The sequence below is a fragment of the Syzygium oleosum genome, unplaced genomic scaffold (genome assembly GCF_021117445.2).
Source record: "Syzygium oleosum isolate NSW1041296 unplaced genomic scaffold, Sole_v2.1 Sole_v2.15, whole genome shotgun sequence".
NCBI classification, from domain to species: domain Eukaryota; kingdom Viridiplantae; phylum Streptophyta; class Magnoliopsida; order Myrtales; family Myrtaceae; genus Syzygium; species Syzygium oleosum.
In genome coordinates, this window is record NW_026607499.1 from 7662294 (window position 1) to 7803638 (window position 141345).

Sequence of the window (141345 nt, forward strand, 5' to 3'; positions counted from 1 at the left end):
AGCAACTACCTCTCACTAACTTGCACTCTGACATTTCATCCAACTTTTGATGGAATGGCCTTGTCTTGCTCACGTTAATTTCTTTTGAATTCCACACCTTCTTACATATAATTATTTTCTCGGGCTCGGGAAGATTATTCCAAAAATCCGAAACTTATTGCATTTTTATCAATGAAGTCCTAAACCTTTTCACATTTTGCTAATTGAGTCTATCTCGGCCAATTTTGAACGGAAATCGCTGACGTGGTTACGGCCGGCGTTAACGTTGGACAATTTTTAATAAGATTTTAATATCGAATTTTTAATTTATTTATTTTTATTTTTTTTCTCTTCTTTTTTCCTTTCCTTTCCTCTTTTTTTTAAAATTTTTTTTTTGTTCTTTCTTTCTTCTTTTATCCAAACCTTGGTTGGCAACGAGGTCATTGGCCACAGGCGAGGACTAGCGACCCTCGCCTGGTCTGGTGAGGGCCTGACGACCTCACTTATGGCCGGTGACCTCACTAACCAAGGTTTGGAAAAAAAAACAGGAAGGAAAGAAAAGAAAAGAAAAAAGAAAAAAAAGGGAAAGAAAAGGAAAAAAGAAAACAAAAAATTAAAAATTTGAAAAAAAAATTATTAAAAATTGTCTACGTCAGCGCTAGCCATATCACGTAGGACAGCCGGCATCCATGTCAGCGATTTTTGGTCAAAATTGATCGGATAGACTTAATTGGCAAAACGTATAAAATATTTATGACTTAATTGGCAAAATTGAAAAGTTTATGACTGAATTTGCAAAAGTGCATTAGATTAAGAATTTTTTGGATAATTTTCCTCTCGGACTCGGTAGTTCCATGAACTTGAATTCTTTTGGGGTTTAGCAAAGGGAAACTATTAGGGTTCTTTCAAGTTTGATTAGTGTTAGGGATGGAACTTGCACAGTGATGGTTGCACTTAGTCTATGGGATATGTCTATTGTTCTTCTTAGGGGATATTAAGGCATTTATTAAACATATTTTATAAGAAAGATTTCAAATCCTTGTTAATATCTAATGTTTATTGCAAATAGTTAGCGAAATGATGAAACAACAGGAGAACTTGCACTTAAAAAGGGTGTGATTATTTTGGAGTTATTAGGTCATTAAGAAGAAACTAGTTATTAATTCTTTAATCTGAACTGAAGTGCTTAGCCTTTCTTCCATAGAAGGATGAAGAGGTAAACTTATATTCCAATGTACAAATGTCAGCCAAGATACTACATAAAGAAATAAGTATCAAATGTATAGTTAATGGAACACCCAATTTAGGTTTGAAGATACCACTTTGGAGAGTCGCACGTTAAAAAATTTATATAACTCGGCATGTCATCTTGAAATCCCTCGAAAGCATTTGGTAGTCTGGATTATTTGGCTGGATAGGACATGAAAGGATCAAATTGGATAGACTGTGAGTTCAAATATCTCATGTTTTATTTGGTCGGATAATTATGAAATGAAAGGCCAACTATCTAATTTGGCATTTGGTGTGTTGTGGAGACATAAGATAGAAATGAAATTTATTAATTGAGAAAGCTTAATTTGAAAAAAACAATGATATTGGATGGTGGAAGCATCGACCATTGCTCAAAACAATCGTGTGACCATATTACGGGTGGTTGCTTAAGAACGACGACTTATGGTGATCTCGAACCTCATATCTAAATCACGAAGAGAAAGAGAGGGAGATCCGCCGCCATCACAACAGTGTTGGCTTGAGAGTTGCGACAGTGTCTCCATGATAGCTTTATTAGAGTAATTAAATATTAAATCACACATTCATCTAACAATTTAAGCTTCTAGAAGAGTTGATAAAGCCTGATTATGACGGCCATATTGATGGTGGTGCATACAAGTGGGGCTCCTCTGTTATCACGAAAACCCGCAAACTGGTACATTTGTGACAAATTTACCCAAAACTAATTTTTTGACAATCAAAAATCCTAAACTGGTACATTCGTGATAAATTTACCCTTCGTTAGTTTCTGTTAAATTTTACCAGCAAATTACCGAGTTAAATAACACGTGACAATTGATGAGAGTACTAGTTTGGGGTTTTACCCTCCATTGGTCACATGTGTACCAGTTTGTGATTTTTCGTGGTACCAATCCAATTTAATGGAAATGAACGAAGGTAAATTTGTCATAAATGTACTAATTTGGGGGTTTTTAATGGTTAAAAAAGTAGTTTGGGATAAATTGTCACAGGTGTATCAGCTTGGGATTTTTCGTGGTATTAACCCTTTAATTCATGAGGAAAATGACACAAATGGTTCTCGAACTTTGGCCCAATGCGTAATGTAATCCTTAAACTTTTAATTTGTTGAATGTGGTCCCTAAACTTTAGCCCAATGTACAATGTTCGTCCCTAAACTTTCAATTTGTTCAATATGGTCCCTAAACTTTTGATACTTGTTCAATATAGTCCATAAACTATATGAAAATGTTCAATGTTATCTCTGGACTTGAATGAATTAATGGAAGGATGACATTGAACATTTTCATATAGTCCATGGACTAACTTGAATATGTACGAAAAATTCAAAGACTATATTGAACAAATTGAAAGTTCAGGGATGATATTGCACATTGGGTTAAAGTTTATGGATCACATTGAACAAATTAAAAGTTTAATGACCACCTTTCACATTGGGTAAAAATTTAGGAACTATTTGTGTAACATATTTGAATAGGTGGGATATTTTTTTAATAGCTAACCTATCCAGAATGTAGCCCCAAACCGAATACGGCAAAATAATCCTATAGAGCTCTAAAAATGTACCAGTGGGCCGACACAAGATACAATATGGACTTTAGGGAGGGGGTTGGTGAGTGCAACATTAACCTAAGACATGTAGTAGATGGGACTTCTACACGCCTATTTCGTACAATTCATGTTATAATGTAGAGTTTATGAACCATAGTCCTCGTTCTTCATGTCATTTTTTTTTCTATTGTCTAATCACTCTCTATGCATGATAATCTTGAACAACATTAAGCATTTGAAAAGATGATAACCAAATGATTGGCTGCAATCCTAGATTCACCCGTACACAGACATGGAAAATGTCGTGCGGACTTCATTACGGAAGGTGGGTGGGGGAACCAATCACACTACGTAAACTGTATTATAACTTGTGATTTTTAGTGTGATTCTCTGAGAATTCCATGTATTCTTGAAATATGATTGATTTGGTGCAATGGATTTAGTCTATGGAGTACTTGCTCTTCGGATGGCATGAAATCAATGGCGTTTCGAACCTACTTAGTGAAATGAAAAACGAGATGAAGAGTATAATCCGATTGCATAATGTTAAAGCAAGTGAAGTTTGGTCGTTTTCTGGACATCCTCGATTCTTGCAAGAAACCTTTTTTGTTAAAATATATCTCGAGTTTGAGTCCAAAAAAAAGAAAATTTCCTAATTCAAGTAGGTTTCCTAGTTTGAATAGGTTTCCTAATTAGAAAAAGTTTCCTAAAAAGAGGTTTCCTATTTTGGATCATGCTCTTATCTATAAATAAGAGGTGTGACTTCTTATGAAAGGTATCAAAGAGGAGCTCCTACTAGGGAATTACACCCTGAAGATATTCGAGTGTGCTGTAATCCATTAAAATCTTGTGGTAAGAATTTGTGTATAATTCCTTTGTGAGATTGAGAGATTATTTCGTGAGGAATTGTGAGGCTAAACACTGCGTGAGCTATTGAGTGTAATTGGGGCTTAAGAAATACTTAAAGTATTTGAGTGACTCGAGTGTGGTTGTAATCTCCGTTGTATTGCTTGATCTACAGTGAAATTCGTTGCTGCTCTCCCCGTGGACGTAGGTCACTACGATCGAATCACGTAAATCTGGTGTTCGATTTATTTCCTTGTTCTGTCAATTTTATTGTTCGATCGTTTGGCTTTCGCAACAATTGGTATCAGAACTTTTGCCGCGCATTCGCAACACTTTGATTGATGTAACATGTTTGACATTTCCCTTCCTACGAATCGCTCTCGCAGGGCAATTATCATGCAAAAATAGCTGCCGAATTTGCTCTTCCCAAATCCTTTGACCTCACATCCTAGGTGCCAAAATAAATGTTGTGATCACTACACACCTTGACGAAATGGGAATAGAAGTAACTAATTCTCACTAAGAAAGAGTGATAAGATTTCCAAAGTAATTTTGATCAGGAAATCTAGAGGCGCTTTGACATGTGACTGATGGAGAATGTGAAGCTGATGTTCTAACATTTTCAGCAATTTCGTTTCACGGGGTAGAAAGATGGGCCGATCATGCCGCCATCTACTTTGATTTATTAGATTAGTTTGATCGAATGAATCGCGACTCTCAATCATTACGTGCTTTTGATAAGATTACATTAGGAAAAGAAATGGACGAATAAGCAATTCTTTTAGGGGAAGCCAGTCTTTCGATAGAATCAACGTCAATGGCTCTTACCAAGAATGGAAAAATGAAGGTGCCATAGCGTGTGTGTGTCGTGAGTTGTGATAGCTTTGGCCTTCTGTACACACGGTCAAGGCTTCCTCGGTTGCGCAAACGGAAGTCTTGGCTCTACTGGAAACCCTTGAACACTTTAGATCTCGGTCCGAAGCTAAAGTGGAGCCGCACTTGGATCGCTCTGACATGATAAAAAGTGTCTCCACTATAGATCGGTTTTCTCTAATCAAAGAAACCGAAGCCCAGATAAGACTTTTTCTTTACCTTAAAGTGGTCCATTGCAACCGAGAAGCAAATGAGGCGGTAAACTGGGTTGCCAAAGCCCATCATATGAAAGTCTTCCTTTTTATTGGATTTCATATCCCCCTCAAGCCCTCTGGGCTCTTTTATGTTTTGAAGCTGAACCTATGTTCGTTCGAACTCGTGTTTAATGAATGAAAGTTATTAATGATGATGATCGATTTTCTTCAAGTATGATCAAATGACCTAGGCGGCTTACATAGTAGATAGGCTTCTCATCATCGTAAAAAGGAAAAAGAAGACGGGATCGAACCACCTATCTGGTTGAGGAACCAACGGCGGGTTATATGCCCCGGGCACGTGCACAATGTCGAGAACAGTATCACCATTCCTAGAGAGGGTAAATACTTTGCCGTTAGTAAAAATTCAACGAGCATCTCGTATTTTAACTCCTTTTTTGCCATGCTTGCCAATCATATTCAAAACCACGGGCTTCACGGTTTTTTTTGCCAGCTCGTTTCTTTGAGCTCTCCCTTCCTCTGTTCCCGACACACCACCAAGCTCGAGCTCAACTCAGAGTCGGGAGCCCCGAGTGGGCGGCCGGATGGCTCCGATCCGCCAACAACGACCTCCGGACAAAATCGGAAGGGTGGCGTAGCGCCGGGCGCCCGTGCAATATCGTGAAATCCACGGGCTGGGCCGAGCCCAACCGGTCGAAGCCCAAAGGCCTCCGTGAACGGGCTGGGGCCCAAACCGGTCGGACATTTCGGGAGGCCGAACTCCGGGAGCCGCCTGAGGAAGAGGTCAAAAATACCAAATCGCTGACGGACGCCAAGCGACGCCTCAATTCCGATTTCTGCCAAATTCAATGCTTCGGTTTCAGTTCCGGCACAGAGAGAGAGAGAGAGAGAGAGAGAGAGGGAGGGAAGCCATTGTCGTCGCTGCTGATTTCTTGATAGATCCATAGAGACGCCGCAGTGGGTGCCCAATTGCTGACGGCATTCGCCTTTCCCCATTCTCCGGCGAATTCAAGCCTCGGAGCACCTCAAAGGCGGGGCCTTTTCCGCCTCCGCAATCGGCAGGCATCGCCGCCGCCGCCGCCGCCGCTTGATTCTGGGTTCCGAGGTACTCGTTCTCTCTCGCCCGCGCCTTGAATTCGCGTTGTGTCCCGGATTCGGAATTAGTGGGGATGAGAGAATTTTAGGAGGTGGGTTGTGTGGGCGGTTTTGTAGCTCTGGCCGTGCGGGAGATGGGGTTGTGAATCTTTTGGTTGCGTTCGGGTGGATATTCGATTTGTGTGCGCCGGAGCGTGGGGGGAATTGGTGATTTAGGGGTGGTGATATGAAGGGCCGGTCGCAGCGGTTGCAGAGCACGGACCCGCCCGACGACTGGGTGGACGGCTCCTGGACCGTGGATTGCATTTGCGGCGTGAATTTCGACGATGGAGAGGAGATGGTCAACTGCGACGAGTGCGGGGTGTGGGTGCATACTCGCTGTTCGCGGTACGTGAAAGGAGAGGAGTCGTTCGCTTGTGATAAGTGTAAGAGTAAGAATAGTAGGAATGATAGCGAGGAGACCGAGGTTGCTCAGCTGTTGGTTGAGCTGCCGACTAAGACTATGAGGATGGAGGCTTCATATGCAGCCAATGGGCCTGCGAGGCGGCCGTTTAGGCTTTGGACGGAGATGCCATTGGATGAGAAGGTACATGTGCAAGGGATTCCTGGTGGAGATCCGGGGCTATTTAGTGGGTTGTCGTCGGTTTTTACGCCGCAGCTGTGGAAGTGCACAGGATATGTGCCGAAGAAGTTCAATTTTCAGTATCGGGAGTTCCCTTGTTGGAATGAGCACAAGGAAGCTGATGCTAATGCCGAAGAGGACAATGAGAATGCTGTTGATAAGGGTGCTGGGGTTTTGTTCTCATTGTCAAAGGAGAATTTCATGGCTACTCCCGGGAAAGATTTAGTTGGCATGAAAAGCAGAGATCAGGAATGTAGGTACGATAGGAAGACGCACTTGAGAGAGACAAAGAAATGGGGGGCAGGTGATAATGCCGTGAATAAAGAAAGAACCTTACTTCGGCCTGTTGTGATACACGCCGGGAAGCGTAAGAAAGAAGAATCAGGCATATTAAAAGACGTAAGTGGAAAGAAGAAGGCTAGGACTGCTGAAAAAGATGTGGATCACAAGAAAAGAGTCCTGCATACTTCTAAAGCAGGTAACTTTTGTCCGCTTTTTATATTGTCGAATTGTCTCGTCTTTATTTGCTTAGGACGATATAATATATCCTTCTAGAAGCAAGAACATTTCTGTGGGTCACTTCTAGTTCTTCCACAGCTGACATGCGCTTGTTGACTTGATTTTCGTTCATCTTTATTACTAGTGTTTACACCTACCAGTGATGCAAAACAATTGGCATTTTGTGAAGAAAGAGGTCCGAAGTCTTTCAAGACTGACATTCGGAGTGTCAAGAACAGGGACTTGAGAGATGGTGTGCCTTTTGAACCTGTTTCAGATGGTCATGTTGCAGTCTGCAAGATTCTTGAAAATTTTAGGGCTAACTTGGCAACTTTGAAGCAACCTCTGGAAGGTGCCTCTGCTGAATTCTCCTGTCCTGCTGATGCTGTGTCGACTAAAGATGAGGCTGGGAATCACTTGCTTTCAGGGGTCAATAGTTCTTTAAAGATTGTTCCCTTAAGTGACCAGCATAACGTAGCTGACAGCTCTACTAAGTCGAAAGCGGTATGTACCTGCTTGTCCACCATACAAATTTTAAAACATGCCTCATTATAATGACTTTCTTCAGTAACATCTCAGACTAAGTTAACATGGAATTTGGCTCTAGGTCACTATTGGTCCCTGATGTTTCACCACTCAATTATGATTTACTGCCAGTAGGGCAATCGACTGTCAGCTTTTGCAATGATTCTTGGTTCTTCTAAGCCAAAAATAATTGCTAGTAATCCTTCTTCTTGTGTTTGGCATTGGTATTATTTTAATTTACCTTGATGAATCAGGGTCCAGTAGTAGAGATTGCTTTAGAAATTTGTGATACTGAAGTAATGTAGAATTGAGCTATTATTGAGCGAGATTTTTTTTTGGTGAATTAAGTCATAGTGTTTGAACTGCAGGTTGTAAGAATTTTCTAGAGGTTTAGCTGTTTAGGACACGAATGATAGATGATCCGTGAGAGGGAAGATGTTGAATTTCCTATAGAACCATGGATCAATGTATGTTGCCAGAGTCATAGGGAAATCCAATTCAGCTTGAAGGCCTATCTGCTGAAGAAAGTAATCATGTAATCCGTTTTTGACATTTTTTAGATAGTTGATGTCAAATTTGCTGATCGTGGGACTGGCAAGCTATATATTGCCATGTTGGTGGTGAAGATGATGATAGTAGTTGAATAGGGACATGAGTTGGAATTGCGCCTGCTTCATTTGTGACTGCTCATGTTGTAAGCCCCAAGTAGATGAACAACTGAAGCTCTCTTGGGCAGAAATTTGCCCAATGAAGAACGTTTGGCAGATATTGGAACTGTGATTGCAGTTGCAATTTTGATAAAATTAATCTTGTGAATTATATGAAATTAGGCATTTAAAGACATTACCATTGCAAGAGCCTTCTAGTGAAAGCCTTCCCTAAAAAATTTAACCAATCAATTAAGAGGGTTACATTTTTTATAGTGTTAAATTGGCTGCATGATATTTGTGCTCATAGTGATTTCCTTTTACCCCTAAAAAACTTAACAATGTAAAATTGTTAAGGGCATCTGGAGTCCAGGAATATGGGTGCATTCATAGATGTACTCTTCTTGACTCGATTATTTGGTCTCATTTTTCCTTACGCTGATAATAGGAAGAGAGTGGGATAATAAATAATCCGGATGCTAGCTCCACTGGAAAGGTTTTGGTGCATCCAGGGGAAGATGTAGCTCAAGCAGCTCCAGAAACAAAAAATAAACAAAGTCCATCAGATATCGACAGCAACAGATCCATGGGTTTTTCTTGCAATGTGAAAAAAGAAGCAGATGATGATACTTGTAAGGGGTTGTTGCAAATTCAGTCTTCTCCTCTTGCTGACAAGAACTCTGTGTCATTGCCATCTGATGATGCTAGATACCCTGGAGTATCTAATACCCAGACATCTGAAAATTTCAAAGCAAATGACGTGGAGGTTAACAGTTCACAATGCACTGACAAAAAATCATTAGGCACTGCCCGTGATGCAGAAGCAGTCTGTGAGAGTCGTGTCCACACTGGTCAGGAGCTATCTGGTGATGTATGTGAGCCCAAACAGGAAGCAATAGCATCTGAGGATTCTATTGAAAGGCAGAAAAGCTCTGCAGAATCTAAAGCTGCTTTGGTGTCTCCTGAAGAGCCATCAAAATCTAGTGGAACTGAATTACCTATAGCGCCATCTGCACAGAAAGTAGTGGTCTCTGTTGGCGAAGCATCTTCCACACCATCTTCTCTGCCTATCCAGAAATCATCCAGCTCAGACAAGTCGAAACCTTTAGATGCTCAGAATCTGAATCCAATCGTGAAGCAACGAACAGCAGGGGAGTCTGATCCTATTGCCAAGAAAGAGCAGGCTTCAGCTGATGTTTTAACTGAGAAGAGTGGGCATGACCCGGTGTGGAAGACAGCAAAATTCTGTTCGACATCATCCTCAGGTGCTTCTTTGAAAGCTTCACATTCAAGCAAGGTTTTCCAAGCTTCTGGCTCTAAGCGGACTGCCTCAGATTCAAAAGATCATACCTTCCCCTCTTTAAAATCATCTTCTTCCCATAATGTAGCAGTTTCTTCAGGGTCTGGTGAATCTCCGGGCACTTTGCAAAATCACTCTACTGCCCTTTCACAAAATAAGGCTATAGGATCGGGATTACCACAGAAAAGTGGAAAGTCCAGCCATACAAATTTTCCTCCATCTTCTAAGGTGAATCATAGCACACAAGGGCAAGCACCTCTGGTTCCTAATTCTTCCACACTGAGCGATGAAGAGGTATGTGTGCTGTTCCCTGATTTTTTTTTTTTTCTCTTTTTTAACGCAAGTTGATCTTGGCAAGTGATTTACTCAATCTCGTCAACTTCTTTCGCAGCTTGCTCTACTTTTGCATCATGAACTCAATAGTTCTCCTAGAGTGCCTAGAGTACCACGAGTACGCCATGCTGGCAGTTTCCCTCAACTAGCTTCTCAAGCTGCTACTAGTATACTGATAAAGCGAACATCTAGTTCTGGCGCAAAAGATCACAATTTGGTATGGCTTGATGATTCTGCTTCAAAGTTCTGCTTCATTGGTTTTCTTTATTTAAATCCCGCTTACATGAGTATCTGATTTTAAGGTCTTTAGTGAGCTTCATCTAAACTTCCAAATTTTGGAAAATAATATTCTGTATAGGTTCCTCGAAGAAAAGGCAAGGATGGATCCAAAGATGTATTGCGCAGTTCTTGTGAGCATGATGATGAAGGTAAAAGGACTGACAGAGTGGCATCTCCTGATCAAGGGAGACGAGAAACAGTGCACAAAGGAGATGCGTCCAAGAGGGAAGTGAATGGATCTCTGCATCCCTTTAAGAAGAATGTTCCTGCTTTGACCACAAGTACAAGCAGCGGTCCTTCTTCTTCCAATGAGGCCAATGATAATAAGGTGTCATCCATACATAATACTCCGATAAATAACTCAGATGATGATACAGGCGCGGTAGGAGGCCTGGCTCATCGGACTTTACCAGGTAGGAACTTCTAAGAAATATTCTTTGGTGTTATCGTTGCAGGACTTGATCATATCAAGCTCTATTTAGTTATTCTTTTTATTTCTTCGTACTTCTTCTAACTTGCGCTTGATTTCTGCATAATTTGCAGGATTAATAAATGAGATCATGAGCAAAGGCAGGCGAATGACCTATGAGGAGCTTTGTAATGCAGTATTACCGGTACTTTTATTTTACAAAAAATGTTGTTTATTGATGACTGCTGTCGTTTATTTATTCTCAATGTCCTTGTCATCTCCTCTTTCAGCACTGGCATAACTTGAGGAAGCATAATGGAGAGCGTTATGCATATTCGAGTCATTCACAGGCTGTTCTTGATTGCTTAAGAAACCGGCAAGAGTGGGCTCAGTTGATTGACCGGGGTCCAAAGGTATGGAAAATAAATTTTTACTTACATTCTGCTGTTGTCCTGTCTGTCGACTCCGTTTGGCAGCTTGAAAAGATTTTGTTCCATTAGTCAAATTAGAGCATACGGGGTTAATATCGTCGATCTTTTGGTACCACTTTGATTATACCACGAAGTATTTTCTTTTAATAATCTTTAAAAGCTTTTGTTTCTCTCCCAATTTGTTATCTTAGATGTTCAAAAAGGCTTATCCAGTGTCAATTAAACTCATCAAACCACTGTGAGGTTGACTAGAGAGAATCAGTGCGGAGACTGCTGATTTCAACTTGGGCTCTAGATGCTAAATATATGCCTATACACATTGCTTAAAGGCCTTATTGATGTGTTGCAGACCAGCATAAGCAGGAAAAGGAGGAAAATTGATGCTGAAGAATCAGAGGATAACGAAGATGGAGCCCACAGCACTAAGAAGGAAGTAGAAAGCAGAAGTCTTGAGTCCCAACGGGAAGAGTTCCCTAAGGGCAAGCGAAATGCAAGAAAACGCAGACGTCTAGCTCTCCAGGGGAGAGGAGTGAAGGATTTGAGAAACCGACGGAAGGCGGGAGTGGTAATCGAGGATGACGATGATGATGAGGAGACGCTGTCTAATTCAAGTGAGGATAGCATTTTCAGCGAGGATGAGATTCAGGGAGGTGGAAGAGGGCCGGTTGGAAGTGATGCCTCTAGTAGCTCGGACGAGATTCAAAACATGTAAACTACGATTGTTCTCTGTGGTTATTTGGGACCTCAGCCTCCCTCTGGATTGTATGTGCAGCTATCTTTGGTTTCATCCAGTTCTATCAGATTCTTGCTTTACTATTCGGACAGTAGAATGCAAAGTAGACAACATTAGTTGCATGATGTCTCTGAGTTAGATGTAACCTATGTATATCTTACAGGAGATTCAACTTTCCCCGTCAGGTAGATGCTAGTTTGAGGTCTGGATTGAAAATTTGTATGGCCATTGTACATATAGTCGTATTTTTTTTTTTCCTGTTTTAGTAGAACATTTCGTCTATTTCTGCTGATGGGTATTCTGGTGGGGTCATGCCAGCTGAGGAATCACTTTTTCGGCCTTGTGGGAGAAGGTGACTTTAAGAACGACTGGCTGAGCAAGAAGACATGTTAGGATGGTTTTCTGGAAACTTCATCTTCGACTTGATGTTATCTTGTACGGTGTACGGACTGCAGTAATTCCTGTGATTGTTGTTTTTGGTGTATGTTATTCGTCTCTTGTTCCTGAGGGGAATGTATTTCACTTTGCTTCTCAAATCTTGGAGCCATGTTCCTGCGGTTTACTATGACCAGAGACACGTCTTTCCATCTGATGATTAGCCGTGTCTATTCGAAGGAAATTGTTATCAGTCGCCCCATACGTGGCCGTCGACCGACGAGCACCACGATAAGAAAAAGGTAGATGGTTTCTGAGAAGAGGAGCTTTTCGGGAGTTGACCGCGACTTTCTACTGGCGGTGTTTTCGTTTTGAATATCGACTCAACATACTCGGCAACGCTTAGCGAGACATCGAGGATTGTTCTGAAATACCGAAGGCAGAGCAGATTTGTTAGGATACAAAACGTCCTATCTCTTCAAATCCCCGGTATAACTAGTATCCTGTAATGAATCTTTAGCAGTCAAATGTTCCACGCCAAATCATACTTTGCCTCTGTCCACCTGCATTTAGCATTCAAACGAGCCTCTTTGCATATGATTGATGCTTGCGGAAGGAAGCCATCGTCTGTTCTTATATTCTTTTTCTCTTGGCTGAGAAGAGACAACCACGTCGCCTGTGTTCTTGTCACCCAAACCCAAGGACGAACTTTTGGCTGCATACTGTGGAGTTGTTTCAGAAGAAGTTTAAAGAGAGTATCAGTTTGATCTTGGCATAACCGATCTTCTCGTCTCTTCATTTTTACCGGAAGCGAAAAGTCCAGAAAATGACCAATAGGTGCTCTGAACACTTTTGTGGGTAAAGTTCTATCATTTGAAAGCTCTAAATCTCGCAAGATCAAATATTTGATCCAATAGGTGCAAAATTTTTTAAAATTGAAAGCTTTTCCATAAGAATGATAATAATATATAAATGATACACACTAATTGCCAAACTTCCCACATAATTATACGTCGAAACCTTCTTATACGTATATTATATATAAAACTTTCAAACTTTTGTGTTCTGTATTGTCATAATTAATTTTATCCATGTCTCCGTGTTTCTGACCAAAAAAAAAAAAAAAATTCTCCGTGCTTTATTTTTGTAAAAATGAACCAAACGCCATTTGCATTTGCCCAATAGACTTTATAGCCCCCAAGCACATTCCAAATGCCGAATCAAACGGAGCTTTTGTTATGCAAAGTCAAAGGGACTAGATCGAACGAACCGAAAATTTGGGGACTAGATAATAATTCAGAGGCCCGCGATGACTTTCTCTCTTGTTCGATCAAATAAGAAGGACTGCATCGAACATTCAAGAACAGTTCAACGATCATATATAACAAGTTAAAAATCCAACGATGAAATTGTGCATTGAGACAAAGTTCAGAGACTATCAGTGTCGTTTCTTCACGAGAAAGATATATCAATTTCTGTCGGGTAATTTCTTGCATTTCTCGCTTCTCCTTTTTATTGGGTTCCGGGTTGAACTTGGCGTCTGGACAAGTGCGGAAGCTAGTTACAAGCACTTGGTAGGGGTACCGCGTTTCGATTTGGATTTCGGTTATTATTAATTTTTCTAATTTTCCTCGTTTCTAAAAATCTCTGGTTTTATGTCTTTGGCGAATACGAAGAGAAAAACATGTTTTTTTCACGAATGGTTTTTCCCGGGTCAAAATTTGTTTTTTTTCCGACTTGAGCTCGAAGAAACGAAATACATTTTTATGTAGAGTAGAGGAGGGCTATAAAAAGGAAAGGGGGGAGCGCAGCGCAGCACGGCACACGAGCGAAAGTCCCGAAGAAAGAAAAAGTAAAAGCAAAAAGATTTCAGAAGAATTCAGGAGCACGACGGCGACGAAGACGACTGCGGCGGCGATCGTCGAAAAGGAAGGTGCGATCTCTCTCTCTCTCTCTCTCTCTCTCTCTCTCTCTGTGCCGGATCGTTGTTGCTTCCTCCTTCGGCCCTAGGGTTCCTTGCTCCGCCGCTTCCTCCGATTCGCGATTCGATCTCGTCGACAATCCGCCTCGCCGTGATCCGCGCCTCCCTCTCGATCCATTGCATCCCCTCATCGCTCCCGCGCGTCCTCGATCGGGCCGGGTATCGTAGCTGATTCGAGCGAGTTTCGTGTTTTTTTTTTTTTTTTTTTTTGTGTAGGTTGGTGGTGGGGGTGGTGGTGGTAGGTGTGTCGCGGATTATGACGATTCCCGATACCGGCCTCATGATGATGGACAATGGGGCGAGCTGCTTGCCGGTCCCTCCGGACGAGGAGAGGCGCGTCGTCGAGGAGCTAACCGGCAAAGCGGAGGCCAATCTGAAAGAAGGCAACGTTTACTTCGTCGTTTCTAATAGGTATTAATGCTTGCTTGCTGCCATTGTCCGTACTGGGTTGTTTAGTTTCTGGTGCCGCTCCTCTCGAAATCTCTGTTCTTATTATGCTTCGTATCGCGACAATTATAGCAAGTGGTTTGGTAATCGGTCCTTTGGTGTTGGGTGTTTTGCACAAGCAATACCAGGGAAGTTGATTGTGAAGTGATGGTTTTTAATGAAATAGTAGATTGCCTGATGTGGAACTTTTTCACACGGAACCTTAGGTTTCCTTATTGGGTTTTTTATTTGCTTACTAGATACTGTCCGACTCTAGTCGAAGATAGTTCGTCGCACTGCTGTGGTGGTTCTCTTGAAACCAAGACACCCAGTTTTGTCTTGGGGACTTTTTGTTGCCTGTCTTCTTGTTGAAGTTCCGTAATCCCAAGGAGAAGGTGAACACGATCTTGTGGATGGGTTCCCTATTTTGTCAGCAGTTAATTCCTATGTTTTAATCCATTAAGGTAGTTTGTGGCACGTGTGGATGAGCATGCGTTTCTCCTTCTAACAGACCCTTTCCATTGTGCTATGCAAGCAGTTGCATCATCATGCAAAATTGTGCGATTGATAGTGTGGATGTGGAATTGCCTTTTTATATGCAGATGATCCATGAGTTTTTTTTCTTCTTATTTTCTTTTTTGTAGGTGGTATTGTTGTTGGCAGAAGTATGTCAGACAAAATAGTGACCGGTACTTGGCAGATGAGCCGTCTTTGGATTCTCAGAGATTGAAAGTGGTTTCATCAGAAATGGCTGAGAGACCTGGGCCTATTGATAATTCTGACATAATTTCTGATGAGCATTGCGAGGGTGATCAATTAGAGCTTCGTAGAATGCTGGAAGAGGGGAGGGACTACGTTTTGGTTCCTCAACAAGTTTGGGAAAAGCTTTTTGGTTGGTAATGACCTTGTCATCTAAACAATCTTACGTGAGATATAGGTTCCGTTTGCTACATCGTTGTGCGTTATTTTCTACTTTGAATGTTGTTGGAGATGTTATTGGAGATCTTATGACATAAGATGGAGGTTATGTAGAAATATTGTTGGAGAGTACATGATTATTAGATTATTATTGAAAATTGATGGAATTTCTATTCATTCTGATAAATTGTTTGTGCTAAACCTTCTGTTAAGGGATCTAATGGCATTATTCTCTTTGGACGTATGCATGTCATTAACTTTGTCCTTTGAGTGGATCAGTTAAAGAATGAATTTCGGATGTACAATGTGAAGTAGAAGTATCTCTGAAGATACACGTGATATGTTCACTAGACTGAAGTGGTGTTTTAATATAATTATCTTGAAGAAGCCTTTTTTGTAAGAATAGCAAAGTCTCTTTTGGATTGGTAGAGTCAGTTTCACGGACTTTGTCTGCGTGGTCGAGCAATTCTCTCCTTGTCTGTCTCTAAATAAAGCTGGTTGGTGTTGGCTAAAAAGAAAACAATAAAAAAAATGGCGCTGGTCGGTGTCTCATATGAACCTGAAAAGGCATGAGTACACCAACCAGTTCACTGAAAATCTAGTTTCAATAGGCTGCCACTATTTGGCCCTCCCTAGACCATTTGTTCTGCCGTTAAAACTTAGTTGCCCTCTAGGTGGATCTTGTATTAATAATTTCTTCAGATAGATACACAACTTATTCCGAGTTTATCTTCCTTGTCTTAGCATTGATTTACAACCTTGCAAAGTTTAGTCTATTATTCACCTTTTTTGCCCGTTTTTCGTTTTGTCCTAACATGCTTTGAAATTCACGTGGCTATAGCATACCAAAATCAAGGATCTCTCTTTTTCTTATCTCTATTTTAATGGCACGAAACTATATATCTCGTTTTCTGTTGAATTATTGTTCAAGTAAGCCTTGAACTTGTTGCAAATAAACGAATTCTGGTTCTATGTCTGTGAGCTACGAATCCTCATTTAATTGTCTAATCTTCCAAACATGATTTGTCGTTTTCATAGGCGTTTCACCTTGAAACGAGTATTCGTACTAGGTATCTAAAAAGAGAAAACAGAAAGACGCAACAAATAGATATGAATAACAAAATAGTGGGTTTCTACTATTCTGTTGATTTCCATATGTGGATTTCCTATTTAATGTGATGGTTCTGTCAGTGACCCCTGTTCGATGATCATCTTTGTTTGTTTGAAAGCATCTGTGGCTCTTTCTAGCTTTATTCTCAGTCCTTGTACTCCTTCTGTACATGCTTGCCTCGAAGAATATATTCTTAAATCTTGTCCTTTAAAATGTTTGAGGGGCACGGTTACTTTTTAAATTGGTGTTGTGGTGGATGTACATATTCTAAGGATACATTCAACTGTTAATCCACTGCCGGCAACTTCTCACGTTTTTCTCTTCTATCTTTTAGGTATAAAGGAGGGCCAGCTTTACCAAGAAAGATGATTTCGCAAGGTTATCATAACAAGAGTTATAGTGTGGAGGTTTATTTGCTTTGTCTAAAGTTGATTGATTCAAGAGATAACAGCCAATCGATTATAAGAATAAGCAGAAAGGTATTGCTTAACATACTTCTTTGGTGTGAGATCTTATTTGCTTAGGGAAGTTATTTTTCCCCATTCGTTTTGACCTTCCTTAAGAATGAAAATTAGTTAGACGTGCAGGGTCTAATTGGTTTTCTGTGTTTCAGGCTTCTACACATGACCTATATGAGAAGGTGTGCATACTCAGAAAAGTGGATGTGGCGAAGGTATATAGTTGTTGTCTCTCTCTCTCTCTGTCTCTCTCTCTCTCTCTCGCACCCGCGCGCATACAGTTTTATATGGTTGTATCTCAAGCATCTCAAATTCTCAATATCTGTCTTTTGCCATCCTATCACTTGTTAATTAAGTCTCTACATGCTCTTTGATTTTTGTGTAATTAAAGGTTGCTTAATTGCTGTTTTCCAATTTCTCGTTTCACGTGAAATGGCAGGTTAATATTTGGGACTACTTTAATAAGCAGAAGACTCTATTGTTAGACCGCCCAAACAAGACCCTGGAGGAAGAAAGTTTGCAGATGGACCAAGATGTGAGTACTTGAGCAATTTGGCTTTGTCTTGTTGATACCAATGCTTATTTTAATTATCTATAGTCAAGAATGGTGTTATATGGACTTATTGGCGATAACAACTGTTATTTGGTCCCAAGAAATGCGTGGCTGAAACTTTAAGTTAAATGTGAAACAGTGAAACTGATCTATATTTCCTCTTGAGCCAAATCTTCACCATTGTGCGACTAATTATATGTTATCTACATTGTAAACATTTGAGCTCTAATTAAAAATTGTAATTCATCTTTAGTAGAACATTTCTCCTTCCTTAATATTTGCGAGCTAATTGACTTTGTTATTCATATTTGAAATCTCAAGATTTGAGATTTGTCACTTCAGACTCTTATCTTCAATGGTCTTTGGGTTTTATATTATCGGATGATATGTTTGAGGATACAATTTAAAAGAGAGAATTTGCATTTTGTACCCTTTGTAGTTTCCTGCTGATGATAAAGATATGTTTCGTAATATTTGTGTGCTCTTTTAGGGAATGGAATTGAAGGGTTTTTCCCTGTTCAGCCTGTTATAAATTTATTGTCAATAGGCAATTATGCTTCTATTTTTTGCAGATTCTCCTAGAGGTGCAAGTTGATGGAGTTCCTCATTCTGGAAATGGCATGGATTCAACCCGAAATGATTTGGCTTTGGTAGTGCTTGAGCCTTCTAGGTCATCTATGACCATCGCAGGGGGGCCAACCATGTCGAATGGTCATTCATCAGGGTATAATTTTTATCAGAGAAGTGGATTGAGTTCATCAAGCTCTCGTACAGAGGATGGGTATGATGTATTTAATTCTGCCAATAAAGGAGAAAGGGGAGGTTTGGCGGGTTTGCAGAATCTGGGAAACACATGCTTCATGAACAGTGCCATCCAATGTTTAGTCCATACTACCCCTATTGTTGAGTATTTCCTGCAAGACTATACAGAGGATATCAACATGGAAAATCCACTGGGAATGCGCGTGGGTCTCTGTACTTATTTTAACTGACATTTTTCCGTGATTGTCTCAGAATGTGCTATCCTATTACACCAAAACTCTGACGTAAGTTATGTCTGTAGGGGGAGCTTGCCCTTGCATTTGGTGAGTTGTTGCGAAAATTGTGGTCATCAGGGAGGACTACAATTGCCCCACGTGCTTTCAAGGCAAAACTTGCTAGATTTGCTCCTCAGTTTAGCGGTTATAACCAGCATGATTCTCAGGTGAGTAATGTGTAATGTACTTCTGATTACCCCTCTCTCTCATGCTTTTTGTTATTATTAGATTTTTATTATATCCTTGCTCTATAGGAACTTCTTGCATTCTTATTGGATGGGCTCCACGAGGACTTGAATCGTGTGAAGAAAAAGCCTTACATTGAGGCAAAGGATTCGGATGGCCGCCCAGACCGGGAAGTTGCTGGTGAATCATGGAGATATCATAAGGCCAGGAACGATTCAATAATTGTTGATGTTTGCCAGGTAAAGAGTGTTTTATAGGTGCAATTGTATGCTTTCTCCAATGAATGTCTAATATAGTTATTTAGTGCTCGTATAGGTTATTTTATGGTTCTGTAGGTCTATGATAGGTGGCATTCAAATGGTTGAGTTCAGTGTCTTCTGGCATGTTGATAACGTTCCTGATGGCATTATTATTAGTAGTGGCTTTCGTGATTGCGCGTGCTAACACAAAATAGGAGTAATTTTTGTGTTCAAGCTAGGGAGTTTGTAGGGTAATTAAGGTAACAGTTGAGGGCATTCCGACAATTTTTGAACAGTTGTGTGTATTTTACTTTGCTTCTTGCCACTCTACCAGGACTGGTAGTTACTAGATCTGTGCCCAAGAATGGTAGTTTGTTTCTAGAACTTGCATCTGCTCAAATTTATAGGAACTTCCATGCTTTGCAGTCTCTGCTGTCATGAATCAAAATGCATCTATGTTCAATTAATTTATCTTTCTTGTTGACCTCTTCAAAGGTAGATTGAAGTTTGATCTTTCTTGTACCTTCTGTTGCTTGCTTCCTCAGTACATTGACTTAATACCCTTGTATTTGTGGATTCGTTATTTATTTGTGGAATGACCTTGAATTTTCTTTCGGAGTCTAGCTTGGTCATTTCGCTTTTATTGCTGCTCACTGTGTATTTGTGTGGTGAAATTGTCAGGGTCAATATAAATCAACGTTGGTGTGCCCTGTATGTGGCAAGATTTCAATAACATTTGACCCCTTTATGTACCTAACACTGCCACTACCTTCAAGTGTTACCCGGACAATGACAGTGACTGTGTTTTATGGTGATGGAAGTGGTCTGCTGACGCCATTTACTGTTACCGTGCTTAAACATGGTTGTTGTAAAGATCTTACCCAGACATTGGGAGCTGCATGCTGCCTTAGGGCTGATGAATGTCTTCTGCTTGCTGAGGTAAACTGATCCTCTTTCAGTGTAGCCTCATTCATTAATAAGGAGTCGGTGTATATCCATGGATGTGTGGTGGGTGAATCTATGTATCCATGGATGTGTGCATGTGTTTCTAAATTTTGTTCTGGGCATAATTCTTCAGACTTGTTCATTGGTTAAAGTGTTGCATTTTCAATTTCAGGTTTATGAACACAGGATTTACCGATATCTGGACAACTCATTGGATTTATCATCAATTAAGGATGAAGATTACATTGTGGCGTACAGACTTCCTAAAGTAGGGGCAGGGAGAACAAAAGTTGAAATTACTCATCGCTGGCTTGAAAGGTGAGGCTTTCTCATTCTTACTCAGTGCATTGGCGCTATGGAACATTACTTTCTAGTGAATTCTGCAATTATGCCTGTATGACATTCTAGAGTGGCCACATGCATGGTCAATGTGCTTGGTGGTCCTCAAACTTAAATTTTTGTGCTATGTGACCCTTAAAATTACTAAATTGTTTTAATTTGGTCAGTTACAATTCTTTTGGAAATTCCAACGCATACTTCGGAAACCACCGGACCTAGTTCCTATGCCGCGTAAACATTCTATTGCATGTCTGTCTCTGCATCTCAAACAATGAAATTAACGGGGACTAGGAAAAAACTGTCATGTTTGAAGACTGCATTGTGATTAAATTGAGTGTCATGTCGGAGAAAAAAAAAGCAAAGCCATTTGAGGGGCCAAATTTATACTTATTCATTCTTTTCTGATAGGTTTTCATACCGTGTTAAGTTTATCTGTTTTTGCTTGACGGTATCAAAATACTCTTTAGGTGCCTGAATTAGGCCCGTCCAAATCAGGTTTAGGTGTATTAGCTAGCATAGACTTGAGCAGTATGCTGTCAACTTTTTGATTGAGAATGATTTATGGCACTGCGGAGTTGCTTTTTGTTCCTAATAACATTTAGTGTTAACGATAAAATCTAGGGTTAATATCACGAAAAACCCTAAACTGGTACACATGTGACACATTTATCCCAAACTAATATTTTGACCACCAAAAACCCCAAACTGGTACACTTGTGATAAATTTACCCCAAACTAATTTTTTGACCACAAAAAACCGTAATCTGGTACATTTGTGACAAATTTACCTTCCGTTAAATCAGATTAATATCACGAAAAACCACAAAATGGTAAATTTGTGACAAACAGAGGGGTAAAACCCTAAACTAGTACACCCGTCAACTGGCACGTGTCATTCAACTCAGTAATTTGATGATAAAATTTAAAGGAAACTAACGAAGGTAAATTTGTCACAGGTGTACCAGTTTAGGGTTTTTGGTGGTCAAAAAATTAGTTTCGGGGTAAATTTGTCAAAAGTGTACCAGTTTGGGGTTTTTGGTGGTGTTAATCCTAAAATCTATTAAGCAGTAGTTTTAGGTGGTCTTTTAAATCCTATTAGAGGATTTTCTTTCATGATTGTGTCCTTAAGTTTCCTGAACCAGATTTAGTGCCGCCGTATGTGGTGAGTTCTCTGCCTCTTGGCGTTTTGCATGTTTTCCAGTCAGTGCTATTCATATGCTATATTCAATTTTCTTTTTGTTTTTTTATTAAATTGCTAATTGGTGGTGGATTCCTTCCATAGGGTTGGGCCAGACACCTTCAAGGGCCATGAGAGGAAGTTCTCTGGAACGCCTCTGGTTATGTATTTAGCAAAGGACTCATTATGCGGAGAGGATATACTTGGAGCTGTTGGCAAAGTGTTGTCACCTTTGAGAAGAGTATATTCTCCTTCTAAAAGTAGTTCTGAAAAGGCAAGTAGCTTTGTTTCAAAAGATGGAGAGGAATCATCTAGTAGCAGCAATGGCCAGTCTGGGCCAGGTAACGACGAAATGGAAGGCGTAGAGGATGATTCATCAGGTGAGCTACCATTGTTCCAGCTTTCTTTGGTTGATGATAGAGGTGCAAATCACAAACCCATACATAGGGATACTGTAATATCTGGTCAAACTGTGAAGATTGTGCTGGATTGGACTGAGAGGGAGCTTGAACAATACGATGCAAGCTACCTCATGGATTTACCTGAGGTTCACAAGAGCGGGTTCACAGTAAAGAAGACCCGGCAGGAAGCTATTTCTCTCTTTTCATGCTTAGATGCATTCTTGAAGGAAGAACCACTTGGTCCTGATGACATGTGGTATGTATCTGGAACTACTTTATGAGGTTTTGACAATGTATTTACTGTTCTGCATTGCCAACTAGTCTCCTGTGAAGGTCTAGGCTGATGTGGCATCTTAAAATTTTCTGTGTAGGTACTGCCCTGGTTGCAAAGAACATAGACAAGCCACTAAGAAACTAGATTTGTGGAAGTTGCCAGACATTCTTGTAGTTCACTTGAAAAGATTCTCATACAGCAGATACCTGAAAAACAAACTCGACACATTTGTGAATTTTCCCACTCACAATCTCGATTTAACCAAATATGTGAAAAGCATTGATGGGCAATCATATGTGTACGAACTCTATGCAATCAGCAACCATTACGGTGGATTAGGTGGTGGGCACTATACTGCGTATGCCAAGGTAAGCTATGTACTTAGGTTTTAAATGTCATGCACTTTGACCCGATTGAATCCGACAGTTCTTTTATTCTATCTATCATATGGTGTGGTCCAGAGCTATTTTTTTTTTCCTTTTAATATCGCTCGAATATATCTTTTTAAACTTAAAACAATGTGTCAGCTTTGGAAATGCACCAGAGTTGTTTTTATTGTGTCTCCCTGTTAGCATCATTTTCTCAAATCTCAAAAGGCTATCCAATTTTCTGGCTTCATTATCACGTTGATCATGTCTCTTTTCAAGTGAAACTGGGCGTACTGATATTATTGGTCAAATTGCACAGCTGATCGATGAGAACAGATGGTACCACTTCGATGATAGCCATGTTTCTCCAGTTGGTGAAGCTGATGTAAGGACTTCAGCCGCTTATTTGTTGTTCTACCAGAGAGTAAAGACAGACTCGGGAGTCAGAGTGGGAGAGACATCGCAGAGTCATATGAGCTCTTGAATGCTCAATTACAGAAATTATGTTGTTCGTCATTGTGCGGTTCCGAGGATTTGCTAGTTCCATTGACAAGCTGGTTTCCTCCTAGTAATGTGTTTTTTCAGCACAGCTGCAAGCACCTGGGCTGGAAAGGACCTGGAAAGAAGCAGGACTGGGAATTTAATTTTTTGGTGGGGGCGATGAGAAAGGTGGAGCAATGGAGATGGACAGTCTTTGCAGATTCAGAGATGTTGCGAAACGTGGTCGATAGTAGCCGGTGGTAGCCAGGGGATTTTTTGGACATATTACTTGGCTACTATTCATGTTTATTTTGAAGAGGGATTTCAGTTCATAGTCTTAAAGAGGTTCATTTCATTGTGCCGATGGATTGTGCCTGTATTTATGGGCATTGTCCTGGCCAATCTTCTTAAGACTTACTGTCCAAATTGCGCGGCAAATTGTAATTGTCATCTATATCTCCCATCTCTATATAACCTTCTATAAAAAGTGGTTCAGTTGGGCTTCGTACTCCGATTCATATAACGTAGTTCAATTCGAAAGTATTCATTATATATCCCACGAAATGATTCAAGGGCAAAACTCCAACATCAAGAGTAACTTTCGGAAAATGAGAATAATTGATTTCGGAGCAAGGTATCCGATGTAGCTTGTCTTCTTCTTCTTCTTCTTTATTTTTTAAGATAACTGGGATTTTACGACCGTTTAATTAGGTGAATAGAGTAATGTTAAATCACCGAAAGCGTCTCTGCTTTGGTCTCGCTTTCATTGCGTGTGCATGGATCTTTGTCGTTCGGCTCTTTTTTCTCCTTAAAATCACCCCCCACATCGCTTTCACTTTCATTGAGGAATTGCCCTCCAACATTGGAAATATTTACAAATTTTTGGCCCTCAAAAGCTGACTTTCTTTCGTCTCTTATGCCCCCTCTTAGTCTAAATTCGGTTAATAGACATGACAAACGCAGCTCCAAATGCTTTTGATGACCAATCACAATCATCGCCTAAGATTTGTGCACTCGCTAATGATTTCCTATTTATATAATACGAGGCTATATTCTGATTGCATCACCATCGATTATTGCAATTTTGTCGACTGGCCAACAGGTCCAAATCAATTATATCTGAAGACAGCTAGGTTTGGATAATTTCATAATTATCGATGCTGCAAATATGTTCATCTAGCTGGGTGTAATGTTTGTAAATGTAAACCATCAGCTCCAAAATTCCTAATGGTCCATACCACCATGACCCGACGGGACATTTTCTATGGCACGTGAACCATATTTGTGGTACCCACTTTATCATTGTAGCAAATGAATGCCACATTGAAAATTTGTACATACATGATATCCCGAATGAGAAACAAGTGTTCTCATTTATGATGACAAGGAGTTATAAATCCTATCCTTAGTAAAGCCCAGCATTTTTTTTTTCCATTTAGCGATAAGTTGGTGTCTAGATCAGTGTTCACACACCTTGACTGGTCTACCTCTCAAGTCGATCATAAGGTTCAAATATATTTAGTATCGCTAAATAAGACGCATTCATATCATACACCATTGTAACTTGGCACTTTAATATGCTTTGTTCAATCCAACCGATAAGTGTTGCTGCAATTAATTGCTAATGGGTAGAAAAGAAAATCTCCTAGGAAGTGTCTTTGGACGTCTTCTTGAATACTGTCTTCCAATTATGCCAAAAATGAAGAGAAAATGGTCAAAATCGAACTCCTCAAAATTGCAGGGATTAAAAGTGCACTTTAACAATATTTTAGTTTTAGTTTTGACGGCTTGACAAAAGAGGCAATTTGAGCTATGATTATTTTTATTTTTATTTTGTAAAATTAGAAACACCTATTTACTTATGGAAAATGTCAAACAATGCCCTTTGGGCACTAGTTAAATCTAATTAAACGTGTATAGAAAAATTTTAAATTTACTATCCGACAAATAAGTAATTCTTCAATTCTCAAAATGCCTTTGGAAATTGTTATTTACACTTTGACTTAACTTAATTATGGGGTCGATGTTCGAGTAAACACCGGCCCTTCATTAAGTTCAATTGGGTGTAAACTAATCATAATATTTTTATTCGGAATAACGATCAAAACTCTTGTCATGTGTGTACGTGACATTTCTCAATCGGATCCAAATAAGAAAGTGCGACCACGTGAGGCATGTCGGGGAAAAAGATGGGCTTGGTGGGCCCCACGTGCGTTACGCACCAATCAAAAATTGATCGTCGATCGTGGCGATTGCATCACCGCATCTATTTTCGTGTATTTATTTATTGTTTTCGTTTTTAATTTTTCCCCTTTCTTGGATTTTTTTTGCCACTTCCTTTAAATTACGACACCGAAGATGTCAATGACGCCATCGATGGTGGTCCTGCCCCTTTGATTTTTCTTTACTTTTGTTGTTATCCTCGGTAATAACGAACGACGGTCCTTCCTCAAATTACTCTCTTCCCATGTCTCCCCCACTACTCTCTAAAATCAAATCGGTCGAATCAATTTCCCTATCTTTTATAATAAGAGGAGAATATATAGACTAAATTTTTTACTATATCAAATCCCAAAAATGATATGACAGGGTGGAAGTACGTATTCTAACAAATTGATCATGTTCAAATATATATCACAAGAATTTAGTACTTAATATTTGAAGTTAAGGTGAAATGGGTTTACCTGGAATGCACTAACAGGAAAGTCAATCGCCAAACTCCATTTAAAGTTTAGTTTGAAAGGTGATTGTGGTCAAAAAGCATGGATCAAAACCCACCGAAATTCCCTTTTTCGTATCATCTTTCATGTAAAGTTGCAAAAGAGCAATTTATAAAAAGAAAAGGATTGCAAAAACACTGTTTTCTTGCGCTTCGGTTAGAACATGGCTGACAGTTCTCGTGATCCAACTGTAATCACATCGTGTCATGACCATTTCATTTCAAATTAAGTCTAATCTTAATATGAATAATATATATCTAAGATAAGACATGAAGGGTATTTAAGGAAGAAAAGAGAAAGTAGACTACTTGAAAGTAGGAGCTTCCATCTTCCTTTTATATAGTAGCAGAGGTAACATCTCATTTAATGTGTAAAAATGTGTTCAGATGTATATTAATGTGTCCGAATATGTGCAAGCATATTATTGTATTGACACGAGAAAAATGTTAACCCGTTTAATCAAATGTGTCCAAACATGTTATGAATAGATTGAAAGGGCAAATCCGCGAAACATATACAAACGTGCCGATGAGTCCACCATTGAACTCAATTGGAGCACGATTAAGTGCGTGTCGGATGTATATTGTATGAATAGGACGTAACGAAAAATTATGTGGCACTCAGTGAGAAGCTAAGCCATTCACTACTTGATGATCATAAATCTTGGTCACGACCCTTGCTTCATCTTTTCAATTGGGTGCACAGGCAGACTGCTCAGACCCTGGGAGATATCATACTTTGATGTTCCCCATGAAAACTACTAGGAGGGGTTCCCCAAAGTCCAAGCCGTGGTGGGAATCCTCAACTCGGTCAATAAAAGCTTCAAATCCCAACCTTCCATTAAAAAAAAAAAAGCTTTGGGCTATCTAACTTCGAAGCCATGCTTCGTTTAATTCAATTGATATATGATAATAACCCACACTTACACTCTCCAACTTAGAGAGAGAGTCTACTTAAGAAAAAAGCTTTCACAAATATGTAAACACTTTATTTTTATATTATCACTGCATTTGTAATTCGCACGGCAAATAATCTGAGTTATAAAAGATTTATTAGAAATTTCGCTATTAGATGTTAAATATGGCTCACTTATTGAAACTTCCCCTTACAAGTTATGACGGGTGTATTCTTTGTTTAGAAAACGGGAGGCGGTTATTTTCATAATAGGCTCGTGGTATTTCACAAAATACCTTTCTCCTTAACCATACGACTAAATTACTCTTTTCCACCTACGCGAAGACCCCTTTTAAATTGGCTCGATTGTGAAATCACCCATGGTGTTTTCATTTCCATAAAATTACCCTCAAATTTGTACATAATGTCTCTCACGATGTATCCGATACACTACATCTGATCTCATTCCCTCTTAGTCATTAGAACGGGTGAGTCTAATACGAGGCTCGCAAAATTTAATGTCTGAGAAGGAGTGGACGCATAGGCTTCATTTGCATACAAGAATATTTCCTCTCTGAGTAGTTTTCCATGTTTTTTTACCTAGAAAATCCTAAGTGGCAAAAATTCATTCAAAACCCTCTAATTTGTAATTAAAAAATGAGTTTTATCTCTACTTCGATCTAACGTACCAAGTGCATTTTGTACTGGGAATGTGCATTGGTGTCCTAAATCCTTTGTGAGTGCCTTGATACGGGCTTGCCCGGAGCGCATCGTTTGTGTACAATTGGGTCATATAAATATTTTAGAGGTTTCATATTTTTCTTATTTTTTATAGTTTCTAGATGATGTTAACCCAAACACATATAATGTCCACACATGTAGTTTCTTGATGTGTATTGCTTATACCGTTGATTAATACCACTAAATGTCGCATTTTCAAACAACCCGTTTTCATTCTTGCCTCCTACAAAATATTCTACAAACTATGCATGTATCTCTTAGTATTGGAATATAGCGCGATTGAGTCGGCCGGTGTACTACACGTAACCAAGGATGGTACACGCTCCACGGTTTCTCGAAGTATGCAGCTCATTCCCACTGCCAAGCATTGTACACCCGAAGAAACAGCCTCCTTGTTCTTTCGCCATGTACTGATGAAGTACTAAGGTGTGCTGCAGCGAAGTCTGCTGTCGTGACTGTTATCAGGCAATTTCTGGTCATTGTTGATTGGAATCGTGGGGTCGCGACTATGCATGTCTTCAAGCCTTCATCCCCAGAGAGATAGCCAAACTGAACGCTTCAATGCGATGCTGGAAGTATATTCGAGGCACTACATGAGTGCCAACCAGAAGGCATTCTCGTCATGCCGAGGATCCTTCCGTAGCGTTACCTTGAGAAAAACGATAGGCGATTTATCTGCAAGTATGAAGGGCCAATGCCAGTATTGGCCAAAGTGGGAAAAGTTGCTTATCAGCTTCAATTGCCTACTTGTTTGGAAAATCATCTAGTGTTCCATGTGCGAGTTGCTTGAAGCCTTGCCATGAAGACACGGAGGACCAGATGCGGAATGTACCGACTCGACCGGACATGAATATTGACTTCCCAGTAGGCGATGCCATGGACGAGATCCTAGCCAAGCGGATTGTCCAAGACCCACTTGCAGGTGCCAGAGCAAAAGGAGTATCCGGTTCAGTGTAAGGGTTAAGGAGCGAGAAACACCGGCAAGGAGCTAGAGGAGGACCTTGGATTGCTCTCTCGCCGCGAATAACAGGGTAAGTCGCCAAGGACGCCGATAAATTAATTGGGCGAGAGTGTCACCAATTCTTGGCGAACGTCTTGATTCGTGCTTGTCTAGTACTCATTATCCATGGCCACTTAGGTTGACCACGCATCAACATAGCATAGATGTATACTAGTCATTTTATGTTTATCTTATATTTCGTGATTTTAAGATGGTTCCATCTTAAGCACAATGTTTTACAAAGTTCTTTAGGAGAGTTCAAACTACTCAAACTTTAGGAGAGATCCTTGATGTCCATTGATTGTACCATCATTTAATCCAACTAAGTAGAACATTTCCTCTCGGCCCATCCTCACTATTACAAACGATCCCGCGGACTAACCATGTACCTTAGCATCGAGAAATTATGCACTCGAATCGATCAATGTACTACTGGTGAACGAAGATAGTAGATCGGCATCGACCGCTCGGACCGGGACATCTAGAAATCTCGATCGTCCTAGGTTTTCCCTGTTCGGTTCAGCCCGAACTCCAACGTCTCTTCAAAGATTAGTACGTTACACCTCCCTTCCTCTCCACTCCTATTCTTTTACTCTCTCACTACCGCTCACAGTATCAGTCCCACCCAGAGTCTCCTCCAGTGCCAAGATTGTCTCCTTCCTCCTTCACCATTCACACTCTCTCTTGCTCCCTCACTCCACCTCCAACCTCCATCTCTCCGCCTCTCTCCGCCATGACCTCCTCCGCATTACCTCCGTCGAACCTCGCTCTCCATCTCCTCCTCCTCCTCGTTTCCGGTCAGTACCTCTCGACTCGATCTTCTTCTTCTTCTTCTTCTTTCTGAAATGTGCTCTGCAGCTTGACTGGTTTGCTTGCCCCCCACTTTGCAGGCCTCGCGTCCCCGTCGGCGATGGCGGCTCCGATCGGCGTCAACTACGGCCAGATCGCCAACAACCTGCCGGCGCCGGACCACGCGGTGGCGCTGGTGAAGTCGATCGGGGCGACCCGGGTCAAGCTCTACGACGCGGACCAGCGCGTCCTCTGCGCCTTCGCCCGGACCGGCGTCGAGTTCACGGTCGGCCTGGGCAACGAGTTCTTGGCCCAGATGAGGGACCCCAAGAACGCTCTCTCCTGGGTCAAGACCAACGTCCACTCCTTCCTCCCCGACACCAACATCACCACCATCGCTGTCGGCAACGAGGTCCTCACCTCCAACGACACCTCCCTCAGGTATCATTCACATTAGTACCGTCGATTCACGCTCCCACCTCCATTTCTGACAGCAAGTTTATGTCAATTCGCTACATTGTATTTTAATCGACGGTCTTGTTGTTGCTGTGCCTCAGGGACCTCCTCATGCCGGCAATGCGGAACGTCCACGACGCGCTCGCGAGCCTCGGCCTCGACAAGCAGGTCACCGTGACCACGGCCCACTCGCTGGCCATCCTCGACACCTCCTACCCGCCGTCGACGGGAAAATTCCGGCGAGATCTCGTGAGCCGCGTGAGCCAGGTCCTGGACTTCCACTGCCGGACCGGGTCGTCGTTCCTGATCAATGCCTACCCGTACTTCGCGTACAAGGCGAACCCGAAGCAGGTCCCGCTCGACTTCGTCCTCTTCCAGTCGTCGCAGGGGATCACCGATCCCTCCACGGGGCTCCGCTACGAGAACATGCTGTTCGCGCAGCTCGACGCGGTCCACTCGGCGCTCGCCGCCGTCGGGTACGCCAACATGACGGTGCACGTGTCGGAGACGGGGTGGCCATCGAGGGGCGACGACGATGAGCTTGGGGCGACGCCGGAGAACGCGAAGAAGTACAATGGGAATCTGATGAGGATCGTGAAGCAGAAGAAGGGGACGCCGATGAGGCCGAATTGTGACCTCAACATATATGTGTTCGCGCTGTTCAATGAGAACATGAAGCCCGGCCCCATGTCGGAGAGGAACTACGGGCTGTTCAAGCCGGACGGGACGCCGTCGTACATGCTCGGCGGCGGCGGCGGCGGCGGCGGGGTGAGCAATGCGACGAGCTCTGGAGGGTCCAGTGGGGGCGGGAGCGCTTCCGACGGGTCGCCACCGGCACCGATTGGTTACCTCTCCGTTTCCTCCGGCGCGGTGAGTTTTGGCAATGATTTGCTTCTCGATATTTTTCTTATTATATTCTGTTCAATTTTCCGGATGTTCGTTTTCTCTTTTCCCGATAAATGTGGTGTTAAGTAATTATTTGTGTGGTTAATATAGGATATAGTTTTAGAAAAAGTAAATTATTTTAAAAAATTTAGGAGGAGTTTGTCACTATGTCTTGTAAATTTATTTGTAAACAAGTAAACCTAGCATTATGCTATAAGTAACGGACTAATGGACTTTTGAAATGTGATTCATAATTGAACATAGGGAATATAAATAAGCGCAACACTTTTCGAAAAATAAATTACATTAAGTTATTGGGGAAGATTGCATTCTTTTCGGTTTTCATTCCCCAACTATAGAATTGTTGATTTTGTTTGTCAGATTTCAATTTCGCAAGTTTTAATCATTTAAATATAGACTAGTATTTATAACTAAGACCTCTTATGTAAAAATAAAAAAAAACGTTCATATGGACAATTAAGGTCATTTAAAATCATATGAACCTTTTCACTTTTTTGACAATTCAAACGTACAGTATTTCTCATTTTGGCTCGAAAGTCAGATATGTAACTTTTGACTTTCTGTCAAAACTTTTAAAAAAATTAGATATAATTTTAGTTTTAAACACTATGAAAAAATCAGATGGGGCTTTAATTGCATTTCATTTCACCACTAAGATATCACACTTTTTTTTTTTTATCTCACTATTTGGAGCCCGATGAAGTTATCCTAAGGTTTATCAGGACTTTACCAATCAAAGAGTGCACGAACAAAGCACGAAATAAAGTAACCCTTATCTTATTAATCTCTTATCTAGGGTTTTACCAAACACCGCCCTCATGTTCTTGGGAAGGCATGCTGCTAAAATTCCTCAATGTCAGGCTGCAGTAGCCTGAGATCAAGGTTGAGATCTCATGTTTGTCAACCGCCGCGAAAGCCGATAATTATTATTAGGTGCTGTCAGAGCATTACTTAACGTGCATGTTCGTGACGAGCGAGACTATTATAGATTAAGCGCCTTCCTTATCTCTTAAATCCGTTAATCGAGATCCGACCGACGTGTGATGCTTCTAAATTGGAGGGCATGTGGCTGTCTTTGGAGCTGAGTAGCTGCTGCTTAATCTCTGTGACATCACATGCCTTAGGCTAAGTTCATTTCCAATGTGCAACGGCTCTCTCAGTAGATATTGCTCTTATGTAGCTTTCTGCTTTTCTTTTTAATCTTTTTCACTTGGGTGCAAACTTTATGCTTTTATATTAGATTAGAGATTGCTGTGCGTAAATGATCCGAGTAAATTATTGAAGGGTTCATCGTCCAAGTAAAGGAAGATTCTCCGCCCTTTGGACGTGGCGCCTCTGTCACATTAACTCCCGATTCTTTAATTCTTTATTTATCCAAGCACTTTAAAAGTACTGACCGACCCAACCTGGAAGATTTAGATCTCTTTTGTCTTAACTTTGTAGATTTACGATCTTGAATCTACATCCAATTGTCTTCAGTTTAACTTGTTATGCTCCATTTGTGTTTCCCCTTCACTTCTGGTCTTAGTTCTGTGAAAGCATGAACAGTTGAACATGCTTGTTTTCCTTTTCTTTTTCAAGTTCTGTGACAGAAGGACATTAGTGATGAATTGATATTTCACCTGTGACTAGTCTAGTTGTTGGGGTTAGGTTTCCCTAATGTGAAGGTTCCTTAAAATGTCTGAAAAGTTGAACTTGCGCAAATGTTTTCCCATTTTGCAATTCGATCCAATGCATTGGTTCTTGGAGCTTTATAGTCGATTGTCATGTTCCTTTCTTTTGGGCGATTCGGCCACAACACGAGATTTAATGCAATGGGTTGAAATTCTTTTCTCGGTAATTCGATTTGACTCCGGCAAAAGAAGGATTTTTTTCATAGTTAGGCTGACAAAACTTTGTGCATTGTGTGTGTGTACAGAATGAACTCAAATCAGTAGGTGCGGCATGTCTCACTTTGGCTCTGTTCCTGATAAAGCTCGTCTTTTGAGGTTTGAAACCATCTGATTGTGATCAAGAATCAACGAAGTGGGTTATCTAAAAAAGAAGGTGAAAGACTTTTGGTTTCTCTTTTGCTTGTAAATCAGCTCCCCAGAATTCATGGGCAAAAGTGCATCTCCATCATATCTTCCCCGTCGAGTCCTACCCAAGCACAAGTTGCAGAGAGAGAGAGAGAGAGAGATTGATTGCTTTCGAGACCATCACTTGCTATTATTGGTACTGCACTTGGGTCCATATTATCAGAGAAATTGCAGAGAGACAGAGACGCAGAGAGAGAGTAGGGACATCGAGTGGGTGGGATATGTGTAAATGTGAAATGAATGGTAGCTTTTTTTTGTTTGGCTGGCGATGATCTGTAATTGTTTGGCACTTCTTTTTGGCGTTTTTGGGCAGGGTGGTGGGGGTGAGATTGTGCAGTGTAGTGTCTGCAATAATTCCTAGATGCCAATGTACTGCTATTATATTGCTATTTTATTCCGATATATCCTATCTAGGACATGTGGGATGATGCATGAGCACATCATTTTGGCCAACACAACCATTGTTCATTTTTTTTAGCCAAAAAAAAAAACCATTGGTCATTTTACCTCTGGATAGGAACATGGGAAAAAGGGACTCTATGGCTTCCTTTTACAGGGATGATGTGAAAGACGTGATGTAGGAAACAACCTAGCAGCATTTGCACCTAGGGCTCAATGTGAAAGAAGTTAATGGAAAACGTCAATGTAGAATTTAATGGATATGTACTCTAGGGATTAGGAGTACAGGTGGTTAATGAATGAGCTCTTGGTAGCTTTTAGCAGGGTCTCTTTCCGGGTGCCCGTGGGATTGAGGTCATTTCTAAATCCTAAAATCCTACTGATGTCAGAATAAGATTTTCCTAAATATAATTTTAATTACTCTATTCTAGATGAACATCTAATCCTAAAATTAGGTTAAACAAAGAAAAAATCTCAAATAATAAAATCTTATATCTATCAAATAACAGATGAAAATTAAATCTTGAAATCCAGAGCACAAGGCAAGCTGTCGTAGCTCAAGTCAAGTGAGGTAGTGAACAAAGGACACGAAATTATCTGTCCAAGAGAGAGAGATGGAGTTTCAAGCCCTTGTTCGAGCAAGCAATTAGTTTGTCATTACCCATCTGATGAAATTCTGAATTGTAACCCGCAAGTAAACCGAACTGATAAGCATGATCTTGCAACCAGTGGATGGGTTATTTGGATAAGGGATTGCCATCCTCTCGGTTTCATCTTTTCAATGATGTTCGTGTACTTATCAACAAGAAGATCCGAGGTTCATCGGATTTAAAGGATCGCCAATGACTCGAAAATTCTGTGAGCTTGCCAAAGCCATATGATGTTTCTTTAGCTCCAGAATTTACTTTATAACTGCGAACAATGCTTCGATGTTTCAAAGTTCCTGATCTTGTCAACCCTCAGAAATTGACTAGCTGTAGAGATCTTTGACATAAAATTAGGTGTAGAGATCTGTAGGGCTTGGGAAAACCAACGAAAAAACCAAGTTGCATCCTTCGAGCAAAAAACTTAGGTGTCAAAAAGTACTGTTGATAGGCATCTCCTCGTTCCTCTTGTTCCTCTTCTTCCTCTTGGCCAAGCGGCTGATTTCATCCACTTCCTTTTTCTCGGCATCCTCTTTTGCCTTTGGTGCGGCTTGAGTGTCCCTCTGTATCGCGACTTTGTTTTAGCGCTGCAAACAACCAAAAAAAGAACATATGCATATCAAGAATGATATAAAAAGAGAAAAAGTTCTGTTGATATGCAACTCACTATCCCTCGCAGCTTGACTTATGCTCGTGAACATCATATGCATTTGGAAATCTTATCTGATAAGAGTCTCAAAACAATGGTATTTCCTGTGGATGAAGATGGGTTTCGAGCTCGGCCCCGGTTGATGACAACTTCTCTCACTCGGCCGAAGAGACGGGAGGCAAATGTCTCGGCAACGATAACTACTTTCGGAAGTTGGCTGGCCATTTTGCTGAAGAGGAAAACAAGGTGCTGAGGAGGAGATTGGGATGAACTAGATTGTCTAGGGGAGTGCTCGAATCTGTACGCGATTCTTTTGCGAAGATGGGGAAAGTTCCATTTTGGTTAACTCCATATGGAATAAAAGTTTTTTACGAATCACTGGGATGTTGATCACGCCGATAGGTCCCTTCCAATTGTACTGTTAAATAAAATTTATCCTACCCACACAACAAATGATGAAAAAGTTAAATCCCGCTTCTGTGAAACACTTTCTTTTAATTTAACCCACCTGCACCCTTAAAGGTTACATAGAATCCTTTTCATCATCTTCGTATATTATCTTCACTTCTTATCATCATTCTCTTATTATTTATATACAAAATAATAGTTAAGGATACGTGTTATTGTAAGGTTTTTTTTCACAAAAATATACATAGTACACGCACAACGCATGCGCAAAGTCTAATTAGCGTTCTACTATAATTAGTTTAAAAGAATGCATCATCTTCGTTTTTGGCAGTAATTGATGAACAGTGGATTATCAGCTACTTTGCTGCAACGTGTGATGTGAACCTGAGAACTGAGAAGACTTTCTTGCTGATAGCATGGCAAGCGGTCTTTTGGATAGTCGTTTGATATTTCCAGTAAAGTGCTAATTACACGGTTCTTTTGAATTGTCAACTAGCAATCCAACAGCTGCATGAAGAGCTTCGTTCTACAGAGGTTGATGACCTGAAAAGTTCAACCTTGGTCCGATAATGCTTTGAATGCTGTCGAGATAACGAAATGCAGTGGTTACTTACGGTTTTGGCATTGCACTTGACATCAATGTATTTCTGTTGCTGGATTTCATTCATGGACATCCGTTCCATTGAGAACACCAGTTATGCAGGTTTTCGTGATGCTGTCCAATTCCACACCTTTTGCAATTTCAGACATCAGTTCCTGCGCATGATATGGGCTCCCAGCCAAGATCAGCGGACTCCAATATACGCTGATTTTCCTTCCTTTCACTGGCTTTTCATGCCTGAGAGATATTGCACAATGAGTTAGATAACATAAAAAGCCCAGCCATTTTGGTTCAACAAGAAGCACTTTTAGTTTCTCCCAGAGTAACTCACCCGTCAATAGAATCCGATGAACTTTTGAACGAATCGGGCAGGTTGAGAAGTGAGAAATCTGGGAAGGTAAAGAACAAAGCTCTGCTCCTTACCTAAAAAAAAAAAAGAACAAAGCTCTGTATATGTTTCCACATGCCAACTTTCTCACTACAGAAGGAGTGACTAAAGATTTCATTAAAGCAAATCAAAGCCCTCATATGCATTCTGACCCACCTGACACAACAAGCTGAATCGAATATGATCATCCTCGTAATCCAATCCAGCTCTAGGACCGTAAATTCTGGATCTCATCTTGCCCCACACCTTCAGCAATTAAGGAGCGTCAGGAAAAACAGATCAAGATAATGCAATATAGTACCGTGATATCACCCAAGAAAAAGAGCGGAAAAACTCATTTCATTCAACTAGCGAAAATTGATAAATACATCAACCCCAGTATAGGACCTGGGGGATCGAATCAGCGCCTTGCCAGACGACATTACCACCGCCACTCACCTCGCCTTCGATGGAAAGATTGGGAAGCGGTTTCGCAATATCTTCGGCTTCGCGTCCTTTTGTCGACAGCATCCGGATCCGGTTCACCTCGTCCACGGTGAAGACGTTCCGCGTCACGAACTTAAGGTAAAATGAGGTCGTCCGCTCCGAGCTCGACTCCCGTCTCAGCTTCGTGAAGGAGGGCCACGTGGAGGAGATCCGCCTGTCGTTTTCCGCGCCCTTCTTGTATGGACTGCCGACGTCCTTGTATTGCTTCAGTTCGCTGGTGAGCCTGGAAGTCAGTTCGTGCCGTTTCTCGTTGGATGGGACTATTAGCTGGCCTCGTCTTAAGGTCCTGTCGGTCGAAAATGTGGAACTGAGTGAAGATGTGCTCAAAGGGAATTTTCATGGCAAGTCCTCTTTTAGAGTCCCTTAAGCTGCGCGAGTGCTGCAGGTTGCTGAAGAACATTATGATAGATGCAACAAGTTCGAAAGAGCTGGTACTCGTCGGCATTATTTTCTTTAACGTGGAGAAAATCTGGGCACCGCATTTGCTGTCATTGCGGGTTTCTGGGGACCGGTGGTCTATTTCCAAGTTCAGACCCAACGATGTATCTTCTTTGGTGGAAGCCCAGTTGGATTTCGTCTTTCGAACTGATGACGGCAATGATATTCGAACTGATGACATGAGGATACGCCCCGACTTTGTGAAGGAACTTTTTGGGAAGCTCCGCGGAGTTCACACAACCACCATTAACGGATGGTGTTTGCAGGTACAAGTTCAATGCTTTCACCATTTATAAGACGAACTTGTGTTGAATGATGTACCTGTTGAAAATGGGAAGCTGAGAGAAAGGAACACAAGATAATACTTAGAATATTCTTTGATATTTTTGTGGCTTGGCTATATTTAAATGATTCAATCGCAAGCCCTTTTATAGGTACATAAAGACCCTTAGTACATTGTATGCATTTATTAAAACCTCATAAAACTCCTAGAACTTTGTAGTACAAGAATCTTGAAAGTCTAATGGACTAATTAAATGCATGATACATACATGAACTACATTAATGCACCTAGGAAGAAGTACATGGATAATACCAACCTTAGAATAATGCACCTCGATTCATGAATCAAGTTTAATTTTCAACACTCCCCCTTAAACTTGATTATATCTAGTGACTCCAATCGAAGCACACAAACTTGCAAAATCTTCAAACTTCAATGCCTTAGTGAAGATGTCGGCAATTTGATCATTGGTCTTCACATATGCAAGCTTCACTTCTTTCTTCTCAATGCACTCTCTTATGAAGTGAAATTTTGTGTCTATGTGCTTGGTTCGATCGTGAAAAATGGAATTCTTTCCCAAAGCAATAGCAGACTTGTTATCAACATAAATTGTGGTAGCAACCTCTTCTGGCATGCGAAGCATCTTCAACAACTTTCTTAGCCATATTGCATGACATACACATGATGCAGCAAATACATACTCGGCTTCACAAGTTGAAAGAGTCACAATTGGCTGCTTTTTTGAACTCCAAGTAAATGTAGTATCACCCAAGAAAAATAAGAAGCCAGTGGTGCTTTTTCGATCATCAACATCACCACCCCAATCACTATCACAATATCCATGAAGCTTGAAGTTTCTAGCGGGAGAATAAATTAAACCGTAATCAAGAGTACCTTTTATGTATCGAAGTACCCTCTTGGCCATCTTCATGTGATTCTCGGTAGGTGCTTCCATGTATCGACTAACAAGATCAACACCATAGAGGATATCAGGTCTTGTGCAAATTAAATACCTCAAACTTCCAATAAGACTTCTATAAAGAGACGCATCCACCTTCTTACTTTCATCAAACCTTGACATCTTTGCTCCACATTCGATGGGAGTGCTCACCGGCTTACATTTCTCCATTTTGAATTTCTCAAGAATTTTCTTTGCATAAGCTTCTTGAGAAATGTAAATACCACCATCAACGTGCTTCACCTCAATTCCAAGATAGTACGACATAAGCCCAATATCGGTCATCTCGAACTCTTGAGCCATCACCTTCTTAAATTCTTCAAACATTTTTACATTGTTTCCGGTGAAGATTAAATCGTCGACATACAAACATACGAGCATAAAACCTCTAGCTTGATCTTCTTTGACATATAGAGCATACTCATGTGGACACTTGATGAATCCATGATCTTGAAAATATTTTTCAATGCGACTATACCAAGCCCTTGGTGCTTGCTTTATTCCATACAAAGCCTTCTTCAACTTCAAGACCTTATCTTTATGTCCTTTGACAACATAGCCCAAAGGTTGCTAAACATACACTTCTTCCTCAAGATAGCCATTCAAGAAAGCGGACTTAACATCCATTTGATAAATTTTCCATTTATTTTGAGCTGCCAAGGAAATAATCAAACGAATAGTTTCCAAACGAGCTACAGGAGCAAATACCTCATCATAGTCAATGCCATGCTTCTGATTGTAGCCTTTCGCAACAAGTCTTGCTTTGTTTCTTTCCACTTTTCCATCGGCATTTTTCTTCACTTTATACGCCCATTTTATGCCAATTGCCTTTTGTCCTTTAGGAAGGGTTGCTACTTCCCATGTGCCATTCTTCTGAATTGCTTGAATCTCTTGCTCCATTGCATCTCTCCATTTTGCATCCTGCACCGCTTCTTCAAAGTTTAATGGTTCAATGTCAGCAAAGAAACAAAATAAACTTGAAGTATCAATAACTTCCGTTTCTTCATATATCTTGATAAGATTCCTTTTGCACACCGGCTCTTCAGAGGAGCTATCATGGGAACCTTGAGAAGTAGGAGATGAAGGTGGAGTAATAACATCTTGATGTGTTCTTTGGCTTGATTCTCCCTCTTGTAAAGGACAAATGACATATTCATCATTTTCAGCAACATTCCAAACCCATGAGGCATTTTCATCAAACTCTGCATCTCTACTAATCACGATCTTCCCATTGGAAGGATTGTAGAACTTGTAGCCTTTTGATTTAGGATCATAGCCGATGAAGACAAACTTCTCACTTTTTTCATCAAGTTTAGATCTCTTCTCATCTGGAATATGAATATAAGCAATACTTCCAAAAACACGTAAGTGAGAAACACTAGGTTTCTTACCACTCCATGTTTCTTGAGGTGTCATGCCACGAACACTTCTTGAAGAAGATAGGTTGGACAAATATACCGCACATGCAATGGCCTCGGCCCAAAATTCCTTTGGCATCTTTTTGCTTCTAAGCATGCTTCGGACCATGTTGAGAATGGTTCTGTTCTTCCGCTCTACGACACCATTTTGCTGTGGAGACCTTGGAACAGTCAAGAAATGACGAATCCCATTGGTGTCACAAAAAGTTTCAAATTCCCCGGAAGTGAATTCTCCATCTCGATCGGTCCTTAATGCTTTAATATAATAGCCACTTTCTTTCTCAACAAGGGTCTTGAATTTTTGGAATGCTCCAAAAACTTCATTTTTGGCTTTCAAAAAATAGACCCAAGTTTTGCGAGAATAATCATCAATAAAGAGTAAGAAATAATTGGCTTTATCATGTGAGGATGGTTTGATGGGTCCGCACACATTGGCGTGAACAAGTTGGAGTGGCTTCGATGCTCTTGAAGTGGCCTCCCTAGAAAAACTTTTTCTAGCTTGTTTGCCAAAAGGACATCCTTCACACAGTTGGTTGGGATGATTGATTTTGGGCAACTCATGCACCATATCTTCATTCGCCAAAGTCTTCAAGCTACCAAAATTCAAATGGCCAAATCTCAAGTGCCAAAGCCAAGAAGTATTTTCAACACAACTCTTCAAGCACCTTGGATGATCAACTTGAACATTGAGCAAGAACATTCTATTTTTCTCCATAGGCACCTTTGCTATCAACTTATGAGAATCATCTCTCAAAAGAAGGCAACGATCTTTCAAGTGAATATCATATCCCATCTCAAGTAATTATCCCAAACTTAGAATATTAGACTTCAAAGTAGGAACATAATAAACTTGAGATATCAAAAGATGACTTCCATTTTTAGCACGGATTAAGACATCACCTTTCGTTGAAGCAAACGCTGAAAAGCAAACACGTAACACGAGGATTTACGTGGTTCGATCACAACGTGATCTACGTCCACGGGCGAGGCAAGATAAAATTCCACTATAATCAAAGAGAGTAGCATTTCGTAAGTCGAAACAACGACAAAAGCTCACGGCTTACAAAACTCTCTCGAAAATAAAATTCTCTCTCTACATCAATGAGAAAACCTAGCCGCAAGATAAATAGTGCTCCGAAATTGTTCACTTGTTACGAGTTGGGCCTATCGGCCCAACTCGCGTCGCGAACTAAATCTCAATTTTCGGGTCGCACAAAAATATGTCGGGTCGAGTGTTGAACCGGACCGAGAACATAAAATTCAAGACATATTTAACATTTTCCTTTGTTGGGGCTTTAGTATTATCTCCAAAGATGATGTTGCCATTCACCGCCTCATTAAGAGTTGAGAATGACTCTATGTTGCCACTCATGTGATTTGCGGCAACGGTATCAAGATACCATTCTCCTTTCTCTCTTTCTTCATTCGTTGCCAATAACAACAATGTCTCGTCTTCTCCTTCTTTAAGTTCAATATAATTGACCTTCACTTCATTGTTTGTAGTGGCACTCCTACATTCATTAGCATAGTGCCCAAATTTGTGGCAGGAATAACATTGAATATTAGCTTTATCATACCTTCTCCTTTCACCTCTATTGTAGCCATAATTTCCACGTCCTCCTGTTTGAAAGCTTGACCTTTCATTGATGGAATGTTGGTCTCCGCTCCTTCCACGACCACGACCAAAGTTTCCTCCACGACCACGACCACGACCACGACCATGACCACAATCACGGCCACGATTTTGACCTCTCTCATGAGACCATTCTTGCTTTTTCACTTGATCTCCCAAAGAGACCTTAGTTTGGAGTACTTGGGTCGCCGTCTCTCCCTTCTTCTTTAATCTTCTTCATATGCTTGCAATGACCCCATGAGCTGATCAAGGGTCATAGTCTTCAAGTCATTGGATTCCTCAATGGCAACACCAACAAGATCAAGCTTTGAGTCAAGCGATCTAAGAATCTTTTCAATAACACGAACATCGTCAATATTTTCGTCATATTGCCTCATTTTATTGGTTACGGAGGATACTCTAGTGAAGAAATCAGAAACGGATTCGGACCCCTTCATATGTAGAGATTCGAACTCACCACGTAGAGATTGAAGACGTACCCTCTTCACCTTTTCAATTCCTTTGAAATTATTTTCTAAAATATCCCAGGCTTCTTTGGCCTTTGATGTGGAAGCAACTTTCTCGAACATGGCTTCATCCAAGCCCATGTGAATAATAGAGAGGGCATCTTGATCACCTTTACGAAAGCTTGTTCAACGCGTTCTTTTGATTTTGATTCAAAGCCGCTTCATCCTCCGGTTCATCATAGCCTTTTTGAACAACTTCCCACACGTCTTGTGAGCCAAGCAACGCCTTCATGCGAATGCACCATTGCCCATAATTTTGTTTCGAAAGCTTGGGAACGGCATAAGGAAAAGAGCTATTCATCTTCAACCGTAGCTCTGATACCACTTTGTTGAAAATGGGAAGTTGAGAGAAAGAAACACAAGAGAATATTTAGAATACTCTTTGATATTTTTGTGGCTTGGCTATATTTAAATGATTCAATCGCAAGCCCTTTTATAGGTACATAAAGACCCTTAGTACATTGTATTCATTTATTAAGACCTCATAAAACTCCTAGAACTTTGTAGTACATGAATCTTGAAAATCTAATGGACTAATTAAATGCATGATACATACATGAACTACATTAATGCACCTAGGAAGAAGTACATGGATAATACCAACCTTAGAATAATGCACCTAAATTCATGAATCAAGTTTAATTTTCAACAATACTGGTGTTTGTTGCCCAGGTCGAGTGACCTCAGCTCTCTGTGGCATTCTCCTCGTCTTTCATCTAGGGGAATTATTGGGAACACATGCATAGTTAATTACAGGCCGATAGGAAGATTCATAACTTTTTATTTCAACTTACAAAAAGTTAATTTCCATTAAATGGATCCCGGATCACTCAATTAGGGACAATGAATGCCACTAGATGTTGCTAATTACCATGAATGCTGCTCGACGCAACATTATTAGACGCTTGGTTTAGTACAAACGGACAATGAGGTTATCTGAAAGGATTACTTTTTCAATTCATTTTTTCAATCGGTAGAGGAAATACGATAAAGAATAACGAACTTATTTATCTTAAATTGACAGAACTGAAAATATCGTCACAAGGCGACGACCTCAAAATTTAGGTCATTCGTAAAACTGTCTCTATCAATTTAGCACTACAAATATTAAATTATGTCTCGAGTTTGAGCGGTTTATGGAATTCGATCCGATTGGATAAAATATCCAAGTTTGATAGCACAATTAAATTCAAGAGTTGGACGCACCAAGGTCGGAGGAAAGATGGGCACTACAAGACAAAAGAGAAGCTCCCCCCTAAAGAAATCACTCAAGGACAAAAGGAAGGGGCACATTTCTCTGTCTTGTGGCCGTGTAAAAACGAAAGGCAAGTGAGGCCCATGAAGTTGTTTTTTTGGAGCAAAGAAAACAAAAAGAAAATGGATAGGGTGTGTCTAGGGCTCCAGGCTAGGTTGTCCTTCTTCCCTTGGAAGTCCAGCCGCACAAGTGGTGAGGAGAGAGTCCTCTGTCAACTCAGCTCTTGGGAAATGGCCGCCTATTTGGGTTCATTGACAAGACCACGCGATGGAGAGAGAGCACTGTAGCCACCATGGGTTCTGTTTTTCCGTGTCTTGAAGAATGGCCGCACGGTGAAGGAAGGTCTGGGTTTCTTGAGAGTTGAAGCCGGACGTTAGCTTTCTGCTGAGCCGCGGCACGAAGATCGAAAAGGAAGAAATCAAACAACGGGGAGCTCTTTGCTTAGCCGTGTGTAAGAGCTGAGAACGCACGGTAATTTGTGCGGTGAGGATTACGATCCAAATGAGTTGTTTATTCGTAAATACTTAGAATTTGAATTTAATTTAAGTGTAGAAAACACTCAAGCATTGCGAGCGATTATTGTGAATTTGGATTCTCCGATTATAGTGAATTATATGGTGCTGACTCTCGCCGTGCATGTAGATTTCGATACATCAAATATCACGTGTCCTTTATCATTCCTCGTTATTTCTCTGACTATATTCGTGTTGACATAAATTGCAAGATCCCGGATTTAGCTTCCGCGTTGGTCAGTATCTCAACAACTAAAAAACATGCAATTTGAAGTCGCGAGTTCAAAGACAGTCCCAGAGTTTTCTTGCTAACTACTAAATAAAATAAGTGTTGGGTCCACCTAAATGCCCAACATGGATCGTAGGATTTTGCTTGTCGATTTTATCATGACGTGCGGTCCGAAAGCCAGCCAAGATGGCACCAGCTCACGGGAACCCTTGGCGTATGTATTTGATTTCGTTTCGGGGACCCGCCACGCGTTCAATTTCCTTCGTGATAAACACATGAAAAAGCATACGACTGTCGTCCACCACCTTCGCCCGCAAGGAATAACTTTACGAGTTTTCCGTCTTCTGGTTCGTGACAATCTTAGAAAACAATATAATTAACCTCCACCCGATAGAGAAATTCGCATGCTCAGTTGCGTCTAATCAACCTCGATGAATTTTCAACGATTTTGGTCTCTCTTAAAATTTGCGTTATCAGTAAAGAATTTTTCTATTACCAAAATCATTCGGTGCATGATCCTGTAGAGATAGATAAATGCACTGGAAGTCCTAAAATTTGTTACGCAAGTGCAATCGAATCCTAAAATTTTCAAAAATTTCAATCAACGGAAGGATTTGATTGGACTAATTTGATAAGTTTTAAGACTTGATTGAACTTCTGAAAGTTTAAGGACTTAATTGCACTTTGGTAACAAGTTTTAGGACTTTCGGTACATCATTTTATGTCTGATCAATGTCGATAGAGAGAAGTTTTTCGACGGTACAGGGGCTCGATAGTGGAGGCGGGTAAGATCGTCCCTCTGATAACCCCGACTGTCCTCATGTCCGTATAAAAGCGTAGTTATGAAATAGTCGAACCAGTGGCTCGACAATGAAAACATATGAGATGCAAATAATGGAATGCGAATTTAATTAACTATTCATGACCTAGTAATCTGCCATTAATTCAAACTTTATTAAGTCTGGCATAAGCATAAGACTTGTGCCATTGCGATAACCACGAACATGAGGGTCAAACTCCTTGCGAATCAAGGAAAGTTGAATTTATACACCAATTGCTCTAATACTCAGCCGCCTCTGGAGACGCAGTTGGGTTTCGTTGTTATCAAGGTCCTGCAACATTCAAACTGCAATTATTAAAATTATATTATTTAAGAACTATTTAAATTACGTAACGTTGCTTAAGAAATACGTATTCTTAACATGCAAACACTATTGGATAACAAAATTTTTTGCATTGTAAATTTGGATTGTGCACGACATGGTTTTGGTATACAATCCACAAAAGTTCTATGTTTCAAACATTTTAACAAGGTCTAATATATTTTGAGAATTAGTATTAGGTTCCTGGGTATATATATATATATATATAGAAGTGTTTTTTCTAAGCGACACTGCAATCGTGAAATGTTGGCGCACAAGTTACTTAGGATAGTAGATTAAATAAAAATTCGACCACTTTTTTAGTTCTATTAAAGTGGCTATATCTATCAAAATTCAATAAAATTTAATTGGTCGATATTCTTATCGATATTTAGTTTTTATATCTTTAATACTTCAGTTAATTTAGTTTTTTTCTCATTTTCAATAACTCTGATCTTGTTACCGCAATTAAAGGTTAAAAAGAGTATTTCTTCAAAAAAAAAACTCTGTCGAGAAAATACAATATTATACCATGTGCATCGCACCATGCCAGAGGAAAAAATAACGAAAAGTTAATGGCCATAACAAAATGAAAACTCGCGTGAGTATTGTGTATCCGTCGAAGTTTAGGGACAAGCGGGTACTACCTCTAAAGTTGGTGGATGTTTTGTGTAAGTTTTTCCCTAGAATTAAACTCGATTCGATATTTTCAACTGACGAGATTTAGATATACGATTCAGAGCATATACAATTTAGGAAATAAAAATTTAAGAACTAAAGTAGCGTCTTAGGCTTTTCCCCCGCTCCCTAACGGGTTGTGATCCCACTCCACCAAGCCAAAAACAAGAAACCCCCCCAATTATTTCCTAATTTATACCATCATCCGTTCCCCATATATCTATACATAATATAACACTTCTTCTTCCCTAATCATTCCAAAACTATTCACAAAGTCATCCCTCACGTCTTCTTCCTCCCTCTCCCCACTCTCTCGATTCAAGAAACAGCAGTAGATCGTCACAGAGATTCAAGAAACAGCAGAAGAAGATCATCAACGAGCGCGAGAAGCAAGCGCCACCATGAATTCCATCTTCAGTTCCTTCGATTTCCTCTGCGCCGAGCTCTTCGGCATGAAGGTGAAGGCCCATCTCCCCCCGGCGGCCAGCACCGTCGGCGGCGGCGATCCCTCGCCGCTCCGGCGCGGCGAAGGGGCGCCCGATATCCCGAGGACGGGAAGCAAGGGCGAGAACGTTACAGAGCAGAAGCAGAAGCAGAAGCAGAAGGAGAGCTTCCCGCGTTTCGCTCTGGAGCTCGACGGGATTCACTGCTTCGAGACCATCGTCCCTCACTGAGAATCCCCTCCTCCTCATCATCATCATCATCATCATCATCCAGGAACAGGGGATTCTTTTGCTTTTTTTCTTTTCTTTTTGGCGTTCGAGATTTGAATTGCGTAACGCAGGGGGCTAACTGTAGAACTCTTGCGGTTCAAGATTTGCAGCAATCTTTCTTTGTTTTAGGAACAGTAACCGTAACCGATTCTTTTCTTCCATGTTCTTCTCCCAAGTGTTGGGGTTTGGGGCAGAAGTAACCATTGCTTTGGTAACTCGCAAGGGATGATTTCCCCATGAATCGACCAATATTACTCCCATCTTTCTTTTGTTTTTGCAATTTTTTTGATTATTTTGTTCGACTATTTTGCTTGTGTCCTATGGTCTTGTCGTGCCACATTATTCATGATCGGACTAGTATACAAAATTGTTTGCGTACATAAACTGGAGCCGAAAGGGCTAAAGGAGGTAAAGGCCGTAAGGCCCAAGATACACCAAAGAAGTCCAAAGCCTATTGGGAAAAGCTCCCTGCGAAAGAGCATCGAAAAGGTTATGCTGCTACATGGCATCGCGGGACACATACTGTTGGAAAAAGCTTAGGTTAGGATATTTTCAACTGAGGAGGGAGCACCGCAAAGACCCGATCGGCGTCGGTTGAGAACCGGCACCGAGGCGATGGGCCGGCACATCGAACGATGACAAGGTCTCCAAGACAAATTGAGGAGGGACTGGCCAAGGACATCATAGTTTATAAGCCCGACCAAGTCCGGTTGGGCTCGAGCCAGGTCCGCTCAGCCGAAAAACAGGATTATACTGACGGGCGGGGCAAAGGACTATTTCCTTGTCCTGCGCGTCGATCACATCCATGTCAAAGGAGTGGGGGTTGTCAAGTGTGTGACATTACCCCTAGATCATATTGTAATGTATGAATGCTCCTGGAACACTGGTTCAAATTCAAGAAAAGAAATTCTGGCATTATTACTAAAGCCTTGTTTCCCTCAGTCTTATTGGAAAATTGATGCGTTGAAAATATGGGGGATTTCCATGGTTTCTTGAGAGACCGATCCCCCGTCCTAAAAACGTCATACCCAAGTGCATTTTGTCGTATCTACTACATAACATATCGTGCCTCACAAATACTGTAAAGGTTTTCAATAAATGACAAAAGTTTATACCGCACCCTTGTAAACAAAGGTCTTTCTATATTAGGTATGATTAACCACTCTCCCGAGGACACTCGAACAAGACCCAATTGGCATGTAGAAATTATAGAGCATGTCACGCATGCTTGAAACATGATATATGATAGGGATTAGTATGGTATATTGGGAGATGAACACAAAATGAAGGAAAAAATGGGTGAACATCAGACGATCCTCTGAACTAGAACTTCTGGCAAGTAAGCTCGTGTGATGAATCAATAAGGTCGATAAACTTACCCTTGCAATTCCTCATTCTTCAAAGACCCTGTTCTTAGTTTTTCCAACAGCATTCGGTATCCAGACACGCAGCTCGCCGAGCCGGGTCTTGCTCGGAACATGGAGAATTTGAAATGGCTCGGTCTTTACGAGGCAATCTCCTTCAGAGGATCTTCTTATCAGAACAAAAGTCCGTCTAATTTCACTCTCTCCACAATCGTTTTTCTCATGTAATGTAACAAAGTTCAAAAAAATGGACACTCAGCATTCTTTGTTATTCCTGCAAGTACATGGTGCTCCAACGGTATTAAGCCTTGTCAATTAATACAAGTATCATCATCGCTTCCCGATCAGAGGCTTGCTTTCACGGCTAACCAAATCAAAAAGATCTAAAGAATGAAATACATTGGCCCCCTCGTCCTTCTCATAGGGTCTCTTAGATACAGCGGGCCATCTCGACAAATCTCTCGCCTTCCGCGGCCGAGACTTTCAACAACACCAGGGTGTAATTCAAGAAGCATTTGAATCATAACTTCCTCCCCATTTTAGCGAATCTTCGGGCGACTCCGAAGATAACCGCCTTGGTCAAGAGTCCCCGATCGAGACTACATGCAAGGACTATGGCCCCTCCGATGACTAAGAGTTTAGGTATGTTCTTCCCGGGACGCTGCTCGGACAAATCGCAGCGTTCGATTTCGGATGAATTGCCGACAGTACTTTCCACGGATCGGAGGTAGTCCACGCTGATTTTTGTATTGATTTGAGCCATGACGGCACAGCGCGACAGCTGAGACCCAGAGGATCTTTGCTTTTGATATGCACGCAAACCAGGCTCGATTTTCTTCACAGTTCCCCACATGCCTTGGCGGACTCCAAACTTTGCAATCTCCCAGGGTATGCCCATGTCTTCGTGGTGGAAGAGCAATACTTCGCAAGCACTAAGCTGCCCATCACCTTTTTTTGATTCAACTGTGCATTATTCAACAAGGAAAAGTTTAGGTCATTATTGAGGTTGGAGACCACAATTAAGGCCCATAAGCTCTATAGTTATTTTAACTAAATGTGATTGCTCACTCTGTTCTTTTCTCTCCTAGGTTATCCATTCCCTTCGCTTCCTCCAGTAAGAGCAAAAACAGCATTTGCTCATTCCTGGATCGTGTTACTTTCTCGATTCTTTCGATAGGAATTTTATAGGTTGCACTAAACAAAGAAGAAAAATGATTAGACCCCACCAAAGAAACACACACTACCTGCGCGAATGCACCAACTCGAATAGTATAAATCGACACGTCTTGGTTTGTTGCGCCTGGGAACAGAGTTGGGAACTCCCTGAAACATTAGAAAATAGAAAATGGTGATCCAGTTAATTAGGAAGCCAAAAGTCGTCAAAATTAAGTTGACCACAGATCAACAAAAATAGAGCAGCTGTCATTCAATTCAAAATCTGCACCAGTAAAACCTATTTTTGCCTCAACTAGCAAGTCCTGCTGATTTCAACCATGTACACCAGCCCCAGGTTCATGCAACCAATTTTTTGCACTCCTAAGACGGTTATCTAGATTTATCTAGAAGAAACCTCCTTCTTTAGGTTGCTAACATACGTAAATCTCTTCCCTTATTTCGAGAAAAACCTATACCTGCTCTCATACTTGTCAGTTCTCACTGAACTGAATCTAGAGTCTAAAGCAAATGTCTTATTGATAGTCATACGGAGTATGATGATAGGACTTCCTCAAATTGAAACTAAAAGATTCATTATGTGCCAAAGATAGACTTCATCAGATTGTTATTAATTGCCAGCACATAAATAATAGAATGTAACCTAGCAAGCGGATGAAATGTATGAAGCAACACAGTTCCACCTTACAGCCAATATATAACAGGTAAAGCTTAGGTCAGATGTCCAAGATGCAAGACCCAAGCCTTAGGGTTTGCACTTTTATTCAGCAGGAATAAATTGGACAAAAGTACCATGGATGAACAAAGAGCTACATCTAGAGGGTCCATCTCCGACTCTGCTCCAGAATTGCAACTCTACCCAACTTTAGCTTGGAGTGAAATTAGATGCAAGAGATCGAACTCATCTTTTGCGTGAAATATCCTAGACTATGTCCTCTTTCATATTGGTATCTTTAACTTCTGGTCATGCATTAAAATTTCCAAACAGTATATACTTGAAGCTAGTGGCTCCAAAAAAAGCCACCATGAAGCTAAACAAAGAAAGTCGCAGCACAGGAACAAACCATCACAAAGAACATAATAAATGAAACATGCTGAAAGTTAAATATTTTGCCAATGTAAATGAAAAAGAAAAATGGATGGATGGAATGAGGACACTGCAGCATTAAGTACTTTTTAACAGATATAATCAAAGTAGATGATATAGCTATACCTTTGAAACACAATAATACATTCTTCCTGATTCCCATATTCGACGGCCTATGATGTACTCTCTGTCACTACAGAAAAATGGAAACTGCACCACAGCACAGAACAGAAGACATCATTAGAAGAACGCAACAAATCGGCCCCCAACAAAAGCATTGTAGAAGACAAGAATTATCCTAACCTTGCGCACCCACTGCACCATCAGCGCGCCGGTAGTGGGACACTCCTCCAAGGTCGTAGCATGAATTAGCATATCATCCCACTTAGGTCGAAAACTATCATCCCAGAAGAAATCTCTGACTAGTTCAGGAGTAGCGTCCTCGAAAACAGTCCTGCTGCGGTATTGCGGAGGCCCAGTCTAATAAACCCATCAAACCCAAATTAAATCATGAACAAAACAGCATAGACAAACATACATAAACTCCACATGCCAACGGAGAAACACGTCCACTTTGTCTGCCCACAATTAAGCACGTAAAAGCCTACGAAAATTGAAAACCAAACCTACCTCAGGATCTCTATGCCAAGCTTGGCAACTCATAGTTGATGTGGATCGGTCCATCATATGAATCCAAGCAGGACCTCCATCAGTCACTTCAACAAGCCGGCATATATGCTCTAAATCATCTTCCCCGACGAGACCCGACAATTCTCGCTCACCCTGTGTTGAACTGCCAGAATAAAAACCACATCACTATTGACTTACAGACACCATCTTCCTTTCCCCAACACATCAGACTAAACACTATCATCAGACTTAAAATGCAACCAAATATAAGCATAGAAACCTGGCAACTGCACAAGCTAAACGCTAATTCAGAACAAACCTGCAATCAGTTCTTGTGGTTGGTGGCACAACAGAAGCCTCCTTCTCAGCCCCATCATTGGCAACCGAAGAAATGAAGCTCGTCAGCTGCAATTTCGATAACTTCAAGCTCGGAATCGAGGTCCTACCAACGCAAGACGACACGGGAGATTCCGAAGAATTCTCCTTGGGGCAATCCAAGAAATCCTTGCCCAGATTTGCCCATCTGGGCTTCCACGCCCACCCAACCAAAACCCCAACAACGACAGCAATCCAGACAGGAGCCACGAACAACATGAGCTCGCCCAGGACACCCCCAATCGTGGGTCTTTGCAAGATCTCCGAAAGAATCGAAATTAATGCCATTGCAAGCTCCAAAAACAGTCCAGCCGATAGAGACGAGGAATATCCAAAGCACCCAGATGAAGAAAACCAATTCAAATTACAAAAAAAAAAAACGGGGAAAAGAGAAAAACCCTCGAAGCAATCGGAATTACGAAGCGTCAGGCGCAGCGATTCTCGAGGGTTTCAAGAAAAGGGAGGGGAAGATAAACCCTAAACACCCACCAGAACGGCAATGGAAACGACACTTTTATTATGGGGTGGGGGCGGCGGAAAGGGATGTACACCGGCGAAGTATACGTAATAAACTAATACAAGAAAAGGAGACGCGACGAGTTGAGGAGGGAACGAAGAGATAAAGATTCGGTTCTTGCAGCGAGGGAAGGAAGGGAGAGAGATTGGGAAGAAGACAATGGAGACAAAACAGTGTCAGGCTTTGCGGATAAGAGGGTTTCGAGATAAGCGGTAGACAGACGCCCCGCGAGGATTACCGTAGGTCCAGGGGATTTCCCCCCGTATATTTTTTGCCAATTTCTCTACAAATTTCTGCGCTCTCTCTCTCTCTCTCTCTCTCGCGCTCACTCAATGGAATATCGCGAATCGATGCTGCACAGTACTAGGAGCGGAGGAGGAATTGTCGTGAAATCTTGCGAATGTCACACGGCTGTCTGGCGGAGGGCAGAAGAGAGAGAAAAACAGAGAGAGAGCGACAAGACAGGAATGTGAACGTGGGGGTGTGAACGAACGTTTGGTTGGTGCAAATTTTATAACATGGAAGTGTTTAGGTTTTGGGAGGTAGGCTTATAAAGCTCGTGTGGGTCGTCATCACCATCTTCATCCTCATCATCTTCGCCCCCCATTAAATGTTAAGCTCCGCGGTTGTCCCGACGCGGTCTCCTGTTTCACGTTTGCTGACTCGGCTCTGCCATCTTCGCACCAGATTTGCCTCGTCCTAATCGCCTGATCTAAACCCAAAATAAGTCGGGGCGAAAAAAAGAAAAAGGGAATGTCGAAATTCGTTAGTCTCGCGACTCGAATAGCCGTGTTAAGCGAGGCGACACGAAACTCGTTGTCCCGAATTTGGTGGGGGTGATTATCGCGATTTAAATCTGCATAACCAATTTAGCTGTTAACATGTCGGATGCGTCGTCTAGTCAAAATGGAGTAAATTGACGTGTCGACTTTCTCCCTTAAATAAAGAGGTCCTTGCTCCTTAAGAAAGCTTGCCAAAGTGGAAATTTTGGCACCGACAAGGGTGAGGAAAGCGCTACAATGTGAAACTTTACCAAAGACTTATTATTATATTCCTTCCATCTCAGCATTAGTACCAAACCCTACTAGAGGAGAAAATGATGGAGTACAGCTTCTTGACTTCGATCCCTTGAAATTATCATTGGTGTACCAACAACCCAGGTTGAAAATTCAATTTCTAGGACTCGATCCAAATTCCAACTCACTAAATGTAAAGAAGCTAGGTCTTAGTAAAGAACGGTGCAGGCGAGGTTCACGTGTCCATTCACTATGGCATGTCGCAATCCAATCCCTAATCTTACTCTTATTATATGAAAAATTATTGTGTAGGAGGTTCAGAAGCATAAAAGCACTTTTCCCCCCGAGCTGCCGTGGTCGCGTCGTTCTTCCCGGAGAAAATCATGCGATAGTGGCTTTTATTACAAAGAGGTGTTCGATTAGGACATGCAACCGTGCATCTGAAGTTTCGGGATAAAACGGTTAGGTAATTCGAAACTAGCACGGCATTCAAACTTCTCCTATGGTCTCGTCCATAGATCAATCTTTCTTTATGCATTAACGGTCCAAATCGCTCTCTCACCTTATAATTATCAAGTTTGCACGCTCGAAACTCTCTATCGCATCCAATAATATGAGTATTTACTTGAAAAGGAATGTTAAGATACACCGTATCATCTTTTAGTTAAGTAAAAAACTTTGAGATAAACAGTTACGTGCTTAATTTGATAGGGATGCGACGAATCAACATTCACATTTGGGCAAGAATGCTGAATTTTCGGTGAGGATCATATCATGCGTAATTACTTTCTGTGTGATTGTGTCCGACTTCCGGGTATCACCTTGCGTACCATGCGACATTAAATGTGTTTTGTGCGCAAAGTCATCCAAAATTTCTTGCGCTTTCGTCAATTTTCTACGTCCCATGCATTCCCACTTCCAAGTTTCTCTTCTTGTTACGAATTATTTAATATGCTTTGAATTATAATGTAATGAATGACAAAAGAGGGGTCAATGGTTTGAACCTCAATTTCTATGGTTTAAAACCTTAATCCTTTATTTGATTGTTTTACGAGGGAAAGCGCAATAGAAATCTGATATTGCAACATAAGGAGATCCAAAAAAGGAGTCCAACATTTGAGCTCATGACAAGTCTAGCTGGGCTTACCTTTGCTCAAAAACTTTAAGTTTTGGCATCAATTTCTCATTTATAAATCCAGACACCCAACGTAAAATTTTCGTTGTTCCACTCCTAACACGTGCACTCAACATTCCCCCATATGTGAGCCCATCGCATTAGGTCGGCTCTTAATCTTAAAGGATTCTCTTTTTGTTTACATGCCGGGGCAGGATCATGGAGACCTGCTTTACCTAGAGGTCCATCAAGAGCCATACAAGCCCCATAAACCAGTTCAGTCCAGACCTTTTGATCTTTATAAGTGGCCTTGACCTAAAACGGCTCACTTATAATTGGTGGGATTTGAACATTTCACCTCTGATTTCTGACCTGAAAATTTCTCAATAACCAACCGACTGTGCCTACTTTGGGAACTTGAAGGTATTCTTTTTCACACCTACGAATCACCACTTGAATTTCCAATTATCACCGACCAGTGCAACACATGCCTTCATCGGTGGTCTCTGTTCTAAACCAAAATAGAATGCCTCACAGAGCAACCGCAATCTTTCTCGAGATTTCCTCAATGAAAGTATCCAGACAATCTACCCTTCTGCACAAAAGATGGACCCCGTGCGCGCGACCTCTAGACAATATCTCCGTAAGGAATCTCACGGATTGTCACGCTCCGTGACGCTTCATTACCAAAACTAAAAGACTTTCGCTGCAGCTTCTCGAACACGTGGTTCACGCAGGGTCGTCTCGTTCTTCGTTTTTCGCAAACACATCTCGTTTTCCTTAGAACTCAAATAGCTACATTTTGGACTCAACCGGACTAGAAGAAAGAGAGTAGTCTCTTTCAACTGCTGTTTTTCACGGGTATCGTCTCGATTGCGCGGTGAATTTAGATGGTGAAAGTCCAGCGACTGGTGCATAAACACAGGGAAAAACAGCAGCACAGCCACACGTTCTACCAACATGAGAATAGCAAAGCGCATGAACCGGTCACTACTTTTTGCTGTATCATATGCAGAAACCGACCACTGCTGAGATTAAGTTAAATGAACATGTGAAAATGCTGCATCTGATTAAGTTAAAGAACATGTGAAAGTGCTGCATTTTCTTAAACATGCATTGTGGTGAGTGGACTGTGCACTTTCTCGAGTGAGTGAAAATAGAGTTTCGAGTGCTCCCCTTTTGACCTCCATGAAGAGACCCAACACTTCGTCGCTTTGCTCGTGCATTTCATGTTCTTTATTTGTTTTCAAAGGCTTCGAGTGGCCACGGTTATATGCTCGGGACCCATTGGAATGGACGGAGGGGAAAACGTACGTCTTTCGAAAAATCGACAATTTAAAAACTAATTCTTCTTTTAGGAAAAAATGTTTATTTGTGTCGTGTAGTAAGCTGAGCTGACGGAAAATATTTTCATCATCAATGGACGATGGATTTTTTTTGTCAATTCGTTTTTGCAATCGATGCGAGCGGTCAGCCGTAGAGAAGTGTTCTCCAAACTGTTGATTTTTCACTAAACATGCACACTTCAATTTACAAACGCCATAACATGAAGTTCAAGGATTGACCAGAAGTTATTCTGTTCTGTTCCTTCACAGAGAATGATTACGAATTTCAGGAAACTACCACGAGTTCCCTCTCCTTCTTTTTTCCTTTTATCTATTTACTTTTATTATTTTTGGTTGGGTTGACAAAGAAATCGATAGGTCAGCAACGTTATGGGAACTGACATATAGAGCACCAGAGCAAGAAAGGCACGCCCATAACCTCTGGTGGAGGAGCACCTGTCCACAACCACAAGTACCCAGATTGATGCTCTGAGCATGGACAGTCTGCAGAGAAATGAGTAGCTGCCGTGAACGAGTGAAGCACGCTTTGCCTGGTTGATAAAGGAAGGGCACTTTGTAGTTGCAGCCGTATCATAGCAGGAAGGGACTAAGTCCATCATTCACTCATCACCATTTCCACTCCCTCAGTGGCACTGCCATGAGCTGTTACCAAGATCCTGGCCCCAGCCTGTTGGGGCAAACGCAGAGTTCTAAGTTGAGACGGGGTACCAATTAAGAAATCTAGCTAAACCTCGACTTGGAGGAGAGAATAAATACTGATTTCGGAAAAAAAATATCCAAGAAGTTCTAAACTTATTATATAACAGTCAGTTCGTTAATGAACTTTTCAATTTGGCCAATTCTAGTCCTAAACCTTTTGGTGGTTTTCCAATTGCTGATGTGGCGGTCCAGTCAGCCCCGGCCGTCCACATGGCACGGTCGATGAAGACCTAGATGATTTTTGTAATTTTTTTAAAATTTTTCTATAATTTTTCCCTTTTCTTTTTTTTTTTTCTCTTCTTTTTTCCTTTCCTTTTCATTTTTGCCAGGTAGATGAAGACCTAGATGACGTTGGAGGTGAGGGCATCGCTGCCCTCCCTGGTAGTCGGCCATGGGAGAAAAGGAAAAGAAAAGGAAAAAAATATAAAATTTTTTTTTGCAAAAATCGTGTAGAGGACAGCCAGTGTCTACATTAGTAATTTGCGGCCAAATTTCGTGGAATGACTTCAATGGAAAATCATCAAAAGATTTAAGACTAAATTGGTCAAATTAAAAAGTTCGGCACTCATTTGGCCACTGTACAATAAATTATGACATTTTGGACAATTATCCCTACTAATTCTTTTACATGGAATTGCAAAGAATATAACATGCGATTAATGAAAATTACATTGAGCCCTACTGGCCGAGGGCGACAACCGATGCCATTGCCAACGGCCCAACGTAGTACTCATTTGCCGGTAGTGAAACATTCAAAGATTATCGTCCGGTGTGTCTGAACCGTTTCATTCGAGCTTCAATCATCTTACACTCTCAATTTAGACCGAAGAAATTGTTCTTCTAGCACTTAATTTGTGTATCTACTCCGTCCACATATCGACATAGCCTAGTTCTCCTCCACACATTAATTTTCTAAATTCCCAATTGTTCTCTGTCACATAGAATGTAAACTAACTAATCAACTAACCAAGTCTCCTTTGTGGACTGGTGGTGAAGATGTTTCTCAAGAAAAAACGAAACAAGAATGTATACCAAAGAGCTTGTTGACCTTTCAGAAACGTAGGATGTGTGAAATTATTGACCATTTCTCCCCGCTCAAGTATGAATTCTTGACTCCGACCAAAAAAAAAATGTATGAATTCTTGACCATATATGAATGGAGAAGAGAAAGTCCAAAGGTTAGGTATCAAGATTCTTGGCCAAATCTTTGGATACAGACCAATTTCCTTGCAACTTTTAAAGGACACTTTATGATATTTTTGTTGCCACGAAAAATGAATAATTTAAAAAATATTTTCAAAAACTATCGTTTGTATCATTTACAAAAAAAAAAATAAAAAATATATTTATTGTCCACGAAAATATTTAAACATAACTTAACTCTGTTTTGCCAATACTCTGTATCGTCGCCAGCATGTACCCACCAATGGCGCAATTGTATGACGACAGAAAAGGCCACTACCATAACTTCAATAATGACATCAATAAGGCCAGTAAATAAATAATGAGAGCTATCATCATCTCCTATCAACATCAATGGATTTAACAATGCACAATGAACAAATTAGATATCATCAAATTCACATCCTTGAACTTATTTTCTCAATTTTTTCTTCTTTGGGCTGTGCATTCTTTGACTTGATAACAACGCATTACCGTACAACATGGCCACAATGCACTTTCTTTAAGGCTTGTCATACATGATTGCAGAAGCAGGAACAAAAGAAAGAAGAAAGGAAACCCATTTATGTCTATCAAACAGGAGCTTGGAACTTTCTGATTCAGACTTTCCATCCTTTTTTCCCCTCTAGCCCTTGAGGTTCTTTCTATGTGCAACAATTTAATTTAATGATATTGCCAAACCGGCCCGAGGCATGCAAAAATCGGGGCAGATGGCATCGTTTTGAACCTGCTAATTTTCGTCGGCCAAAGCACGAATATATTACAAAAAGCGAACGGAGAGAAGATAAAGGAAGGGGATACTAGAAACTAGTGTGCCAGATAGCTCCGTCGCCTTCGCCGCATCGTTGATGCACCTCTTGCATTCTCTCCACAGATTTGCAGATGCCGCTGCAACTCCAGTCGAACGAAGCCGCGCACGGGTTTCCCGCTTGAGCCTTCCACTCACAATCTATACAGACAACAAAATTATTGAAAAGCTTGAGGCCGGAAAAAACAAAAAAAGATCTAAGAATGAGAAATTTCTACCTCAATAGGAGATATATTGACCAATGAATATAGACATAGATATATATACAGACAAAGGGAAGTTGCCTTCTTTGTTCTTCCCGTGACAAAGCCAAGCACACATTTCATAATGGCAAAGCAACCGCAAGAGCGCGGGTGATGCTCTTACATGTTCCAGTATCTAGACAATTATTGTTGCTTATAAAAGGAAATATGAAAATATGAGTCTGAGAAACTACCTCGTGAACCTACAACAAGGTTCAGACTTTGTTATCTATGTTCTATTTAACCGGCATGGCAAGCCGTAACAATCAATTGTTGGGACAATCAAATCTTAGTGCAGACACATATAGAAACACAGTTGCCACTACTTACCAAGAGGAGTTCCACAGCAGAGGCTTCGATCATCCACGTGCTCGACATCAAGGCCAATGAACCAAGAGCCCAGAGAGACATCTTCGTTCGCATATAAATGAAGTATGTGTCTAGCGATAGATTAAAATTATAAAAAGTAAGGAATCACAGTTTTCTTGGGTAGACGCATGATAAGGAGGAATCAAAGAGTTGCTTACCTGTTAACTGATATGTAGGTGGCCAAATCCTTGGAGATTGCGTATATTTGTCCGGTTGCATGCCTGAAGTACCTGTTCCCATCCTCACCAAATTTCCAGTGTTCTGGTTCATGGTACTTCACTCCTCTACAAGAAAGAGCTTCCTTAGCAGAATAACAAAATATCGCACATAAACATTCGAGGTTTGCAAAATTTTGAACACTTACTTTTGTGACAGGACGGGTCCGGACTTCATACAACCAACATAAACACGAGCTTTTGACCTATGGCGGGCCAATGTAGAACCAACCATACCTGCAAGAATACATATTCTGTTCATCTCCTTGTAAGGACAAAAAGATAAGACACAGCGTTCGAAAACCTTAGGCTAGAATCTTGATGTAGTACCAAGATTTACGTGTATGTCATCGTCCACTTTCACATAGAAGTCAGCATCCCATTTAGCGACAGCTGTCGAAAAGTATATTTGTGTCTTTGAGGACAACTCATGATAACCTTCCACATGGTTCTGCAACATAATCAGCGAAGGTATGGCATGAGCTTCATATGCTATTGGATTTTCAGCTAAACAGCTTCAGATGTGACTTAGACCCTGAAAAGGTCGCATGACTATTGCAAGTAGGCACCAATTTCTTACAAACATGAAACTTTCCTGGAAGAAAATCCATCCACGGACAACTAACGGAACTCTCAGAATCATTATAAGGAGGAATACTCTTTACTTTGGAATCTTCGTGGCATTTCCACTTAAGCTCTAGCATGTCTTTCGCTGGACCGATTCTAACAATCTCATATTTATGGAGACAAAGCATTCAACGTAAATCCTCCTCTGTGAGTATTTCCTTATCATAGGCAATTGTGATTGTAACATGTGAGAGTAACCTACCAATCTTAAGAAATCTTTATGAAGTGCATCTTCAGCGTCTATAGCGCGATCGAGAACACCCCCTGGACTGGCACTGGACACCATAAATACCATTCACAATTAAAAAGCAGCTAAACAAGACAGTACACGACAAGAAATTTTGTCTGTCACCTACCTACCTGTGTCCTATAACAAACCGCATGATAATTCCTTTCTCAAGTTCTAACTTTTTTAATTCCTCTCCTGCAAAGGAGAGTTGAGAACACAATACGCATGAAAAGAGAGCAATTTAAATATGCATTCAAAGACAACAAAGTCTATGCTGGAACTAATTATGCATATTCCACGGACAAACCTCTGGGCATCCAAGTGTCTCGGATTGAGTCCCTTCGCTTTCTGCTACTGAATGCTGTAATTATTCCCATGACAAAGAAAAACTTGCGACGGTCTTTCAACTGTTCAGGCCCTGACTCGGTATTAACTTGCAATCCTTCCTCGCTGTCCGCCTTGGCAGCTCTCGCTGCGGCTAGCTGCATTTCTAAAGAGGAGATGGTCTTGTCTAATGTCCTGTGACATTTGAAACATGTATTTGCTATGAGAGGATCTTAAAACTCCATCAACAAATCAAATTGAAGCCTACAACATAAGAGGATGAGAGCAGAAAGAGTACATGATTACATCATGTGTTTGTGAAACTTGAGAAAAGATGTCCCCTGCCTCGACTGAAGCCTCCTGTTATAGAAAACAAGTGTCATTTGCAAATCCTGCTAAGATAAAAAAAAAAAAGGGACTCTTAACAATTTTGATCTCCCAGTTTACCTTTGTGTCACAGTTGACCATTTGATGAAGTGTAGTTGATTGATGTGCCAGCGTGGGTTCCTCGTCTCTCTCGGCTAGCTCAGGAATTGACCAAAGTCTAAAAATCATCGAAGAGCAGGTGATTAATGCTCATGAAACAAACACTACCCAAGGGTACTCAGTACTTTAAACCAGCATAAAATCAACTTATCTAAAGAAAGAAATGTTGCACACGAATACGCAGATCATTAATGTTTCTATATAGAAATCATGAAAATCAAAATCCCGCTACAAACCGGTAGGTATTGATAAACCAAAAAACTGCTTATAGAAGATATAAGCGCATGATCAAATTTGGCAGATGACCAATATATCCAATGCGGTGAACTCAAGAATCTGAAGATTACTGCAGCCAAATGATGCCAGAAAATGAGATGCCATGTTAATGTCAGTTACATAGAAAAGGAACATTTATATACAGATTATCAACAACATGGTTCACATTCAGATTCCAGCATTTGATGCATGTCCCTAGAACACTTAATTGCATCATTTGCCATCAATATGTGCTTCTTTATGCGATCTCAGCAGGGATCTTCTAGACTACGTTTCACACTTTATAGTGCAGAGTCTTGTCATAAAGGTAACAACTTTGAAAATCAATGTCTGGGTATTACTAAAGTTGTGCACCTGATCACAAATTACTTGAACTCTATAAGCCATCTATTTTCATGAATGTCGTAGAGGCTTAGCGAGTCCTAATTTAATAGCCACTCATCACATGCTACAAGATCCAACTTTGAACTTGCTCTATGATCACCAAGATTGGACTTGCCTACTGCTGCTCAACCTCAAATCATGATAAGTAGATATTCTACAGACCCCCATTTCCAGAGACGTCATCCTAATTAACCTTCAGAAGATATCTTGTTTGATCTCAAAACAGAGAACCTCAAGACTAGTTCTAATTCTAAGTTGAACTAAATGATAATCTCGTGCCACTAACTAAATAAATTTTGAGTCCATTAAGCTAAAATGTAACAGTATAGGCCTACTGCCCACCCTTGCTACAAAGAGACAAAGAAATTTTAGTTCATCAATGTCACAATTCCACGAACTCAAAGATCAAATGCCAGAGTATAACTTATTTGGCAGCCATTTTTATGCACTGAAAAATTGATTCGCTAAAATAGCAGCCTATGACAACTCTTCTTTCTAATTTCCCGGTGGCTGAACCTAGCTTATCACATTAAACTCTACACTAACTCTTTCTCCAACATGGGTAAATGAGAACTCATTTGAATCAGAGTTTGATACGCTTTGTTTCCGATAGAAACTTACTGAACCAACAAAAGATGCTTTTCAGAAAGCTGCAAGGTTTCTCTAACCCCAAAATGAAGTTTCTCATACACGCTATATGACCAAGTCTCTCGATGTCGTCAAAAGGATAACTTTACCGGTCAATGCATGTGAAGCATGCGAAAGTTTCGCCAAGAAAACAAGTTTCTCCAAATTTGGACATATGACTTAACACAGATGGTCATACTCTCAACCAAAATCTCTGCATTAAGCAAGACATGCAACCTGATGTTGAGATCACCAAGACGCACTAAATGCCGACTCAATAAATCATCAAAAGAGAGCAAAATTTTCAACCAGATTAACAAAATTCTCGCTCTTGAGGGCAGATTCAGCTCATTGGCACACCTTGAATCTGGAAAGCGCACTCTAAGAGCCAAATCTGTTCATCCAGCTTGCCGAAAAGCTGAAATTCTTTACCCAAATTTTGGCTAAAAAAAAGGCACATTTCAAACCCCATCACAAAATCGAAAAGCTGATCATTCATTCAACACCAGATCCCACACACGGAGAGAGAGAAAGAGACAGAGAGAGAGAGAGAACCTGTTCACGACAAGAACACCCAAGAAGAAGCTGGCAATGCAGAAGAGAGAGACCCATCTGGTGGAAACTCCGTTGCCGGACTTTTGAGGTCTGCTAAGACCCATGACAAATCTCTTTCCCCACCAGAAGAGCTTCAGCTATAAGGAAGCTTCCCCCTCTTCTTGTTTTTCTTATGTTATATATGTTGCACTCTCTTTCTGCGGGTGGTGGAGGAGAGGTGGCGTTCCCAACGTTACAAAGACAGAACAAGAACAAGAAGTGACCCCATCTCAGAGAGAGAGAGAGAGAGAGAGAGAGAGAGAGAGAGAGGCAAAAACACACTAGGCAACTCCAACACCAACACCCACAACAACAGCAATGAACAAAGATTTGATGCTTGTCCTAAACATGGAAATGAGGATGGAGTGAACCAAAAAGAAATTGTGGATTTGTGCTTCCTCACAGACCCAAACAAATTCACTGGAGAATTGATGGGATGCTTGTATTTTTTGTACAGGGGTTGGGTGGCTCTGTACTACAACCGACGAAATGAAAAGATTAAAAAAATTGGAGCGGCAAAGGTCAGGACAACTCTTTCTTCACTTTCCCAAAACGCCCCCTTCGTCTTCAACCCAAATGACCCGCGTCTGCTCCTCTCTCTCTGCTTCTTCCTTTTACTAGTTAATTGATAAAATAAAACAACATTTTTATAGTTTTAGGAATTTGACATTAGAATGGAAGATATTTGGATTCTTTCTTTTTTAACCTTCTGCAATTCCCTTTAGAGCAACAAGAAAACTTATGGCTTGTTTTTTCTTTGTACAAATTATTATACTATACTCCATTTTGACATTTTGAAGACTGCGTAACATTAATCTTATATCCTCATACATTCTACATAATTGGGACTGTCCCTAAATTTTCGTAGGATAAGATGGCGGAGATTGATACAGAATTAGGAGTAAATTGCAAGAAAGCTCACGACCATTTTGGTCAATCGATCTCACGATGATTTGATTGGTAGAATGGCTCCGTGCATGAACTGTTTGCTCTTTTTAAAGTCAAAGGCACTCCTCTCGATTGGAATCTCGAATAGGAAGAAATGGACTCGTCTACTGTTTGTAGGGCTAGGCCAACAATTTACTCTATCAAGAATTCTTTGTTATGTTTTTCACCTGCGAAGTTGGTTTTGGTGTTTCAAATCCATTAACATCTTCAGGAGGAAAATCTCAACCCAGAAAAAAGAAGGCCACCTACTTTCCTGGTTAGCATTCAAGCCTAACATAATCTGACCGCGTATGGTATGGCAAAGTTTGGGTTAAGGCCTAGTAGAAACTAGAAAAGCTGCTCTGATTAAATTTTTTTGGGTGAAAATCAGAATTAAGTTACCATGTTCCATTAATAACTTAAAACATAGCCCCGCCAAGATTTTCTTACCTCCATGACAAATTGGTTTGGTGGGTAGCAAGCACACAGTGTGTTTTCATTCATCCAATATCAAAGTCGATTATAGAGAAAATGACACAAATGACCTATGAACTTTGGTCCAAGCTGTAATGTAGTCCAACTTCCCTGAACTTTAACTCAATATGCAATTCAAGTTCATGGACAATATTAAACATTTTCATACAATCTAGAGGCTAGATTGAACATGTACCAAAAAGTCCAAAGATCACATTGAACGAATTAAAAGTTCAATAATCAGATTGCACGTTGGGTCAAAGTTCAATGACCATTTATGTAATTATCACTTGATTATATTGAGCAAAAGCAAATGTACTTTTTCTTTTCATGTCAAAACTAAAAAATGAAAAAAAAAATTGTATATGTAAATCTGCATGTTTAATATTAAATCTTGCGTTTGATAATTTGGATTAGAAAAAAGTGAAAGTGCACGACCATTAAGATTTAGTTTGAGCAAAAACTAAAAGTAATAAATAATCTAGGCAGTGCCCTCACAAGATCAAGAATTTACCGTTCCGAAATGGTAAAAGCTAAATCTTAGGATTCGTATGACTAGAATAATAAGGTTTTAATAATTATATTTCTGAATGAGGTACTTGTGTACCATTTCCGAAAAGAATGACCGTTGAAGTATGACTTTACTCAACGCGTATTTAATTTTTTTTTCTCTACCATTAGAGATGATCATTGGGTGAGTTTGGTCAGGCTTAAAGGTTTTGCCTAATTTGTTGTTGAGGCCTGCACATCACCAAAAGCTATATGTACAACTTTTTAGACTGAACGAGATACATTACTGAATAGTATGGGCAAACCCTCACCCCCAAATGGTCTTCAAGCTCATATGATTTGAGTGAGCCCTTAGTGCCAAGCTCATGATCATATCCATCTACTATCCTTAAAAAATAGTCCGGATAGCCTTCAAAAAAATATGGTGCATTTGGGCTTATCCTAACCCTACTATGGTAAATACATATAATTTTTGCAAATACAAAGTGAATGCCCTAGAGGTGTCTATAGACCATTTAAGATACGCTATTCTACAATATGACATAACACGAGAACATGAAATAAGCAAGACAGAAATTAGCAAAGTTTGAATTTACATTAACCATGTTTGTGTCAAAAATGTTACTAGCATGTCAAAAAAAGGAGCTCATCGCTGCATTTTGAAACTCTACCTTGTCATTGTCCTCGATCTTAATTAAGACAAATACAAAAGATAAACAACTTTTCCAATCTCATTCCATGTACAGTCGCCAAAATGAGTATTGAGTGTGCGACAGTTCCTCTCCGACCAGAAAGTCTTTGCTTTTCCTCTTTCTTGGGGCAAAAATAAGAAAAACAATATGGTCGGTCGAGATGATGTATGCACGAAATATATGGTGGTTTCGTACAAGATAAACCGTGGATTTGATCAAACACTTGAAGGGATTTGCATTTGAAGATTGCAATGTTATGCCGTCGTGGTTGACCAAATGGATTAGGTATGAACCATCGTAATCTTGAGCCGACGTATTCACCTAGTATTAATAAATTAATGTGGCCAAATCGAGCTGCCCTCATTAAGCATATTCCGAAATTGACCTGAAAATGCGAAGAATCAGTTTTGAATATTCTGATTTTCGGACATGCTTTTTGCATATGTTAATCATCATTCATCAAACAAGGAGAGACGAGAGGAATTTCGAAGAGTTTTAGCGAGAGGGGCGAGACTGAGATTGTTTGTTCATTCGCAATCAGGGTCAAATAATGTTGTGCAAGTAAATGGGACCAAAGGCTACGTTTGTTTGACAGAAAATGAATGATTTGGAAAATATTTTCTTAAGGGGAAAAAAACACTAGAAGTGCCATAACTTTCGTACGGCGTTCACTTTGATGGCAAAGCTTTTCATCGGATTACTTCAGTGCCACTTTTTAAAAAAATGATCACTTAAGTGCCAACTTCAATTTGGGGCGTCGGAAAGCCGACGTGGTAATTTTGTTTATCAATTTTTCCGAATCACATGGCTCGCTGGCATGCCCAATCAGCATTAACATACCCAAACGACGTCGTTTACATGTTTGCCCTTAATATCAACCCTAAATTGGCGGCCAAGGCTTGAGCACTTAAGCGACGGCGTCCGAAAATAGGGGCGAACAGAGGTCGGCTCGGCGTGGTTATGGGCGCGGCGGAAAGTAGTGGCGGTGGCGGTTTTCTGGCGACTTGAGGACAACGAAGAAGACTCAAGATGAAGAGAACTTTGAACCGAGAGAGTTTTGCTCCTTGTCCTAGTCTCTGTCGCTGCAGTCTGTTTTCGGTTTAATCAACTTGGTATGGGTTTTGTGGACTTGCTTTGGTTGTTGGACAATACGAGGGTGGGGAGTGTGGTTGGTTTGGCTTTCTTTTTGGGTACAATAATTTGGTCATTGTCTTCTTCTTACTTCTCAAGCCGAAGAGCAATCTTCTTCTAATAGTACCCGCAATTTTGCTCTGAATTTGAGGCTATAAACAAGCACTCGCACAGGGGAAAACAAAGAAACCCATTAAAACAATAGCAACACAAGAGAAGAACAAGAGCGGCCCTTTTGCAATTGAAGCTCTTCCTTTCGAGTTTCGACCCTTTCGTGGAGTTTCTGGGTTTCAGAATTGCCATTGGTAGCTCTAGAATTTGCAAATTATCAATCTGAAAACCCTAATTCGCCACGACCCTTTAGCAAGAATAAGTTTTATAGACGTGGCGTTGTTTTGTCAATAAAGGGGTCACGTCGGACTTTGTTTTTTTATTATTAGAAAGCCACGTAGGCATCACGTAGGATTTTTTGCTGAAATTTGTTGTCGGAGGCATTTAAGTAATCGTTTTTCTCCGATGTGGCATTGAAATAATCCAATAAAAATTTTACGCACTAAAGTAATCACTATACGAAAGTTATGACACTTCTAGTGTCATTTTCCCTTTTTCTGAAGAAAAGATCGCTGATAACGATTTAAATAATTAGTTAATAAAAAATACTTTCATTGCCAACATCAATTTATATCTAAACATTTTCGTGAATGATGAAAATATGTTTCGTTCATTTAATTTTGTAAGCGATACAAGCGATTGTTTGTAGGGAAAAGATTTTGCAAATCATTCGTTTTACACGAAACAAACTGAGCCAGGGTCCTCAAATGTATCCAGCGTGATCGATCTCACCGTTGCTCGTGGAAGTTGGAGTAGCTCCGGGTGATGTTCGTATGGCAATGTCACACTCAAACTCGTTTCAAATCCTTCTTCATTGCTTGGGACATGTCACGGGTCCCCACTTTGATGGCCCCATCTTCATAGGCCAAATTTCAAATGCAAATGCCCCCAAGGATGAGCCGTCGCTTTTATACGAGGCTGGTTAATTTATGAGGCTGAAAAGAACTCGAGATACGATTTGATTGGGGGTAAACCGTCACGTGGTGCGGTGCACTAGGACTTCTAGCATTGAGCCGTGCAGGATCGGCTTCTCACTCCAATCACTCCATCCTCATTCCTCACCCAATTTTCCCTTGTTTTTGGTTCGTCAATTTCTTAATCTATCAAGCACATTATATGATATCGAAAGGGCTCAAACTCGTAGTTTGATAAAAGGGTTAAGAGAGAAGATAAAAGGATTCTGAAAATACAAAGGAAGTGCTCTGACACACGAGTTTGATAGGAGGGATTAAGTGAGGAGAAGAGAAACGATTCTAACAACACAATCTTGCTTGAATTGTCACTACAAGAATGGATGATGGGTCGGGGGAGTCAAAGTCAAGATCCCTGCAAAACACCATCTTTCACGGTCACATTACCCGTGACCGGCAACGTGGACCATCCCTCTAATCTTGATTGGATGTAAGTTAATGGTTATGGTCCACATGCAAATTTGACTAAAATCTTGATACCTGTGATTTCCATACTTGTAGCCCATCAATTAGAGATGGCATTGCCAAAAATTTCTTCCAATTAAAAATGGAGACGAACATGGTCCGTTAATACTACATATTTGTCAAAAAATCGGGCCATTTCTTTTCTGTTTCATGGAGACCAAAGGTATGCACACAAATAACAGGTAAAGCCACGGGCAAATACAACAATGCAAGTGACATTGAAGTTATATAGAAGGATAGATGACATGTTTTCTTTTATTAAGCCTGAAACTTCAGGTTTCTTGTAAGTGGAAAGTTGACTGATAGGCAAAAAGGGCTTGGAAATGCAATTTATTTCCTTCAGGTTTTGTTTGTCTCATTTCGATCATGAGAACCAATCATTTCATGGATCCAAAGGTGAGGATTAGTATCAAAGTTGAAGATGGCGATTAGTGAACTCCATCGTGCAATAATCATCGTTGGGTAGTTTCCGGTTTCCGCCGCAATCTGGAGGCTTTTGTCGACGAGTCAATGAGTAAAACAAATGAAGATTGATTAATTGGGTGGACGTGTGATGATGCATACTAATATGTCGTTCTCCAATAGCTATTAAGGCTTGGCTTAAATAAATATATGATCATCAATACCATCGCTTCTTATACACTACAAAGCATACTTAAATAAACCCTCCATTTCAAACAAAGCAACCTTAAAAAGTCGTTGTGATGTTCTATCAAAGATTGAATGGTGACAAAAATGACTCTGTATCGATTGGAAATGGATATACCCACCTCACCAAAGTAAGAGAAGAATCCCCATATATCTTCACAAATTAGGCGAAGCTTTGTTATAAATTTGATTTTATTTTTTTCTCCATTTGTTTACCAATTGAGAATGATTTGGACTTTTGCAAAAATTAAAAAAAAAAATTTGAACGGCTACACAAAGGAGCATAAAAAGGGAAAAGAATAAGGAATGCCTTTGCATAAAGTTGGTTCCATCGATGAGAACTCAAGGACCTACATCAATCAAGCCCATCAACTTTACTGGGTTTGCAAGCACAAAGTCCATATTAGGAAAGGCAAACTCTCAAAGGCACCACCATTTTCTTGATTATCATACTCTTAAGTAATGATCCTGATCATGATCCAAATGGGAAAGCCAAATTTAGGAAAAAGAAGAATGCTAAATTGACAATGCCCCTCCTGCTAAATAAAAGGGCATGCATGTGATGAATGGAAAGCACACTCACTTCTATACTTTTTTCAGTCCTTTGAGTTTCACGTTGTGACCCACAAACAGGGAAAATTACCAAAAAAGTCATAAACCTTTTGCAATTGTGCTAATTCAGTCCTAAACCTTTTGCAATTGTGTCAATTCAGTCCTAAACCTTTTGCAATTGTGCCAATTCAGTCCATCCGGTCACTTTTGGCTGGCCGGCACTAACATGGACACCAGGCGGCGCCGGCCGGCTGACGTGGCAATTTTTAATAATTTTTTTTATTATTTTTTGAAATTTTTATTATTTTTTTCTCTTTCTTTTATTTTTTTCCCTATCTTCTTCCCCGGTCGCCGGTCGGCGAGAGGCTGAGGCCAGCAGGGTGGACCTCGCCGGCCATGGGCGAGGTCGACCTCGCCATGGCCAGGGCGAGGTTGACCTCGCCGTCGCCTAGCGAGCTCGACCTCGCCCGGCGACGGCGAGGTCTCGCCAGATTTGGGCGGTCTCGCCGTCGCCAGGCGAGGCCTCGCCCAGATCTGGCGAGGTCGAGCCTCACCATGGCGGGACGAGGTTGACCTCGCCATCGCCGGGCGAGGCCTCACCCATATCTGGCGAGGTCAACCTCGCCCAGCGACGGCGAGGCCTCGCCAAATCTGGGCGAGGCGAGGTCGACCTCGCCCATGGCCGGCAAGGTCCACCCCGCCTGCCTCAGTCTCACGTCGATTGCCGGACCGGCGACCGGGAAAGAAGATAAGAAAAAAATAAAAAGAAAGAGAAGAAAATAAAAAAAAATTATTAAAAATAATAAAAAAAATTGGCAAAAGGACACTATAAGTGCCATAACTTGTGTACGGAGATCACTTTGGTGCCATAACTTTTTTTCGGATCACTTTGGTGCTAAGTCGGAGGAAAAACGATCACTTAAGTGTCATAAGTTTTTTTGGATCACTTCAGTGCTAAAATTTTGAAAAACGATCACTTAAGTGCTAAAAATTTTTAAAAACGATCATTTAAGTGCTAAAATTTTTGAAAACGATCACTTAAGTGCCAATCTCCGCGAGCCACGCGCCTTCAAATTAATAAAAAAATGCCACGTCGAATTTCCGCGAAAAATTGTGTACGGCACCGGAGTTGGCACTAAGTGATCGTTTTTCAAAAATTTTAGCACTTAAGTGATCGTTTTTCAAAAATTTTAGCACTAAAGTGATCCAAAAAAAACTTATGGCACCAAAGTGAGCGCCGTACACAAGTTATGGCACTTGTAGTGTTCTTTTGCCTAAAAAAATTATTAAAAATTGCTACATCAGCCGGCTGGCGTCCACGTCAGCGCCGGCTAGCCAATAGTGGCTGAATGGATTGAATTGGCATAATTACAAAAGGTTTAGAACTGAATTGGCAAAAAAAAAAGGTTTAGGACTGAATTGGCACAATTGCAAAAGGTTTAGGACTTTTTTAGTAATTTTCCCCCCACAAACAGCACAATGCTTAACATGAAAATGGTTATGATTGACAAATGTAAGCAACAAAAGAGTTCGAACCAAGCATTGAAGTCTCGGAATATTTCTTATCGAACCGACTCGATTCTCAAGTAGACCATTTTCATTGTGATCAACCTAAATCTAGGACTTCTAGCAAAAAAAAACTTAAATCTAGGACGATGTTCTTGGAAGAAATCCTTCCAAATGTCCGTAAGCTTCCTTAATCACATAATATTCCAACTTACATTGCTCTAATTATGAAGAAACCAAGGATGATGAATTCCACTTCATATTGTTTATAAAAGACTCCTCAAATACTCATAGACCGCTTGATGCCATATAGGCCACATTTCTCAATTATTGTTTTGCAAGTCAGCCACTTCCCCTTCGATTCTCGACCTTTCGCACATCGTTTAGAGAAGCCAATACTACCATCAAACTCGCCACCCTCAAACTAGCTAAGATCTAGAAGTTGCACCACGAAAGGCTGCCTCACGCGCCATCTTGCCTCGGATCCACTAAGCGTTGAGTGCTGATTTCATGGGGAAACAAGTTTTCGTGGGACTGTTTCACTTGATTTCAAACTCAAGTTGACTTAGTCACCTTGTTAGAGATATTTTGATAATTGTATTTATTATCCGTATCTCTTAAAATTGCACATTTATTGCACGTATAGTGCACTTATATATCCATTTGATTGTGCATATATTGATCGAGATTAAAATAGTTATCTAATAAAGGCTCATGTATTTTTCTTCAAAATATACAAAAATTCCTGAAATCTGTTTTCCGAATTATTATTCTCAACTCTTCCACTTCATCTTGTTTATAATAGAATTGTCGAGATCGATTCCGCATTTCAGTTCAGAGTTCATCTTTTGTACCAAACACAAATGGATTGTCAATTGAGAGAACAGTGATGGCTATCTGCTAGAAAAAAAGAACACGCTCTTGATGCTTGCTGTCATAGTTCGTATAGTGCATCTAAGTGCAGACAATATGTTTGTTCAGGCAAGGAGCAAAGTATGTTCACAGTATCTGAAATCCTAGGTCTGAATTCTTCCAATGTATGAAGTACACTAAAGTTTAATTTTTGGCAGGTCCATACTGTGTATATGGGAGAAATCAAGGGTGATGACCCTAGGTCTCACCATGAATTACTCTCAAAGCAGGTAATAAATTGGGAAAAGCAACCTTGTCCACAATTTGCACTTTTATAGACACTAACTGACACTTTCTTTTGTATGCTTTAAAGCGCGGAAGCCACTAGGAACTCGATTCTTTATTGCTACAAGCATGGTTTTTCGGGATTCACTGCAAGGCTAACGAGATCGCAGGCAGAGGAGATCACCGGTAAGCAATCTCAATGAAATTCTAATGGAATGCTAATAATCTTCACAAAATAAAGAAATTCGATCCTTTTCTTTCTTTCAACATGGCAGATTTTCCGGGAGTTCTTATCCCTAATCGCCTCCACAAGATCTACATTACTCGAAGCTCCATCAGAACAAAATGAGCAACCTTTTGACACAAAGTAGCTGGGGAGAAGGAATCATCATTGGACTGATAGACACAGGTGAGTGCATGTTGATGTGCACGTGATTTGGACGTAATTTGCATGCCGCTTGCACGTAACTAAAATTGCAGTTTGTTAGATTTTGACTATTTTTAAGCCTCAGTAGGAAACGCCAACTGCTTAGAAGAACTAAAAGAAAGATGGGGTTGTCTCAAAAAGTATTGAACCAGTTTTTGGTTTCAACTCTATGCACACCTTACTAAATCTTTCCAAATGTCGAATCGTCTAGGAATCTGGCCGGAATCAAGAAGCTTCAGTGACGAGATCAAACCGATGGAGGGGCATTTGCGAACGGGGAGAGCAATTCAATTCCTCCAATTGCAACAAAAAGATCATTGGGCCGCTGGTTCTTAAAGGATTGGCCAAACAGATGAGCTCTCCCACCACAGAGCCACTGACATATTGATTTTCTCTCTTCGAGAGATGGCCACGGCACTCAAACAGCTTCCACTGCAATTGGCAACTTTGTGGAAGCGGCCGTCGATAGTGGCTTGGCAGCAGGCTTGGCTCGGTGCACCTCCTGATTCAGATGTCCACGCCAAATACGGTTATGTCAGGCTACTACCTTCATCAATGAGGGTGATTTGAATCACCGCTCACGGTACGGCCTATTTTCAATTACGGTCCTTGGAATGCTCAGCTTTGCCTTGGGACATCTTCATGGAGTTATGCCAATTTGTCTGTAGTACATTCTTCACTAAAGCTTACCTAGCTCTTCCGATGTATAAAACTATTTCTGAGCCGACTTGGTAATCTACTAGGAATGGAATTGCATGGGTCTAGCCGGTCATGTAGAGAGTCTGCCTTTAGTCTGGTCCTGCCTGCTTCTCGCACTGCAGTGGATGCAATGAACAAATGCTGAGTGTTTAACATTGAGAAGAAAAGGACAATTTTGATCGCCGCTAAGTTCCTAAAAACTCTTTTATATTCATGTGGTTTCTTTCCATCTACATGTTTAAACTTTTAAATTGGACTTTTTTACATGATACGAAGCTAGTGCTATCCCTTTCATGAATGTGCATCCACTCTTAATAGTCTTGGTCAAATCCACGTGCTACTTGTAATCCGCTTGAACGTGACTTGCACGTGGGAGGTGCTTGCACGTGACTTGCACATGACTTGCACGTCACTTGCACGTGATCCCATTAATTTTAGTTAAATTTCACGTGTTGCTCGTAATCCGCTTGCATGCGATTTGCATGTGGGAGGTGCTTGCACGCGACTTGCATGTGAGAAATTGTACACGATTGTCCATTAATCACTACCTAAGATTTTCTCGTTCTTCTCAATGAAATAAACATCCTCGGGTGCGAAAACAATAGATTCCTCCAACATACAAAGTCATGTTTCTCTATATAATGCTTCTCTCGGGGAGTGTGTGCCCTTACATGCCTCTCGTCTTCCTCTCTAACATTTAGCCTCTCGTGTTAAATCCTCTCTCCATCCATCCATCCATGGCAGCAGCACTCTCGAGCAAGAGGCTGAATCATCAACTCAACCATTGCCTCCTCCTCCCTTCGAACTCCACTTCCAACTCCACCTAACTAAAAGAAAGATGGGGTTGTCTCAAAAAGTATTGAACAAAGTTTTGGTTTCAACTCTATGCACACCTTACTAAATCTTTCCAAATGTCGAATCTTCTAGGAATATGGCCGGAATCCAGAAGCTTCAGTGACGAGATTGAACCGCTGGAGGGGCATTTGCGAACGGGGAGAGCAATTCAATTCCTCCAATTGCAGCAAAAAGATCATTGGGCCGCTGGTTCTTAAGGGGATTGGCCAAACAGATGAGCTCTCCCATCACAGAGCCACTGACACCGTCATTGATTTTCTCTCTTCGAGAGATGGCCACGGCACTCAAATAGCTTCCACCGCAACTGGCAACTTTGTGGAAGCGGCCGTTAATAGTGGCTTGGCAGCAGGCTTGGCTCGGTGCACCTCCTGATTCAGATGTCCACGCCAAATACGGTTATGTCAGGCTGCTACCTTCATCAATGAGGGTGATTTGAATCGCCACTCACGGAACAGCCTATTTTCAATTACGGTCCTTGGAATGCTCAGCTTTGCCTTGGGACATCTTCATAGAGTTACGCCAATTTGTTGTAGTACATTCTTCACTAAAGCTTACCTAGCTCTTCCGATGTATAAAACTATTTCTGAGCCGACTTGGTAATCTACTAGGAATGGAATTGCACGGGTCTAGCCGGTCATGTAGAGAGTCTGCCTTTAGTCCGGTCCTGCCTGCTTCTCGCACTACAGTGGATGCAATGAACAAATGCTGAGTGTTTAACATTGAGAAAAAAAAGGACAATCTTGCCCACCGCTAAGTTCCTAAAAGATCTTTTATATTCATGTGGTTTCTCTCCATCTACATGTTTAAACTTTTAAATTGGACTTTTTTACATGATACGAAGCTAGTGCTATCCCTTTCATGAATGTGCATCCACTCTTAATAGTCTTAGTCAAATCCACGTGCTGCTCGTAATCCGCTTGAACGTGACTTGCACGTGGGAGGTGCTTGCACGTGATTTGCACGTAACTTGCACGCGACTTGCGCGTGATCCCATTAATTTTAGTCAAATTTCACGTATTATTCGTAATTCGCTTGCATGCGATTTGCATGTGGGAGGTGCTTGCACGCGACTTGCATGTGAGAAATTGTACACGATTGTCCATTAATCACTACCTAAGATTTTCTCGTTCTTCTCAATGAAATAAACATCCTCGGGTGCGAAAACAATAGATTCCTCCAACATACAAAGTTATGTTTCTCTATATAATGCTTCTCTCGGGGAGTGTGTGCCCTCACACGCCTCTCCCTTTCCCTCTAACATTTAGCCTCTCGTGTTAACTCCTCTCTCCATCCATCCATCCATCCATCCATGGCAGCAGCACTCTCGAGCAAGAGGCTGATCATCAACTCAACCATTGCCTCCTCCTCCCTTCCAACTCCACTTCCAACTCCACCTCGAGGGACAAGCCAAACAGTCCCTACCATTGCCTCAGCCCTCGAGCAAAAGGTTGAACCTCCCTTCCAAGTCCACTTCAAGGGACAAGCCAAGCAGTCACTACCATTGTCTTAGTCCCTTGAGCAAGAGGTTGAAGTACTAGATACTGGATCCTAAATACTTTTTAATTCATATAGTCTCCCTCCATTTACAAATTTAAATTTTTGGAATTAAATTTCTTACACATCGGACCATATCAGTGACGAGAACAATAACCAATGTTATCCATGTATGCAGTTATGGTGCAAATCCGTGTATACAGCTTTGGTGTAGGTTTCCGTTGCTAGGATTGCAATGGAAGTGGAGCAACCAATGTTGAGGTTCAATTCGAGCGTGCTAGTCCTATCCTTCTGTATCATATGTTATATGAGAAATCAGTTTTCAGAAAAATGATAATATTTTTCGGCGTTTGACTTGAGACTTGAAAATGATTTGGAAAATATTATCCGTCATTTAGAAAGGAATAGCTCATTTGTTTGGAAATTGTTGATGTGAACGTTAGCCGTCCTACGTGACACAACCGCCTAGACGTGGACAATTTTTATAATTTAAAAAAAGCAAAACTTTTTAATAATTTTTATTTTATTTTTTCTTTTCCTTTCTTTTTCCTTCGTCCTCCACCGGTTGCCGGGGCTCGGTGACAGTTGGCAACCAGCCACAAGAGAGGGCCAGCAAGGGCCGTGTCACGTAAGACGTCCGACGTCTATGTCAGCAATTTCTGGCCTAGCATTAAATAATTAGTAATTTCTGATTTTTGAAAGGGAAATCACTTTTTGTTGACTAATTTTCCTAAGCAAACCAAATTTCGGAAAATGATGAAAATATTTTCCACGAAACAAACGGAGCCGAAGTAACGTAAAATCGTGTCAAATTTAGGACCAAGTCTCCGTTTGTTTCGCGGAAAATGTATGATTTGGAAAATATTTTTTCGAAATCGATGGCTCATATCGCTCGAAATAATTAGTTAATGGAAAAAAATTTCATTATCGATAACAAATTATATCTAAACATTTTCGTGAACGATGAAAATTATTTTCGTTCATTCATTTTCATAAATGATACAAATGGTCATTTTAAAAAAATATATATATTTTTCAAATCATTCATTTCCACGAATTAAACAAAGCCCTAATTGCGCGACTTTATTTCGAATTTCTATCATGGTTTGAGTTTGATTATATGATAAGAACTCTTAAAATATTATTGAAAGTTTTTTAATTTTCAGTTTCCAAATTATATGAATAAAAAAAAGAGTCCGAGCAGCATGAACACTGGCAAGTGAAATTAGCCCCGAGTCCCAACCGTCCAAGACAAGACAGTGCTCGCGGATGCTCCCACGTCATCGATCCGGGTGCAGCGTCCGCCTCCATCGCAGTCGCACGATCCCCGCCATTCAAACGGTCCAGATTAAGCCCGACCAGCGCACACGGATCGCGCCCTCCCAACCGTCGATGTGCTTCCGATCCGACGGACCAGAACTGGCCGCCCAATGACCGCTTAAAAAAAAGCCAGCGCAAACGCTCGTGGCGCGCGAAAACCCAAAAAACCTCAAAATTTCCGAACCCTTCCCCCACCTATAAAAACAGACCCAGCCGAAGCTTGGTCATCATCCCAGAAGAACAATCTCAGAAAGCTCCGATCTTTGCACCTCTGCTTGCTCCATCTTCTTCGTACGAGCTCTCTTGTGTGCCAACTTCATTCGGTCTGTAGGAAAAAATGTCGGGCAGAGGAAAGGGGGGCAAGGGGCTGGGGAAGGGAGGCGCTAAGAGGCACGGCAGGAAGGTGTTCCGGGACAACATCCAGGGCATCACCAAGCCCGCCATCCGGCGGCTCGCCCGCCGGGGCGGCGTGAAGCGCATCAGCGGGCTGATCTACGAGGAGACCCGCGGCGTCCTCAAGATCTTCCTCGAGAACGTCATCCGTGATGCCGTGACCTACACCGAGCACGCCCGGCGGAAGACGGTGACCGCCATGGACGTGGTGTACGCGCTCAAGAGGCAGGGGCGCACGCTGTACGGGTTCGGCGGGTGAAGGTGGGGGCGTGTTGGAACCAACAGAATAATAATAAATTTTGGAAACTTGGAATAAGAGCACAAACAATTATACAATTATTGGAGGGAGAACTTTTCTATTTAGATTGCTTTGTCTTTGTGACTTCGTGTTTGACATGATTTATAATTCATGATTTCATCCCTTTATATAGGAATTGAAATTCACAAACTCCAATGATTATATTTAATAAAGAAAACATAACAATTCACAATTATTAAGAAAGACAATAAAATAGCTTAATCTATTGAAGAAAAATGAAATTACGTTAAAGTCTTTATGATTCTTTTTTAACCCTTGTAGCTTTCAGCAACCGACGTGCTCAATTATACCAATAATCAATTTTATGTTCCTCCAATAGCCTCCCTTAAAATTGATTTTGGAATTCAACAACACTGAGCATCATCTTTAATTTTTTGAACGTCCCTGTCTTTAATGGTTTCGTCAAAATATCTGCAATATGATGTTCTGATCTACAGAAATTAAGTTCGATCTCGCCATCTTTGACTCTATCACGAATATAGTGATACTTGATGTCGATGTGTTTGCTCCTACTATGAAAAACTAGATCCTTGGCTAAAGCCATAGTCGATTTATTATCACACAATATTTTGGTAGATTCTGTCTGTTCATGCATTAATTCACACAACCTCCTGTGAAGTCATATTGCTTGACATGCCTCTGAAGATAACGCTATGTATTCTGCTTCAGCTGTTGAAAGTGCAACGACTTGTCATTTTTTCGAGGACCAAGAAATTACTCTTGATCCAAGAAAGAAAGCATTTCCAAAAGTACTCTTTCAAGTCTCAATATCACCTGCCCAATCACTATCTGTGTACCCCACCAAATTGAAATTATCTGTATAAGAATATATAAAATTCCATGATTACGAGTTCCACTGACATACCGTAAAATTCTTTTTGCTGCCTGCAAATGTGATTGGTATGGTTTCTCCATAAACCGACTAATAATTCCCACGCCATAAGTAATATCTGGCTTAATAAAAGCCAAATATCTTAAACTGCCAACAATGCTTTTAAAATAAGTGGGATTTACTAGTTCACCGGCTCCTTCTTTCTTTAGCTCCAATCGTTCTGCTACGGGAGTTCGTATTGGTTTGAGTGATTCCATCTTCAATCGCTTCAAAATATCATTAGCATATTTCTGCTGTGAAATAAATATGCTATCATTTGTTTGCTTCACTTCAAGGCCTAAAAAATAAGACATCAATCCTAAATCTGTCATCTCGAAATGGCTAGTCATAGCCTCCCTGAATTCAGCAAACATCTTTGGACGATGCTCCCTGTAAATATCAAGTCATCAATATAAAGGCACACAATTATTATGTCACCGTTAGTATTTGACTTGATATACAGTGTATGCTCATACGGACACTTTTGAAAATCATGCTCTAATAGGTAAGTGTCAATCCTCGTGTACCACGCTCGAAGTGCCCTGTTTTAGCCCATATAATGCCTTTTTAGTTTGTAAACTTGATTTTCATGCCCTTTCTTCTCATAACTCTGCGATTGCTCCACATAGACTTCCTCTTCAAGAACACCATTGAGAAATGCTGATTTCACATCCATTTGATCGATCTTCCAACGATTCTGAGCTGCGAGTGCTAAGATCATCCGAATGGTATCCATTCGAGCTAATGGTGCAAATACTTCAAAATAATCAATACCTGGCTTTTGCTTGTTGCCTTTTACAACCAACCTGGCTTTATGTCGGTCCACTTGACCGTGAGGCTTGTACTTCGTCTTATACAGCCACTTGACACTAATGGGCTTCTTACCAGGTGGTAAAGAAGTTAACTCCCATGTGTCATTCTTTTCAATGAAGTAGATTTCTTCATCCATTGCTAGGATCCACTTCTCATCTACTGCTGCATCATCATAGGACATGGGGTCCCATTCTGCAAATAAACAAAAATTTATCATAGTTTCATCAGTGATTCCATCACTATCACTATCATCATCTCTTGTGACAACGTAATTCTTGAATCTTGATGGCGTCTCCCGCAATCGCTGTGAACGACGTATCGGGAGTTCTGAAACTGCTCTTGGTGAAGAAAATGAACTACCAGGCAAAGATGATGGATCTTCAGCTGAAGATTTTTCTATCTCTCCCAACAATGGTTCGTCTTCGATGGTGATGTTTTTCTGGTCAATCTTCTGATTCCAGTCTCAGGCTTCATCTTCAAAAAACTGGACATCCCTGCTGATGACTACCTTATCAATGACTGGATTATACAGCTTATAACCCTTAGTCATGTCACTGTAGCCGATGAAGATGCACTTCTGGATTTTCTCATCCAACCTTTTCCTTCGTTCATCTGGTATATGGGGATATGCCACGCACCCAAATACTCGTAGGAATGAAACATCTGGCTTGTTGCCACTCCAAGCCTCTTCTGGGGTTCTTCCAAGAACACTCCTTGTTGGACACCTGTTTAGCACAAATACAGCACACGCAACGATTTCTGCCCAAAACTTCTTGGGTAAATTTTTAGCCTTTAGCATAGTTCTTGCCATTTCAAAAATTGTCCTGTTCTTTCTTTTCGCTATATCATTTTGTTGAGGAGTATAGGCGACGTCAGACGTGCGTTTCACTCCATGAAATTTACAAGTATTTGTCAAATTCATTCGAAGTGAATTCTCCCCCTCTATCTGATCTCAACGTCTTTAAAATAAAGTCACTATGCTTTTCAACATAGACTTTAAATTCTTTAAATTTGCCAAAAGGTTCAGATTTTTCTCTCAGAAAATATACCTATGTTTTTCTGGTAAAATCATCCACAAAAATTAATGTGTACCTTTTTTATCTGACTGTTTACACCTCAACAAGGCCACAGATGTCTATATGTACCAACTCCAATGGTTGTTTTGCTCTTCTGGCTTTTCCAACTGGAAAGAATTCTCGATGTTATTTTTCAACAAGACATCCTTCGCATGGTCGATCTGGACTGTCAATCAGAGGCATGCCGGTCACCATCTTTTTCTGGACTAGTAATTTTAGTCCACGAAAATTTAGATGACCGAATCGAAAATGCCACAACCAGTTTGTATTTTTCATCATCGCTTGAAAACTCAAAAGATTCTTCGTCTGAAGAGTCAAAGGGAACATTCGGTTCTTTGTCATTTGCACCATCGTAATCAACTTATCATTCACACCTTTGATGGTGCAAACTCCATTTTCAATATGGACTTTATGGCCTCTTTTGGAAAGTTGTCCAAGACTTAACAAATTCCAAAAAAGTCCCGGTACAAAGAAAACATCCGCAATAGTAACATTAGTGCCATCTTTTGACTTGATATTAATGTTACCTTTGCCCATTACGAGAACTTTGGATTTATTCCCAAAATTAACTTCACCACGAACCGTCTCGTCCAATTGCGAGAATAACTCCTTTCGGCCAGACATATGATTACTACACCCAGTATCAAGGTACCAGATGTTAGTGTCCACGATGCTTGAGTCATCCTTCTTGCACGCTAGCACCACATTTTCCTCGGCATCAATGGCATGTGCTTGTTCTTCTTGCTCGTATGCCACCTTTGCTTTACATTCGGATTTGTAATGTCCGAATTTGTTACACTTAAAACACTTGACTTTTGATTTGTCACGTGTTTTATATTTTCCGGTGAAATTAAAATTTCCATGTCCACGTCCTCGACCACCTCCATGACCTCGGCCACCTTGATAGCCTCCTCGGCTTGATTGAGCGACCCGACTCTGCAATGCTTGCTCGGGAGTCGAATCGACGGACTTTTGATTCATTCTTTGCTCATGCGAGCACAATGAACCCATCAACCGCTCCAACGTCATGGTTGACACATCTTGCCCTTCTTCAATTGCCGCGACAACGTAGTTAAATCTTTCGGTCAAAGACCTCAAGATCTTTTCTACAACTCGCACATCTTGTAGTTCTTCACCATTAACCCTCAATTGGTTAACAATGGTCTGCACACGATCAAAGTACGCCGAGATTGATTCAGAGTCATTCATACGTAAAGACTCGAAATCTCCTCGAAGTGTTTGAAGCCGCACACGTTTGACACGATCATCGCCTTTGTGGGATTGTTGCAAAATATCCCACGCTGCTTTCGCGGTTTCCGCGCTCGATATTTTTTCAAATATCATTTCCTCTACGGATTGAAAGATCGCAAACAATGTTTTCTGATCTTTTTTCCGAGATTCCACCAAAGAGTCTTTCTCCTCCCTTCTCAAAGCATCGAATTCTTCAGCATTTGCCACTTCGGTGTAGCCGTTTTCCACCAAGTTCCACAAATCTTGCAATTTGAAAAGAACTTTCATCTGGACGGACCAGTTATTGAAATTTCTCCCGTTCAACTCTGATACCAAATGTTGGAACCAAAAGAATAATAATAAACTTTGGAAACTTGGAATAAGAGCACAAATAATTATTGGAGGGAGAACTTTTTTATTTAGAATACTTTGTCTTTGTGGCTTCATGTTTGGCTTGATTTACAATTCACGACTTCATCCCTTTATATAGGAATTTTATTTTTTTTTGGTAAGGAAACATAACAATCCACAATAATTAAGAAAGACAATAAAACAGCTTAATCTGTTGAAAAAAAACGAAGTCACGTTGAAGTCTTTATGATTCTTCTTTAACGGTTGTAGCTTCCAGCAACCGACATGCTCAATCACACCAATAATCAATTTTATGTTCCTCCAATAGGGCGGTGGTCTGTGCAGTTGCTCGAGCTGTGCTCCGTCGTGTATTTTCTATGTTGTTAGCGAGAAAGGAAAAGGAAAAGAAAACGCAAAGTTGTATACTTTTTGCTGGATAGACCGCGGATTGTTTCGGTTGTAATGTTGGGCATTCGTTGCTTTCCAGTGGAAATGAAAATCGACTCTTTTTCAGGCTCGATCCTGGGTTTTTGTTGGGTGCGTGCTAGGTGTTTGTTCCTTGGTCTCTTAGAATTAGGGATAAGAATGGGCTTACTATAGCGCGCTAGGTGTTTGTTCCTTGATCTCTTATCTCTTATAAGAATTTAACTTGCTAGGTGGAATGATCAGCTTGTTGCATACGACTCCTGCGAAACCATAAGAGGGCTGTCAGAAAAAGAAGAAAAAGAACAAGAACAAAAGAGATGAGTGAACATAGTACTATCCCTCTCTCAAACTCAACAGCTTCCACTTGCGATTGCCACAACTCCAGGGATAAAAATCTTTTCACAGTCCCTCTTTCTCACCTGGCATCATAAGTAATCGATGGATGTCAAGTGGAAAGAAGGGTGATTGATGTCCTTGATTCAATTACTGGGTCTTTACTCGCTAGTTGGTATTTGTACATGCCTAAACATGCCTTTTGCCACTTCTGTTTACTTGCTTTTTGGTATATGTACAGCTTGTTTTGTAGTTTTATTCATTCTGCGTTTTTCATTTGAACATGGACTTGCCTATTCCCAAGATGTTTCTCTCAGGCGAAAGGCGATCTAGATTCATCCAGCATTCATGGCCGTGTGCCAGATCCATTAGGACTAATAATACTCGTGAAAGAAGTATGCGTTCGTCCTCTCTGTGGTCCGCAGATCTCCGACACTCGATCTTTCTTCCTCGCCTTCGAAAAGTGCAGTCCTACACAGAGGGCAAGTCACATGCCCCTCGTCCACCCACCCGTCCAGGCACTCTTTGTGAAATGCGTGACGACACTTGGTCGGTTCTCTGATCTCGTGCCTCCTCTCAATCTCCTGCAGGCAGATCGCGCAAAGGGAGGCACCCTCGTCTGCGCGCAGATTCCATCTCCTCATGAAATCCCCAAACTCAACCACCGGAAGCCTCTTCTGTGCTCCCGCCAGAACACTTGCTGTTGCTGGAACTAACGAAGGGGAGGGCCAGGATGCCAAGAACTCGTGAAATCCGGTGCTGTACACGTCAAACTCTTGATCCGCCGAGACTACCTCGGAACTCGGTCTCTTGAGTATCACACTCGCGACGTGCTTCGCATAGCGGAGTAGGCTTTTCAGTATTATGAGGCTGATGGAGTTCGGCAGGCTGATGCTTCCACAAGGGAAACCCATGAAGACACAACTCAAAAAGAATGTGAGAATTGAGTGAAGTGACGAAGATCATGTAAAAATAGGAGTCTTAAACTTGGAGGGTTGTGGGGTAGCATCTTGATTGGAAGAGCAAATGGACAAACCAGATCTTATCCTCTAAAACTCCAGATTGTGCACGTATTCTCCAAAGCCATCACTGGCTGATGTATTGCTAATACAATAATTCAGTCGAAATCATGCAACGAAGCCAATAAGAGCGAGCAGATAACTGAACGAAAACGATGTCGGCCGCCTTAGTTCGTGAAAGTGAATGGTGATCGATGCGATGACCCCGATGTGCCTTTAACGAAATCTCGCTCAAGCCACGAACTTCTTCGGCGGTCGGTTCGATGTGTAAGACGTTTTTGTCCGGTCTCGCAATGCGAGGAGTTCATGTTGTTTTTTAGGGAGGTGTCTCGTGCGTGAACGATTCTGTGAATGCCATTCTGAAGAGTTTTAAAATGCTCGAGCTTTTGTCCTGGGTTAGATTTCAGGGACATAACACGTGAACATATAGTTCAATTATTGAGATCGACGTTAGTTCTTCTCAACTGGGAATTTCATTTTGATGAAGACGTCATATATATAATTAGTGGCCGTCGCATTCGCACATGCGTTGTACACAGTCCTGATTTGGTTGAGACAAAGAATGAATAGAAATGTTCGAAATTCTGAGGACTGGGGAGTTTAATCTGTAAGTATGGATATGGAAATAAGATGCTGTTCGATATGAAGTCATAAGTGTATAACATGAGAGAGAGAGAGAGTCATCACGAGGAATGAGGATGCTACTGGCGTAAATAAAGAAATTATGATTAATATCACGAAAAATTCCAAACTGGTACATATGTAATAAATATATCCTAAATTAATTTTTTGACCACCAAAAACTCCAAATCGGTACACTTGTGATAAATTTATCCTCTGTTAGTTTCCGTTAAATTTTACCGTCAAATTACTAAGTTAGATGACACGTGACAATTGACAGGTGTACCAGTTTGGGGTTTTACCCTCCATTTGTCATAAGTGTATTAGTTTGTGATTTTTCGTGGTATTAATCTAATTTAATAAAAACTAACGGGGGGTAAATTTGTCGCAAATGTATTAGTTTGGGGTTTTTGGTTGTCAAAAAATTAGTTTTTGGTAAATTTGTCAATGGTGTACCGGTTTGGAGTTTTTTGTGGTAAAAAATTAATTTGTGGTAAATATGTCATTGGTGTACTAGTTTAACGTATTTCACGGTACTAACCCAAGAAATTATTAGAAACAGATGTCTCCGTTCTTCAGGGATAATGACTAAAAAAACCCCAACTTTTAAGTCCAATATCAATTTTGCTCTAAACTTTTTTTTTTCTATAGGAAAATCCTCAACTTTCACTCTAATCCAAAATCTGCCCATGCTTTTAAAAATTACGACTAATTTCTTCAAAATTATCAACATCAGGAGTAGTTAGAGGTTTATTATTAGAACATGTGTCTTCATTAACACCCCCATCTTTGTACTGAACAACAAAAATTTCCTTATGTTAATAATCTTGAAGAAACTAGTGGCTAATTTTAGACATGTGGGAAAATTTGGGACTAGAAACGAAGATGGGGATTTTTTTTAGACAAAAAAAATTCGAAACAAAATTGAGATTGGACCTAAAGTTGAGAATTTTTTTAAGGAAATAGGCCCCATTCATCAAGTAGAACTAGCAAAAAAAAAAAAAGAGCAAAGGGTCCATTGGTTTAGATATTAAAAGAAACATTTTTGCGTATTTTCTACTTTTTCACTAAAAATTAAAAAATCGAAGAGAGATATTTAAATTTTCAAAAACTTATATAGTAAATTATGTATGATTTGATATGTCAATATTTTTATATGTTAAAAAGGCCACTGGCATTCCACCTTAAAGAAAAGTCAAGTTGCGAGATTGTCGGTAGTTGAAAAATTATAAACTATAGAGACACTCCAAAGTAGGGGTCTGCAAAACGGACCATCCGAATCGGGAATCGCCCGGACCGGACCCAACTGGATGGTTGGGTCCGGTTCCCATTTTCTAAAAGTGGAACCGGTCTTCGGGTGGTCCGGTTCCCGATTCTAGGTTTGGAACCGGACCAACCTATTTATATAACATTTGAATGTCCGTTGTGTTTAATTGTTTATTACCTTCAGCAATTTTCTATCTATTTTAGCTCGCAAGGCTGTTTGCTGCTGCAACTTAGTCTAGGCATTTTTTATGTTTGTTAAAAACAACATAAGCTTTAGAATTATCCGTGGGCATTGTTGCATCATATGATTGTGCAAAGCTGCAAGAGATCTCAGTATACTTGAGCATCTTCGTCAATGTTCGGTCCAGTTGGTAAAAATTGACAAGTTCCATTGGACCGGAGCAGGAACCCATCACCTCTACTTCAAACAGCTAAGCAGAGATTTTCATTTTATGCCTTGGATTTATAATGTATTTTCAGATGATTGGCAATCCATTTAAATAACCTGAACCCTATCGCACTAAAATGGAAATATCTATAAGGGTGCGTATGTTTTGTGGAAAATGAATGATTTAAAAAATATTTTCTTAAAAATGATCGCTTCTATCACTTACAAAAACGAATAAACAAAAAAGCTTTCCATCGTTCACGAAAATGTTTAAACATAAATTGTTATTAATAATGAAAAATTGTATGCGATGGTTACTCGAATATGGTTTCTTTCTTATCGAAAGGAAAATGCGTTTTCCCCAAGTTGAATTAGCGGGTTTTAGGGTGCGTCTGGGAGAATTCTTGCCTAATGCTTTTGTATGAATACAAATGACTTTAAATTAAAGAGTTTTCATGAGGTGCAAATAGGTTTGGTAAGCACTATTTGCTTTAGACTAAAGGCTTTTTAGTAAAGCAATTTTTTCTAAGAGAATGGAGAGGAGCGAACCATCGAATATGGTGAAATGGTGGAAGCTAATCTAGTGGAATCAATTGGAGCCGACAAAGATTAAAATATCGAAGAGGCCAAGCGAGGCAACGTCGAGAATAGAGGTCGTAAATGGGTCAAGAACCCATATATTAATCAATATCTAATTATTGTGGGTTATAAGTGGGTTGTGTTTAGTTTTAAAAATAAACTTAAACGGGTCATTAATGAGTTGTTTATTAACTTAATGGATCTTAAAGGAGTATATTCTTTTTTAAAAGAAAAGGAAAAGGAAAAAGGAAAAGAAAAAAGAAAAATAAAATAAAATAAATAATTAAAATATAATTTTTTTAAAAAAATAAAATTTTAGCGACTGTCAGCGAGCCTCACGCAACCGTAAGAACATTGGCCAAAACAAGAAAATGTAAATATTAGTGAGAGCAAAGTCGGAAGAAAAAAAAAAGCATTAACCCTTGAATAGCATTCTTGAAATGCAAATGTTGGGTCAGAGTTGCATTGGGCTTCTGACATTTGTAAATGCTAACTTAGGCTCAAAAACCTTTGTATCGAACACCTCAACTTTGGTGTAAGGGCCTTATAGGCCCAAATTTTCGTTGGAAAAGTTAAATCAAATATACTCTTATTTATCCAATCACCAAAAAATAGAAACTCCTTGAAAATTTTGAAAACATTTTTGTCGAAGAGAGTTTTAGCTGACCCGCAATGCCATGATGGGGAAATTATATCAATGACTGATGGAACCGTGGTCAAGTCCTTCCTAAAGGCCATGATGTTAAAAAATCTAGGTAACCACAGATATTTTCTAGACAATATAGGTTGGTGGGGGAGCGAAACTTTGGTTGCTTCCCACCACTAGTCTATTCGTATGATGGTCCCTAAGTTTCGTATGCCTTGAAATGACTAAAAAGCATAAAAAGAAATAAAAACGATTGCCTTGTGAGTTGTCAAAAGCAGGTCGGCTGCAAAGCAGAGAGTGGATTTAACGAATGGTGCTACTTTTCATAAACGGAAAATAACTCGATATGCACGTTACTTTTCAAAAAAATTTGAAAAAAAATGAATGGTGGACCAAACATTTTAGACTTCGAGGTTTTCGGAAATGTGAAGTCCAAGTTGGTTTATCATCACAAGCAAACATTTGCTTCGTATGCATCGCTCTTATTGACCCGTTGGCCAAGAACTCTTCATGTAATTCCAAAAGTTTCACCCCCATTTTAAATAGATTAATGATGGAGCCATAGAGATTGATATATAAAATTAACTCATAGAATAATACAGCATGATACGATTAATTAAATCAAACCAGTCACATTTCAACATAAGGAGTGGGGATGCAAATAAAAAAACCGGAATCCCAAAAATCCGAATTGGCCGGGCCGGACATGGCCCTTTGGCCTATGAGCAGGTTTTATGTTAGTGATTAGGGGCCGAGTTCTTACCCTGCCCAAAATATATGATAATTTTATTTATGTACTTTTTGCAGCAAAAAAAATATGACAAAACGTTCGACCGTTTTCATTTCAAAGTAGAACTATATTTAATTCTTCAATTGAACTTACTATTCGACAAAAATATCGGGAGTAGAAAAAACAAAGGATGCGAGTTTGAAAAAGGCGGCCCAAACCATGTCGAGAAAGTGGATTTTAGGACCCATCTAATCTACCACTTTGTTACGGGGGATATGGCTCATTAAGTAGAGCTCTGCTCCTCCCATGCCCGCCGCCTCCCGGCTGTCTTAGAGGGGAAGATTAGCAAATCGGAATAGCATCTTGTTCTCTTTGTGAGCCAAGCCAAAAATCCCCTCTAGAGCCAAGTACACCCGACCCGTTTGCACCCTTAATAATTTGGAGATTAGCACCAAAACCATAACTTTTCATACATTTTCTTGCGCAATGATTGATTTTCTCCCTGTGAATGAACAGAAAGGCCGTCCACATTCATCAAAAAGGTCATTTGGTATATCAAGTTTATTCTTTCCTCTTAGCATATCATTATTCAAGTTAGAGGAAGGTAGCTGTTAGATGCTTATCTAAAACTAAACATACTCATCCACAACTCATAGAGAATTCCTCAAGTTGATCATCAAGACAGGGAAGTTGGGAATCACATAGGTCGATCACCAATAAAACTTATCTTTCTCAATTGCCAGCACCAAAATCGATTTGGTATAAATGGTCAACCCCTAAAATATATGCTCCGAAAATAATTGGAAGCGCCAGATTGTCATGCGTCCCCTAACGATGGTCATTAGTGCATTGCACGGCCATCGGCTCTTTGTCGTGGCTTAACTCTCATAGAAAATTGTCCTTTGAGATTTCCAAGAGGGCCAGGCAGGAACATTGTACGATCGATAACATATATATATAGCTCTCAGCTGCAAGTACACTTCAAGTTATATATACATCTTGAAGCTTACTTTGGATCTCTTATATTTTCTAGATAGCCCTAGGATGAGTTTAACTTCAAATGCATCGACCTAGACATAAGTCACATCGAAATTCTTATAGAAAGTTTGATCGAAACTACGAAAGAACTTATAAATGGGATTTTTCTTTTTGTCATCTATGGCTAAGTAGGGCCGGACGACCAAACCCTACCGCACACGGACAGCAAGCAGGAGTTGCGGCGGCTCATCAGCTATGGCTGACAAGGATGGTTAGAAGTTCAATTCAGTGAATGATGCCAATGATTGAGACGCATCAGTTTCAACATAGTCGCTAAACAATGTAAGTTGTATGGGCGCTCTGCTAATTTACCACACGGACTTCTCGAATAAACAAGTCCTTCATCATGGAATGGACACGCATGCACCATCAAGAAAGACAAGGAGCCATGACTAGTAATTTGGTAACTCGGGAGACAATCAAACATGTCCACGAGTATGTGTTGTTCAATGCCAAACAGTAACAGAGAATATAAGAGAGTGTCATGATCTAAGCTGCTCAGCTGCATTTCAATACTTTGTTAGATTAGCCGCTCTTTCCCAAAAATCGAAATTTTGAAGCAATGGACCAACACTACATGTTCATCAAAGCTCAAACTTTTCGTATCTTGATACGCGACTCGATAAGATAAACTTCGTGCAACATAAATAAAGAATCTCAACGAGGGTTTCTTGGGAAAGTTGGAGAACGATGATCAGCGCAGTTATCATCTCTAGACGTTGTGCTACACCCCTCATAAAATTTTTGGTTTACATCACTTGATATAGTTTGCCAGACATATAAGTTTTACCATCACTTGAACTGTGTCAATGGTTTGTCAATGGCTGTGGACCAGTGAGTTCGCCCACAACCCCGCCGCCTGTTACCACCAGAGCACTTGCCTAGTGGCCGTTGACAAAGCCACTGCTTTTCTTGGCTTTCTTTTGAATCGTCCATGAGCACTTTCCCCCAAGGATGTATCCGCGCCCTTGCATCGACATGGAGAAAAAGAGAGAGATCCAAGAAGAAGGAGATGGAGTTGCAGAAATGCGCAGAGAGAGAGAGAGAGAGAGAGAGAGAGAGAGAAATTTGATTAGTTCAAATTACAAATCTGCAAGCCACACAGATCACTCCGAAGAGGGCTTCGAGCTTGTCTTGCAATAACTGATGCACAGTTAAAACTACCCTCTCGCTCACACTACATGCGGTTTCTGTGAATCCGCAAGTACTTGTCCTAAATCCAATGGAATCCCGTCCCCGTGAATTAATGTACAACCTCAACCAACCCCCCCCCCACATGCTTAATCGGAGCAAGCGAGTTCTCATAAATGAGTCAACTCGATCCCATCTCCTTCTTCTTCAGTCGCAAGCTTCTGCTGTTATTCTTCGCCTCGGGGTTGCTGCAGGGAAGAGCAAGCACCGGCAGAGAGGGCACGTCACCTGGTTCTCCTCGACCCACCGGTCCAAGCACACCCTGTGGAAAACGTGGCTGCAGTTGAGCAGCTCTCGCACCTCGTGTTTCCCCTCGACCCCGCTCAAGCACACCGCGCACGTCTTCTCTCGGCATTGATCGCCTCCCCCTCCTCCTTCTCCATCACCTTCGGGCAATGCTCTGCTCTTGGCGAGGAGCTCCCCAAACTCGAGGACCGGCACTTTGTCCTTGAACCGGGACGCGAGGATGTGGACGGGGACGAGGGCCGGCGTCGAGCCGTCCATCACGAGGACGGAGTTGTTGGACAGGTCCAGCGAGTGCGGTTCATGTTCTTCCTCCTCGTGCTCTCGTTGTCGAAATCTGATCAGGCCCAGATGGGCGAGGGAAGAGATCAGCATGATCTTGGCATGGAACAGAGCGTTCTTCAGGAACTTGAGGGTCATCCACCTGGGGTCGATCCTCATGCCCAGGCAAGTGAAAGCCGCATCCATTTCAGAAACAGAGAGGGGGGTAGAGACAGAGAAAGAAGAAGAAGAAGATGGAGAACAGCACAGGAAATGGAGGGGAGAGAGAGAGATGGATTGATGGAGCTTTTTTTAAAAAGGGAAAAGGGTCTAGAAGGTCTTTCGGAATGGTGATGGTTGTGGGGCATGGGAATACGAAGTACGTTGGGGTTAAAAAACCAATAAAGCTGGAATCTTTTCACTCGAGTAATCTCGTTAGTGCCGGACAAGGAAAACAGAGAAAGACAGCGGACACAGACCCACAAAGCAAAGCAGGGGAGGGGCTGTCATTTGTCGTGATTTCTCTGGTTCTTGTCTCTCGCCCCCCTCTCCGTTTCTCGAGATCAGTTAAAGTAAATCTTGGACTCATGCGTGCTCGTGAGCAAGCAATTGCGCCGGCGGGGACCATTGGGTTTCTAGATGAATTGATGTGTTGGACTCAATGTACGGTCGTAGTTAATCGTGATTAGCGGTTAAAATTTTATATCAATCGAATACAATGATCAGCTTGTTGCTATATTACTTCGGTCGATGAAATCATGAAGTACTTTCACGTGGTTCCTAGTATAAGTTCATCTTCCTGGAGGCTTTGAGCGCAACTAACGGTCCGTTCGAACCATCAAAGCTAACTAGTAGAGAAGTTCACTCTGGATAAGGTTGGGCGAAGCATTTCGATCATTTTATGAAAAAAAATTTCATACTTTTCGAAGGATACTTCAGCGAGTATTTTCGAGATACATGTTAAACACGTTTGATATAAGCGTATGAACAGTAATTTTTTAGGCTCAACATCCAATCTAACCGTACTCGCCTATTTATAATATACAATTTGTAGCATTTAGTTGATCGAGCCTTTTTCTCTCCTGTTGGGGTGTGTGTGTGTGTGTGTGTGTGTGTGTGTGTGTGTGGGGGGTGGGTGGGGTGTGGTTTGCTTCTTGGGCCTTTAAATCTCGAGAGGCGTGAAAGACTAATAGGGTAATAGGCATGATTTGGGCAACTATCTCATATTAAGGGTGCGCATGGAATGCATTCCGGAATAAAAATTCTGTTCCGGAATGCAACAGAATGGCTTTGTTAAAAAATTTCCGAAATGCATTCTGGAGCGATTTTTGTATTCTGGAATAAAAATGCGTTTGTTAAAAATACTTGATTCCGAATCGCATTCGATTCCGTAATGCATTTTGATTCGGAATGAGTTTTTGGCAAGAAAAGAGAAGCTACTTTTTGTAGCTTCTTGATTCCGAAATGCATTATCCCTATTTTCTCACAATTTTTTTTCAAAAAATGCATAAAAATTGAAAATTTCTAGAAAAATTCATAAAAATTTCTAGAAAATAAAAAAAAGTCAGATTTCGGGGAAATATGAAATTTGGTGAATTTTTTTTTTAAATAAAAAAAATCAAAAATTTCAAAACTTCGCAGAATAGCTTAAAATACATGTGGCCACCCACTTTGAGTGAAATTTAAATTTTTTGAGGCGCCCAAAAAAAATCAAAAATTTCAAAACTTCACAAAATGGCTTAAAATACCTGTGGCCACCTACTTTGAGTGAAATTTAAATTTTTTGATGTGCCCAAAAAAAAGAAATTTTTTTTTTCAAAACTTCACAAAATGTCTTAAAATACCTGTGGCCACCCACTTTGAGTGAAATTTAAATTTTTTGAGGTGCCCAAAAAAATAAAAAAAAATAAAAAATTTCAAAACTTCACAGAATGGCTTAGAATATTTGTAGCCACCCACTTTGAGTAAAATTTAAATTTTTTGAGGTTCCCAAAAAAATAAAAAAAATTCAAAACTTCACAAAATGGCTTAGAATACCTGTGGCCACCCACTTTGAGTGAAATTTAAATTTTTTTTAGGTGCCCAAAAAAAATAAAAAAAAATCAAAAGTTTCAAAACTTTACAGAATGGCTTATAATACATGTGGCCACCCACTTTGAGTAAAATTTAAATTTTTTTAGGTGCAAAAAAAAATCAACAAATCAAAACAGATTTCTGTTGCAGAAATCAATTTCTGGAGCAGAATTAGTCATGTTTTACCAAACAGATTTCTCCTCCAGAAATCAATTTCTGGCAAGAATTTGATTTCTGGAGCAGAATGGTTACCATTCGCACCCTAAACGACCTAGCCCTTCTTGGCTTTGGCAAGTGCCGGCTTGGCTCGACTTGCACACTATGATATATATTTTAGGCTACGGGGATGCCTATGCAATACAACAAGCTCGATGTTCGAACTCGTCCTTATCCAAGTTCGTTCGACGATCCATCTAATCTCAACCATTGGGTCTTAAATACCATGTCAAGAGAGGTTTTTATTTCCTTTTCTATCTTCTAACTCACACATCAGGATGGTTATTATAAGTTAAACCTTATGCATTATCGCTTTGAAATGTTCAAAAGTCAACAATGAACTTCAAAAGATTCAAGAGCATATAAACCGAACAGCTTGATACGTATTACGCAAGCTTAATCCACGACACAGGAGCAGATCTGGTCACAAACGAGGGTGTCCTTGGAAATCGTAATCGTACCATACTTATCGCATTAAATTAAGGGAAAATGACATAAACAGTTCCTAAACTTTGGCCTAATGTGCAATATGGTCCATGAATTTTTAATTTGTTCAACGTGGTTCTTGAACTTTAACCCAATATACAATGTGATCCCTGAACTTTTGCTACATTGAACATTTTCATATAGTTTAGAGACTAAATGGAACATGTTCTAAATGTTCAAGGACCACATTGAACAAATTAAAAATTCAGGGACAACCGAACATTAAGTTAAAGTTTAGGGACTACATTGAATGAATTAAAAGTTCAAGGATCACACTTCACATTGAACCAAAGTTCAGGGACTGCTTGTGTAAATAATTACCGTGTTATTGTGCCTAAACATTATAATATGTCGGTCGACTCCAATAATTTAATTATGTATTAAGCCCTACGCAGGTCAACTTGTGTAGATCTGTATGCACTGTACAAATCTCGAGATGCGTGAAGGGCTAATAGGCATGATTTGGGCAACTATCTCATTTTAAAAGACCTAGCCCTTCTCGGCTTTGGCAAGTGCCAGCTTGGCTCGACTTGCACACTATGATATATATTTTAGGCTACGGGGGTGCCTGTGCAATACAACAAGCTGGATGTTCGAACTCGTCCTTATCCAAGTTAGTTCGACAACCCATCTAATCTCAACCATTGGGTCTTAAATACCATGTCAAGAGAGGTTTTTATTTCCTTTTCTATCTTCTAACTCACACATCAGGATGGTTATTATAAGTTAGACCTTATGCATTATCGCTTTGAAATGTTCAAAAGTCAACAATGAACTTCAAAAGATTCAAGAGCATATAAACTGAACAGTTTGATCCGTATTACGCAAGCTTAATCCACGACACAGGAGTAGATCTGGTCACAAATGAGGGGGTCCTTGGCAATCATAATCGTACCATACTTATCGCATTAAATTAAGGGAAAATGACATAAACAGTTCCTGAAGTTTGGCCCAATGTGCAATATGGTTCCTGAACTTTTAATTTGTTCAATATGGTTCTTGAACTTTAACCCAATATGCAATGTGATCTCTGAACTTTTGCTACATTGAACATTTTCATATAGTTCAGGGACTACATGGAACATGTTCTAAATATTCAAGGACCATATTAAACAAATTAAAAATTCAGGGACAACCGAACATTAAGTTAAAGTTTAGGGACTACATTGAACAAATTAAAAGTTCAGGGACCACACTTCACATTGAACCAAAGTTCAGGAATTATTTGTGTCAATAATTACCGTGTTATTGTGCCTAAACATTATAATATGTCGGTCGACTCCAATAATTTAATTATGTATCAAGCACTAGCCAGGTCAGCTTGTGTAGACCTTGATGCACTGTACAAACCACTATCCTCGGTCCAATAATTCAGGCATTTCTTTTAGGGAACTATAAAAAAAAACTATCCTGATTTTTTTTGTACCCTAATCAACTTGCATCCTCAAAATCGGCAAAAAAAAAACTATATAGATATAATATGTGAGTTTTGGGAAATTTCACGCGTTGGACCATCGCCAGGCATGTTCATTTACTATAATTAAGTAGCTTTTGATGGACACGACTTTCTCCAAGTTGATAATTTTAAATTTTAAATTTACCCCCCAAGTTATTGTTAAAGTGAGAGATTTGAGGAGGGGTCTCTCCCAAAATTGAATATTTTTAATTTTCTTGTAGCTTCCCTAAGCTCTACTTCATTCTTAACTTCCACCTTTCGGTTTGTGTACTTATTTTGTGTTTTTTTATTATTTTTTTCACTGACATACCAATTAGGTACATATTTTTACTAGAGCCACTGATCACGTGGGCGTAGCGTGTAGCGTGCGTTATAAGTCTTTTTCTTTTGGTTCAAACTAGATATTTCATTACAGGTGTGTCGTCCTTATGATAATGTTTAAGGGTGTAAATAATTTTGAAGACCCATTGTACAGTTAATGCTGCTAGAGAGGATCGACGACCCTCCTTTGGAGGTGGCAGAAGAGCGCCGTCCCTTGTCCATTCGTTTCTTATGTTTTCAATCTTGGATTAATATCACGAAAAATCCAAAATCGGTACACCTGTGATAAATTTACCATAAATTAATTTTTTGACCACCAAAAACCCCAAACTGGTATATTTGTGACAAATTTACCTTCCGTTAAATTGGATTAATACCACGAAAAACTACAAACCGGTACCCCTGTGACAAACGGAGGGTAAAACCCCAAACGGGTACAGCCGTCAATTGTCACGTGTCATCCAATTTAGCAATTTGACAGTAAAATTTAACGGAAACTAACATAAGATAAAATTGTCACAGGTGTACTAGTTTGGGGTTAGTTTGAGGGTAAACTTGTCACGGTGTACCGATTTGGAGTTTTTCGTGGTGTTAACCCTTCTTATATCTTTTGATTTTTCAAATCTTTTGGAATATTTTACACATATGATGCAGCATCCATTTAACCACCGTCTTAGTATCTTGTCACCGTCACATTAATATTTTGTTGAAAATTTGGCCACGTCCCAATTAAATTGCATCATTTGCCCAAACAAAAACGACAGTGAAGATGAATAAATTCGGCTATTGGAGTCAAAATTATATCTAACCCGCGGTGATTCCACGTTAAGAATGAACTAATAAATTTTTATTTTATTTTTCGGCTTAAAGAGAAGGTCTGCGACCTAAATGGGTCCTCATTGCCCATTGTAACGCAGCCCATCTGTAGGCCCATCTTCAGGCACATGGAACAGTCCACCCGCATCGAAAATAATTTTATACGAATTGAGTAACCGTCACATAAAATACTTTTTCCTATTTCTTATTTGATGACTCGAAGTAGTGTGATTTTCTATCCTTTTCATTTTCCCATAACAAAAATAAATCCTATTTAAGATTTTTAGCACTCTAAATGATTTTTTTTCTTTTGACAAAAAAAAAGTTATGTTTCTTCCGTACGGATCTTCGTGTAATTCACTAACATATATTTTTTTTGCAAAGGAAAACGCTTCTGTGAATCACATGATTGGTGTGCAAAGTCTATTCCACCATACCAATTCCCGCCTCGATGGACTCGGCTTTTGGAGCCGAGGACCTAGGCACAACCATTAAGGTCCTAGGCCAGGCCGCCAAGAACCCGGGCATGAGCATCGAGGTTCCTGTGTGCAAGCCAATGTCTATGAAAAGATTATCTGTTCAATTAATTTCCTAAGTGATGGAAAATGATTATATTTTTCGCGAAATAATTAGAGTGTTAATGAAATAGACTCCCTCAAAAGAAGGAAATAGAAGAGCAGCGTGTAAAAATCTCAGTTTGTGCCCGTGTGACGACGTCGTCCGATCTTCCACATTTCGAAGCTTCAAAACTTCGAAGCAGCGAGCGTACTACTGGATAGGAGGATATCGTTTCCTTCGCCTTCGCTCTGTTTCGCTCGGGAACTTCTCTGCAAGCGACTGGCCATGGCGTCTTCGATCTCGACGTGCCACAGCCTCTCGCCCTCCCAATTCTCTGCCAACAACCGAGTTCCTCACCGACCCACTTCCTTCTTGCCCTCGCCCACCACCAATTTGTCCTCAAAATCGAACCTTCTTTCCCTTCGGTCCTTGAACACGACGCGCCCCCCGCTTCACGCTCCGACCAGGAAGTCCCTCTCCGTCGTCGCCATGGCTCCTCCTAAGCCCGGCGGCAAAGCCAAGAAAGGTACGCCCTCGGTCTTGTTTCCAAATTGCGGCGCTTTATGTTCCGTTCTTGTTTTTTTGACGGATATTTATTTGTGCGTGCTTTGTGCTTGTTGAATTTGCAGTGGTTGGGTTGATAAAGCTCGCGCTAGAAGCTGGGAAAGCAACTCCGGCGCCTCCTGTGGGGCCCGCGCTCGGTGCCAAGGGTGTCAACATAATGGCCTTCTGCAAAGATTACAATGCCAAGACCGCCGATAAAGCCGGTTATGTTATTCCCGTGGAAATCACTGTTTACGACGTGAGTTTCTTGGGGTCTGTGGCACGTCATTGCCCGTATGGCGAACTATATGTAGTTCGCTGATATAATGTGTAAGGTGCCTGTGATTTCTTTGCAGGATAAGAGTTTCACTTTCGTTTTGAAGACCCCTCCAGCTTCAGTTCTGCTACTTAAGGCTGCAGGTATCATGGGCACCAAGTGTTTGATTTTATTTCCCTTCCGCCAGCCTCTTTGCGCTCCGATTTCTTCTTGTGCCCTCTGCTTGCTTTATCGGATATCATTTTTTGTCACCAACACATGTAGGATCTTAACAAACTCAGTGCCGGTATAATGTTCATGAAATTTTGTAAAGCAAAATTAACTTCCAGCATGAATATTTGATCGTTGGTTTTGGTTTGCTTTGGTGGTAGTGTCGATGGCGGGCGCTGGATTTGGGTTTGAGGGGATGAAAAATTGTGCTTAGAATTTTCTTAGGAAAAATGGGCACGAGGAATTGAGAAAGCAGTTTTCAGCAGATATCAAGTAGTTGGGGTCTGTTTCTCTTGTTGCATATTAATACAAACTGGAAGATCCAATTTTGAAGTCCATGTGATTGATAGTGGAGTAGTACAGTTAAGGGTTCTTAAGGATCCATTTCAGTTTGACCTTTTTATTGAACATCGTAAGTCACTCATGAAAGCATGTGTCCTACATCTTCCAGTATTGCAAGCGTGATATGCTTATTCGGCTATTCCTGGTAATCGATCCTACTTAAAGATTTGGCATGATGAATTGACGACAACTAATTTTGTTCCCAGAATGACAAAAAAACAAGGGGGAAGTTTGACCATGAACACCTTATGAGGGAAACCTGCACTTATGGACCAATTTAAGATGCAAATGCTAATACTGATGTCATTTGTGCTATGATCTGTAAGGTGCGAGATTAAGTTTGGTAAATACTTTGATTTCCCTGTTATGTCGTATGAATTACGCTAAGGTGCAAAAAAAATACATGTATGTTGATTGTCACGATCCAGAGTCTACGAAAGCAAATTGGAGACATTGAAATCTCGCTTCTTTATTTATCGGGAAGTGCAGAAAAGCCTTATAAGTCGCCTGTTTCCGACAGAAAAGTCAAAGTAAAGTAAACTAAAAAGGGAGAGGAGAATCTCCTTTTATAGGTTGGAAGAATTCTAAATGATACTATTAGAGCAAGTTTAATATATTCTTTTGCCAAAGTTTGAGGCATATCTAAGAGCAAATTTACCAACAGCGGCTAAATTGATAACCTCGTCAAGCCATATTTGTAAGTCTAGTTTTGAATTTAGGTCTTGAATCTCTTCATCGTTCAGTCAGCTAGCTGGTTGAAGAAATTTAAATTGTTCTTCTTTACTATAGAGTTGACTAGAGGGTACTGTGATTCTTTCACTTCTCTTCCTAGCATCCAGGACTGATAGATGTTGAACTATGACGATAGAGGTGGCTTAGTTATATTGCTTGCAAAGCTTGGGTCCCTTTAAGGTTTTCGTCTACCTGTGACCAGTTGTGTCTCACGTAAATGTTCTGAATGTAACCAGTTTCAGGTTTTTGTTCCCCATGGTTTGTGAAAAGCTACACGTTTTTCTCCCAAATAAGTTATTTGAAAATTCTGGGAGCTCTTTCCTGCCAACAGCTTGGCATGGTTTTGAGGACATTGCATAAAATTGATCTCGAGACACTTTGTAGCTTCTATATTTTTCTTTGATAGTGCTTTCTTTCTTAGTGGCTTCGGATTTCTGTTTTGCCAATGCATTCTACGGAAACATACCAAAATTGTGACAGAAAGAACCTTGTATCAAAACTTTGATTAGTTTAATGTCACAGTGAAGGGTACATTTAGATAATTTAGATTTGTGTGCAGCAATGGAAATTCAAATGAGTGGACTTCTGCTTGTTTCAGTCTGGAGAACTTCTGACAGATGCAGAAACTAGATTAGCTCTTGTCATCCATTAAGTTGAGTGAATGTGGGTGGTAGTCTTTGTGAAATGAGGAGATTATTTCTTGTAGTGAATTTTCGTGTCCTTTATCTTTTGGTTAGCAAAGGTCGTAAGTTCCTTCCATATTCTAATTTGCCTTTTTAATGGTAGAATCTATATAGCGGTGGTTAAGCGCTTGCATGGAGTTAATACTTTTCTACAGAGCAAAAACTCTGACATACGTATACCATATGTTGTTCTAGTCGGTTCACATATTTAGTATAGGCAAGAAAAGCTATAACCTTTGGAAGGTCTGTGAGTTTGTCATTAGGCAGCATGCTGGGGCGACCTAATGCAAAGCACCTCAGCAAAGCACGTGCTGGCGCACACATTCAGAAATTTAGTATTGGATGCTTGACTGTTTTCTGAAGATTGTTGGGTTTGAGCTCTCACTTTGAGAGTGGCGTGTGTTTGTAACATGTTCAAGGACCGATTTGTATGGCAGTGATGACAAAACGCGAGCCTATCCTTTTGGCCTAGGAGAAAAAAATGGGTTCACGTATTCGTTTTGCTGCAATTTCTTGTAGAAATTCCGTCACTATCATGGAGATAAAAAGTTTCTAATGGTTCTTTGGAATGAACTCGATCGTGCAATCTGCTTGTCTCAGCACAAGATCAGGATTGGCTCTACTCTTACACGAGCACACCTTTACGAAATTACTGTGTGAGAATCAGCGGCGCATTCTTACTTTACTAGAACCTTAATAAATATCCTGGTCATTCAGAAAAATGCTGAAAGTTTAACTTTAGGGAGGGTGATTATCGTGGTTTTGATCCTGTGAATCCTGTTTGTGTCCATGAATGAATCGATAGTCCTCATGCTAGTAATTACATAACTAGAGCCCTTTCATTTCTTAATGAATTGCAAATAATGGTCCGAAATTTCCGGCTTTTACTGACCTAGGTGATAATGCAGGTGTGGAGAAAGGTTCGAAGGACCCACAGATGGAGAAAGTCGGGAAGATCACAATTGACCAACTGCGTGCGATCGCTACGGAGAAGTTGCCAGACTTGAATTGCACGACCATAGAATCGGCGATGAGAGTAATAGCAGGAACGGCAGCTAATATGGGTATCGATATCGACCCGCCTGTTCTTGAGCCCAAAAAGAAAGTACTTGTGTAGCCCCGTCAATTCTCTGTTGCTATAAGTTTGGCTTCATGGCGATTAGAGCTGAGCATTTCATAATTTTCCAAAATCCTGCCCTCGGTGAATGTTTGTAACTCAATTTTTTTGTTGGCAAGAGAAGTATAGCTTAGCGAAATGGTGTAGATTCAACTATGTAAATCGTCTTGTTCATCAACAGTTTAAATGCTGATAATGGTGCTTGTCCGGGTGTGCGTTCTTCTCAAGTGAAAGAAGAGCACAAATAGAAATAGTCGTTTCAAAGTCACAGGGAACATAATCGAATAGAACATGTACATTCTGAGTTAGAAGTTGGTGTGGTTGCAGACTTGCAGTGTGGCTGCACTCCATCGCCCGATCGCTGCTTCGCGGCGAATGCTCCATCCCAGACTTTGCCCTTCCAAACTTTGTGAAATTCTATTCGAATTAAAATGTTCATCATTGTAAGTAATTTAGATGATTTGAAAGCATATTAGTGGCCAAGCATGAAGAAAAAGCCGTGATTCCAAACCCGAACATGTCCAAATCTGTTCATTTGGAAAAAGTAACAGGTTTCGGATAGGCCAAACCTGACCCCATTGATTGGCCAGATATTGTGTCGAAGCTCGTCTACACACGGACAGGCTGTGCTGGCCTGCCCCACGAAGCCCGTGAACAAATTTATTCGTTTGGTAAAGTATTTGTTAACGAACTTTTGGCACGAACTACAAAGAAAAACATTGAAAACCTACGGTTCACATGTGTCTTGGCTTATTTAACTTTTTATTGAGCAATTTTGACGGATATATCTACACTCATCTGCTCTCTCTTTTGTTCACGTGTTGTCCCAACTTGATCGAGCATCTTGTGTCACGTTGCTTCGTGAAATGCTTGTTCGAAAACTTTTGACATAAAGATTAAACCTAAATTGTGTCCATTCTATCCATCTAGACCATTAGATCCCGTGGCCCTTCATCCAAAAGAATTGAGCGCATGCACTCCTACGCATACATTAAACTATGAACAACTCATTCTCAATCTCTCTTCGACCAAAAAAAAATTCTCGATCTCTAGGGAATTTTTCACTATACTCCTCGAAAACACACTCCTCCCCTGCTCGATTGTATTGAAGGCTTGTCGTCTCCATAGCATATGGATATCTTGAGCTCTACATGTCCTCCCAAACATAGTTTATCACTCTCAGCAAACAAAGGAGGCAACAACCATGATAACAGCTCTCTTCTAGATCAAAGGAAGCAGTTTTGTGGTTCTCATATATTCGAAGACCCAAGTAGGGTGCCTTTGTTTCGGCTTTTGGGGGAAAACTTTTGGGAAGTTGCAAAGGACTTTAAGTGAAAGGAGTTTTTAAAAATGTAAATAGTATTTAGTAAAGTTTTTTAAAATGTAAATAGTTTTTAGTAAAGTGTAATTGAAAAACACATTGGGAAGCTTTTTTTGACTAAAATACCGTTTGGGAAAGGGAAAACACCACAAAAAATCCTAAACTATGCCACTTGTGACAAATTTACTCTGAACTTTTTTTTGTGACACGAAAAACTCCAAACTATGCCACCTGTGACACATTTACCCCACAATACATTTGTCCATGGGCATTTTCGTCTTTTTCTTTTTTCTTTTTTTTTTTCTTCTCTCTTCCACGGCGGAGGGAAGCTGGCGAGGGTCGCCCTCCTCAGGCGAGGGCTGCCCTCGCCGGATCTGGCGAGGGCAACCCTCGCTGGCGTCGGACGACCCTCGCCGGCATCGGGCGAGGGCGGCCCTTGCCAGATTTGACGAGGGCAGCCCTCGCTTGAGTTTTTTTTATAGTAAAATGTGAACTAAACTCTAGGTAACCGGTTCTCTCGGACCAGTTCCATTGGACCGAACCGGACCAGCGGTCCGTCCGGTTCCTGGTCCTAAAACCAACATGTACGGTCCGCGGTTCCCAAAATTGGGAACCGGTTCTCTCGGTCCGGTTCCCGGTTCCATCTTGGAACCAGACCAGACCGGGAACCGATCACTCCTAGTCACAAGTGGCATAGTTTGTAGTTTTTCGTGTCACAAAAAAAGTTCAGGGTAAATTTGTCATAAATGGCATAGTTTTGGGTTTTTGGTGGTGTTTTCCCAAAAAAACTACATTTTGTAAAGGATTTTGGCTAGTTTTTTTTTAATCCCAAACCCTTACTGTAAAACTTAGTCATTGGTTAGCCTCGCCCGATCATAGGCGAGGCTTGGGTTGTGCGATTGAGGCGTTGTATGAGGTCGCCTGACCTCAAGCGAGGCCTAGCGACGGCTCACCGGCCACTCGCCAGTGGCTAAGGCCTAGCTGGCAATGTTAGGATTTTCGAGGACATGTATGTAATTCTGAAAGTATAGCAAGAGCAAAATTAATAGAACAAGAGTCTATTTACATTCTGAAAATGCTCAAAGCACCTCTAAACCTACCTTAGAAGTTTTCGTTAATGCAATTACGCTTTTCCAAAGTTCTCCAAAAAATCTACCAGATGCCGTTGCATTTGACCAAAGGCCTTTAAGGCTCTAAAGGATTTTGGCAAAGCCAAGCCAAACACACCCATAATTAAATAGAGAACCGTGTCAAACACGGCAACTAAAGAGATTCAAGCTTTAAATCATTATGCGCATATACTCTAGGAATAATTGAGACAATATGGACAAAATAAATTATGACTACTCAAGAAGGAACCTTACTTAATGATGGTGATGTTTTCTTTTCTTTACTCATTCTCGTGTATGACCAACTTTAGGCAGAAATAGGCATCGATCCCAGTTGAGGAAAGCAAAAAATACAAGCGGGCCACGTATATCCAGGAATTCACGATCCAACGGAGCAATTCAAGTTGTAATAAGTGCTCACTTCTCTATGGTTCTCTCCTCCGACTTTTGGATCCCATGCTTGTCGATTTAAGACATCGAAACCTGGACAAAAAAAAGGGAACTGCTTTATCAGTAAGTGGAATTCCTGGGTGTCACCCGCCACTTATCTCTCTCTTGTCCCATCCAATCATGCAAGATTGCATTGCTCCTCAGGGCTCCACAAATCACACACTCACTCCATATGTCGGGTTACTTTTTCCCTCTTCTTTGCAAGATGTTATGATTCTTGTTTCATGCAATCTGGATCCATATGATACAGTCAAATTGTTGGCATTCCACCATCTTTGGTGATTTACATGATCAATAGTTTACAACATGTTGTCTTGAAACTATAACCTAAAGTTATGAAGGGCAACTTCAAGAACGGAACGATAACCTAAAGTTTTGAGCCGGTTGTACTAATTATGGAAACTCATTGAGTTGTAGGCTGTGCTCGTTTGCGGAAAAATATTTTTCTGGAAAATATTTTCCGCGTTTTCCGGTGTTCGGGGGCGGAAAATATTTTCCGTGGGAAAACATTTTCCTTCCCCACCCCCAAATCCTTCATTGTTTTGAGGAAAATGATTTCCTCTTTTCACAAAGAGGAAATCATTTTCCTCGAAATTGAAGGCAAAATTGCCCATGGGAGGGAAAATATTTTCCGTGGGAGAGGAAGTTGATCGCCGGTCACCACCGTTGGCCGCCGGTCGGCCGCCCCGTCGCCGCGGTCGTCGGCCTGCGGCGGCTGCCGCCGTCGTCGTCGGCCGCCATGGCCCGCCGGTCGGTGTACCTCGGCCGGCTCGGTCGTCCGCTGCCTGCTGGCCGCCGCGGTCGGTTGCCCTCGGGCGCCCGCCGGTCGCCTATGGTTGCCATGGCCGCTGCCGCTGCCGTGGCCGTGGCGCCGCGGCTTCGCTGCTGTCTGCCGGCTGCTGGGCTGCGGTCGCCGCCGCCGCCGCCGCCGCCCGGCCGCCGCCGCCCGCCACGGTCGCCACGCTGCCGGTCGCCCGCCGCCACGGTTGCCGGTGAAAAATATTTTCCGAAACTTTTTCACATTGGTCGCTGTTGACACCTATTTTTAATTTGCCCAAAATTAATTACACAAAATTTAGGAATTAATTTTCTTTAATTCCTAAAACAAAAAAATATTTCTATTTAAATGCATTGCATATAGACATTAGGCATATTTGCATTAATAGGGCATATTAGAGCATATTTTCTTAAATTTTAAACAAAAATTTTAAAAAAAAAAAAAAAAAAATTCGAGTCGGGCCGGGTCAGAGCTGGGCCGACCCGGCCCATTTCTTTTTTTCCTTTTTCCCCCCGGGCCCGGCCCTTTGTCTTTTCTTTTTTCCGTTCGCGGGCCCGGCCCGCTTTCCTTTTCTTCTTCTTTCCCCCACGCCGCTGCTGGGCCTGGCCCGGCCCAGCTGCCCTCTTCCTTCTCCCCCGTCGCTCTCGCTGCCCTGTTCGTCTCTGCTCACAGACGGCAGCGTGACGCACGGCGGCGCCGCTTCTCACCGTCGCTGTCTGGCCAGAGGAGGGCCGGATGAGCACGCCGACGGGACTGGCATTAATGGCCAGTCCCGTCCTCCCCATTTCCCTTCTCCCTTATCCCCTCCTCCCTCTCGGCTCCCTGTTCCTCTCGGCCCCCCCTCCTCTGCTCTGCTCTGCACCGGCCTGCTATGGCCGCGAAAGTCGCGGGGCAGGTAGGCCGGTGCAGGCCATCGTCACGCCGACGCGGGGAGGCACAGGTTCGTCGTCGCCGGCTATAAATAGCCAGAGAGAGAGAGAGAGGCCGGTCGGCCGTTTCTAAAAAGACAAGGAGAAAGAGAGACTGAGCGAGACAGAGAGACCGAGAGTTCTTCCGGCGACCGCCGTGCTCGCACCGCGCCTCAGCCATCCATCCCCGCCGCCGAGCCGACGGCGGCGACACAGTGAGAGAGAGAGAGCCCCCGGTCGGCGAAACACAGAGAGAGACTGAGGGAGACAAGAGAGAGAATAGAGAGGGAGAGAGAGCAAATCGAGGCCACGCCGGAGCTAAAGAAGAACCAGCAACGGTCGTCGACGCCGCCAGACTAGCCGGAAACCGCCCAGACGCGCCGTCGACCGGTGAGCCCCCCGCGGCCGAGAAGCCCCTCTGTTTTCCCCTGTTTTCCGGCGTGGTTGGGCCGGGACTCGCGCCGGCCGTTTCGTGCGAATCCCGGCCCATACCGACGTTGGTCCCGGTCCCTGCTCACCGTCTGAAGCGAACCCAAGCCGCTGGAGCCGACCGGATCGCCGGAGGAGGTCGGAATCCCCCGTTTTTCCACGCGCCCGCCAAGCGTTCGACGAAATGCCTCAACCACGCCGGTTTTTGTTCCATCGCCGGCCGGCGAACGGTGGTCCGACGGCGGTTCAGGTGAGTGGCACGGCCAGAGGCGGTCCTGGTTGGGCGACTAGGGGGCGGCACTGGCCTGGGTCGGCCGGCGGACGGCCAATTTTGGCCTCGCCGGCGCCCCCCTCCCCGCGGATCTGTTTGTTCGGGTCGGATTCGACCCGAATCAACAGATCCGACCCGGGTCAACGCCCGGGTCGGATCCGTTGACTCGGGTCGGTTCCGACCGACCCGGAGTAACAGTTCCGACCCGGGTCAACGACCGGGTCGGATCCGTTGACCCGGGTCGGTTCCGACCCGATCCGGATTGACCGATCCGACCCGGGTCAACGCCCGGGTCGGATCCGTTGACCCGGGTCGGTTTCGACCCGGATCCGCCCGACCCGGGTCGGTTCCGACCCGGATCCGCCCGACCCGGTTAATATTATATTATTATTTTATTTTATTTTTTAAAATTTTTTTTTTTAAAAAAAATTATTTTTTTTCTTTTCTTTTGTATTATTATTATTATTATTATTAATTTTTTTTTATTTTTTCGAAAAAAAATTTTAAAAAAAATAAAAAAAAATTTTAAAAATTTGATTGATATATTCAAAATGTTTAATCTAATGTGATATTATTATGCATATTTTTGTCTTGTTTAAATTAGATAAACTTGAGATTGCGCGGTAATATTTTGCATGTTATGTTTATTATCGCTGTATTGTTATGCATGTTTTTAATACAATTGCATGAGCGTTGTGTTTTTGAATGTCATCTGACTTAGTTAAGGTTAGAACCTTAGGCTGCATAAATTGTTGTGTTCCTGACTGCTGATCGTTCCTGATTATGCACTCGCTTGATCACCTCACATGTTAGGAGAAAGGTCCTAAAATCAATCCAAATTGCCTGACAAATGTTTTCAGAAATGAACAGGGTAAAATGGTACCGAAAGGGCATTAGTTATCCAACTAGTGTAACCAAGTCCCCGAACTCATTTAATCTCTGGTTCGTAGGAATAGGGTGATTCTCCCATCACCCTATTTGGGTTTCTAATCGACCTACCCCAAATCGATTAGTGGCGACTCCTTGATATAAACCACTTGCATGTTAAAAACTTAAACCCTAAGTCGCGATATGGTACGGGCTTGGGAGAGCCCGAGTTAAGTCCTGAACTTAGACTTAGCACGTATCAGGCGAGCCCCCCTTCTCTTTGCATGATTCAATAAAAAAGGGCTCGGGAGTTCGGTCGCGACAGTCGCCGAACACCGGAAAATTATGTTCCGGGAAAATATTTTCCAGGAAAATGACTTCCGGGAAAATATTTTCCAAAAGGAGAATATTTTCCGCCAAACGAACGGAGCTGTAGTACACACTTCAAATCATTTTTCAGAGTCTGAATCCACAGCATTCATCGCACGGCCATTTTGTGTTATTGTCCTGTTTCATATGCATATTTGTAGCCCATTTGTTATTTCTTTATTAAGTACTGATATAATGTTTAGTTATTAGGTTAATACCATGAAAACTTCATATGATGTTCCTTATTCTTCTCATTTTATTCATCCAACAATCAAATTGTTGGCATTCCACCATTTTTTGCAATTCGCATGATCAAGAATTATGAACATGTTGTCTTCAAACAAAAACCTAGAGTTATGGGCCCGTTGTACTAGTTATGGAAGTCATTGAGTTGTTGTACACGTTTAAAGTCGTTTTCAGAGTCTAAATCCATAGCATTCATTGCACGACCTTTTTGTGTTATCGTCCTGTTTATATGCATAATTTTAGCCCATTTGTTATTTCTTTATTAAGTACTAATGCAATGTCTAGGTGTTCTCTGAGGTTATCCAGAGATTAGTCGTTAAAAATTTCTATTCTGTTTACACCATGTTACCATATAAAATAAAGAGTAACTCTTACGATTTCAAGGGATCTTGATCGTTCTTATTCTCCTCTAACGATCCGTAGGTATCTATTTTACAAATATATTGTGTCCGTAGACAAATGCATCATTTCAATTTTAACATAACATACAACGCGCGTGCACATTTACTAGCCGTAAAGAATGACAACATCTAACATTTCTAATGAGAAATTCAATTAATATGACAACTTGGCAATTTGAAAAGACATCTGCAAATCTGGATATGCGTGTTCTTCATTTGAATACCTGAGTTGTAAAAGGGGTTGAGGTAAAGTTTTCTAATCAAAATCAAGTTGTCGTAACTTTCGAATTTATATATGTATATGCACATACCTATGTATTTTATGTATGACACAAATTTTCAGGACCTATTACAAATGTTCTTTTTCATTCGCTCACCTCATCAAATGCCTTCACCTTTTCTTGGATAGAGACCATCTATGCTTTCATCTCTTAAGAGCAACCACAAAATCAACTCTTCCTTTACACTATATTTTTGCTAACTTTTATTATTCACCACGAGTCTTAACATCGTGTGCATCCTTAATTTTTTCACTTCAAGACGCACTCGTTAACTAAATTCTAACAACATAGGTTATTTCTCAAAAGCATAAAACACATCACATTCGCTCAGTCGGAAATAAAATCTTTTTTTTTCCCAAGTTAAATTATACCTTTTTAAAGATAAGAGGATGACTCATCCCGTCCCTTCAATTTTATCACCGACAAAATAGTACTCGTTTTATTATCCGAAATCATTATTTTATAACTTAAACATCCATCTAAATTATTTATTTTGGATAATCCAAGCGTTTTGCACTTGGTCCCTTCTTTCTCTTTTACTCCCTAATTTTTAACCAAAATTACAAAAGTCCCTTTTTTTTTTTTGAATTCCAAAAAAGGGAAAAAGCGGGATTTGTTGGCAGGTCCAGAATATCCAAACCGATATTCCCCCACGAGTAAAAAAAAAGGAAAAACCGAGCAAAAGTAGGACAGCGAGGTCTGATACGTAAAAAAAGGAAAAGTATTTTTTTTAAAGGAATTTTTTTGGCCATTCAATGACTAGCAAACAAAATCTCTGTCGTCAAACTTTACCCCCACCCCCTGAATTAATTAGTTAATTAATTAAGACGTTACAAATAATTTTTTTTTCGCATTTTATTAATTTATTGGTTTTTGGGGCCACAGCTTTAGTCTCTTGTATAAATAAATAAATAAATAAATAAATAATAATAAATCGAGAGATATATGAAAACAAATAAATAAGTTTAAAATACTCCGACACATAGCAGTCGAGGGTTTTTGTCCGCATATATATCAAGAGCGGAGCCGCCGTAGGATCTTGAGGAGTCGTCGCACGCTCGGTCGCGCTCCAGAAGACGAAGAGCCTGACGTCGCGAGGTCGTCGATCGCTTTCCTGAGGTCGCTTCTCGTACGTTCCTGCGCGTTCTTGGGTTTTCGTTTGGATTTTCTCGTCGATTCTTTTGTTGTTGTTGTCGATGTCGTTGTTGTGGGAATTCGATTGATGGGGTTGCTTTACGGCTGCGGTCTGAGAGGTTGTGTGTCGATCTGAAGCGGAAGAACGAGGCCTTGCCTTTGTCGGGTGCGTGCGTGCGTGCGTGCGTGTCCGTGGGTGCTTTGCTTGATGGGTTCTGGTTGTGGAGGCTACGTGCAAGTATCTTGGGCTTTTGCATGGCTGTTGCTTCGCGTGATTTTCTCTGCCTGTCTGTCTGTCTGTCTGGAAGACTTGCTTGCGTCAAGTTTTGCGAGTGCTGTTGTATTATTCCTGGTTGCGGCTACGATTTTTTTTTTCACTTTTTTTTTTATGTTTTTGTTTGTTATGTTTACGCGCAGGCTTGATAGAGATTCAACAGTAGTGAATTCGTATGTTCAAGGTTTGTTTTTTGCGGTTGTTTTGTTCGTCGGAGTCGTGAAAAGTTCATTGCTTTGTGTTTTTTTTTTACTGTCAATTTTGCTTCACATGCCGGGCCTTTTTGGGTTGCCCGCATAATTTTTGGTTTCACTGTTGGTATATGGGGAGGAAGTGATCGAGGAGCGGATTCAATTTGATGGAGTGGATTGGTTTCTATGATCGCGATATGTTTGCTTAGTTTTGCATGCTTGACTGGTGTTTTCTTCTACTGGAAATAGAGTAGAGTCCAATGTTTACGACGGCCCTTCAGATTTCAGTGCGATTGTTCCTTAGATGATTGATAACAGCAGTAATTTTCTGCGCCGCTTGTGCTCTTTTTGATATTTATTAGGGTGACCCTGAGAGTCGGCTAGGTCGGATTCAACCCGTATTGGTTGCTTAGCTATTCAGTTTAAAGTTTGGCTGTTCAGAGTTTTTGGTTCTACTTTAATGCATAATATCGGATGAACTTCTGCTATAAATGGACGGTGTTAAACAAGAACCAGGAAGATTAAAATATAGTGAAAAGTGGATAAAACTTCTGAAAGTGACCCGGTCATGGTCTTGGCCCATGGGATGGTAGATTTCGCACCAAGCACTATCACTTTTGGCTTGAGTCAAACTAATTGCATGTGCTCAAAACTCATTGTTACTGAAACTTTTGCAATTTGGCCTTCAAACTATTAACAGGGATGTGAGTGATGATATTCTTTTGTTCTAAGTGTCCAAATCTGAAGTCTGACTAGTCTGAAACATGGACGTTGGATTTTTTTGGAAAGCGATTGATTGTCCTGTATGGGATTGCAAAAGGTCCAATTGTTTGTTTGCTGGATTATAGAGTTACCTCCGAAATTGATGTGAAAAGGATGCAGCACCGTATATACTCGAGAGGGATGGGGAGAAAAGTGTCCGGTGTGGGAACCCTGGTTTTGTACTCATCCATGGCATTTTAGGTATAGCTGCAAATTTTTAGAATGTTGTGGTTTTAATCAGTCATACAATCCATGTGTGTCAAGACATTGGTAAGATTCCAAGTTTAAATTCCTGCTTGCCTTTTCATTCAGTTGCGCACTTGCTAGTTAATTTTATGGACTGCTACTAATTTTTGCATCACGGTAATCAAGGAATCTATAGGTTAGCTAAAAGAGAGATAACCATACTTTGACATAAGTGAACTCTGTTCCTTAAACTGGTTTGATTGTTGCATAATAGTTGTAGGCTGGGGTTTGGTCATTATAGAAATAGATACATTCCTGTAAGGTAGAACCTTGGAAGCGTTGAATAGTAGTTTACATGTTATGCTTCTGAAGAATGGACAACTAGATGAGCATTTTGCTGCATTATGGTATATGCTTTAGAGTCCACTTGCAGAATTGTCCCAGTTATCTGGAAATTAATATGCTTTCCATTTGGGTTCGGATATCGGTCAGAAGGTGAGTAATTCAGATGGGGAGGCGACGTTTGGGCCATTGACATTTGTGTGGAAAATTCTCTGCGTAGATTTAGATATTCAATTATAAGTGCATTAGTTTACAGCCATGATGGTATGTCCAATGGCTTTGGTTTGAACTTTGAAGTGACTAGAATTCGAAATGTTCGCTAGAATGTTCACTAAGAGGCATTTGGGGCTTCCTTTTTTGATGGATGTGAAGGTGTACTTTGGGATCTGTCTTTTGGGAATCTTGCATATACCAAAAGATTGTGGAGATATTAAATTGCAATACTTTTTAAGATTAGACTCAGCGCTTCTCATATGGAATAGAGAAAACTCGGACGAAGTTTCCATAAGATACTTGTCTCTATGGTATTAGCGGAATTTTAGGGTAAGCTACTGTTTTCCTTTTTCTTTCTTTCATTTTTGGCTTTAGCATATGAGCCATTATCCTTAGAGTGATTACAGCCTATGAAGTTTAAGTTTCTTCTTTGATTATATATAGTGTGGGGCTTATAATTTGGCACATTACAATTACAAATGACCAAGTAAGCTGCATATTATATATTTCAACCCTTAGATGTCACGTTTCCCTATGTTAATCTGTTCTTCACGTGTGTACATTTTTTATCTAGAGATTCTTCCAGGGGGAGCTCATTCTTTACTGTCTGATTAATCATGTTTTAGTGTATCCTGGGTTTATATGGTAAATGAAATACTTGGCATTTGCATTGAATCCAATAACATATTATTCTTGTTTTCAGATGGAAGCTCGGAGTGGTGAACATGAACATATAATTGAGGTTTATGGGGAATTGCCAGCAGAAACAGGGAGGGGTGGGATAAAAATTTGTGGTGAGGCACCTTGTGGATTTTCAGATTCTAGTACCAGTTCTCAAGATGCAAAGGAGCGGTCAGCATCTATGAGGAAACTTTTGGTGGCAGTTGTTCTCTGCATAATATTCATGACTGTAGAGGTTGTTGGAGGAATCCAAGCGAACAGTCTAGCAATTCTAACAGATGCAGCTCATTTATTGTCAGATGTTGCTGCATTTGCTATATCCTTATTCTCCCTGTGGGCTTCGGGATGGGAGGCAACACCTCGTCAATCCTATGGTTTCTTTAGGATTGAGATTCTTGGTGCTCTTGTGTCGATTCAGATGATATGGCTTCTTGCTGGAATTCTTGTATATGAAGCCATTGAAAGGCTGATCCATGATACAGGTGAAGTTAAGGGCTTTCTTATGTTTGCTGTTTCTGCCTTTGGTTTAGTGGTTAATATTGCCATGGCACTTTTGCTGGGTCACGGTCACGATCACGGTCACGGTCACGGCCATAGTCACGACCACGGCCATGGTCATCATGGCCATAGTCACGACCACCGGCACAGTGGAGATGGTCATGACCATACTGACGAGGATCATGCTGGACATAATCCAAAACCCAGAGTCACATCTGATGATCATCATCACCATCATCATGGAGAATTTCTGGAACACCATCATGAGAGCTGTCATCATCATGGCCATGAAACAGATCATAGCGAGCCATTGCTCAAGGCTTCCTGTGATATCAATAACGAGAAAGAGAGTGGGCATAAACAGAAGAAGCAATGGAATATCAATGTACAGGGTGCTTATCTTCACGTGCTAGGAGATTCGATTCAGAGTGTCGGTGTGATGATTGGTGGAGCGATCATATGGTATAAGCCCGAGTGGAAGATCATCGATTTGATATGCACCCTTATATTCTCAGTAATCGTGCTGGGCACTACAATAAGAATGCTTCGGAATATTTTGGAGGTTCTCATGGAGAGCACACCGAGGGAGATTGATGCCACAAGGCTCGAAAAGGGTCTCTGCGAGTTGGACGAGGTGATTGCAGTGCATGAGTTGCACATCTGGGCAATAACAGTCGGGAAAGTCTTGTTGGCTTGCCATGTTAAAATAAAGCGTGAAGCCGATGCGGACATGGTGCTGAACAAGGTTATTGACTACATCAGAAGAGAATATAACATCAGCCATGTCACAATTCAAATAGAGCGTGAGTTGATGTTGAGCTAGCGAGATGACCATCTGTACTTGGGCATCAATGCGCTGAATATATGTGGAGATGTTTAAAGGATCCGGTGAGTCAACTGTTCGACTGTTCGATCGTAAAGATGACGAGTACGGACGCCATATATTCTTGAGAGAGCCAGCCGGATCAGCATTGAGGTTTTAGTTGCTCTCTTAATTGTGCAGTGGACTTGAAATCTTTCACCATGCATAAAATGCAGTGTGCACTGCCCTTGTTCGCGACTTTAATTTGGACATGTTACTACCCATGCTTGCATTGTCTGTGTCAATTGATCTCGAGTGGATGTTTAGCATATGCAGAATCAGGGCTGTGAGACGGAACTGCGATTTCAGCTTTGACTTTTTTTTAGTTGCTAGGTAAAATATTTAACAATGGAGTGAGCATCCTAAATGGAATAAAACTTATTTGTCATATTTCTTTTTGGGGTGCATATTTGACATTAAAGTCGAATGATTTTGGATTACCACAAAATTTCTGTGCACAGGCTCATGCCATTCCATGCCTCGCTTCGTTAACATTCCTTCGATTCCGCATTTGGCATTTATTCCTTCTGTAATTTCTTTTCCTCCAAATTCCTTTCTTTTGCACTAAGTTTGCATGAGCAATGGAAAGAGGATCCGTTCTTCAACATTAGGCAGTGTTCTGAAGTCGGCCCACTTTTGAAAGATGATTGCGATCTGAATGTTCTGCGAAGGTGGCAAGCATCTTTCTCATGAGTTGGACAGCGGTGTGAAACGCAGGGATGGATGAATGCCAATGCCCCCACCCCTTTGTGAAACTGAGTAGCAAGAAAATCTATTGTATGTTGGGAGATGCAGAAGAATGGATTGACGTATACATGACCTCTGGTGAGTTAGGATTATGCACATAAATACAACGAAATAAAAAGTAAAAAGGCGAGAAAGAATAATCGAGTTACAAGATTTATTATGGTTTTTTCTTAAACTTGGGCTACATCGAAGGATTCCACCATAATTAGTACTATTTTTCTGTTATATCGCTAACGTGGACGCCGGCCGGTCACGTGGTGTTGACGTGGACATTTAAAATAATGTTTGAATTTTTTTTATGGTTTTTTTCTTTTTTTTTCCTTTTCTCTGTTTGTTTTTTTTAGGTTTTAGAGTTGGCCAATGATGGTGGTCGGCTTACCCTCGCCGGCACTGGGCGATGGCCGCAATGCCCTCGCTGGCCAAAGCGAGGGCGTGCAACCCCCTCGCCCAAATCCGACGAGGGTCGAATGCCCTCGCTAGATCTGGCTAGGTGAGGGCTTGGCGGCCCCACGCCCTCGCCTGGGGCCGGCGAGGGCCAGCGACCCTCGCTTAGCCAGATCTGGCAAGGGCATCGCGGCCCTCGCTAGATCTGGGTGAGGGCATTGCGGCCCTTGCCTAGAGCCAGCGAGGGTTGGCCGGCCCTCGCTTGTGGCTAGTGAGGGTCGGCTGGCCACCCTCGCCGGCCAACTCTAAAACCTAAAAAAAAACCAGAGAAAAGGGAAAAAAAGAAAAAAAGAATAAAAAAATTCAGAAAATTATTAAAATATTATTTAAAAATATCTACATCAGAGTCACGTGACCGGTCGGCGTCCATGTCTGCGATTTCCGGCCAAAATTGGCCGGATAGACTCAATTGGCAAGAAGTGTAAAGGTTTAGGACTCAATTGGCAAACTTAAAAGGTTTAGGACTCAATTGGCAAAAGTATAGGAGGTTTAGAACTTTTTGGACGATTTTCCCTTCAAACAAAACATGCCTCGAATCGCATAACTGCAATATCCATGAAAACACATGCCTACATTGGAATGCGTTTGAAAATGAAGCTCAACACGGGCGAAAGAGCAGATTTTGAGCGAGAACACTTGACGGGCAACAGATGCGCCAGATATCGGCTACAAAGCGGTCGGAGTTCCGTAAAGATTGGAGCGTAGAGAGAAGTGGTCCCTTTCACGGCTGTATCTCTGGATGACTCGATTATCTTGGGATCAAGTCCCGGAGGCAAGTGTGTGTGGTATCGATGCCGTTTGCGGACTCTTTGCTGTTCATGGTGTGGATCGACCATGCACTGCGCCAACCCAAGGGCGTAGGCCAAGCAATGGCCCGAGCAAGAGTTGCAACCCCATGATGCTGTCGGCATTGCAGCTCAGCGTGGACTGAAGTAATGGGAACCCACGTGCCTCGCCTTTCTGACTGTAGAAGAGAATGTGGCCGAGACCGTTCTAAAAGAGATCGGGGGACGTGCTGCTTGAGGTTAATTATTCGAAAGCACCAATTGCGTGAAAAACTACTTTGGATTGAGGCCATGTGCACACGTTAAAGGGTTGGACTCAACCGGTACATGGCCTTTCCGAGAGTTTCAAGGTTCTTTAGATAGCCGAGTCTCTACATTTGTGCCGTCCTTGGATTAAAAAAGAATTTCAATATCATTCTAACTAACTTATTATTAATATGCGTAAACAAAATAGCTATAAGTCATGTATGTATGACAAGCAAAAAATAGAACTTGAAAATTAAAAAACACCGGGAGGGGTGATCAGCTCGCTAGCAACCCCCTTTGGGCTATCATAAGGGTCCTGTACCTTGGGTCCGTTTGGTTCAGCTTTTCAAATGCAACTTGGGGGAATGCAAATACCTTTAGGTGAAAGCCACTTGGGGAAATGCAAGTGGTGTTTGGTAAAAAAATTTTTGTGAAGCTACTTTCGTCTAAGTAGTGTTTGGTAAATTTTTTTTTGCAAAGGGCTTTGGCAATTTTTATTCTTAATATTCCGGTTTTGCCCCTATTACTGTTCATCTTCTTCACTGTGAGGGTGGTCGGCGAAGGGCCGGCGAGGGCGAATCTGGTCGGCGAAGGGCCAGCGAGGGGCCGGCGAGGTCGCCTGACCTAGGCGACGGCTGCCTGGGGTCAGGCGACCGCCCAGGCGCCGTCGCCTGGGTCGGTGGTCGGCTGGAGTCGTGCGATCCAGGTGGCGGTCGCCTGGGTCGCGCGACCTCAGGCGACGGTCGCCTGGGTCGCGCGACCTCGGGCGACCGCCGCCCGGGTCGCGCGCTGCCGCTTGAGGTCGCGCGAACCAGCGACCGCCGCCCGGGGTCGCGCTTACTAGCCGGACCGACCGCCGACCCAGCGACGGCGCGCCGGGCGGTCGCCTCTACCCCAGCGGCCGTCGCCCGGGTCAAGCGACCTCGCTGGCCCGTTGCCGGCCAAATCCGCCCTCGCCGGCCACCCTCACGGTGAAGAAGATGAACAGTAACAGGGCAAAACCGGAAAATTGAAATTTGAGTGAAGGCAATTTGGGAAGGGAAATATAGGCTTCAGCATTTGTGGAATGCTGAAAGCCCAAAGCTGGTCCGGACCAGCTTTGGGCTTTCGACATTCCAACGGCATTCCAAATGCTGGCTTTCGGCTTTCCGAGTCCGGAAAGCCGAACCAAACGGTTCAGCATTTTGGGAAGGGGCTTTCGAGGCCGAAAGCCCCTTCCCAAAGCTGAACCAAACGGGGCCCTTGTACAGAATATTCAGCTTCATACCCGGTGAGCCCGTCGCGCCCTACCAAGATGCTGGCAGTCGAGATGCATCTCCATACGAGATATGCTGTAGCTAGGTAAATATAACATGAGCCATTCAAAGATTCGCTTACGATGTGAATTAAACTTGTGATATCGTGAATACAAGGTATCCCTTTAATACTAGGCTCACCACTTTTATTAAGTACATTTATCTTGAAATCCTTACCTGCCCTTTTTTCTCTTCCCTTAGTGTTTAGGTATTTTTCAAGATTGACACACAGATACAGGTAAACTTAAGACTGGACGCTAAAACTGGGCCAATAGATGCAGTTAAATGACAGCAACATTGGAAGGTTTGTCGAGATCAAGATCAGTCAAAAAATAAGATCAAGGTTTTTTGGTTGGCCGAAGTAAAGAGTTCTGTTATGAATATGGAATTTTATGCTTACTGAGAAATCTGAGATAGGACAGAAATGACATTAATCGAGACCAACGGCATTTCATTAACCAATCATCGTTACATACGTAGAGATGAAAATTTCCAAGAAGATATAAAATGTCTCTTTACCATTTGATTTAATCAATCTATATTCAATAACTTAATAATGGAAATCCATTTGAAGCATCAAATGATGTGAAAATACTTTCTGGACATATGTTTCTTCAAATATTCTGACATCGTTGATGAAAAGCAAGCATTAGCTTCTCGAGTATTGGGTCCACTGTATAATCATGGAAGTACTGTGCCATCTTCCGGATACAATTATCAGATTTTCAAAGTTCAAACGCCTTGATATAATATAACTTTGATTTAAATCGATGAAGATCGTAGGGACTCATAACTTTGTCGATCGACAATGTTCTTGCTATGCGATTCTTGACATTGAGCTAATGATGGGACTCTTCCGACCAAAAGAAAAATGATGGGACTCTTCAACTGAATAAGCATCCATAGAGGATCCAATGAAAGGTGTCGAAAGAAGGCAATTGTATAACAAGAACAATGTCGATCAACAAAGTTATGAGTCACTACGATCTTCATCGATTTAAATCAAAGTTATATTATATCAAGGCATTTGAACTTTGAAAATCTGATTTTATGTGAACCAACCTCTTTGCATATCATTATTATACGGTATAACTGATATACAAAATGCTTTTTTCCTAGTTAGAACCCTTAAATTGAGTTCTTAAAAAAAGAAAAATCATTCGAAATTGACTTGCAAATTGCATTACGAATTAGAAATTGTAATCTATGCCTTTTGATACGGTACAACCTAATTTTTCTCAATACCAAAACTACCATGGTTGAAACTGCAAAACATGCATAATCACCTTTTTTCCATCTACTCTAGATATAATGACTTCCACTTCAAAAAATGATCTTTTATGTGGTCTGCATAGTATCACTTTGTTCATGATAATATTGTTGGAACCAAAAGAATAATGATAAAACTTTGGAATTTGGAATAAGAGCACAAAATTGGAAGGAGCAATTGTTCTTAGAATACTTTTTGTTGGCTTAGATAAGATATACAGCACTCACCCTCACGTCCCTGCAAAGTAGTAGGACACTGACAATACATTTAATGATGAAGACAAACAGCCTACACATATACAATCCTAAGGACAAAATGCCAAACCAAAAAACATACATCAAATGAGCCAATAGCTATGAAGTCTTCGATCAGCTCCTTCTGAAAATTGTTGGAACTTCGCGTTCTTTGACAAAACCCAACAAGAGCTCATCTTTTCCTTATGAAAGCATTTTACTCATTGTTGAATGGTGGAGCGGCTACACAAGGATAGCCCACCATAAATCATGCGAATTTCCTTTTGTCTTCGTTTTCATTCTGACACCCACCATAAATCAAGACATCCTTTGAAGAATACTAACAACCAAATCTAGAACCCAACAGCTCACATGCTTAAATCTTCAAAAGTCAATTTTATATTGTTTTAACAAATATCATGACCCAACCTTAAATAAATCGACACATAACAGACCTGATTTATTGTCATCCAGAAGTTTTAAATAAATCTTAAGCCGAGAGTGTCTTGAACATGTCCAAGCAACATTCAGTCTCGAGTCCTCTGTTCCAGAACTTGTGGTAATAATCTTCATACTTGAAGCTCCTGTAAACTGCAGGATGTTCACGGTCAATCAAGCCCAGAGCAGGTTCAATTATGGCTTCTGGGGATGGGCAATAAAAGGTTGGAATGGAGATTCTCTCCCTGTCACAGTTCACCACTGCTCTATGAAGTATGCTCTTGCACTTGTCATTGCTAATGACCTGATTCAAATAACAATCATGTTCCAGTTCTAAGACTCGTTCGGAAAACAAATGATGGACTTGTGCAAAATGATGGAATCAATAGTCATCGGCCAGAAAAAACTACGCAATTTTTGTTTCTTGTACTAAGCTAAAAAAGTCGCTCCTTCCAGTTTTTATGATTTGTTGTACCGAATTATCCTCCTCATTAGCTTAGAGTCTCATACTTGACATGGTTTAGAAGAATGTAGCCGAAGTACCTGCATTTGATCTCCTATGTTGACAATGAAGGTGTTGGGGATGGGATTGACAGCAACCCATTTTCCATTCCTAAGGACATGTAACCCAGGCACATCGTCCTGAAGAAGGATGGTGATTAAGTTCTGGTCGGTGTGGGCCGGCAACCCGTATGTAAGCTCGGGCTGTGGGCACGGTGGATAGTAGTTCATAGCCATGTGCTGACCATGCTTGCCCAAGTTGTTGCTTATGTAATCCCTGTCAAGCCCCAAGCTTTCTGAAATGGCTTCCAACAGTTTGAGCACCAGATCTCTTACTCTAGTGCAATACTCACCCACCTCCTTCCTGCTAGTCAAGAAGATTGAACCGCAATGCAGTTAACATGTGCCAGCAAGCCGAGACACTTGAAGTTTGGAAAAAAAAATTCGAGAACTTTTAGGTATGCTCTTTCATACTTCCACGACGTGGCAGTCAAAATAAATCATTAGAAAGTACCACTTTTTTTTTGTGAACTCTGATTGGCTGACATTCCATTTTAATCAGCATTGTCTGTTGGTGAAAAGTATGCTCTTCCCCTTATTTTCTTGGATCCTACATTTCTTCTCTTGAGAGATTCTCGATCTTGCAATCTTTTTGTTTAGCTAATATCAGACTTTAGGAACAGCAGCGAGCAAGCTTTTAACTTTCCAAACTTCACCGGAGAAAGCTCGTGAAATCTTCATGATCAACATGAATCTTCAGCGTTTGAATATTACTAAGATCATGTGTGTCTACATATTTCCCATTTTTCTGTTTAGAAGGAAGCTCCACCTCATATGGTACATATCTTGGGCCTAAAAAATAGCCAGAAATCTTATGGATCAAATAAGATCGAGTCATAATTTGAATGATGATCCAAATAGAAATTGCTTACGCGTGATGATAGGGATAATCAAACCCATTGTGCATCTTATAAAGACACGCAAGTTCATTCTCTAACCACTAAGCCATCCCAATTGAAAATATATATTAAAATAAAACATTAATTAATGTTGAACATTTGAGTCAAAATAAATAAATGACATGATGAGAATAAGCTTCGTTTATTACCTGAATGATGGAGGATTGGTCGGCCACTCATGCATGTACTCTTCAAGAGGGTAGCAATGGAGTCTCAAGAAGTCCCTCCAGTTAGACACCTTCTCGGTCTTGACATTAAAGCTAGTCGAAAGCCTGGTCGATTTGGACGGGTCATCGGAGTAACTCTTCAGCCTCTCGCTCTCCGGCAACCGGAAAAATTCCCTGGCTATATTCAGGATGGCCTGCACCATCTCTTCCGGTATCCCATGGTTCTTGATCTGCCAAAGAAAATGTTGAGCAGAATCACGCGAGATAGAGCAAAAACTCATAACGGGATGATCATATCCACCGAGTTTTAAGCGACACCCTTTTGCATATTTAGCATTTTTTAGCTAACCCGCGGTTCGATATACTAATGTTGTACCTGAAAGAAACCATCTTGTTGGCATGCCTGACCAATCTGTCTGATAACATCATCACGGTTGGGACCAGAGAGGCCTTGGAGATCAATGAGTGGGATGGTGGAGGCATCTGAGGCCTCGATCTCAGTGAGGTTTGGGCGGTCAGCCTCGGGCCGGATGTAATTGTTGGGCACGCGGTCGATGCCGGACGCGAGGTCGGTGAGCAAGAGCTTAGTGGCAACTGGAGCCATAAGCACAGCAAATCATGTATTATATTGCTGGACACAGAACTTGTGGGTGTTTGTATTTACAGAGAAAACAATGATCGATTCGGGTAAATTGTGCGCAAGATCATGCTTTTACGTAAGTGAGGACGTCACCAACCCTATCTCAGCAGCAAAAAAGGCAGAAAAGATGTCCGAGAAAACGAGAATGATGGGAAAAACTCCGCTTTTACATGTCAATCATAAGGTCCCTACATCTTCATCACAGCTTCAGCAGCGGAAAGGAATTCAACTACAGCGACCCGTAACCCCAACATCAAATCGAGCCCGCGCGATGAATCAAACCCTTGGACCACGCCCAAGCGAGAGGTGGGTAAGCAGCACCAAGAACTCGACAATCGAACCAGAATCATCGAAATCAGCACCGAAGTACCAAACCCATCTTCCTTATATTGCTGTGGGGTTGGGTGGGGGATGTTACAAAGAACGCCTCCTCTTGTTTTGTGCCCCCTCCCTTTCCATCTTCAACTGTCTCTCCGTGTAAAAACTCGCGGTTTCATTCAGCAGACAAACCAAAAAGGCGACCGAAATGAAAAGCGACCCTCGCCTGTGGCCGGTCGCCGGCCACGGCCGTGTACCGGCCACAGGCCAAAGCGAAAGAAATGAAAAGGAGAGAGCAGAGAGCAAGCGGAGCTGTGAAGAAACGATGAAGAAGATGAGAAACAGGGGAGAGAGAGGAGAGAGGCAAACGGAGATTGGTAGAGATTTGATTAGGTGGGCCCCGCAAGGGACACTTGTCGCACGATGAGTGGATTTGTATTTTGCTGATGTGGAATCACTTGGGTACCCCAATATTTTCTCGGTGGAGATGAGGAGATGGAGCGACGGCGATGGGCGACGACAGATCTGTCTCTATATCGAGCTTAAGACTGAAGATATGGAAAAGGACAGGAGTAGGAAAGGGGCAATTTGTTTCGCCTTTTGATGCTTAGCCACAATAAAAATTGATCTAAAGTTGACGACTAAGATCAAATATCTAGAGGTTGGCTGGAATTTCATCGTCAGCCGCTATCTATAAATCTATGAAAAAATGACACGAATAGTTCATGAACTTTATCCTTATGTGTAACCTGATCCCTGAACTTTAACCCAATTTGAAATATGATTCCTGAACTTTTAATTTGTCTAATGTCATTCCTAAACTTTTGGTACATGGATGAAAATGTTCAATATAGTCTTTCCATTAATTCAAGTTCAAGGACTGCATTACATTGAACATGTACCAAAAGTCCAGGGGCCACATTGTATAGATTAAAAGTTCATGGACCACATTGAACATTGAGCTAAAGTTCAATGACATATTGAACAAATTAAAAGTTCAGAGATCATGTTGCATATTGGGTTAAAGTTCAGAGACTGCTTATGTTATTATCTCTAAATCTGTAGATTACATCTTCAATGGGAGACTAAGAAAGTAATATTATGAGAAACCCTAATTTTTGGTCCATTTGTAGTTTGAATACTCCCGATAGCTAGACGGTCTTGACGTGGGCGCATTAATATAATATTGCTAATCAGTTCGATTTTATTAATTTATTGTGATGATTTTTCATCTGTAGAAAAGCTAATGACGATGTATAAATCCAAGCATAATTTGAATACAAGGCAAAATGCAAAACAGAGTAAAGTTTGTGATGGTCAAAATGTCGAATAAAAGCAAAATCAAATCAAAGTTTCTCATTGCTTACAAGAATGTACAATGATTGCTTACAAGAATGTACAATGATTAAAGGAAAAAAGAAAGTCGGTGGGGGCACTTGCCCTCAATAAAATATCTCTGCTACTGAACTCCTTTTGGTGAGGAAAGCCTCTCAATACACACTTTCCATCAAATATTATGATAAATTATTTAAATTTACACAACATTTCTATTTGAAGAAAGTTATAACGAGGCCTTGTACTTGACAAACTTTGCAAAGGGACCGCCTAGACTTATGAAATGGCCAAATGATTCCCATATACCTCGTCACACCTTGATAACTTTACGCAGAGAAATGGAGATTTGTTGTTCCATATAGGCAGCGTTTGGTCGCCCGGATTTCTAGTCAGGATAAAACTATATAAGAAATTCAGGGATTTTGTCAGATCCTATTCACTTTTGGTAAACGGCAGATTTAAAATCGGATATTCTCATATTCTATCACATTCATTGTTTGGCAGAAACTGTATATCAATATGAAGGACATATATGCCCCTGCGTAATGCCCATGAAATAATATTGATCTTATTATCATAAAAATATTATTCTCATGCACAAGTATACTTGAAAAGATGCACAATTAATTAGACTTATAAACCTCGTTGCAAAACAATGAAAATAAAATTAGACTCACAAACCAATATATTTAAGGGTTAATACCACGAAAAATCCCAAACTGGTACACCTGTGATAAATTTACTCCGAACTAATTTTTTGATCACAAAAAACCAAAAACTGGTACACTTATAATAGATTTACTCCAAACTAATTATTTGACCATAAAAAACCCTAAACCTGGTACACTTGTGATAAATTTACCTTCCGTTAAATTGGATTAATACCACGAAAAATTACAAATTGGTAAACCTGTGACAAACGGAGGGGTAAAACCAAAAACTTCCACTTGTCAACTACCACTTGTTATCCAACTTAGCAATTTGCCGGCAAAATTTAACAGAGGGTAAATTTGTCACATATGTATCAATTTGGGGATTTTAGTAGTCAAAAAATTAGTTAGGGGTAAATTTGTCATTGATATACTAGCTTTGGGTTTTTCGTGGTATTAACCCTATATTTAAACTACTCTTTGCGTTATTTACCACATACTTCTAAATGACTGAAGTTTATAGCCAAATCTAAAAACATATTAAGCTATTCGTAAGCATTTGGAATTGTTAAGTGGGCTCATGGAAACCCACAAATATCTCACTGCCAAATTACTGCAAGTCAAACTGATGTTTGTAAATAGCAAGCAGGTAATCAATTCGTTTGAAAGCAAGATAAATGGTACAAAATTGAGCCTATTTGAAAAGGTAAGTAACCTGTAGTTTAACTTAAAGGTTTTACCCATTCAGTACCCATTCAGTAAGTGGTACTGCAACTCATCACTACTTAATTCTTCAAATACCACAATAATTCATCACGAAGAAGCCGCCTCTAGGATGGTTTTCATAGAGAAGATCCACTTCGTATATATGAAATATTTGAATCCAAAATAATAAACCTATTCAAATTAGGAATTCAACTCTAACTAGGAAAGCCACTTTGATTGGGTTTTCGGTTTCCTTTAGTGGGCTCAAACTTGACACACAAATTCAACACAAATCTTTAAAGTGAATATGTCTCATGAGATTTTGCCGATCTGAAAGGTAGAATGAACGAGATGCACATACTCATTTGTGCCGAAATTTCACCAATTTGACACTTCGGGCGCGAATGACAACATTTCTCTTTCTCGGACGAGTTTCTGAGCAAAAAGTAGCGTTTGATAACGATACATAATTTCTATTTCCGGAATGGAAATTCGTTTGATAACGACATAAAATTTATGTTCCCGTCGGCTGGCAAGCAGTTATGGCGGACGGCTGATGAGCAGCAGTGGCGGACGGCGACTATCGGCAAGTGGGCGGCGGTGGGCAGCAAGGGTGAGCAATAAAAGAGAGTTGTTATTTCTGTTTCTATTCCAGAAATATGAAAGTAGAAAATTTTAACTTCTCATTTTTATTCAAAATTTATTTCTAGGCCAAAATTTGTCCCAGAAATAAAAAAAATGAAATTATTTTACCAAACGGATTTCTATTCCAAATCTGTTTTCGGGAACAAAAAAATAGAAAAATAAGGAAACATAATGATTATCATTCACGCCCTTATCATTCAATTTCTTACGAATACATGGTTGTCTTGTCATCCAATTATGTAAGTGAAGTGGACAGTCACCCGGCTTTAGCCAAAATGGAATTGATATTGAGGCAGGAGTACATGGTTCCAAGAGGAAGCAAGAAATCAATTTGATCTTCTCATGCTTACCCTAAATTATCAATTGAAGGAGACTTTGATGTGATCATCGTTCCTCAGATAGGACAATAGCCTTATCTTACCCTAATTATCAATTGAAGGAGAATTTGATGTGATCATCTTCCTCAGATAGGACAATAGCCTTATCTTGATTGAATGTCTTTTTGTCTTGTATTGAGGTCTACCGAATATATAAGGGAGGGTTTGCTTTTTTTACGTTTGAAGGCTAGCCACCTTTTTCATCACCAAATTGATTGGTTAGGTAAGGCTTTAAAAAGATTAGATGGTTCGTATCTTTCTATGAGCCTCAAAAATAGGTAGAAGATAGGGAGAGCAAGGCCTCTTGAAGTCTACTTGGGTCTTCATTCATCCTCAGGCCCGACTGGGAACATGGGCATCCAGGAGGTGGTGTAGGTAAAAACTATTGAAGTATCTATCAGTGGTCGGAATAGCTATTCTATGATACGCTACATGGAGGTCATATAATAACTATTACAGTTTTACTCGTTTGTGATATGCCTGTAATATTACCGCAAGCAAATATCATAACATGCAATGACCTCTTACCTATAATGTCATAGCAGAATATGCAACCAAACATGCCGACAATATATGATTTTGTTTTTTCGTCAAAGCACAATGACTGTTTGCAGTTTTTTCCCTACAGATGGGTAACATCAACTATCATAAGATATCTTTAGGAGCAAAAGGTACCTTCCGAATTTATCATCACAGTCGATTTCCTTCTAACAATGAAAGAGTCTAAATGTAGCTGAGGACCTGACAGTGCACAACTCCGGTGGACTGACTTTCTGTTTTTACAGGAGCTTTTATTTCAATGAATTAGGCTAATATCAAGGCCCAACTTCCTTGAGCTAGAGAGGCGACCAACCAATGTCCTCGGGCGAATCTTCTTTTAAAGGACCACCTTTAAAGTTTTCAAAAAGAGACACCGGAAAGAGTTGAAAATGTGCTACCGTTTCCTTCTGTTCTGCCAGAAAATGCCTACAAATCTGACTCAGAAGGCCTTGAGATGTCGATTCAAATTCGAACTCATGCAAGTGGAGAGATAGTGCGTTTGATTAGCAGGTACATCACATGGGTACCTTTCTAGATTCACGAATGCCTACATTCATCGCATGATGACATATAGGTAAGGACTTCATCGTTTTTTAGGCGTGAACTGGACTTTTCAGGGAAAAGCCAACCTAGTAAGCATCCAACACGCCTAACTGAGACGCCAAACATTAGTTGTCGTGTTGGTTTCGTAAAAAGCCTCAAAAAAATGTAAAATCAAATGAAGAAATGTATATTTCCAGGGCTATACTGCACACATGGTGACTAATCTTTGCTTATGTATCTGTAGGCTCATAAACAACGACGTAGACCATTCTTTGAGCTCCTAAAAAGAATAGAATTTGAAAGCAAGAGAGGAAATACAAGATGCAGATTATACTTTGTCCATTGACGAGCTTAAACCGAGACCTTGTAGGACATATCATGGTTCAAGTCGATGGCCCTACTGTTGCTCCTGCTGCGTGCACCTGTTTGAACCTGCGGGCCTTGGCTTGGGACCAGGGGCTGTGGGGAAAACTCTGCTACTCCCTGTTGCCTTCGACTGTGCTTCCAGAAATGGACTAGTTCATCATCGAAGATTTCAACCAATCCTACAAAGAATCCTATCCCCTGATTCTCTACGAAGCCTGGGGGCGATACATTTGATATGCACCAGAAACATGAAAAGCCCAAGACATGCACCGATACTCAAGATTTTGCCCCCATGGAAGATGTCTACTAACCAGAACAAATGCATCTTCTTCAGAGGAATAATAAGAATACCTGATGTGGGAGCTCCCAAAGACACCAGCAGCTCCAAAAATCAGTGGAACATCAATGCGAAAACCGCAAAAGGCGGTTCCCTGAATGCCCTTTTGAATGGACATCTTGAGTTTCCACCGAAGCAATTACGCTGCCAATGTTCATTATGATCTGCCTTCTGAATGTAACACGGCGGATATGGATCAGAGAGATCATAGCAAAGAACTAGAAGACAACTTAAGATTGACCTGCGTGCAGCTAGACAAGAAGAAAGCAAAATCCTTCAAAACTCTTGAGGTGGAGGCCAATCTTGCTGCAAAGGAGCTTGCCTTGCGATAATGTCTATAAAGCGCAGTTTCGGTGCATTATTCCAGTTTACGGCATACTGACTCACAAATTGGCCAAATCGCAAGCCAGGTGCAGATTAGTGGAAATAGTTGTGTTAAGAATTTGAGGTTATTAACGTGCGCATTGAAGAAATGGCAGGAATGCGAGTCAATAGAAGGAAAATCTTGACGGTTCTCATTCAAGCTCTTAACTGCTCAAGGAATACAAATCAGCTAAGATGAAAGAGGGATTACTTCTCTATGAAAGTCAGAAGAAAGAGATGCTGAGGCAAAACGGATCCCAAGGAACGTTAGACAATTGCTTAGATGCATTGACCGAAGCAGTGTTTCGCTGCTTCTTTGTGTATTCAGTTCATATTCTAGTACTAGCTTCGATGAGGTTTCACTGAAGAAGGTCAAATGATAATGAACATAAACCAGCACCAATGATTAAGCTTCAAAATTTTGATTGCACAAATAATAGATGAAAATACAGACTGTGCTTCGCTCATGTGTGACAATTTGAAAGGGAGAATCTAAGTCATCTAAACGGAAACTGTTCCAGTAAGACGGAAAATCCAATATCAGACAATTTCTGCACCATATGACTTGGTGATATAGCAGCCTTAAAAATTCTTCAAGAATGAAATCTGTAGCGAAATATCAATGAGAGGCGCTGAACATAGCTCTGCCAGTGATACCAGTGGCCTCACTATAGCGTTCCATGCACCAAAAAATGCAACTACTTTCACTTTCACTTCCACTCAAACTCGATCGGTCAGTAATACATTTTTCCAAGCACTTTCCCCAAACAGTCTGCACAAATAAATGAAAGCAAAAAATGTAAATCATAACAAGAAAACAAAATAGATACATACTTACAGAAGCAAAGTCGATAGCAGCATATAGAAGCACTTGGAGACTGTCACCCACGTTCAAATACTAATTCATTGCAGATTAAGCTACCGCATTCAAGTGCAATCAACGGAAGAACTTTGATTGGACCACTTTGACAAGTTTTAGGACTCAATTGCATTACACTTGTTGAAAGTTTTAGGAGTCAATTGCACTCCGTGATAGGTTTTAGGACTTGATTGTACTTTTTGAAAGTTTTAAACTCAATTGCACTTTCATGACAAATTTTATGATTTTCAATGCATTTATCCCTTCTTTTTGCTATCTTCGCGTGAAGTGAGTGCCCTAAATCAGAATGCATACTTCTTTTAGAAGTAGAGAGTGTTTGGTGTAACTTCTTTGGAGTAGCCACTGCCATGAAAATATGCGCTTCAACTTTTACAAGGTGTTTAACACACACCCAATAGCTACCGTGTCAACACAGCTACTTTTAAAATGCACTCGTCCTGTTTCAAGGTGCTATACTTTTACTGAAATGATTACAGCCACACCAAACTAACGGAAAGCTAACTCTTGTGCTGACTTACCTTAGTAAAACAATGCTAATTTTGTTTGGTGCCAATTTAGTTAAACCTTTTTTGGTCAGCCACTGCCATGAAAATATGCGCTTCAACTTTTACAAGGTGTTTAACACACACCCAATAGCTACCGTGTCAACACATCTACTTTTAAAATGCACTCGTCCTGTTTCAAGGTGCTATCTTTTACTGCAATGATTACAGCCACACCAAACTAACCTAAGTGCACACTTGATTTCAAACGCTTCATATGCAATTTCCTCATCGAGGCACAATACCTCGATCGGCTGAACTTGCACTATTGCTCCTCCAGCGCAAGTCCTGAAGAAGATAATCCCTAGCTAGTTCTAGGAACTTCTATTACTTCATATGATCATAACAATATAACTAATTCCAAAGTCAGCCATTTTCCTAAAATTTTCTTTTAAAGTAACCATTTGACTAAATTTCGAAACAACTAGAGCATGCCAACATCAACATTTTGAGCACAGAAAAATAAAACCAGATAAAACTCAAGAGCGAATACTTGCCTTGGAGTATTAGACATTCTACCAGTTATACAGAGTTTGAGGAAATTTAGCGTGTATTTCAATCCATCCGATCTTAACATGAATTATAGATCTGAGAGTGTAGCTGTCTAAACCCGCTGATACCATGCATACAAATGTCACAAGCTCTTACAGATACATGAGCAAATGGGATAGACAAAGCATTCAGAGAACTCTGTGGACCACATGTGTGTATTCCACGTAAAATTCAGATTCAGAAGCTCATCATCTTGGTTTGATTCCATTTACCCGGCAAGCCATGTCTAGAGAGCATATGAAGGAAGAGACTAAGTTCCGAAAAAGTCCCTTCTAAAACGACTAGGCAGCTCTGCTCGAGCAAAACAACTAGCAGCAGAAACTACATTCAGCCCGCAATGTCCACCGGACTCCAAACACAGACACAGCATTGGCAAGCGTAGACAGGTTCCGTACTTTGGACAGAAAGGCCAAGTGGCCAACCACTCTAAACTCGGCAGTAAGTACCGAACAGGATGTAAGCATGCACGTGGGTGGGGGAATCGATACTTTTAGTGCCAGAGAAAGAAGCGAAAACTGAGAAATTATAAGACAAGGCAATCAAAGCCGATTACGATAACCTTCAAGTTTACACCTTTTTCTCGATCTTTCCTTCGCAACCAAACACTAGTTTCTCTTTTACATTCCGGGGGAAAAAAGTACCAAAACCAAACCTATAATTGGACCAATTTAGTCTTTCACATTTTTACATTAGTACCAATTCAGTCCATCCGGTCAATTTAAGCCGGAAATTGCTGAAGTGGACGCCGACGGTCCTTTGTGACGTGGCCAGGGATGGGATAGCCAGCGGACGTTCAGTGCTAACATGAACATTTTTAATAATATTGTAATAAAATTTTGAATCTTTTGAAAAATTTTCCCTTTTTTTCTTTTTTTTCTGTTCTTTCCTTTGGCTGTGGCCGATACTCAGCTAGGCAGCGAGGGCGACCCTTGCCTAGGCCACAAGGGTCGAGCCCTCGCCGGATTCAATGAGGACGACCCTGGCCGAGTATCAGCCATCGGCCAAAGGAAAGAGAAGAAAAAAAAGAATGGAAAAAAATTATCAAGGGACATTTTTTTAAAAAAAGTGTTAAATATTATTGAAAATATCAACGTTAGCGTCGACTATACCACGTAGGACGCCCGACATCCAAATTAGTGATTTCTGGCCTAAATTGGCCTAACGGACTGAATTGATACTAATGTGAAAATGTTTAGGACTAAATTAGTTTAATTAAAATGTTTAAAACTGAATTGGTATCGATTTAATTTGTTCAATATAGTCCCTAAATTTTAGCCCAATGTACAATATGGTCCTTGAACTTTTAATTTGTTTAATGTGGTTCATGGACTTTTGGTATAGGTTCAAACTAGTTCATGGACTATATGAAAATATTTAATATTTTTCTTCCATTAATTTAAGTTCAAGGACAACATTAAACATTTTCGTATAGTCCAGAGACTAGTTTGAACATGTATCAAAAGTTCAGAGACTACATTGTGTTAAAATATATCTCGAGTTTGAGCCCGTTGAACGAAACCCGACCCAAGATTTATTAAAGGAAAATTCTAAATTGATTAGATGTGGATGTTTGCCGTGGAAATATAGAATTCTCGTTTGGCGTTGGAATAGAAAAGCAGAAAGAAAGAAAATATTCTTTCCTATTTCCTGTTGAAATCATGGACCAAAGTTTCCTACTTGGATTATGCGTATGTGTGTGTGTTTATATATATATATAAAAGTCAAGGTCAATAATGGAAAGTGTATTTTTACAAAAGTTTCCTTTTCCGTGATGGACTTCTGTTCCAAGAGGAAAAGGTTGACCGTTGTAGACCCACGAATAAATATGGGATGTTCTTCCATTCTATCGGCGGAAGAGAGGGTGTGTTATGGTTGCCACAAGAAGATTCTCTGAAGTGCCGCTAACGTGAGTGCTTGATGTTCCGTGGCTGTGGCAGTGTGGCACTTCATGCAGGGAGGTCATTCTTCGGCAAATTACATTAAAAAATTTCAAGTATTTTTAGCGATTAAATTTTGTGGTAAGATTTATGTATAATTCCTTTGCGAGATTAAGAGATTATTTCGTGAAGAATTGTGTGGTTAAACACTGCGTGAGTTATTGGGTGTAATTAGAGCTTGGGAAACCAGTGAACGTAGGTCACTACGACCAAACTACGTAAATCTGGCATTCGATTTATATTCTTATTCTGTCAATTTTATTATTCGATCGCTTGCTTCCGTAACACATTGATCAAATTGAAAGTTTAGGGACTACATTGTACATTGGGTCAAAGTTCAGGAATTATTTGTGTCATTATCCCATAAACAATTTTCTTAAGCCAGTCACTAACTTCTACTAAAAACAAAAAGCCTTATTGGCTTCTGATTCGAAAACTAGGTTTTAATATTAAAACTTATAACTGTTATTCCAAATTCAGAAGAATTACTTGGGTAGCTGACGGGGTGGGGTGGGGGCGAGGGCATTTAATAGCTGGAAAAATGAAATTATCCACTATGAAAAATTAATAATTATGGTAAAAAGTTATTTTTTTCTGGCCAGTAATGCTGATACATTGAAAGTTATGATTGTAGTTAAGAAGTCAACAACCACATGAGAAATTACCATTTTGATAGGTTCAAATTACTTCTCCTCTTGTAGCCTTTCAACTAGAAAGCTATCCAATGCTTGCGGGAGTCTAATATTTTTGTACCTTACATGACAATGGATCTATTTTTATTCATTTTCAACTTATCACAAAATAAATTGTACTCAATATAGGCTTCTTCTTCAGTTTCTTTATTAAGTCTTAATCAAAGATTGGAATTATAAGCACAAGTTAATTGTTTGAGGTTTCAAGCATTAAAAAGCAGATTGTACCTCAATGCACTTGCCTTAATTAATAGCGAGCTCATATGTTCTATAGATGAGCTGAAGAGGCCTGTTGTGTTCGTTCCTTGTATGAAAATGTATCTATTATAAGCCTTTTCATTTGTTTTGTCTATCTATATTTCATAATTGATCTCAGTGATAAGCACAGACAAGATTTTTTTAAGTCCTAGACTTTGAAGAAAGATTCAAACAAAGAGTGTTCAACATAAGCATACTTCTAGACTTTGAAGAAATATTCAAACAAAGTATGAAGTTCTAGATTTGAAGAAAGATTCAAACCAACTGTTTACAACTTATGTAGAGTTCTAGATTTGAAAAAAGATTCAAACAAAACGTGCCTAAATCACTTTATTGCAATTTATATTAAAAAACATGCCTACATTGGTACGCGTTTGAAAATGAACATCAAAATGTGCTGAAAGAGCTAATGAAGAATCAGGATAGATGCGACATATATCGACACCAAAGCAATTGGAGCTCTGTAAAGATTGGAGCGTGGAGAGGGACACTCCCTTTCAGGATGTGCCTTTGGATGACTTCTCGATCATCCGTGGATTGAGTTCCGGATACAAATGCGTATAGAACAGGTGCCGTTCGCGGGCTATGTGCTGATCATGGGGGATTGACCATGCACCACGCCAACCCAAGGGCGTAGGCCGAGAGATGACAGTGGCCGAGCAAGAGTTACAATCCCATGATGCTGTCGGCAGTTCAGCTCAATCGGGCACTGAAGTACTAGGAGAGTAGGAACCCACATCCCATGCTTTTCTGACTGTAGAAGAGGATGTGGCCATGGCCAAGACCATTCCAAAAGAGATCAGCAGCGACGTGTTGCTCGAGATCAATTGTTCAAATGCACCAACTGCGTACAAACTACTCCGGGTCAAGGCCACATGCACATGTCAAAGGGTTGAACTCAACCGATTCGCGGGCTTTCAGGGAGTTACATAGTCCTCTGCACCCGTGCCCTTGGATTATAAAAGAAAATCAATATTTTTCTAATTTGCACTAACTAATTAAAAAGCACAAGAGAAAAACTAGGAAAAAAATTCAAAGTACATTTTCCTTTTCTTGATAATTAAAAAGGGCCCAGGGGAGCGACTAGTTTGCTAGCAACCCCCTTTGGACATTAGGTCCCGTTTGGTTCAGCATTTGAAATGCTCATTTGGGCTCTAAAGTCCCTTAGCCTAATGCAAATGGTGTTTGATAACTTTTTTTTACTCACTTTGGATCGATGCAATTGTATTTGGAATGCTTTCTAAGGGACTTTTGGCCAATATAAAGGTGGAGGTGCTTTCGGAATGCAACTTGCACTGTTCATCGCGACTATTTTATCTTCCCCAGAGGCAGGTCCGGCGGCCGGCGACCGCCGCCTGAGGGCTAGCTCGACCCCAGCGACCACTGCCTGGGGGTTGCGCGACCCCAGTGACTGCCACCTGGGGTTGCCGGACCTCGGGCGTTGCCGGGGTGGTGCGACCCAAGCAACACTTGGCCTAGGTCACCCGACCCTGATGACGCCCAAGGTTCGGCGACCCCAGGTGGCGGTGGCCAGCGACCAGATCTGGCCGTCGGCGGTTGGTCGGCGACCAAATCTGGCCGGCGGCGGTGGCCGGTGGTTAAGCTTCGCCGGAGCTTTTTTTAAAAAAAAAAAATTAGCAAAAGTCCTTTGGCCCAAGTTGATTTTAAAAAAACACTTATCAAACACTACTTGCATTTCGGAAAACCCCTTTAACCCAAAGGTACTTGTCTTCCCCCAAATGCATTCCCCCAAAGTCGAACCAAACGGGCCCATTATCATAAGGGTACCATGTACCTCCATAGGAAGTATGCCCCGGCTAGGTAATGTAGCACGAGCCATTTAGAATTTCGACCACAACATGAATTGAACTCGTGATCATGTGGAACACAAGTGACCTTTTATCACTAGACCCGCCACTTTGGTTATCAAAGTTCATTCATCTTGAATTCGTCCTTACCTGCCCTTTTTTTTACTCCCTTCGTTTTCGGTTTTTTTGACGATTGAGTTACAGATACAAGTAAGCTTATTGACCGGACGTTCTGCGCATGGCAACCATTCTGTGCCCGGGAACAGATTCTGGTCAGAAATGATTTTTTTTGATTTTGTGCCCGGGAACTGATTCTGAGCATTTGAAGGCGTTTGGTAACGGCCCAAAATTTCTATTCTTGAAATAGTAAAAGAACATAAATGCGTTTGGTAACGGCATAAAATTTCTTTTTATTAATAATATTTTAATAACATTTTAAATATTTTAATATTTCTTTCTTTTCTTTTTTTCTTCTTCTCCTTGGCCATGGCCGGTAAAATATTTTTTAATTAATAATAATTTTATTAAAAATAATTTTTTTATTTTTTTTGGCCATGGCCGGTAAAAAATTTTCTTATAAATAATTTTTTTATTAATAATTTTTTTAAAAATATTTTACTAAAAAATATTTTTATTGAAAATATTTTTTTTTTTTTTTCGCCATGGCCTGGTCGCTGGCCATGGCCGGTAAAATATTTTTTTTATAAATATTTTTTTATTAATAATATTTTAATAAAAAATATTTTTATTAAAAATATTTTTTTTATTTTTTTTGCCATGACCTGGTCGCTGGCCATGGCCGGTAAAATATTTTTTTATAAATATTTTTTATTAATAATATTTTAATAAAAAATATTTTTATTGAAAAATATTTTTTTTTATTTTTTTCGCCATGGCCTGGTCGCTGGCCATGGCCGGTAAAATTTTTTTTATTAATAATATTTTTTTTATTTTTTTCGCCATGGCCTGGTCGCTGGCCATGGCCGGTAAAAATTTTTTTATTAATAATATTTTTTTTATTTTTTTTTTCGCCATGGCCGGTAAATTTTTTTTTATTAATAATATTTTTTTATTTTTTTCGCTATGGCCTGGTCGCTGGCCATGGCCGGTAAATTTTTTTTATTAATAATATTTTTTTATTAAAATATTTTAATCTTACCAGATACGGCGAGGGTGGCCCTCGCACCTAGGACATTAGAAGTTATATTAAAAACCAAGAAAAGAAGAAGAAAAAAAAATCGATTCTCATTTTTGTTCCCTAATCAAGAAGCTACTTTTTTTATTCTTGATTCTCGCTCCAAACGATTCTGGGCACAAATTTGCAAGAATTTGTGCCCAGAATCAAAAAATTAAACAAACGGATTTCTATTCCCAAACTGATTCTGGGAACAAAAGAACAGAATCAAACACTATTTGTCAAGTTGCCATGCGCAGCCTAAAAGTAGGCCAAAAGATGCAACTAAATGACGGAAACATTGGTAGGTTTCTCGAGATCAAGATCGGTCAAGAAAGAAGATCGAGTTTCTTTTGTTGGCTGAAGCAAAGAGTTCTGGTATGAATATGGGATTTTATGCGTACTAAGAAATCTGAGACAGGACAGAAATGACATCGATCCAGAATGTCTGATTCAACCAATCTGTATTTAGTTACCTTAATGATGGAGATCCATTTGTAGAAGAAAATGACATGAAAATACTTTCTTGACTTATGTTTCTTCAAATAATTCTGACATTGTTTATGATCCACTCTTTAAGGTAAATAGCACTGAAAGATGAGAAATCTTAATAGCTTCTTGAATATTGGGTCCAATGTATAATCTTGGAAGTACTGTGCCATCTTCCGAACATAATTGCCTTCTTTTGATACCCTTCATCGGAGCCTATATGGATGCATATTCAGTTGAAGAGTCCCATCATTAGCTCAATATCAAGCACCGCATAGCAAGAGCAATGTCAATCGACAAAGTTACGAGTCCCTACAATCTTCACCGATGTAAATCAAAGTATACAAAATTAAGTCGGATGAACCTCGAAAATCTAATTTCGTATGGACCGACCTCTTTGCATTTCATTATTAGACGATATGACTGGTACACAAAAAACTTTCTTCACCATAGAACACCTTAAATTAAGTTCTTAAAGATGGAAAAGAATTAGAAATTGACTTGCAAATTGCGTTGTGAATTAGAGATTGTATATATATGTTATTTGATATCAATGAAAGTTTTTTTTTTTTACTCTCATTGATATCAGATAACATAGATATACAATCTCTAATTCACAACGCAATTTGCAAGTCAATGACAGCTGACACGGTAATTTATTTGTATGGAACAACCTGATTTTTCTCGACACTGACGCTAAAACTGCAAAACATAAGTTTTAAATAAATCCTAATCCTAGGGTGTCTTGAACATGTCCAAGCAACACTCAGTCCTGAGTCCTCTGTTCCAGAACTTGTGGTAATATTCTTCATAAGTGAAGCTCCTGTAAGCTGCAGGATGTTCGTGGTCAATCAAGCCCGGAGCAGGTGCAATTAGGGATTCTGGGGATGGGCAGTAAAACGTTGGGACGGAGATTCTCTCCGTGTTACAGTTCACCACTGCTCTATGAAGTACGCTCTTGTACTTGTCATTGCTAATGACCTGATTCAAGCAACAAACATGTCCAGTTCTTGGACTTGTTAGGAAAACAACTGATGAACTTGTGCAAAAAAGATGGATCAATCTTCATCAGCCAGAATAATTATGCCAAATTTTGTTTCTTGTGCTAAGCTAAAAGATTCGCTACTTCCACTTTTTATGAATTGCTGTACCAAATTCTCCTACTATTTAACTTAGAGTCTCATACTTGGAAATGGTTTAAAAGAATGTTCCAAAAGTACCTGCATTTGATCTCCTATGTTGACAATGAAGGTGTTGGGGATGGGATTGACAGCAACCCATTTTCCATCCCTAAGGACTTGTAAACCGGGCACGTCGTCCTGAAGAAGGATGGTGATTAAATTCGGGTCGGTGTGGCCCGGCAACCCGTAAGTGAGCTCGGGCTGTGGGCATGGCGGATAGTAGTTCATAGCCATGTGCTGACCATGCCTGCCCAAGTTCTTGCTTATGTATTCCCTTTCAAGCCTCAAGCTTTCTGATATGGCTTCCAACAGTTTGAGCACCAGTTCTCTTACTCTTGTGCAATACTCACCCACCTCCTTCCTGCTCGTCAAAAAGATTGAACCAGCAATGGACTTAAAGCGTGCACGCGGATTATGTCGGCCGAGACACGGTTAAAAAATCGACTACTTTTAGGTAGGCTGTTTCATACTACCACAACGTGGTAGGCATGATAAATCAGTAGAAAGTACCACTTTCTTTTTCCGGACTCTGATTGACCGACTCAATCAGTATTGTCTCTTGATGAAAAAGTGTTCTCTTCCCCTTACTTTCTTGGGTCCTACATATTTTCTACTGAGAGATTCTTGATGTTGCTATCTTTTTGCTTGGCAAATATCAGACTTTATAGAAGCTACAGTGAGCAAGCTTTTAACTTTCCAAACTTCACTGGAAAAACTTGTGAAATCCTCATGATCAACATGAATCTTCAACGGTTGAATATGACAAAGATCATGCGCGTCTACATTTTTTTTTATTTAGAAGGAATCCCCACCGCATATGGTAATTAACTTGGGCCTATGAAATATCCGAAAACCTTATGGATCAAATAAGTTCGAGCCATAACTTGAATGTATGATCCTAATAAAAATTGTTTGCATGTGATGATAGGTATAATCAAACCGATTGTGCATCTTATAAAGACACGCAAGGTCATTTTCTAACCGCTAAGCCATCCCAATCGAAAAGATTTATTAATAAAAGACATTACTTAATGTTGAACATTTCAGTCAATATAAATAATAAGCTTTGTTTATTACCTGAATGATGGAGGATTGGCAGGCCAGTCATGCATGTATTCTTCAAGAGGGTAGCAATGGAGTCTCAAGAAGTCCCTCCAGTTAGACACCTTCTCGGTCTTGAGATTAAAGCTAGTCGAAAGCCTGGTCGATTTCGACGGGTCATTGGAGTAATTCTTCAGCCTCTCGCTCTCCGGCAACCGGAAAAATTCCCTGGCTATATTCAGGATGGCCTGCACCATCTCTTCCGGTATCCCGTGGTTCTTGATCTGCCAAAGAAAATGTCGAGCAGAATCACATGAGACAGAGCAAAAACTCATCACGGGATGATCAAAATCAAGTTTTAATCGACACCCATTTGCCTATTTAGCATTTTTAAGCTAACCCACAGCGTAATATGCCAATGCTGTACCTGAAAGAAGCCATCTTGTTGACATGCTTGACCAATCTGTCCGATAATGTCATCATGGTTGGGACCATAGAGGCCTTGGAGATCAACAAGAGGGATGGAGGAGGCATCCGAGGCCTCGACCTCAGCGAGGTTTGGGCGGTCCGCCTCGGGCCGGATGTAACTGTCGGGCACGCGGTCGATGCCGGACGCGAGGTCGGTGAGCAAGAGCTTAGGGGTAGCTGTAGCCATATCGCTCAGCACTGCAAATGATATATTTCTTGCTGGACACAGAACTTGCGGGTCTTCGCATTTATAAACAGAGTGATCGAATCGGGCAACGCCGTGTACTCCCTACCAAACGTTATTCTACACAAAAAGAGCAAGGAAAACAAGAAATCTTTTTAATTTTTGCGGCGACCGAGTCCTTGTTATTTTGTGCAACGTGGTTTGTAAAAGGAACATTATAAATACGTCTCTTGCCATGTGGTCAGCATTTGGCTTCCGGCTGATCTTTTCAATCGCCCTGTTCGGTGCCGTCCTGATATTCAATGTAAAAATGTGGATGTTGCAGCAATCTATGACTCGTGCTCATCTCGACGGAGCTTGCCTGCCACACATAGAAATTTTGTGCCGTGTTTCATCACGTTTCGTCAACGTGCTATGCAGTACGTAAGAAATGCGCAGCTTCAATTCGGACCGGCACTGATTCCGTGTGTAGGCCACCCATTGTCATTTGAAAATGATCCTTCTAAATTTCTCGTGGGTACGATTTCATCGAGTTCCGACCTCGTCTCCCACTAGAAAGATCGCAATTACATAAGCGCATCCGTCAACAATCCCTCCTAGTCTCGAGGCAGTTGGGCCTCGGTTGGAGAAGGAAGGCAAGAGAACAAACAAATCTTCCTTTCTCGTCCTCACAATAAAATCGTCGACCTAAAACGATGGGATGACGTCATCGTGCTTACGTAGGGACGCCGACGTCAGCATTGGAATTGCTCTACAGCTAAGAGGCGTTTTAATTAATTATGCCAACCAAGACTTTGATTGACATTGTCTTGTTTCGCAAACCGTGGGTCCACGTGGGGGATGACCAGATCGCGACGGTGACGAGAGATCTTCCTGCGAAAGAGAAAGGAGTGAACGAGGACAATTTGTCTGCCCCTTTTGATGCTTTTCTCCCTTTTTGCGACAATAGAAATTGACCCGATGCCGACGAATGAGCGCATAGATTTAAATATCTCTGAGGTCGGCAGGGGATCCACCGTCCGTAGATTACACCGAGAAAGTAATGTTTATGAGGAGCCCTAATGTTTTGGTTCATTTGGAGTTTGAGTGCTCGTGATAGATTAGGCGGTTTTGGCATGGATGCATTAATATAAGGGCAAAGGCCACCGGAAACCTTAAATTATGTCCCATTGTGACATATTTACTATAAACTTTTTTCCATGATATGAAAATATCTCAAGTTTATACTTATGTGATACATTTATCTTCCGTCGACGTTCCGTCAATAAGAATCCTTAAAAATCTGCCCGCATGAACGCCAGAAAGCAAATAGTATTGACATGGCTGAAAAATTACGTTATTTTGGCTGAAAAATCATCTAACAGATCTTGACGGAGGGTAAATGTGTCACGTAGGTATTAATTTAGGATTTTTTATGTCACAATTTTTTTTTTTAAAGTAAACGTGTCACAAGGGCTATAGTTTAGGGTTTTTGATGTCACAAAAAAAGTTCAGGATAAATGTGTCATGGTGGGTATAGCTTAAAGTTTTTTGTGACTTTTTTCCTTAATATAATCAATTGCTAATTTGGTCTGATTTTAACTAATTTTGTTGTGTAAATTTTCAGTTATATAAAAACGAATCCTAATGTATAATTTCCTCGTCTAGAGCAAGCACTACTGTTGACACCAAAAAATATCAAAGTCTTTGCGTGTTGATTCGAGCTAAAGAGGCCGAGCAAACTACAATAGGGGTGACATTTGCCAAGTGTTGAAGGTCCTTAGTCAGTAAGTACAGCAAATTGACAAGATAGCTAGTTTTAGCCAACGGGAAATATGAAGGCAAAACTGAGTCCTAAAACATGAGCGTCGATAAGTGAGGCTTGACCTAACCAACAAAGGGCCACGACTAACACGACTTAGGATGAGCCGGGAAACGAGTAGTTATTTTAAGTAATGGAGCCTATAATTTTGGATGCAACCGTGAAGAGGGGAAATCAACGTAACCATCAGATTATGGGATCATGGATCTCGGAGGCCACCAACGACAGGGCCGAGAAACGTGCATTATTGCAACCGTCGAGTGGTGAACTATGGGGCTTAGGAAAAAAAAACTAGAAAAATATACCATATGAGAAGATCTGACCGAAAGATACTCCTCTTACTTAGAGGATGAAGTTAATCAATCTCTTGATGTTACCGATTGCATATTGGAGTTCGACGAGCCTCCTCTGAAGGAAGATAATAAAATCATGGAAGTTCATGATCCCCAAGTTAAAGTTGATATCGGCAATGGAACTCAATGACAACCAACTTATGTGAGTGCATTTTAAACAAAAAGTTTAAAGATGAGTTGGTCGTTCTGCTCAAAAGATACAAAAATTGTTTTGCATGGGACTGTCATCACATGCGAGATGTAGATAGGAATATAGTTGAACACAAGCTGTTAATTAAAAAGGGTGTAGCTAATACAAACAGCCTCTAGGGAGATTTGCCTAGGAGGTAGTTTTGAAGATCAAAGAAGAAATCGAGCGGCTAGTGAAGGCAAGTTTAATAAGGATAGCTAGATATGTTGAATGGTTGTCCAATATAGTGTCTATTAAGAAGAAGAAATGAAAAGTTGAGAGTATGCATCGATTTTAGAGACCTCAACATGGTAACACCGAAAGATGAATACCCCATGCCGATTGCCTACGTGCTTGTTGACTCGGCTTTAGGAAATGAAATGCTATCGCTGATGGATGATCAATCAAGATATAATCAAATCATCAAAAGTCAAGAAAGATGTACCCAAGACAGTATTTAGATGTCCATGAGCTATTGGCACGTTCGAACAAATGGTCATGCAATCAATCTTCCAATGATCCATTTGGCTTCATTAGCTTCCAAAGACTTCTAAGGACATTAGCATCCCCACCGATTCCTTATCTTCACTAATTAATCATATTAGTTTCCAGAGACCTCCAACGACATCGGCATTTCCGTTGATTCCTCGTCTTCACTGACTTGACTGAATCAGTTTTAAAAGATATCCAAGGACATCAGCATCTCCATTGATTCCTCATCTTCATTGATTTGACCGATTCGGTTTTAGAAGACCTCAAAGGACATCAACATCAACGCTGATTCCTTGCCTTCACTAAACTCACCAAGATCATTGGTCTTGTCACGGTCTTCCACCTCATTTAATACAGAACTGCTCCACCCAACAACATGTTGTCCCGATAACAATCCACTCTTCAATTTTCTGGTCTTTCCAAGCATATTGATGATTGAGACTCTACCAAGCTGTTTACCTCATGGTCCTTCCAAGCTCTATTGAACATTCTTGTTCTAGACTTGTTCACCAGTGCAGTCCTTCCAAGCTTCAATGAACATTACCATTCTAGGCTTATTCTCCATCACCAAGGACCATCTAACTGTTTATCCTATCTTGGTCCTTCCAAGCCATGGCGAACATCCTCGTTCTTCCTGATTTGTTCATTCTCGATCAAGGTCCTTCCAACTTGTTCACCTTTATAGAAATCCTCCTAGCTTATAGATATATTGACATTCAATACCTTGTTGACCTCGGTAGTAATCCTTCCATATCGGCAAAACATTCCCAATTGTGATAGAGCACTCAACATATCAGAATCACACCTGATATTAGGATAACCTTTACATTGTAACTTTTGTATATATCACCTAGTGCTAAACCAATACACACATTAGTAGCTTTTGATTATCTTTGTCATCGTCAAAACAAATAGGGGATCCTCCCAACAAGCTCTGTTGTGATCAAGCTAGTGATAGACACTGGAACAGAAATAGACTAAAAGATGACTTACCATAGTAGGAGATGGGAAACCTCTTACATAGGATGGTAGCCTTATCTTGATCGAATGTCCTTTTTGTCTTGTATTAAGGTATATTGAATATATGAGTAAAAAAAAAATAGATAACATAAGGGGAGGGTTTGCCTTCTTTTTTTTTTTTGTTGAGGGCAAGCTGCTTTTTCATCATGAAATTGATTAGTTAGGTAAGGCTTTAAAAAGATTAGATAGTTTGTATCTTTCAATGAAACTCAATAAATAAGTAGGAGGATAGGTAGAACAAGACCTCTTGAAGTCTACCCGGGTCTTCATTCATCCTTTCGGCCCGACTAGAACATGTGCATCCAGGAGGTGGTGTGGGCATCCAGGAGGTGGTGTGGGTAAAAAAATATTGGAAATAGTAGGGCTCCTCGATAATGTTGGAGGGGCGGTGCAATTCCTCTTTCTTCTTAATATATATATATATATATATATATATATATATATATATATAGAGAGAGAGAGAGAGAGAGAGAGAGAGAGAGAGAGAGAGAGAGAGAGAGAGAGAGACCATTTGTGGTTGAAATAGCTATTATATGATATGTTAGATGGAGGTTATATAATAACTATTACAGTTGATCAAAAATAATATATAGGGAAAATCTCAAAAAGGGACTCGAAGTGGAGTCATTTTCTCAAATAATGGCCTGAAGTGGATATTGTCTCAAATAAAGGTCTAAAATGGCCAAATTGTCTCAAATAAGGACCTTTGGCCGGCCGGTGAATATTTCGTCGCCAGAGAAGGGGTATTTTAGTAAAAAAATTTATAAATATATATTTTTTATTTTTTTACTTTCTTTTTCTTTTCCTTTTTATCTCTTTTT

At 40.7% G+C, this 141345-nt stretch overlaps 13 protein-coding genes and 1 long non-coding RNA gene across 22 annotated transcripts; 7 read left to right on the top strand and 7 right to left on the bottom strand.

The window, feature by feature from the left end:
- Nucleotides 1–5532: 5532 nt before the first annotated feature.
- Nucleotides 5533–12071, top strand: LOC115675446 (uncharacterized). Its single transcript, XM_030598100.2, has 8 exons — nt 5533–6910; nt 7076–7434; nt 8551–9696; nt 9794–9952; nt 10094–10427; nt 10558–10628; nt 10714–10836; nt 11204–12071. Exons 1-8 carry the CDS (start codon nt 6037–6039, stop codon nt 11564–11566), a joined length of 3429 nt encoding a protein of 1142 aa, XP_030453960.2. The 5' UTR covers nt 5533–6036; the 3' UTR covers nt 11567–12071.
- Nucleotides 12072–13914: 1843 nt separating this feature from the next.
- On the top strand, nt 13915–23363 carry LOC115675473 (ubiquitin carboxyl-terminal hydrolase 9-like). Its single transcript, XM_030598150.2, has 13 exons — nt 13915–14354; nt 15014–15265; nt 16733–16877; nt 17012–17071; nt 17296–17391; nt 17982–18374; nt 18473–18613; nt 18701–18871; nt 19553–19810; nt 19989–20134; nt 21438–21989; nt 22105–22375; nt 22695–23363. The coding sequence occupies exons 1-13, from the start codon at nt 14200–14202 to the stop codon at nt 22857–22859; spliced, it is 2805 nt and encodes a 934-aa protein (XP_030454010.2). The 5' UTR covers nt 13915–14199; the 3' UTR covers nt 22860–23363.
- A 5580-nt stretch (nt 23364–28943) lies between these two features.
- On the top strand, nt 28944–32841 carry LOC115675552 (glucan endo-1,3-beta-glucosidase 11-like). 2 transcript variants are annotated; one of them, XM_030598276.2, is made up of 4 exons: nt 28944–29007; nt 29101–29440; nt 29557–30325; nt 32280–32841. In XM_030598276.2, exons 1-4 carry the CDS (start codon nt 28944–28946, stop codon nt 32346–32348), a joined length of 1242 nt encoding a protein of 413 aa, XP_030454136.1. In that variant the 3' UTR covers nt 32349–32841. The 2 variants fall into 2 exon arrangements, with proteins under 2 accessions (XP_030454136.1, XP_056174496.1); XM_056318521.1 differs by lacking the exon at nt 28944–29007 and having other exon boundaries at nt 29093–29440; nt 32280–32349; nt 32446–32841.
- A 12356-nt stretch (nt 32842–45197) lies between these two features.
- On the top strand, nt 45198–46039 carry LOC130140008 (uncharacterized). The gene has a single exon (XM_056318176.1). It carries the CDS (start codon nt 45468–45470, stop codon nt 45738–45740), a length of 273 nt encoding a protein of 90 aa, XP_056174151.1. The 5' UTR covers nt 45198–45467; the 3' UTR covers nt 45741–46039.
- A 1342-nt stretch (nt 46040–47381) lies between these two features.
- LOC115675439 (uncharacterized) lies at nt 47382–51280 on the bottom strand. The gene is made up of 6 exons (XM_030598092.2): nt 50353–51280; nt 50034–50196; nt 49707–49883; nt 49530–49613; nt 48388–48466; nt 47382–48106 (listed from the first exon to the last, which is right to left on the bottom strand). Exons 1-6 carry the CDS (start codon nt 50694–50696, stop codon nt 47664–47666), a joined length of 1290 nt encoding a protein of 429 aa, XP_030453952.2. The 5' UTR covers nt 50697–51280; the 3' UTR covers nt 47382–47663.
- Nucleotides 51281–56844: 5564 nt separating this feature from the next.
- On the bottom strand, nt 56845–61747 carry LOC115675440 (beta-1,6-galactosyltransferase GALT31A). 2 transcript variants are annotated; one of them, XM_030598093.2, is made up of 11 exons: nt 61425–61747; nt 59544–59640; nt 59395–59456; nt 59080–59291; nt 58904–58967; nt 58746–58818; nt 58247–58367; nt 58066–58153; nt 57860–57985; nt 57663–57772; nt 56845–57231 (listed from the first exon to the last, which is right to left on the bottom strand). In XM_030598093.2, exons 1-11 carry the CDS (start codon nt 61526–61528, stop codon nt 57083–57085), a joined length of 1206 nt encoding a protein of 401 aa, XP_030453953.1. In that variant the 5' UTR covers nt 61529–61747; the 3' UTR covers nt 56845–57082. The 2 variants fall into 2 exon arrangements, with proteins under 2 accessions (XP_030453953.1, XP_056174150.1); XM_056318175.1 differs by lacking the exon at nt 61425–61747 and adding an exon at nt 60980–61064.
- Nucleotides 61748–75605: 13858 nt separating this feature from the next.
- On the top strand, nt 75606–76092 carry LOC115664555 (histone H4-like). The gene has a single exon (XM_030586475.2). It carries the CDS (start codon nt 75720–75722, stop codon nt 76032–76034), a length of 315 nt encoding a protein of 104 aa, XP_030442335.1. The 5' UTR covers nt 75606–75719; the 3' UTR covers nt 76035–76092.
- Nucleotides 76093–81126: 5034 nt separating this feature from the next.
- On the bottom strand, nt 81127–82243 carry LOC115664556 (E3 ubiquitin-protein ligase RHA2A-like). The gene has a single exon (XM_030586478.2). It carries the CDS (start codon nt 82106–82108, stop codon nt 81569–81571), a length of 540 nt encoding a protein of 179 aa, XP_030442338.2. The 5' UTR covers nt 82109–82243; the 3' UTR covers nt 81127–81568.
- A 6297-nt stretch (nt 82244–88540) lies between these two features.
- On the bottom strand, nt 88541–89660 carry LOC115664264 (putative RING-H2 finger protein ATL50). Its single transcript, XM_030586214.2, has one exon. It carries the CDS (start codon nt 89381–89383, stop codon nt 88820–88822), a length of 564 nt encoding a protein of 187 aa, XP_030442074.2. The 5' UTR covers nt 89384–89660; the 3' UTR covers nt 88541–88819.
- Nucleotides 89661–95296: 5636 nt separating this feature from the next.
- On the top strand, nt 95297–99202 carry LOC115664265 (50S ribosomal protein L11, chloroplastic). Its single transcript, XM_030586216.2, has 4 exons — nt 95297–95628; nt 95732–95904; nt 96002–96065; nt 98798–99202. Exons 1-4 carry the CDS (start codon nt 95388–95390, stop codon nt 99004–99006), a joined length of 687 nt encoding a protein of 228 aa, XP_030442076.1. The 5' UTR covers nt 95297–95387; the 3' UTR covers nt 99007–99202.
- An 8214-nt stretch (nt 99203–107416) lies between these two features.
- On the top strand, nt 107417–111969 carry LOC115665358 (metal tolerance protein 1-like). Of its 7 annotated transcripts, none has more exons than XM_030587236.2 (3): nt 107461–107565; nt 107988–108028; nt 110242–111969. In XM_030587236.2, the coding sequence occupies exons 2-3, from the start codon at nt 108020–108022 to the stop codon at nt 111538–111540; spliced, it is 1308 nt and encodes a 435-aa protein (XP_030443096.1). In that variant the 5' UTR covers nt 107461–107565; nt 107988–108019; the 3' UTR covers nt 111541–111969. The 7 variants fall into 7 exon arrangements, with proteins under 7 accessions (XP_030443097.1, XP_056174556.1, XP_030443096.1 ...); XM_056318580.1 differs by having other exon boundaries at nt 107492–107555; XM_056318583.1 differs by lacking the exon at nt 107988–108028 and adding an exon at nt 108736–108998 and having other exon boundaries at nt 107551–107565.
- Nucleotides 111970–116953: 4984 nt separating this feature from the next.
- Nucleotides 116954–119809, bottom strand: LOC115675398 (protein DMR6-LIKE OXYGENASE 2-like). Its single transcript, XM_030598024.2, has 4 exons — nt 119041–119809; nt 118647–118894; nt 117581–117902; nt 116954–117341 (listed from the first exon to the last, which is right to left on the bottom strand). Exons 1-4 carry the CDS (start codon nt 119266–119268, stop codon nt 117090–117092), a joined length of 1050 nt encoding a protein of 349 aa, XP_030453884.1. The 5' UTR covers nt 119269–119809; the 3' UTR covers nt 116954–117089.
- A 4774-nt stretch (nt 119810–124583) lies between these two features.
- Nucleotides 124584–125724, bottom strand: LOC130140094 (uncharacterized). Its single transcript, XR_008818089.1, has 2 exons — nt 125135–125724; nt 124584–124962 (listed from the first exon to the last, which is right to left on the bottom strand). It is a non-coding gene; the product is annotated as an uncharacterized LOC130140094 (long non-coding RNA).
- Nucleotides 125725–134104: 8380 nt separating this feature from the next.
- Nucleotides 134105–136809, bottom strand: LOC115675672 (protein DMR6-LIKE OXYGENASE 2-like). Its single transcript, XM_030598430.2, has 4 exons — nt 136465–136809; nt 136074–136321; nt 135036–135357; nt 134105–134796 (listed from the first exon to the last, which is right to left on the bottom strand). Exons 1-4 carry the CDS (start codon nt 136690–136692, stop codon nt 134551–134553), a joined length of 1044 nt encoding a protein of 347 aa, XP_030454290.1. The 5' UTR covers nt 136693–136809; the 3' UTR covers nt 134105–134550.
- Nucleotides 136810–141345: the final 4536 nt, after the last annotated feature.

Excerpts from the sequence above, each read along its gene's own strand:
- LOC115675446 (XM_030598100.2), top strand. The coding sequence starts at position 6,037 with ATGAAGGGCCGGTCGCAGCGGTTGCAGAGCACGGACCCGCCCGACGAC. Across the intron at positions 6,911-7,075 it reads CCTGCATACTTCTAAAGCAG|TGTTTACACCTACCAGTGAT; the intron begins GTAACTTTTGTC and ends CTTTATTACTAG. Across the intron at positions 10,428-10,557 it reads GGCTCATCGGACTTTACCAG|GATTAATAAATGAGATCATG; the intron begins GTAGGAACTTCT and ends CATAATTTGCAG.
- LOC115675473 (XM_030598150.2), top strand. The coding sequence starts at position 14,200 with ATGACGATTCCCGATACCGGCCTCATGATGATGGACAATGGGGCGAGC. Across the intron at positions 20,135-21,437 it reads ACTCATCGCTGGCTTGAAAG|GGTTGGGCCAGACACCTTCA; the intron begins GTGAGGCTTTCT and ends TTCCTTCCATAG. Across the intron at positions 22,376-22,694 it reads ACTATACTGCGTATGCCAAG|CTGATCGATGAGAACAGATG; the intron begins GTAAGCTATGTA and ends CAAATTGCACAG.
- LOC115675552 (XM_030598276.2), top strand. The coding sequence starts at position 28,944 with ATGACCTCCTCCGCATTACCTCCGTCGAACCTCGCTCTCCATCTCCTC. Across the intron at positions 29,008-29,100 it reads CCTCCTCCTCCTCGTTTCCG|GCCTCGCGTCCCCGTCGGCG; the intron begins GTCAGTACCTCT and ends CCCACTTTGCAG. Across the intron at positions 30,326-32,279 it reads TCTCCGTTTCCTCCGGCGCG|AATGAACTCAAATCAGTAGG; the intron begins GTGAGTTTTGGC and ends GTGTGTGTACAG.
- LOC130140008 (XM_056318176.1), top strand. The coding sequence starts at position 45,468 with ATGAATTCCATCTTCAGTTCCTTCGATTTCCTCTGCGCCGAGCTCTTC.
- LOC115675439 (XM_030598092.2), bottom strand. The coding sequence starts at position 50,696 with ATGGCATTAATTTCGATTCTTTCGGAGATCTTGCAAAGACCCACGATT. Across the intron at positions 49,614-49,706 it reads TGGTGCAGTGGGTGCGCAAG|TTTCCATTTTTCTGTAGTGA; the intron begins GTTAGGATAATT and ends GCTGTGGTGCAG. Across the intron at positions 48,107-48,387 it reads GAGTTGGTGCATTCGCGCAG|TTGAATCAAAAAAAGGTGAT; the intron begins GTAGTGTGTGTT and ends AATAATGCACAG.
- LOC115675440 (XM_030598093.2), bottom strand. The coding sequence starts at position 61,528 with ATGGGTCTTAGCAGACCTCAAAAGTCCGGCAACGGAGTTTCCACCAGA. Across the intron at positions 58,819-58,903 it reads CGGTTTGTTATAGGACACAG|TGCCAGTCCAGGGGGTGTTC; the intron begins GTAGGTAGGTGA and ends TATGGTGTCCAG. Across the intron at positions 57,986-58,065 it reads GGACCCGTCCTGTCACAAAA|AGGAGTGAAGTACCATGAAC; the intron begins GTAAGTGTTCAA and ends TCTTTCTTGTAG.
- LOC115664555 (XM_030586475.2), top strand. The coding sequence starts at position 75,720 with ATGTCGGGCAGAGGAAAGGGGGGCAAGGGGCTGGGGAAGGGAGGCGCT.
- LOC115664556 (XM_030586478.2), bottom strand. The coding sequence starts at position 82,108 with ATGGGTTTCCCTTGTGGAAGCATCAGCCTGCCGAACTCCATCAGCCTC.
- LOC115664264 (XM_030586214.2), bottom strand. The coding sequence starts at position 89,383 with ATGGATGCGGCTTTCACTTGCCTGGGCATGAGGATCGACCCCAGGTGG.
- LOC115664265 (XM_030586216.2), top strand. The coding sequence starts at position 95,388 with ATGGCGTCTTCGATCTCGACGTGCCACAGCCTCTCGCCCTCCCAATTC. Across the intron at positions 95,629-95,731 it reads CGGCGGCAAAGCCAAGAAAG|TGGTTGGGTTGATAAAGCTC; the intron begins GTACGCCCTCGG and ends TTGAATTTGCAG. Across the intron at positions 96,066-98,797 it reads TCTGCTACTTAAGGCTGCAG|GTGTGGAGAAAGGTTCGAAG; the intron begins GTATCATGGGCA and ends GTGATAATGCAG.
- LOC115675398 (XM_030598024.2), bottom strand. The coding sequence starts at position 119,268 with ATGGCTCCAGTTGCCACTAAGCTCTTGCTCACCGACCTCGCGTCCGGC. Across the intron at positions 118,895-119,040 it reads AACAAGATGGTTTCTTTCAG|ATCAAGAACCATGGGATACC; the intron begins GTACAACATTAG and ends TTTCTTTGGCAG. Across the intron at positions 117,903-118,646 it reads ACCAATCCTCCATCATTCAG|GAAGGAGGTGGGTGAGTATT; the intron begins GTAATAAACGAA and ends CTTGACTAGCAG.
- LOC115675672 (XM_030598430.2), bottom strand. The coding sequence starts at position 136,692 with ATGGCTACAGCTACCCCTAAGCTCTTGCTCACCGACCTCGCGTCCGGC. Across the intron at positions 136,322-136,464 it reads AACAAGATGGCTTCTTTCAG|ATCAAGAACCACGGGATACC; the intron begins GTACAGCATTGG and ends TTTCTTTGGCAG. Across the intron at positions 134,797-135,035 it reads ACATAGGAGATCAAATGCAG|GTCATTAGCAATGACAAGTA; the intron begins GTACTTTTGGAA and ends TGCTTGAATCAG.